Source organism: Aquarana catesbeiana, linkage group LG11, assembly GCF_042186555.1.
Source record: "Aquarana catesbeiana isolate 2022-GZ linkage group LG11, ASM4218655v1, whole genome shotgun sequence".
NCBI lineage: Eukaryota > Metazoa > Chordata > Amphibia > Anura > Ranidae > Aquarana > Aquarana catesbeiana.
Genome location: NC_133334.1, coordinates 7,233,743 through 7,377,921, shown reverse-complemented (window position 1 = coordinate 7,377,921; position 144,179 = coordinate 7,233,743). Strand labels below are relative to the sequence as shown.

Here is a 144,179-nt window from a genome sequence, read left to right as displayed (position 1 = left end):
TGTGCCCGCCGTTGAAAAGTGCCCGCGCAGAACGGAAGGGCGCTCCAGCTGAGTTGCTGATCAGCTGGAGTGACATCACCATAGCGCATGCGCACATTGTAGGAGGGTTTTTTTGACGGGCGATACCGTTTCACAGGCACAGTTGAAAGCTGTTCAAAGAGCGGAGGGACACCGTAATTGTCATATTGTGCCTCGCTGTTGCGCTGCGGGTTTAGAGCGAGGAACAATGTGACATCTACTGTGTCCCTCCGCTCTTTGCAAAGCTTTCAGTTGTGCATGTGAAATGGTATCGCCCGTCAAAAAAACCCTCCTATGATGTGCACTGATGGTGACGTCACTCCAGCTGATCGGCAACTCAGCTCGAGTGCCCTTGCGTCCTGCGCAGGCACGGGCACTTTTCAATGGAGGGCACAGATCGATAGAACACCGGTACAACTGTGCAGGACTGGAAGGGATGATTTAGGCTGTAAACTAGGAAAGTATTCTTTACAGTTACAGTAGTTCAGTAAATAGGACAACCCTGTAAATTGTGAGTCCTGATGAGTCCTGAGGCACACTCCCGGGTTTTTTTTCATCGATAAATATCGGTATTCTAAGAGGTGATTTTGGACAGCAGACGGGTGTTTTCATTTTCCCGCGGTGATTGTTAGGCAGAGGTGGAGACCATTTTCAGGGGGATAATCAGTGACGTGGGGACCATTTTTAGGGACCTAAGTGAAGGTGGGGACCATTTTCAAAGGCATAATAAGCAGGGGCGGGGACCATTTTTAGAGGCATGATAAGCGGAGGTGGGGACCATTTTCAGGGATATGGACGGGGACCATTTTTTAGGGACATAATAAGCAGGGGCGGGGTCCATTTTCAAAGGCATAATAAGTGAAGGTGGGGACCATTTTCAAAGACATAATAAGCGGGGGGCGGGGACCATTTGTAGAGGCAAGATAAGCGGAGGTGGAGACCATTTTCAGGGGCATAATAAGTGAAGGTGGAGACCATTTTCAAATAAGCAGGGGCAGGGACCATTTTTAGAGGCATAAGCGGAGGTGGGGACCATTTTTAGGTACATAAGCGGGGGCGGGGACCATTTTCAGGGGCATAATTAGTTGGGGGCTGGGCCAATTTTTAGGGACATAATAAGCGGGGGGCGGGGATCATTTTCAAGGACCTAATAAGCGGGGCGGGGACCATTTTCAGGGGCATAAGCGGGGGCGGGGATTATTTTCTGGGGCATAATAAGCTGGGATGGGGGACCAATTGCAGGTGCACAATAAGTGGAGGAGGGGACCCTTGCCAGGGGCCATTGGTTAATAACCCAACCCATTTTCTCTCTCCCCAGCCCAGCGGGAAGGGTCCGCGGCTCCCCGAGGTGTACTGCGTTATAAGCCGGCTGGGATGCTTCGATCTCTTCTCCAAGGTGAGTCTTCATTTCAGACAAGAAAATTAACCGCTCGTTTATATCATCTCTATATAGAAGGAATAGAATAACCTTCTCCAGCACATCCTCACCTGCCGGCATCTTGTAGATACAGAGACCGGCCATTTGCTGAAATCATGTGACCCGTGTGGGGGATGTAAGGATAAATAGCGCAGTGTGGTTTTTTCTGCACCCTGTGGAAGTATCTAGCCAAAGTCGGGATGTTGCAGGGGATTCTTTTAGTTGGATCACAAACACTGTACAGATTTATGAGAAAGAACGTGAGGGAAAAAATTCCAGGAAATCCCCAGCTCATTAGTACCCTTGTTCAGCAGATCCCCCGCTCAGTAGTCACCCCCAGCTCTGCTGATCCCCCACTTAATAGTAACTCCCAGCTCTGCTGATTGCTGATCTTCCTCTCAGTAGTAACCCCCAGCTCTGCTGATCCCCCCCCCCCCCACTCAGTAGTAACCCCCAGCTCTGCTGATCCCCCCCCCCCACTCAGTAGTCACCCCCAGCTCTGCTGATCCCCCACTTAATAGTAACTCCCAGCTCTGCTGATCCCCCACTTAATAGTAACTCCCAGCTCTGCTGATCCCCCACTTAATAGTAACTCCCAGCTCTGCTGATCCCCCACTTAATAGTAACTCCCAGCTCTGCTGATCCCCCACTTAATAGTAACTCCCAGCTCTGCTGATCCCCCACTTAATAGTAACTCCTAGCTCTGCTGATCCCCCACTTAATAGTAACTCCCAGCTCTGCTGATTGCTGATCTTCCTCTCAGTAGTAACCCCCAGCTCTGCCGATTCCCCCCCCCCCCCCCACTCAGTAGTAACCCCCAGCTCTGCTGATCCCCCCCCCCCCCACTCAGTAGTCACCCCCAGCTCTGCTGATCCTCTGGTTTGCTGATCCTTCTCTCTCTCCAGCCCCCGCTCACCTCCCGCTATATTGCTGCCATGCTGCACACCATGTGTGACATCTTTAGTTTCTCCTGCTCCGGTCCCCCAGCTCCGCTGATCCTCTGCTGCTCAGTCCTCTCTCTCTGGACCCCGCTCACCTTCCTGCTGCTCACCAGCATCTGCACCAGACATTCCCGGAATATATATACACATGAACCGGAAGCGACTGCTGATGACGGCTTTCTGGTTCACTTGTTGGTTTCCCCAGTGCATCCTGGGAGATCTCATACCTCCAAAACAAAGCGCAGCTAATGCTGAATAAAAGCCCCTCGAATGCTGCAGGTGCCTCTAGCGAGCGTTGTCATAGACTTCTATGGAGACGTGTTGAAGCGCCAGGAAAGTGACAATGCTTTCGGCTGAAGTCAGCTGATCGGCTGTGTCCAATCACACACTAGAGAGTTCTGTGTTTACAAACGGGGAGCAGCGATCTGGCAGTTTCTTCTCCCTGCAAAGCAATTCATTTATTAAAACAGAAGGGGCGGAATGTGGGATTCTGGAAAAGGTGGCGGGGGAGGGGTTGGGGCAGCTGCCATAGTCTGATTGTTTGTTTGGTTTTTTTTTTCTTTTCTTGCGGCAGATCCTGGACGAGGTGGAGAGGCGGAGGGGGATCTCGGCGGCTCTGGTCTATCCCTTTATGCGAAGTCTGATGGAGTCTCCCTTTCCGGCTCCCGGGAAAACGATCCGAGTGAAGACGTTTCTGCCGGGTCACGGCAATGAGGTGCGGCACGTTATTATGCTCCCCGTGTGATAGATAAATGGCTTCAGTCGTCTTCTGTGTGTGATCCGGGTTTCCTGCCGACCAATGGAATGAATGGACAATGCAGCTCCCAGCCGCCCTGTGGGCCCTTCCACTGTAGACCTCTGATTGTCAGTAGGCTCTTGCTGAGACTGGAATAAAGAAGTCACAATGCATTTCATAGTGAATTTTAGGAAAGTCCAGTCTGCGGAGGGGAGATAGGAGACTGCAGTGATGGGAAGTAAACTCGGCTCCTGATTGGCAGAACTTCACCTCGGTACACACACTGTATACCCTGCCCCCACCCAAAACTAGTCATCATGGGCCATAACAGAAGGTGACCATGTCTGCACAGGGGGGGGTCAGGGATCGCTCTCCTCATTACATTCACCTTCTTCCCATCCAGAGATATTCGTCATTCCAGGATCATCCTCTGGTTGTGGGTGAATAATGACCAACAACCTGCAAGCAGGAGATAAGACTCGCAACTCACAGGCAGCCAATCAGCAACAGGCAATTCTATGACATCATGTGTTGGTAGGCCGCTGACCTCCAACACCGATGACAGCCGGGTTTTTATTAGTGCTAAAAAAGTTGAGGAGCAGCAACTGCAGTGCCAGCAAGTTAATGGGGAGGAGCAATTGTAGTGTCAACAAGGTAATGGGGAGGAGCAACCGTATTGTCAACATATTGAGGGGAGGGGTAAGTGTAGTGTCAGCAAGCTGAGTAGGAGGTTATGTGCAGTTTCAGCACGCTGAGGGGGAGGAGCAATTACAGTATCAAGCTGAAGGGGAGGAGCAATGCATTGTCAACAAGTTGAGGAGGATGAGCAACTGTAGTGTCAACATACTAAGAGGAGGGGCAACTGTAGTGTCAACAAGCTGAGGGGGAGGAGCAACAGCAGTGTCAACAAGCTGAGGGGGAGGAGCAACAGCAGTGTCAACAAGTTTTAGGATAGGAGCAACTGCAATGTCAACAAGCAGAGCGGGAGGAGCAACTACAGTATCAAGCTGAAGGGGAGGAGCAATGCAGTGTCAACATATTAAGGGGAGGGGCAACTGTAGTGTCGGCAAGCTAAGTGGAAGGTACATGCAGTGTCAACAAGTTTTAGGGGAGGAGCAGCTGCAGTGTCAACAAGCTGAGGGGGAGGAGCAGCTGCAGTGTCAACAAGCTGAGGGGGAGGAGCAGCTGCAGTGTCAACAAGCTGAGGAGGAGGAGCAACTGTAGTGTCAACATGCTAAGGGGAGGGGCAACTGTAGTGTCAGCAGGCCAAGTAGGAGGTAGTGCAGTGTCAAGTTTTAGGGGAGGAGCAACTGTAGTGTCAACAAGCTGAGGGGGAGGAGCAACTGCAGTATCAAGCAGCTGTAATGTCCACAAGCTGAGGGGGAGGAGCAGCTGCAGTGTCAACAAGTTGAGGGGGAGGAGCAACTGTAGTATCAAGCTGAAGGGGAGAAGCAACTGTAGTGTCTGTCAACCTAATAAGGGGAGGGGCAACTGTAGTGTCAGCAAGCCAAGTAGGAGGTACATGCAGTGTCAACAAGTTTTAGGGAAGGAGCAGCTGTAGTGTCCACAAGCTGAGGGGGAGGAGCAGCTGCAGTGTCAATAAGTTGGGGTGACCGTATGGACGCATTGTTTGTGGTAAAACATTTTGAGCCGAAAACACTTTACATTTCCTGAAGGACTTTTTCGAGAATTGCCGCCATAATTGCTCCGTGTGCAGAATTGCCGACAATCCCTCAGAACAAGCGGCTCCTTTAAGAGAAGCGGAGAATGGATCAATATGTAATTACCATAATTCTGTGCTAAGCCCCTCCCACACAACAAATGGTGTCGGATTGTAGCAGACCAGCCATACACAGTGCAGCTGGCGGCTCCTTTAAGAGAAGCGGAGAATGTAGCAATATCTGGATACCGTATCTCGGTGCGAAGCTCCTCCCACTAAACATTCATTTTGAGGAGATAGTCGATACGAAATCCTATCGGGGGAATTTTTTTTTTTTTTTTTAAAAGCCCATGGTGTGTGAACACACTCAAAAACTTCACGAGGTGCCAAAAAAACATACACATACAAAAACACACACACACATAAAGAGTGAAACACAAAAACCTGCAACGGGTGTACACAAGTCCTCTAAAATCAGAGGGCCTTGCCCTGATCAGCCCCCGGGGGGGCGTTGGACTCCGGACGGGGACTGGGGTACTTTACACTTGGTCCATCTGGCCGAAACCAGACGGACCCAGTTCTCTGGGAGGTCTGCCGAAACAGACCCACCCAAGTACTAGGTGGGGCTCCCCCGAAGGGAGACCCCATGAGGGAGGGCGAACCAAGCCAGAAGGCCATGTCCACCCCCTCCCAAGACGTTCAGGGCAGGCCCGAGGACCCACACCCTACCAGTCACACGTGCAAAAACCGCGTACCAATATAAATATACAAAAAGTGACAAACAAATAAGGGCTTAAATAAAAGAAAGTGGGGGAGAAGGAAGTAGAAGTAGGGTAGAGTAGAAGTAGAGTAGAGGTAGGGTAGAGTAGAGGTAGAAGTAGAGGTAGGGTAGAGTAGAGGTAGAAGTAGAGGTAGGGTAGAGTAGAGGTAGAAGTAGAGGTAGGGTAGAGTAGAGGTAGAAGTAGAGGTAGGGTAGAGTAGAGGTAGAAGTAGAGGTAGGGTAGAGTAGAGGTAGAAGTAGAGTAGAGGTAGGGTAGGGTAGGCTAGAGTAGAGGTAAGGTAGGGTAGGGTAGGGTAGAGTAGAGGTAGAAGTAGAGGTAGGGTAGAGTAGAGGTAGAGGTAGAGGTAGAGTAGAGGTAGGGTAGGGTAGGCTAGAGTAGAGGTAAGGTAGGGTAGGGTAGGCTAGAGTAGAGGTAAGGTAGGGTAGGGTAGGCTAGAGTAGAGGTAGGGTTAGAGGTAGAGTAGAAGTAGAGGTAGGGTAGAGGTAGAGTGAAAAGTGGCCATTGTGTGAAACTGACCAGGCCCCTCCGGCCAGGAATCGAAAATTCCTCCGGTCCAGGTGGAAAAAAAAAGATGTGAATGGTGCGGTGACCGTAGTGCCATAAATCAGAGTGACCCTCACTCACAGTGATTTTACGGCTCCCCTGGACTGCCACTCCAGGGGCACACTTCTTTTCAGGCCTGACCCTCAGCCGGCCCAGTGCAGTCCTCCATTCCTGCCAGATAGCCCTTCTAGGTTTTCTTGGGGAGAGCCGCGGACACCAAACACAGCCTCCACCCATACTAACCTTTCCAGGCCCCCATCATGGTCCAGTGGATTTGCATGGCAACACCTTGATCTCGTGGTCAGGGTGACGGCTCCTCCATCGGACGCTGACAAGAACAGCGACCACACCAACCCTAGCCAGAAGCCCGGGATGACCCAGCCCTTTGGCCAGACCAGTGCAGCACCCATCCCCATCAGGAGTCCCCTTCTAGGCCTGCTCAGACTCGACCATTCACCGGCCTCCATGACCTAGGAGCGCCTGCGTGGCCCCTGCTGAAACAGACCACCCCAGGTAGCGTTACGCCAAACGATTTGCATAGCCCTCCCCGTTGGGAGCACAGCGCCTCCTCTGTCCTGGGGCCTGCCCTGGAAGTCTTGGGAAGGGGTGGACATGGCCTTCTGGCTTAGTTTGCTCGCTCTCATGGGGTCTCCCTTCGGGGAAGCCCCATCGAGTACTTGGGTTGGGTCTGTTTCGGCAGACCCTCCAGAGAACTGGGTCCGTCTGGTTTGGATCAGATGGACCAAGTGTAAAGTACCCCAGTCCCCGTCTGGAGCCTCACGCCCCGGGGAACCATTGCAAGGCCCTCTGATTTTAGGGGTCCTGTGTACACCCGTCTCACGTTTGTGTTTCACTCGTTATGTGTGGTACATTTTTTTGGCACCGGGTGAAGTTTTTAAAGTGCGTTTCACACACCATGGGCTGTCAAAAAAAAAAAAAAACGGCGCCTCCTCTGGCAACTGATAAGATCAGATCCTACACTTGATCTTCGCCAAAAGTCCGAGAAGAAGAAATCCTATCAGGAAATGATGACCACGCCGGACATTGATGTGATTTTTGGTTGTCGTTGTTTCGGGTTTGTTGATGTGGATTTCCCCTTTAATTCCCTGTGCAGGTCATTGAGCTGCGCCGGCCCATGGACTCCCGCCTGGAGCACGTGGACTTTGAATGCCTCTTCACGTGTCTCAGCGTCCGACAGATCATCCGGATATTCGCCTCGCTGCTCCTGGAGAGACGAGTCATCTTCGTGGCGGACAAGCTGAGGTAACCATTGGCTGGAATGGCCACCAAGAACATTTGTAATGGCGTTTTTAATATTTGCATAACTCCTCCCACTGCTTGCATCAGGGCCGAGGGCTCCTGAGAGGAGTACTGAGGCCGGGGGCTGGGATGTTTTTTCAGGAAGCTATGTGCTGGCCCCTCCCACCAGCCATGATCTGCCTGCATTGCATAGAGAAGCACAGAGATACAGTGATGATGTCACTGTGACTAAAAAAAAAGGAAGCTTTATTTAATTATCTTTTTTTAGCAGGTTGATGAGCCACGGAAGGTAAATTATAAGCAGAATAAACTTCAGCTTTTCTATATACCCGTATATTTAGCCAGTGTGCTCACTGGGGGGGTCACATGTCTGAGAAATGAGTTATGAGGTGTCTGAGCCCAGTGATTGGTGGAGATTAGAATATGACTGCGAGCATTGTCTCAGGACGACTACACATTACCCCTTTGACCTCATTGGGAATTAGACTTTGGAGGGGCATTAATCCCAGCGCCATGTCTATTCTTTTTTTATGGCGTCTCTCGCTGTGTCACAATAGCAGCAGACAGCTCAGAGCCAACGTGAGGGGTAAAGACAACAGTTTTCATTGGCAGGCGGAATCCTCTGGAATCTCTGCAGCAGCGAGAGACGAGGAATGTTTAGATGAGTCGGTGACCCCGTCCCATGTAGAGCGCCCCGATCCGAAAATAAACACCACGCCGATTATGAACTGATCCGAGTTCCCGAACCGTGACGTCCGTGTCCCCCATATTGGGACCAATCCTCATCCTCATCCTCGGTCTCCATTCCTATTCTCTGTGTGCATGTCCTCCTCCTTTCCCTTCCTTTTCCTTTCCCTTTCCTTGCCCCTCTTCCTTTACACTTCCCCTCCTTTCTCATCTTTCTTCTATCTTCTTTTTTCTCTTTGTTCCCCTTTTTTTTTTTTTCTCCTCTCACTTTTCTTTTCTTTTATCTTAACCCTTTCCCTTACCTTTCTCCTAACTCCTTCCTTCCTTCCTTCCTTCCTCCCTTCCTTCCTTCCTTCCTTCCTTCCTTCCTTCCTTCCTTCCTTCCTTCCTTCCTTCCTTCCTTTCCCTTTTCTTTGATCTTCACCCCTTTCTATTTTCTTTCTTTCTCCTCACCCTTTTTTGTTTCTTTTTATGATCACTATTTCCCTTTCTATTTTGCCTCTTCCTCTTTCTTCCTCTTCCTTTTTTCTCACCCTTGTCTTGCGTTGTATTTTTCCTTTCTCATCTTCCTTTCCTTTTTCCTCTTTTTTTCAACATTCTTTCTCTTCTTCAGTTCCCTTTTTTATATTTCTCCTAACCCACGTCTTTCTTCCCCTCATTTCCCTTTTATTTCTCCTCTTTGCTTTCTGTTATCCTCCTCCTCCTTTCCCTTACCCTCTCTTTTCTTCTTATTTTTTCCTTACCTTTCCCTTTACTTTATCCTCTTCCTTATTACATTTTTCTCCTAACCCCTTCCCTCCTCCCCTCCTTTCTTTCCTGCTCCTCTTTTCCCTTTCCTTTCTCTTCACCCCTTTCATTTCCCCCTTCTTTTATTTTATTTTTTCTTTCCCTTTCCTTATCTTTCTACTCTACCTTTCCCTTTCCTATCTTCTCTTACTTTCCTTTGACTCCTCACCTTTTTGTTTCCCTTTCTGTTTACTATTTCCCTGTCCTTTCTCTTTTTCATTGTCTTTTTGCTCTTTTTTTACACTTCCTTTCTCGTTTTCCTTCCCCCTTTTTTTTTCTCCCTGTTTCTTTCCTGTACCTTTTTTCCTAACCCATTCCTTCCTTTCCCTTTTCCTTTCCTCTCTCCTTGCCCTTTCCTTATCATTTTACTCAACTTTCCCCTTTTTTTCCCTCTTCTTTCTTTCCCTTTGTCTCCTCATCCTTCCCTTTCTGCTCACAATTTCCTTTTCCTTTTTCTATTTTATACTTCATCTCTTTTTCTCTTTACACTTTCAGTTATCCTCACCCTTTCTCCTAACCCTTCTTTCCTTCCTCTCCTTCCTTTCCCTTTCCTTTCTCTTCACTCTGTTCTTGTCTCCTCCTCCTCCTTTTCCATTCCCCTTCCCTTTATCCTCAGCCTTTTGCTTTCCTTTCTTCTTGCCCTTTCCTTATCTTTCTACTCTACATTTTTTCCTTTCCTTTTCTCCTCTTTCTTTCCCTTTTTATTATCTCCTCACCCTTTTTCTTCCCTTTTACACACTATTTCCCTTTTTTTCTTTTTATTCTTCCTCTTCCTTTTTCTCCTCACCATTCTTTTGTCCTCTGCTTTTCCTGTACCATTCCTGTTCTTTTCTCCTCAATCTTTCACATTACTCTTCTTTTTTGCCATCCTTTACCTCTTCTTCTCTCTGCCCCTTTCCCTTTTTCCTCACCCTTTTCTTTTTTTTCTTCCTTCCCTTTATCCTCCTCTCTCTCCCCTTTCCTTTACTCTCGTCTCCTCTCCCCCTTCATTCTCTCTCTTCCTCTTTCTGTTCCTATCTTCTCCTCTTTCCTCTCTTCTCTTCTCCTCCTTTCCTTTCCTTTCCTTTCCTCTCTTCTCTTCTCTCTCTTCTCTTCTCTTCTCTTCTCTTCTCTTCTCTTCTCTTCTCTTCTCTTCTCTTCTCTTCTCTTCTCTTCTCTTCTCTTCTCTTCTCTTCTCTTCTCTTTCCTCTCTTCTCTTCTCTTCTCTTCTCTTCTCCTCCTTTTCTTTCGCTCTTCTCCTCTTTCTTCTCTTCTCTTCTCTTCTCTTCTCTTCTCTTCTCTTCTCTTTCCTCTCTTCTCTTCTCTTCTCTTCTCTTCTCCTCCTTTTCTTTCGCTCTTCTCCTCTTTCTTCTCTTCCCTTCTCTTCTCTTCTCTTCTCTTCTCTTCTCTTCTCTTCTCTTCTCTTCTCTTCTCTTCTCTTCTCCTCTCTTCTCTTCTCTTCTCTTTCCTCTCTTGTCTTGTCTTGTCTTGTCTTCTCTTCTCTTCTCCTCTTTCCTTTTCTCTCGTCTCTTCTCTTCTCCTCTCCTGATTCCTTTTTTCTCTCTTCTCCTCTCCTCTCCATTTTTCTCTCTCCTCTCCATTTTTCTCTCTCCTCTCCCTCCAGTCTGTCTCTCACACATCCATCTTGTGCACTGCAGACCTCTACATCTGGTGGGGGTTGGGACTCACTGACTGGGCCTGTATAATTCTCTATGAAGATGTTATTTTTAGTGAGGTCTCTGCAGAGACAGCTCAGTATGTGGATAGTCTGTGGATGGAGTGATGGTCATATGGACTCCATACATTGACCTCCCTCCCCCCCTCCGCCCCTCCACAGCGGGTCACTGTATTCCGGGATCGGTGCAGACGCGGAGCGTGGGAACTGACCGCACACAGACATCACTGATTACCATCCCTGTCTGAGACCAGGGCTGGGTGCAGCATGGACTCCTCTCCACTATCAGATATGGGAGAGGGGAATCCCCCCCCAATGGGGACACAGAAAGCAATAAAGGCCCGACAGAGGATCCAACCCTGCTACACCCCACACAGATATCTGTGACTGTAATAAGGACAGTTCTGCCTTTGTGAGCCCAGAACAGCGATAAGAACAGAGAACAGCAGCTGCATAATTATTACAGTTCATGAAAAGTTCAGTGTAGGGAAAATGATTTCACTAATTCTAACAAATGACCCGATCAGTCTCTAATAAACAAGCCGAGAACACTGAGGACTGATCACCAAATAACATCAGAAGACAGAGAAGAGCAAAAGCTGACCTCTGATTGGCTGCTCTGAGCCTCTGGGGTATGAAAAGTATGCATGTCTGCCATATGCAGCTCCTCAACCCAGCAGTCAGAGCTTTGCTGCCACCTACAGGCAGTTGCAGGCATGACACCTCAGTCCCACTGGTAGGCTGCAATGGCTGAGCTCTATCGGTGTAACCGCAGCACTCCATCACTTCTCACCAAGGCCTGGAGCTTCCGACAAACCTCACATCATTGTGCGGCTGGGTGAAGAGCAGCTGTCGGGATTCCCTCTGTCTGGATCTCATGCTTTCAAAGATCAAAAGGCTATAAAATTAGATACATTTTATATAAAAACAAAATTAATACATTTTTGTACCAATTGCACGCAAAAACAAAATAATACATTTTATACAAATTGTATAAAAAAAAAAAAAAAAAAAAAAAAACTAATACATTTTATACTAAAACAAATTAATACATTTAATGCAAATTTTATATAAAAACATATGAATACATTTTATACAAATGTTAAAAAAAACAAATGAATACAAATTATACAAATGTTTATACAAAAAAACAAATAAATACAATTTATAAAAATGTTATACAAAAATAAATGATTACAATTTTATGCAATTTTTTAATACAAAAACAAATGCATACCTTTTTTATTTTTTTATTTATTTTATTTTTTTTTTCATTTTGTACAAAATCCAAATGAATACAATTTTTATACAAACTTTTTATTCAAAAACAAATGCATACTTTTTTATAAAAAATTAATACAAAGACAATTGAATACATTTTATACAAATTTTATACAAAAACAAATGAATACAAATGTTATACATAAACAATTAAATACATTTTATACACATGTTATACAAAAACCAAATTAAATACAAATTATACAAATGTTGTACAAAAATAAATGAATACAATTTTATGCAATTTTTTAATACAAAAACAAATGCATACCTTTTTTTTTTTTTTTTTTTTTTTGTACAAAATCCAAATGAATACAATTTTATACAAACTTTTTACACAAAAACAAATGCATACATTTTTTATAAAAAATTAATACAAAGTCAAATGAATACATTTATACAAAAACAAATGAATACAATGTTATACATAAACAAATATATACATTTTATACAAATGTTATACAAAAACAAAATTAAATACAATTTATACAAATTTTATACAAAAATAAATTAATACAATTTTATATACTGAAACTAATCAATAAAATGTATGCAAATGCATACTTTTTTATTTTGTACAAAACAAATAAACAAACAAAAACACAATTTTTATACAAATTTTGTACAAAAACAAATGCATACTTTTTTTTTTTTTTTATTTTGTACAAAACAAATGATTTTGACGTTTTATACAAAAACCAAATACATTTTTATACAACAACAAATTGAATACAATTTATACAAATTCTATACAAAAATTAATTAATACAATTTATACCAATTTTTATTTTATTTTATTTTATTTAAAAACAAATAACTCTTATACAAAAATGAACGCTCAAGGCCTTCTGCAATCTGCTGCCTTCAAACTCAGCATTTTTTTAAAACAAAACCAAATTTTTTTTCACATTTTACTTTTTATATAAATATATACTGTATATCCTTGGATTATTTTTGCTTTTTCAAATACCTGTGAGCGCCCTATACTATTGTGTGCAGGGATTAACTATTGCTTTGAATAATAATATTATTTTTATTATACAGGAATTATATAGCGCCAACAGTTTGCGCAGCACTTTAAAATAATATAAGGTGAGATCGTACGGAGGGCCCTGCTCATAAGAGCTTACACTCTAATAGAAGGAGCAAGTGGTACAGAATGTAATAACTGTGGGGGATGAGCTGATAGAAAAATGAAAAGTGCAGTTGTTGGGTGGAGGCAGGATAGACTTCTCTGAAGTAATGAGTTTTCATGGATCACAGAGTAGGAGATAGTCGGATTGAGGTGGAGAGTTCCAGAGGATGGGAGAGGCTCTGGAGAAGTCCTGGAGAAGAGCTTCTGAGGAGGAGACAAGAGAACTAGAAAATAATAAACAACGTAATAATAATGTCTATAACATAAAAGTGATTTGTAGAAAGTCATATGTAGAGTCAGTGAAACAGTATATATAATTATCGGAGACCCTGGTGTAACGCCTCCTGTCCTTTGTCTCCAGCACCCTGTCCAGCTGCTCTCATGCCGTGGTGGCCCTCCTGTACCCATTCTCATGGCAGCACACCTTCATCCCTGTCCTGCCATCCTCCATGATTGACATCGTCTGCTGCCCAACACCCTTCTTGGTTGGTCTCTTGTCCAGCTCGCTGCCCAAACTAAAGGAACTGCCGGTGGAAGAGGTAAGTCATGACCCAACCGCATTGAACATTGAGCTATATTCATATTCTCAGTTCCTTCTCACACCCGGTTCTTGTCATTTGTGGAGGAGTTTAATGTGACAAAGATATAATTGATACCCATTCCTTTTTTATTGTGTTGTTATTATTATTTCCCTGTGGAGTTTCCTGGGAAGAACTCAGATATGATGGGGTGGTCTCAATGGAACAGCCTCAGAGAATGTGTAAGACGTTCTAGGATGATCCCATTGCTGATGACACAGACTGGTCTCAGAGATGTTGGTTCTGATTCTATTATTGTTGACACTGTATTGGATAAATTATTTTATAGTTCGACCATTCTTGGAGAAGGTCTCAAGAGTGTTGGGATAATCTTGTTATTGCTGGAAAAATTATACTTGTGATGGTTTCAGGGACGATTGAATGGTCTCTTTATTGTTAGGAGAGGCTTGGAGAATGTGTGATGGTCTCATAGATGTTAGGACAGTCTTGGGGAATGTTTGATGTTCTTGGGGATGGTCAGATAGTCTCTCTATCATTAGAACAAGCTGGGCAAAATTTTGATGGTCTCTGGGATGTTCAGATGGTATTTTTATTATTAGGACAGTCTTGGGTTATGATGAATGCCGATGTTTGGATGGTATTGGTTATTGCTAGGACAGTAATGGAGAAGGAGGTAATGGAGAAGGATGGTTCTAGGGATGTTTAAATGGTCTCTTTATTGTTAGAACAATCTTGCAGATGGCATGATGGTTACAGGGATGTTTGGTCTTGTTATTGTTGGGACATGAATGGAGAATGTGTGGTGATTTTTGGAGATGTTGGGTGGCCTTGTTATTGTTGGGGCCATAATGGAGAAGGTATGATGGTCTCAGGGAGGTTGGGATGGCCCTGTTATTGTTGGGCCATAATGGAGAATATGTGATGGTCTCGGTAATGTTGTGATGGTCTTGCTGTTGGGGCCATGGTGGAAAATGTGTGATGGTCTCAGGGATGTTGGGACAGTCTTGGTATTATTGGGGCAGTAATGGAGAAGGTGTGATGGTCTTTGGGATGCTGGGATGATCTTGCTGTTAGGGCAGTAATGGAGCAGAGGGATATTGGGTTGGTTTTGTTGTTGCTAGGGCAGTAATAGAAAGGGTTGATGATGGTTTCGGGGATGTTGGCATGGCCTTGTTTTTTAGAGCAAGTAATGGGGCAGTAATAGAAAAATGTGATGGTCTCAGGGTTGTTGTGATGTTCTTACTATTGTTGGGTAAGTAATGGTGAATGTGTACAATAGACTCGGGGGTGTTTAACTGGTCTTGTTAATGTTAGGGCCATAATAGAGAATGTTTGATGATCTCAGTGATGCTTGGATGGTCTTGGTGTTATTGGAGCAGTCATTAAAAATGTGTGATGGTGTCGGGGATGTTTTGGATGGTCTTGTTATTGTTAGGGCAGTAAAGGAAGAAGGTATAATGGTCTTGTTATTGTTGGGGCGATTATGGAGAAGGTGTGATTGCCTCAGGGATGTTGGGATGATCTTGCTTTTAGGGCAGTAGTGGAGCAAGGAATGTTGGGATGGTTTTGTTGTTGCTAGGACAGTAATAGAGAGTGTTGATGGTCTCGAGGATGTTGGCATGGTCTCGAGGATGTTGGCATGGCAATAATGGAGACGGTATTATGGTCTCAGGGATGTTCGGATGGTTTTGGTATTGTTGGAGCAGTAATTTAGAGCGTGCAATAGTCTCAGGGATGTTTAAATGGTCTTGTTAACGTTAAAGCCATAATGGAGAATGTTTGATGGTCTCAGGGATGTTGGGATGATCTTGTTGGTAAGCCGTAATGGAGCAGGTGCGATGGGCTGAGGAATGTTGGGATGGTTTTGTTGTTGTAGCAGTAATAGAGAGAGAGGGTTGATGGTCCTTAGGGATGTTGGGATTTTCTTGGCAGACAAACTTGAAATTAAAATCTGTAATAGCTCAACCAACCCCGTGGTAGTACATATCCATGGAACTTCACTCGCCATACAAACATGATTAGCAAAAAAGATTTACTGATGTCAAAAATAAGAAAGACATTTAAAAAATCATACATACATTTGCATTGAATCTCTAAAATCAAAAGGACCATCTCTGGACAGGTGGTGCAATTCCACCCAAGTTGCAGAAGTTGTAAAAATGCTGTGGCACAGCTGGGATAATATCCCCCAGGTCTAAATGACCTATGAAGAGTGACCCAAGTGTTAAATCAAGGTTGAACTGATATTCGAAAAGGGAGGATGAATGAAGTCAAACCACAAAATTTGAAGCTATGAGATGATATCAATGGTTCTCCTGATCTGCACTGGAAAAAACTGTGGACAAGTAGATGATTGTATTAGGGTGGAAGGTAGCTGTGAAGAAAGGGGGGGGCATTGCTAGGTAACAGTGGTCAAGAGGAGGTGTGCAAGAGGAATGATAATAAATATTTAGTGTCCAATAGTGATGTAAGGCTGACTGGAACCATAAGAACATAGTCCTCCTTGACCTCCCTCTCACTGTACCAATAAGAGTCCTTATGAAGACCCGCAATCACACCCCAAATAAAACAGCAAAATGAAGAGGTAATCCTTTCCAGAAAGTAATAGTCCTTTCCCAAGAATGGTAAATGTATTGATACTTATCAGCTTGTGATCAAGTCCACAGATCCAGGATCCTGGGGTGAGTTCCTCACTTGTCTTTGAAAACAGCAGTCTTGCAAAATATATAGAATCATATATGGGTCAAAAGCATGTAGTCCAGAGATGGGCCGTGATGTTCTTGGTATTGTTAGGGCAGTAATGGAGAAGGTGCGATAGTCTCAATAATGTTGGGGTGGTCTTAAAAGGGTTGTGTTAATTATCATTAATGATCTCTATATTATTGGGACAATCTTTTATAAAAGTCTCAGGGATGCCAGGATGGGTCTTGAAGATCACCCGTCTATACTGACCAAAAATGCATTTATTTTGCATTATTATTATTATTATTATTATTAATAATAATAATTTTTCTCATTATTTCTCTTTATTACTATTATTATTTCTATTATTATTGATACTTCAATATATACATTTCACGTCTGGGTGTTTTCTCTTCATTGTGAAAGCGTTTTATTTATTTTATTTATTTATTTATTTTTTTTATACAAAAATTCAGTACATTCTGATCAACAAATTCCATTATTTATTTTGATAATTGAAAAGACTAAATTGGAAATAAAATAACAACGTTGATGGCAAAATTCCCAGAATCAGTCTGGTGGGACTGGAATATATGGCCACCTTTTTTAGATTTTGTGTCACGCTGACACTTTGTGTAGATGAATGGACAATGAACACGGCTCTTGTCTCCCTATAGGCGCTGATGGTGAATCTTGGCTCCGATCGGTTTATTAGACAGGTAAGTGTTCTGTTCTCTGACCGAACTTCATACAAAATATCACTAGAACTGAGCGCTCCAACATACATTTATCTCTCTCGCCAAACATACAAAATGCCATTTCAATCGTTCCAACATTTTTGCTGATCAAAAAGAAATTGTAATGTGGAAGAAATGAGATTCTGTAATGGTAGTTGTGACGGGAGTCGCTTTGGGCGGGGGAGACGTGGAACCCAGAATCCCTTGGAGTGGTTGGGGAAACCCTTGTTTCAGCTCCCCTGGCCCCTCTTATGTATAAGGCACCCTGTGTCTATTAGGGGCACAGGGTGACCGAGAAAATGATGGCCATTGAGAATGTGGTTTAGATTACTTCAGATGGGACAGTAATATGTATCCACGGCATCTCCCAGGAAATATACAAAGACTATTCCTGGTTTATTTGATTCTGAACTATACGTGTTAATTGAAAGAGCTGATCACATTGGCCTCTGTACAGTGTAGGAGACGGATAGTCTTCTACTGGTGGTCTCCTGCTATTGTGTGAATGTGTCCTGTGTTTATACTTATGATAATGTGTATTGTAGTTTGTGAGTTAGGAGACGATATCTGAGTCACCTAGGCTGCTTAAATGACTAATTAATTAGCTGATGCTAATTTATGTTTCTGGTTACAGTTTGTATTGTTAGGGTAATATGATCAGGAGGGGGGGGGGACCTACTTTTCAAGTGTATAAAAAGCCTGTATCCTAGTCCAATAAAACATTCCATGTTCCTACAAGCTAGTGTTGTACTTTTGGCTATAAAATCTGATATCTGATGTTCATACTGGGGGAGGCTGTAGTATACTGACAGAAGCACTCAATCGGAGTGTGGGAGAAGGTTCCGTGACAGTAGTCAGAAGGGAATTCAGTACGGAAAACCTTATCCCTCTCTATTTTCTCTCTCTCTGTACTTTGAGAGTTGTCATCACTGGCCCGGCACAGTTTAAATGTTGCTTTGTTTACATTCAGTCTGTCTGCAGATGGCAGACCACAGTGCAGAGCAACAATCTGTTTTCTTCTTAGTCCTGGTCTGCAGATAGCATCGTCTGTTGGTATTTAACAAATTCCACCCATCTACTACTAAGCCCTGCCCCTTTCTAGATTAGTGATCAGCTTGTCAAAGGGTTGGTGTCGCAATGGACTGTGGCATGACCAATAACCCGGCCATACCCAACCCTTCTACACGTGAACTGGGAGTGCAGCCAAATGAAAAGAAAGTACACCGGAAACACAGAACTTCCACGATGACGTCTACTGGCTCCGCCCCCTCTCCTTCACATCAGCGCATGTTACTTAGTACGTGGGCTCCTTAAAACATAACTAAACCCAAGAACCAAAATGTTCTATCTTGCAGCTCGCCATCCTAAAAAGCAAATACAGAATATACTTGTTGATCCTGCCAGAAATGCCATGTCCTGGTCACCTCCTGTGAGCTGCACCGAAGAATATCTTCCTTCCTAGCTATCTACTGTAGACTATTGATTGCCCATCTCCTCATGTAATGGAGATGAAGAAATACGAACGTGTTTGTAATTCATATTAGGAGAGCAGCCAGGGGTGACCACCATGGCCCCTTCCCTAGATACAGTGCAGGAGAGACGTGGCCACCCAGGGACAGGAAGTCCTGTATTCACCGGATTACCAGGAGAAAATAAAGTAAAATAAACTTGATAGAAGAAAATGAATGCGGACGCTACACCGGGGACCAGCGATCTGCAATGTTAGATTTTTTTTATATTTAGATACAAAAGTATCATTAACTCTTTTATATCCCAGTCCAGTCATTGTCCTTCTATTGGCAGATGGATGATGAGGACGCTCTGTTACCCCGGAAGCTGCAGGCGGCTCTGGAACAAGCGCTGGAGAGGAAGAGCGAGCTGATTGGTCAGGACTCAGACAGCGATACCGATGAAGGTGAGAGGTCGCTGTGGTCTATGTGGGCGATATCCTTCATACTGGATGAAGACAATCACTGTAATCCACGTATGGCCTCTTCCCTCTCATCTTCTTTCATCTCAGCCCCCCCTTCTTTAAAAACCAACATCCCTCCCCCCCCTTCACCTCCATCTCTTCTTTGGTTGGTGTCGCCCCTTCCACCCTTCCTCCATCTCCCAACTGTTGGGTTCTAATGGTCGCTGTATAATCACATCTTCCTATTTGCATTGCTGCATTACCCTGCTTTCCTTCCCTTACTATCTTTCTGGTGTTTTCTAACAGTCTCTCCACCACAATCTCTTCTAATCTCTGCCTCACTCACTCTGTTCCCTTCCTTCGTCTCTTTCATGTCTCCAGTTGGGTTCTAACAGTCACTGCCCTCCAGCTCTTCCTTTATTAGTCTCTCACACCCCCTTACTCTTCTCTTTCTCTCTCATTGGGTTTTCAACAGTCTCTCTGAATTAGTATTTTTCTTTTTTTGTCTCTCTTGCCTCCTTCCCTTTCCTCGTCTGTCTCTGACAGTCTGTCTCTATCACTTCCTTTTTATTATTGTCTCTCACCCTCCACCTTTTTGTCTCTTCCCTGTCTCTGGGTGTGTCCATTTATCTGTAACTATCTCTTCTTTTTTTATTTCTCTTGATTTCTCTTTTCCTTCATATCCCCCCCGTCTCTGGTTGGGTTCTTAAACTCTCTCTCTGCCTCCATCTCTTCCTATCCCTGTGTCTACTATTCTCTTTTCCTTCCTCTGTCTCTCTCTTGTTGGCTCTCTATTGAGTCTAACGGTCATCTGTCTCCTACCCCCTTTCCCTTCCCCATTTTATCTCAGTTTGGGTTCTAACAGTCTCTCTGTCTCTATCTCTTTCTCTTTTTTTTTTTTTTTTTCCTTTTGCTCTCTCAGCCTCCCACCCTTCCTTTGTCTCTTTCCTGTCTCTTTCCTCTGGGCGTCTGTAACTTTCCCTTTTTTCTCCTATCATCACTTGGACTTTAACAGTCTCTCTGCCTCCATATATTCTACTTTCTTGCCTTCTCTCTCCCTTTCTCCATATCCCTCCTGTCTCCATTTGGGTTCTAACAGTCTCTCTCTCTCTCTCTGTCTCTGTCTCTGTCTCTGTCTCTGTCTCTGTCTCTCTCTCTCTCTCTCTCTCTCTCTCTCTCTCTCTCTGTCTCTCTCTCTCTCTCTCTCTGTCTCTCTCTCTCTCTGTCTCTGTCTCTCTCTGTCTCTGTCTCTGTCTCTCTCTCTCTCTATCTCTCTCTCTCTCTCTGTCTCTCTCTCTCTCTCTGTCTCTCTCTCTCTCTCTCTCTGTCTCTGTCTCTCTCTCTCTCTCTCTCTGTGTCTCTCTCTCTCTCTCTCTCTCTCTCTCTCCCTCTCCCTCTCCCTCTCCCTCTCCCTCTCTCTCGGTCTCTCCCTCTCTCTCGGTCTCTCCCTCTCTCTCTCGGTCTCTCCCTCTCTCTCGGTCTCTCCCTCTCTCTCTCGGTCTCTCCCTCTCTCTCTCGGTCTCTCCCTCTCTCTCTCGGTCTCTCTCTCTCTCTCTCTCTCTCTCTCTCTCTCTCGGTCTCTCCCTCTCTCTCGGTCTCTCCCTCTCTCTCTCGGTCCCTCTCTCTCTCGGTCTCTCCCTCTCTCTCTCGGTCTCTCCCTCTCTCTCTCGGTCTCTCCCTCTCTCTCTCGGTCTCTCCCTCTCTCTCTCGGTCTCTCCCTCTCTCTCTGTGTGTCCCTGTCGGTCTCTCTCTCTCTCTCTCTCTCTTTCCCTGTCTCTCTCTCGGTCTCTTCTCTCTCTCTCTCTCTCTCTCTCCCTCTCTCTCTCTGTCTCTCCCTCTCTCTCGGTCTCTCCCTCTCTCTCTCTGTCTCTCCCTCTCCCTCGGTCTCTCCCTCTCTCTCTGTGTGTCCCTGTCGGTCTCTCTCTCTCTCTCTCTTTCCCTGTCTCTCTCTCGGTCTCTTCTCTCTCTCTCTCTCTCTCTCTCTCAGGGTCTCTCTCTCGGTCTCTCAGGGTCTCTCTCTCTCTCTCGGTCTCTGTCAGTCTCTCGGTCTCTCTCTTGTGTCTCTCTCTCTGGGTCTCTCTCGGGGTCTCTCTCTGTCTCACTCTCGGTTTGGTTAGTCTGTCTGCAGTTGTCCTCTAACAGTCTCTGTTTCCCTCCCATAGAGTATAACACACTGAACGGGCTGGTTTCGGAAGTCTTCATCCGTTTCTTTGTGGAAACGATCGGCCATTACTCCCTGTTCCTTGCACAGAATGAGCGGGGGGAGCGAGTCTTCCAGAGAGAAGCTTTCCGCAAGTCCGTCGCCTCCAAAAGTATCCGCCGCTTCCTGGAGGTTTTCATGGAATCTCAGATGTTTGCCGGCTTCATCCAGGACCGCGAGCTGCGGAAATGCCGGGCGAAAGGTGAGCTGGAGAGGGCGGGATTTCTGAGTGACCGTTATAGGGCGCTGGCCCTTTAACTGTAATTTTTTATTTCAATGGCCTCTGTGATGGGACCCCCCTGACTCACATTTTTTTTTTTTCTCTCGGCAGGACTGTTCGAGCAGAGGGTGGAGCAATATCTGGAGGAGCTTCCGGAACACGAGCAGAGCGGAGTGAACAAGTTCTGGAGAGGTCTGGGTGAGTGCGCCCCGATTTAGGGGACAATCTCTGTGTGTTCTGCACTGACCCCTTCCCCCACCATGAGGATCTTGTATGTCTAGAGAATCTGAAATCCCAACAATCAGTCTACAGCAATCCCGCTGCTTACCACTTGTGTCCAACACGCTCTGCTCATGTGTCGTGCTCTCTAAAGGGGGCAAAGTTGAATGTGCTTAAGCTATTTTCTCTTCAGGTCAAATGTTCAAATATCACGGGCAGCAGTAAAGATTCATCACAAACATGGTGAACTGGGAAAATACTGCAGTATAGCCACTAGATGGAGCTGAGGATCAAAAGAAATACATCTTAGTAAAAGAGACACATTGGGGTTTATTTACTAAAGCTAGAGAGGGCAAAACTATTCTGCAGTCACAATTCTGCAGAGAAACCAATCAGCTTCTAACCTCAAATTGTTTAATGAGGTTTTAGCAATAAAACCTGGAAGCTGATTGGTTTCTCTGCAGAATTGTGACTAATTTTGCCCTCTCTAACTTTAGTAAATAAACCCCAATGTAACAATTCTAGAGATTTCTGGAGGGAATTGGAAAATAAACATAACCATCGCCGCTCATGTCTCATTCTCAGTCCTCCTCTCCCTGCTCGTGTCCTTCTCAGTCCTCCTCTCCCTGCTCGTGTCTCCTTCTCAGTCCTCCTCTCCCTGCTCGTATCTCCTTCTCAGTCCTCCTCTCCCTGCTCGTGTCTCCTTCTCAGTCCTCTTCTCCCTGCTTGTGTCTCCTTCTCAGTCCTCCTCTCCCTGCTCGTGTCTCCTTCTCAGTCCTCCTCCTCTCCCTGCTCGTGTCTCCTTCTCAGTCCTCCTCTCCCTGCTCGTGTCTTTCTAAGCCATCGTCTCCTCCTCCTCTCCCTGCTCGTGTCTTTCTCAGTCCTCGTCTCCTCCTCTCCCTGCTCGTGTCTTTCTCAGTCCTCGTCTCCTCCTCTCCCTGCTCGTGTCTCATTCTCAGTCCTCGTCTCCTCCTCTCCCTGCTCATGTCTCATTCTGCCCTCGTCTCCTCCTCTCCCTGCTCGTGTCTCCTTCTCAGTCCTCCTCTCCCTGCTCGTGTCTCATTCTGTCCTCGTCTCCTCCTCTCCCTGCTCGTGTCTCCTTCTCAGTCCTCCTCTCCCTGCTCGTGTCTCCTTCTCAGTCCTCCTCTCCCTGCTCGTGTCTCCTTCTCAGTTCCCTCCTCTCCCTGCTCGTGTCTCCTTCTCAGTCCTCCCCTCCCTGCTCATGTCTTTCTAAGCCATTGTCGCCTCCTCTCCCTGCTCGTGTCTTTCTCAGTCCCCGTCTCCTCCTCTCCCTGCTCGTGTCTTTCTCAGTCCCCGTCTCCTCCTCTCCCTGCTCGTGTCTCATTCTCAGTCCTCGTCTCCTCCTCTCTCTGCTCGTGTCTCATTCTGTCCTCATCTCCTCCTCTCCCTGCTCGTGTCTCCTTCTCAGTCCTCCTCTCCCTGCTCGTGTCTCATTCTGTTCTCGTCTCCTCCTCTCCCTGCTCGTGTCTCCTTCTCAGTCCTCCTCTCCCTGCTCGTGTCTCATGCTCAGCCCTCCTCTCCCTGCTCATGTCTCATTCTCAGTCCTCCTCTCCCTGCTCATGTCTCATTCTCAGTACTCCTCTCCCTGCTCGTGTTTCCTTCTCGGTCCTCCTCTCCCTGCTCGTGTTTCCTTCTCGGTCCTCCTCTCCCTGCTCGTGTCTCCTTCTCAGTCCTCCTCTCCCTGCTCGTGTCTCATTCTCGGTCCTCCTCTCCCTGCTCGTGTCTCCTTCTCAGTCCTCCTCTCCCTGCTCGTGTCTCATTCTCAGTCCTCCTCTCCCTGCTCGTGTCTCATTCTCAGTCCTCCTCTCCCTGCTCGTGTCTCATTCTCAGTCCTCCTCTCCCTGCTCGTGTCTCATTCTCAGTCCTCCTCTCCCCGCTCGTGTCTCATGCTCAGTCCTCCTCTCCCCGCTCGTGTCTCATTCTCAGTCCTCCTCTCCCCGCTCGTGTCTCACACTCACTGTATCACCGTGCCTCTATTACACTTTCCACGCCTTCCGGATGAATTTTCCATCACACTGACTGTCTTTATCTCCTACAGGGAACAAGATGAAATTCCTCCACAAGAAGAACTGACCCGCCTCCTGCTGTCACTCCGCCTTTATTTATAACCTGCGTTCCCCTCCGAGCCCCTCCCCCCCCCCCTCCTCAGAGGACGTGATCCGGATCAGACGCTCGGAGGGACACCAGACTGTCTCATTGGGAATCACCACTTATATATATTTGTAAATATTCTGCTGGTTTTTGCGTTTTTAAAAATTTTTTTTTTTTTTTTATTGTAATTTTTTTTTTTTTTTTTTTATGATGCGGCGAAATCTGTGGTAAATCCGCGTTTTCAGAAAAACGGACAATTCTGTTGCGTGAATCGATGTGTCGGTGAAGACACGGTGTATGAATACTGTACAAATGGCGAGGACGCGATTTTACTTTTTTTTTTTTTTTTTTTTTTTTTACGGTCGGTAAACCGTTCTGCACTACAATTGTTCTGATGAAGATGACGGGATGGTGTCGGCCCTCCGTGTTGCAGAGGATTAGGTACAGCCGATTGTAGCGTGCGTGTGTCTAATAAACGCTGTAAAATCACCCGCCTGCCTGTTTATTGTGCAATTTGTCTCTGGTAAAGCAATACATCGTCGCTTTGCAGCACTACACAATCGTTGTGCTTTACTGCTCCTTCTCACAATGCAAGTCAATGAGTCAGCTGACCTGTCTAAACCAAGGCACCCCCCGTGTGGCTGATTATTTATTTATTTATTTATTTTATTTCAACAGTAGTAAAGCCAAAAACATTCATTTTAGAAAGTGCAGGAAAATGTTTGGTTGCCCTGGCTGCCTACCTCTGGAGAATTGGGGCATGCACCAGGGGTGTACATACGGGGGTCACAGTGGTCGCAATTGAGACCTCTGTGGCTCCCTGTACACCTGGATAGGAGGAGCAGCATGGGGGTGGGCCCATGTAGAGGAAACCCATCCCCCTCCATTTTCCTCCGGCTGCCCTCCTATCCTCCTCCTGCTGTGATTGAGCCATGAGGACCCTGGAACCCGACACCCGGGGCAGAGGAGGAGCTGGAACCTTCCAGAGGTCATCTTCCTACATATAGGAACGTTGTTCTACTCATTGCAAAAGATGCTCCCACTGAAGCCAGGACAACTTTTTTTACACCCAGTGGCTACAGTCCGGCCCCCCCAAATATCTGAAGAACAATAAACCGGCCCTTTGTTTAGAAAGTTAGGAGACCTCTTCTCTAAACCAATGGTTCTCAACCACCAGGCCATGGCCTTTCTCCTTTCAGGCCTCCAGCCACCTGCAGATCCCCTAACCTCCCACAGTGCCTCCCAGCTCCCATTGTGGCCCCCCCTTCCCCCAACCTAGCAGAGGAGAGCAAAAAAAATCCCAAGAAATTCTTTAAGTATGTAAACAGTAAAAAAGGGAGGACAGACCATATTGGCCCCATAAAGAATGAGGAAGGACATCTGGTTACAAAGGATGGGGAGATGGCAGAGGTATTGAATTTATTCTTCTCCTCAGTCTTCACGAGGGAATCGGGGGGCTTCAGTAACCAAAACTGCAGTGTTTATCCTCATGACACAACACAGGAAGCACCTCCATGGTTAACAGAGGACAGAATTAAAATTAGACTTGGGAAAATTAACATTAATAAATCACCGGGACCAGATGGCTTGCATTCGAGGATACTTAGGGAACTCAGTCAAGTAATTGCCAGACCATTGTTCCTAATTTTTACTGATAGTCTACTGACTGGAATGGTACCAGCTGATTGGAGAAAAGCCAATGTAGCACCAATATTTAAAAAGGGCCCAAAATACATCCCTGGGAATTACAGACCAGTTAGCCTAACATCAATAGTATGTAAACTCTTGGAGGGGATGATAAGGGACTATATACAAGATTTTAGTAATGAGAACGGTATCATTAGCAGTAATCAGCATGGATTCATGAAGAATCGTTCTTGCCAAACCAATCTATTAACCTTCTATGAGGAGGTGAGTTGCCATCTAGATAAAGGAAGGCCCGTAGACGTGGTGTATCTGGATTTTACAAAAGCATTTGACACAATTCCCCATAAACGTTTACTGTACAAAATAAGGTCCGTTGGCATGGACCATAGGGTGAGTACATGGATTGAAAACTGGCTACAAGGGCGAGTTCAGAGGGTGGTGATAAATGGGGAGTACTCGGAATGGTCAGGGGTGGGTAGTGGGGTTCCCCAGGGTTCTGTGCTGGGACCAATCCTATTTAATTTGTTTATAAACGACCTGGAGGATGGGATAAACAGTTCAATCTCTGTATTTGCAGACGATACTAAGCTAAGCAGGGCAATAACTTCTCCGCAGGATGTGGAAACCTTCCAAGAAGATCTGAACAAATTAATGGGGTGGGCGACTACATGGCAAATGAGGTTCAATGTAGAAAAATGTAAAATAATGCATTTGGGTGGCAAAAATATGAATGCAATCTATACACTGGGGGGAGAACCTCTGGGGGAATCTAGGATGGAAAAGGACCTGGGGGTCCTAGTAGATGATAGGCTCAGCAATGACATGCAATGCCAAGCTGCTGCTAACAAAGCAAACAGAATATTGGCTTAAAAAAGGGGATCAACTCCAGAGACAAAACGATAATTCTCCCGCTCTACAAGACTCTGGTCCGGCCGCACCTGGAGTATGCTGTCCAGTTCTGGGCACCAGTCCTCAGGAAGGACGTACTGGAAATGGAGCGAGTACAAAGAAGGACAACAAAGCTAATAAAGGGTCTGGAGGATCTTCGTTATGAGGAAAGGTTGCGAGCTCTGAACTTATTCTCTCTGGAGAAGAGACGCTTGAGAGGGGATATGATTTCAATATATAAATACTGTACTGGTGACCCCACAATAGGGAGAAAACTGTTTTGCAGAAGGGAGTTTAACAAGACTTGCGGCCACTCATTAAAATTAGAAGAAAAGAGGTTTAACCTTAAACTACGTAGAGGGTTCTTTACTGTAAGAGCGGCAAGGATGTGGAATTCCCTTCCACAGGTGGTGGTCTCAGCGGGGAGCATCGATAGTTTCAAGAAACTATTAGATAATCACCTGAATGACCGCAATATACCGGGATATACAATGTAATACTGACATATAATCACACACATGGGTTGGACTTGATGCGTCTTTTTTTTTTTTAACCTCACCTACTATGTAACCTTCCATAGTTGTCCATCATGACCCCAAAACCCTCCATAGTTCCCCAAGCCCCTGAGAGTTCTCAACTCCCACAGTTCACCCAGGCTTGCTACAGAGCCTCCAGAACCCCATATAACCTCTAACCTCCAATAGCTTCCCACACTGCCCCCCCCCCCCCCCCCCATTGCTCTCCAGTCTACCCCTATGCCCCAGAAAGCTCTGACCCCTCCAAAGATCCCATCCACCACAGCTGCCCCAAGAATCCCCTATGGATTGTAGAGTGTATATAGACACCCCGATTTTACCACTTTGCACATTGGTTCCACAAAAGCTCTGGCGGTTCTGCCCCTGCCGGGGCAGCCCTGGTGCTGTGTACATTCTCCCTTAGATATACAGCTGTGCACAACCATTAATGGATTTGGGGGGAATTTGTGCTGGGAGGGGGATTTGTGCTGGGAGGGGGGAATTTGTGCTAGGAGGGGGGATTTGGGGGGAATTTGTGCTGGGAGGGGGGCTTTGGGTGGAATTTGTGCTAGGAGGGGGGATTTTGCTAGAATTTGTGCTAGGAGGGGAATTTGGGGGGGAATTTGTGCTGGGAGGGGGGATTTGGGGGGGGGGGGTTGTGCTGGGAGGGGGGATTTGGGGGGGAATTTGTGCTAGGAGGGGGGATTTGGGGGGAATTTGTGCTGGGAGGGGGGATTTGGGGGGGTTGTGCTGGGAGGGGGGATTTGGGGGGGAATTTGTGCTAGGAGGGGGGATTTGGGGGGAATTTGTGCTGGGAGGGGGGAATTGGGGGGGGGGATTTGTGCTGGAAGGGGGGATTTGGGGGGAATTTGTGCTAGGAGGGGATTTGGGGGGGGGGGGAATTTGTGCTAGGAGGGGATTTGGGGGGGAATTTGTGCTGGGAGGGAGGAATGTTTTTTGTGGATGGGTCAAAGATTTCTTCTGGGAGGTGGGATTTGTGCTGGGAGGGGGGATTTTGGGGGAATTTGTGCTGGGAGGAAGTATGTGGGGGGAATTTGTGCTGGGAGGGGGATTTGGGGGGAATTTGTGCTGGGAGGGGGATTTGGGGGGAATTTGTGCTGGGAGGGGGATTTGGGGGGAATTTGTGCTGGAAGGGGGATTTGGGGGGAATTTGTGCTAGGAGAGGGGATTTGGGGGGAATTTGTACTGAGAGTGTGGATTTGGGAGCACTTTGTGCTAGGAAGGGGGATTTGGGGGGAATTTGTGCTGGAAGGGGGAATTTGGGGGGAATTTGTGCTAGGTGGGGGGATTTGGGGGAATTTGTGCTGGAAGGGGGAATTTGGGGGGAATTTGTGCTAGGTGGGGGGATTTGGGTGAATTTGTGCTGGGAGGTGGGATTTGAGGGAAATTTGTGCTGGGAAGGGGGATTTGGGGGAAATTTGTGCTGAAAGGGGGAATTTGTGCTAGGTTTGGGGATTTGGGGGGGAATTTGTGCTGGTAGGTGGGATTTGGGGGGACTTTGTGCTAGGAGGGGGGATTTGGGGGAAATTTGTGCTGGGAGGGAGAATTTGGGGGGAATTTGTGCTGGGAGGGGGATTTGGGGGGGAATTTAGTGCTAGGTGAGGGGATTTGGGGGGGGGGGGATTTGTGCTGGGAGGGAGGATTTGGGGGGAATTTGAGCTGGGAGGGAGGATTTGGGGGGAATTTGTGCTGGGAGGGAGAATTTGGGGGGAATTTGTGCTGGGAGGGGGGATTTGGGGGGAATTTGTGCTGGGAGGGGGGATTTGGGGGGAATTTGTGCTGGGAGGGAGAATTTGGGGGGAATTTGTGCTGGGAGGGGGGATTTGGGGGGAATTTGTACTGAGAGGGGGGATTTGGGGGACTTTGTGCTAGGAGGGGGGATTTGGGGGACTTTGTGCTAGGAGGGGGGATTTGGGGGGACTTTGTGCTAAAAGGGGGATTTGGGGGGCTGTGCTAGGAGGGAGGATTTTTGTGCTAGGAGGGGGGATTTTTGTGCTGGGAGGGGGGATTTGGGGAGAATTTGTACTAGCAGGGGGGATTTGGGGGAATGTGTGCTGGGAGGGGGGGAATGTTTTTTGTGGATGGGGGCAAAGATTTGTTCTGGGAGGGGGGATTTCAGCAGGGGGGTGGATTTGTACTGGGAGGAGGGGGAATTTATGCTTAGGGGGTGTACAACTCTGCGTATCACCTTCACAGCTGTGGCATTAGACAGTAACTCTCCTGGGGGTGCAACCTCTGAGCCCCCCGCCCAGATGTCATTCCAGATCTCTATACTCTGGGGGGGCGGAGTGATGAAACAATTGGCAACCACCACGGATATCCTACACTGCGCACTGCATGGGGGAGGGGGGGATGGAGGGATTAGGAAATTAACATTTTTTATTTCCCCAAAAATGTGCAAATTTTAGCAAAATTTTGATTAAAAAAAAATACATTATAGAAAAAACAACTGAAGCGGATTTTACGGGTTTTAAAGCTGGGTCACAGAATTCCATCCACCAATCCCGGTACGACTTGCCATGCGACTCTGGATATTGTTTGCAATGGCGCCCATTCAGATGGGTGTGACTTAAAATCACAAGCGATTTGGAAAATGTGCTTGAACTACTTTGATGCGACTTTGGTCCAGAGAATGTAAAAATGGATTAAAGTCGCACTGGAAGTTGCGCTTTTTGTGAACGTAGACCAAAACAAAGAGGGGAGAAAAAAAAAGGAAAAAAGTCTGCATGCACACCTTGACGCTTGGATTCGCGTGCGGGCGACTTCTGGCCGTGATTTAAAAAAAGCTCTGGTAAAAATGACAAAATCTCACAACGAGCGAAACCTAAAAAACGCGGTGCGGTTCTGCTGCAATTTTTGCGAGGCAAATCGCCCTGCAGTTGCGCAAAACCACACAGTATGAAGCGGCGCGGTTTGCTGCCATTTACTGCGCCGCACTGCGATTTTAGGCGCCATTAAAAATGAATAGCATCTGAAATGTGCGTTGTGCGATTTGTCGTTTTACCAGAGTGATTTTAAATCACTGGCAGAATCGCACCTCAACGCATTTAGCTGATGAATGTGAGCTGCAAAAAAAAAAAAAAAATGCATGTCCGCCAGAGTGAGTCGCGTGTATTGTTTGGCTTTGGGGGGGTCATTCTAAAAGAATGGATTCTTCTCTAGACATGTGCAATTCATTTTTGATTCGTTTTTAAATAATGTTTGATAAATTCATTAATTAAAAAATATCCGAATGACCGAAAACCCGTTTAACGAATTCATCCGAATATTTGAAAATTCGAACTTCGAAAATTCGTAAAGTCGAAATTCCAAAATCCAGAAAATTTGAAAATAAGTACGAAAATCTGAAAATTCAAAAACCCGAAAATCTGAAATAATAACTAACTATTAAATTATAGTTAAGTATTGGAATTTCCTTTCAAATTTGGCTGTTAGTGAACGTAACGATTACAAATTTATCCGCAGTTACAAATTATCCGAAATAACGAATGCCATATCTAAACAAATGGAACGTAATGAAATAATAATAATTAATAATAATAAAAAAACTTAATAAATAATAATAAAGTTTTTTTATTATTATTGTTATTTATTATTATTCATTCCATTCCATGTGTTTAGACACGGCATTTGTTATTTCTGATAATTTGTAACTTTCTTTCTTATTTTCGGATTTACGATTTGTAATCATAACGTAAGACCCCGAAAAACAAAAAAAACGAAGGAAACGAAAAGGAAAACAAACTCATTTTTCTAAACGAATGGAACGTAACGAATTAAAAATAATAATAATAAAAACGTTTTATTATTATTAATAATTGGTTCCGTTCCATTTGTTTAGATACTTCATGCATTGTTTCGGATAAATTTGTATTTGTTTACGTTCACTTACAGCCAAATTTGAAAGGAAATTCCAACACTTATAATTTAATAGTTATTATTAGTTAGCTAGTTAGTTATTTTTTTGGATTTGACGAATTTCCAAATATCCAAATTTCTGGATTTTCGAATTTCCGAATTTTCAAACCTTCGATCATAACGGATGACCTGGAGGAAAAAAAAAAGAAAGAAAATAGATTTTCCAGCTTGCTGGGCAATTTCTGCGATTGAAGGCGCTCGTCTCTGTTTTTTTTTGCTTGGCGCTCGAACGATCTTCACACCTGGAGAGCCAACATTCTGCCGCAGCCCAGATGTGACCCCTCCCCCCCTCTGAGGTGATACAAGAGGAATATTGGGATTTACATTCCGCCGATTTGGGTAACGAGACCTCCTGAGATCAGGAAATCGCCGGAAACGCCAAAAATTAGCTCTCAGGTTACATAATTAACTCCCGCTGCTGGGGGGGAGGGGAGTAGCGGAGGGGGGGAGGGGTACAGGGCACAACACTTCCCCCAACACACAGAGGAGATCAGCAGCTGCAGTTAAAGGAATACTCCACCCACAACTGACATTTTGTGTATACGGGCGGTATTACTGCTTGAATCTTCTATTTATGAGGGTCTTCAATGACCAAAGTTCTGTCTACTTCTTTCGAAGTCTCACCTCTCCTGCTGCATTTTTCCCAAGTAAATATTCCGAATGAACTTGTCAATGGATGCAGCAGGTGGGCAGGGCTGAGAACACAGCTCACCACTTTACCATAGAACAGGGTGGGGGTGGGGGGAGGGGATTTCTGGTATTCATCTACAAGCGAATTTGGTTTTGGGTGGAGCGACCATTTATACAGAAGCCACAATTTCGATGATGGCGATAATCCCCAACACTCTCCTCCAATAATGGACGCCGAGGTTTGTGTATTATCTTCATTCTGCATCACCGAGAGGAAAAAGATCGAGAGATGTACAAAACAGAATTGCTGGTGATCTCCTGCAGCCTCTTTGCAGCCACTTCCTGTCTCCATGCACTACAGTGACGGCTGCACGGCATTTCTCAGGGCTAGTTTCCTGATGGTGACAACAGAGGACTGTGTCTGTGTCATGTGTGCTGAAAAGGCCTCTTGTAGTCACCATCAGAAGCCCATGTGGCAGGGTGACAACACAGGACGACAATTGGGAGGCGGGGACAGAGCGTTGTCACCCAATAACAGGAAGTGCCTGAATAAGGACCTCCATGGCTGGTGAAGTAGAATTTTCCCATTGCACACAATTCCTGGAATCTGCGGCTTCCAGATGGGAACCGGTGACAACACAAGTCACAGAGTATATCTCCAGCACAGCGTATATCTCCAGCACAGCGTATATCTCCAGCACAGCGTATATCTCCAGCACAGCGTATATCTCCAGCACAGAGTATATCTCCAGCACAGCGTATATCTCCAGCACAGCGTATATCTCCAGCACAGAGTATATCTCCAGCACAGCGTATATCTCCAGTACAGAGTATATCTCCAGCACAGAGTATATCTCCAGCACAGCGTATATCTCCAGCACAGCGTATATCTCCAGCACAGCGTTTATCTCCAGCACAGAGTATATCTATCTCCAGCACAGAGTATATCTATCTCCAGCACAGCGTATATCTCCAGCACAGCGTATATCTCCAGCACAGAGTATATCTCCAGCACAGCGTATACATCTTCAGTACAGAGTATATCTCCAGCACAGAGTATATCTCCAGCACAGCGTATATCTCCAGTACAGAGTATATCTCCAGCACAGCGTATATCTCCAGCACAGAGTATATCTCCAGCACAGCGTATACATCTTCAGTACAGAGTATATCTCCAGCACAGAGTATATCTCCAGTACAGAGTATATCTCCAGTACAGTGTATATCTCCAGCACAGCGTATATCTCCAGCACAGCGTATATCTCCAGCACAGCGTATATCTCCAGCACAGCGTATATCTCCAGCACAGCGTATATCTCCAGTACAGAGTATATCTCCAGTACAGCGTATATCTCCAGCACAGAGTATATCTCCAGTACAGCGTATATCTCCAGCACAGAATATATCTCCAGCACAGCGTATATCTCCAGTACAGAGTATATCTCCAGCACAGCGTATATCTCCAGCACAGCGTATATCTCCAGCACAGCGTATATCTCCAGCACAGCGTATATCTCCAGTACAGAGTATATCTCCAGTACAGCGTATATCTCCAGCACAGAGTATATCTCCAGTACAGCGTATATCTCCAGCACAGAATATATCTCCAGCACAGCGTATATCTCCAGTACAGAGTATATCTCCAGCACAGCGTATATCTCCAGCACAGCGTATATCTCCAGCACAGCGTATATCTCCAGCACAGCGTTTATCTCCAGCACAGAGTATATCTATCTCCAGCACAGCGTATATCTCCAGCACAGCATATATCTCCAGCACAGCGTATATCTCAAGCACAGCGTTTATCTCCAGCACAGAGTATATCTATCTCCAGCACAGCGTATATCTCCAGCACAGCATTTATCTCCAGCACAGCGTATATCTCCAGCACAGCGTATATCTCCAGCACAGAGTATATCTCCAGCACAGTGTATATCTCCAGCACAGTGTATATCTCCAGCACAGCGTATATCTCCAGCACAGCGTATATCTCCAGCACAGCGTATACATCTCCAGTACAGAGTATATCTCCAGCACAGAGTATATCTCCAGCACAGAGTATATCTATCTCCAGCACAGCGTATATCTCCAGCACAGCGTATATCTCCAGCACAGCATTTATCTCCAGCACAGAGTATATCTCCAGCACAGAGTATATCTCCAGCACAGCGTATATCTCCAGCACAGCGTTTATCTCCAGCACAGAGTATATCTCCAGCACAGCGTATATCTCCAGCACAGAGTATATCTCCAGTACAGCGTATATCTCCAGCACAGCGTATACATCTCCAGTACAGCGTATATCTCCATCACAGAGTATATCTCCAGCACAGCGTATATCTCCAGCACAGCGTATATCTCCAGCACAGCAAGCATCTTAAAACGCCCAATAATTTATTATAGTGATCACAGCAGTAATTTGTGTCATTTTGGGGGCCACACCAGGGCCGGATCTAGCCTGTCTGATGTGGGGGTGCATTATAAAAAATGTCAGGAAGAGCAGAATATGGGAGGTCAACAGGAAAAGTACAGGAGGTCAGCGGGGCAGAGGATGGGATCAGCAGGTTGTAGGCAGGGGTCACCGCTGGCAGGAGAGAGGGCAGGGCGCACCGCTGGCAGTAGAGAGGACAGGGGTCACCGCTGGCAGGAGAAAGGAAAGGGGTCATCGCTGGCAGGAGAAAAGACAGGGGTCACAGCTGCAAGGAGAGAGGGCAGAGGTCACAGCTGGCAGGAGAGAGGACAGGGCTCACCGCTGGCAGGAGAGAGGACAGGGGTCACCGCTGGCAGGAAAGAGGACAGGGGTCACCGCTGGCAGGAGAAAGGAAAGGGGTCATCGCTGGCAGGAGAAAAGACAGGGGTCACAGCTGGAAGGAGAGAGGGCAGAGGTCACAGCTGGCAGGGCAGAGGGCAGGGGTCAACGCTGGCAGGAGAGAGAACAGGGGTCAATGCTAGAAAAAGAGGACAGGGGTCACCACTGAAAGGAGAGAGGGCAGGGGTCACCGCTGGCAGGGGAGAGGACAGGGGTCACCGCTGGCAGGAGAGAGGACAGGGGTCACCGCTGGCAGGAGAGAGGACAGGGGTCATCGCTAGAAGGAGAGAGGACAGGGGTCACCGCTGGAAGAAGAGAAGATAGGGGTCATTGCTAGAAGGAGAGAGGACAAGGGTCACCACTGGCAGGAGAGAGGACAGGGGTCACTGCTGGCAGGAGAGAGGGCAGAGGTCACAGCTGGAAGGAGAGAGGACAGGGGTCACCGCTGGCAGGAGAGAGGACAGGGGTCACCGCTGGCAGGAGAGAGGACAGGGGTCACCGCTGGCAGGAGAGAGGACAGGGGTCACTGCTGGCAGGAGAGAGGGCAGGGCGCACCGCTGGCAGTAGAGAAGACAGGGGTCACAGCTGCAAGGAGAGAGGGCACAGCTGGAAGGAGAGAGGACAGGGGTCACCACTGGAACGAGAGAGGACAGGGGTTACCGCTGGCAGGAGAAAGGACAGGGGTCACCGCTAGAAGGAGAGAGGACAGGGGTCACTGCTGGAAGGAAAGAGGACAGGGCTCACCGCTGGCAGGAGAGAGGACAGGGGTCATCGCTGGCAGGAGAAAAGACAGGGGTCACCGCTGGCAGGAGAAAGGACAGGGGTCACAGCTGGAAGGAGAGAGGGCAGAGGTCACAGCTGGCAGGGCAGAGGGCAGGGGTCAACGCTGGCAGGAGAGAGAACAGGGGTCAATGCTGGAAAAAGAGGACAGGGGTCACCACTGAAAGGAGAGAGGGCAGGGGTCACCGCTGGCAGGGGAGAGGACAGGGGTCACCGCTGGCAGGAGAGAGGACAGGGGTCATCGCTTGAAGGAGAAAGGACAGGGGGCACCGCTGGCAGGAGAGAGGACAGGGGTCATCGCTAGAAGGAGAGAGGACAGGGGTAACCGCTGGAAGAAGAGAAGATAGGGGTCACTGCTGGAAAGAGAGAGGACAGGGTTCACCACTGGCAGGAGAGAAGGCAGGGGTAACCACTGGCAGGAGAGAGGACAGGGGTCATTGCTAGAAGGAGAGAGGACAAGGGTCACCGCTGGCAGGAGAGAGGACAGGGGTCACTGCTGGCAGGAGAGAGGGCAGGGGTCACAGCTGGAAGGAGAGAGGGCAGAGGTCACAGCTGGAAGGAGTGAGGACAGGGGTCACCGCTGGCAAGAGAAAGGAAAGGGGTCACCGCTGGCAGGAGAAAGGACAGAGGTCACAGCTGGAAGGAGAGAGGACAGGGGTCACAGTTGGAAGGAGAGAGGGCAGGGGTCACAGTTGGAAGGAGAGAGGGCAAGGGTCACAGTTGGAAGGAGAGAGGGCAGGGGTCACCGCTGGCAGGGCAGAGGGCAGGGGTCACCGCTGGCAGGGGAGAGGACAGGGGTCAATGCTAGAAAAAGAGGGCAGGGGTCACCGCTGGCAGGGCATAGGGCAGGGGTCACCTCTGACAGGGCAGAGGGCAGGGGTCACTGCCAGCAAGAGAGAACAGGGGTCACCGCTGGCAGGAGAGAGGGCAGGGGTCACAGCTGGAAGGAGAGAGGGTAGAGGTCACAGCTGGAAGGAGAGATGACAGGGATCACCGCTGGCAGGAGAAAGGACAGGGGTCACCGCTAGGAGAGAGGACAGGGGTCACTGCTGGCAGGAAAGAGGACAGGGGTCACCGCTGGCAGGAGAGAGGACAGGGGTCATTGCTGGCAGGAGAGAGGACAGGGGTCATTGCTGGCAGGAGAGAGGACAGGGGTCAATGCTGGCAGGAAAGAGGACAGGGGTCACCGCTGGAAGGAAAGAAAATAGGGGTCACTGCTGGCAGGAAAGAGGACAGGGGTCACCGCTGGAAGGAAAGAGGACAGGGGTCACCGCTGGAAGGAAAGAGGACAGGGGTCACCGCTGGCAGGAGAGAGGACAGGGGTCACCGTTGGCAGAAGAGAGGACAGGGGTCACCGCTGGCAGGAGAAAGGAAAAGGGTCATCACTGGCAGGAGAAAGGACAGGGGTCACCTCTGGCAGGAGAAAGGACAGGGGTCACAGCTGGAAGGAGAGAGGGCAGAGGTCACAGCTGGCAGGTCAGAGGGCAGGGGTCAATGCTGGCAGGAGAGAGAACAGGGGTCAATGCTAGAAAAAGAGGACAGGGGTCACCACTGAAAGGAGAGAGGGCAGGGGTCACAGCAGGCAGGGGAGAGGACAGGGGTCATTGCTTGAAGGAGAAAGGACAGGGGTCACCGCTGGCAGGAGAGAGGACAGGGGTCATCGCTAGAAGGAGAGAGGACAGAGGTCACCACTGGCAGGACAGAGGGCAGGGGTCACCACTGGCAGGAGAGAGAGGGCAGGGGTCATCGCTGGCAGGAGAGAGAGCAGGGGTCACCGCTGAAAGGAGAGAGGACAGCGGTCATTGCTAGAAGGAGAGAGGACAAGGGTCACCGCTGGCAGGAGAGAGGGCAGGGGTCACCGTGGGGAGGAGAGAGGGCAGGGGTCACCTCTGGCAGGACAGAGGACAGGAGTGATTAGAAGTTGAGAGGACAGGGGTTAACGCTGAAAGGAGAGAGGACAGGGGTCACCACTGGCAGGAGAGAAGACAGGGGTCACCGCTGGCAGGAGAGAGGACAGGGGTCACCGCTGGAAGGAGAGAGGACAGGGGTCAGAGCTAGCAGGAGAGAGGGCAGGGGTCACAGTTGGAAGGAGAGAGGCCAGGGGTCACCGCTGGCAGGGCAGGGGTCACCGCTGGCAGGGCAGAGGGCAGGGGTCAACACTGGCAGGAGAGAGGACAGGGGTCAATGCTAGAAAAAGAGGACAGGGGTCACCACTGAAAGGAGAGAGGGCAGGGGTCACCGCTGGCAGGTGAGAGGACAGGGGTCACTGCTGGCAGGAGAGAGGGCAGGGGTCACAGCTGGAAGGAGAGAGGGCAGAGGTCACAGCTGGAAGGAGAGAGGGCAGGGGTCACAGCTGGAAGGAGAGAGGACAGGGGTCACCACTTGAACGAGAGAGGGCAGGGGTCACCGCTGGCAGGAGAAAGGACAGGGATCACCGCTAGAAGGAGAGAGAGGACAGGGGTCATTGCTGGCAAGAAAGAGGACAGGGGTCACCGCTGGCAGGAGAGAGGACAGGGGCCACTGCTGGCAGGAAAGAGGACAGGGGTCACCGCTGGAAGGAAAGAGGACAGGGGTCACTGCTGGAAGGAAAGAGGACAGGGGTCACCGCTGGAAGGAAAGAGGACAGGGGTCACCGCTGGAAGGAAAGAGGACAGGGGTCACCGCTGGCAGGAGAGAGGACAGGGGTCACCGCTGGCAGGAGAGAGGACTGGGGTCATCGCTGGCAGGAGAAAGGACAGGGGTCACCGCTGGCAGGAGAGAGGACAGGGATCACCGCTGGCAGGAGAAAGGACAGGGGTCACCGCTGGCAGGGCAGAGGGCAGGGGTCAACGCTGGCAGGAGAGAGGACAGGGGTCAACGCTGGCAGGAGGGAGGACAGGGGTCAATGCTAGAAAAAGAGGACAGGGGTCACCACTGAAAGGAGAGAGGACAGGGGTCATCGCTTGAAGGAGAAAGGACAGGGGTCACCGCTGGCAGGAGAGACGACAGGGGTCATTACTAGAAGTATAGAGGCCAGGGGTCACCGCTGGCAGGGCAGGGGTCACCGCTGGCAGGGCAGAGGGCAGGGGTCAACGCTGGCAGGAGAGAGGACAGGGGTCAATGCTAGGAAAAGAGGACAGGGGTCACCACTGAAAGGAGAGAGGGCAGGGGTCACCGCTGGCAGGACAGAGGGCAGGGGTCACCACTGGCAGGAGAGAGAGGGCAGGGGTCATCGCTGGCAGGAGAGAGAGCAGGGGTCACCGCTGAAAGGAGAGAGGACAGCGGTCATTGCTAGAAGGAGAGAGGACAAGGGTCACCGCTGGCAGGAGAGAGGGCAGGGGTCACCGTGGGGAGGAGAGAGGGCAGGGGTCACCTCTGGCAGGACAGAGGACAGGAGTGATTAGAAGTTGAGAGGACAGGGGTTAACGCTGAAAGGAGAGAGGACAGGGGTCACCACTGGCAGGAGAGAGGACAGGGGTCACCGCTGGCAGGAGAGAGGACAGGGGTCACCGCTGGAAGGAGAGAGGACAGGGGTCAGAGCTAGCAGGAGAGAGGGCAGGGGTCACAGTTGGAAGGAGAGAGGCCAGGGGTCACCGCTGGCAGGGCAGGGGTCACCGCTGGCAGGGCAGAGGGCAGGGGTCAACACTGGCAGGAGAGAGGACAGGGGTCAATGCTAGAAAAAGAGGACAGGGGTCACCACTGAAAGGAGAGAGGGCAGGGGTCACCGCTGGCAGGTGAGAGGACAGGGGTCACTGCTGGCAGGAGAGAGGGCAGGGGTCACAGCTGGAAGGAGAGAGGGCAGAGGTCACAGCTGGAAGGAGAGAGGGCAGGGGTCACAGCTGGAAGGAGAGAGGACAGGGGTCACCACTTGAACGAGAGAGGGCAGGGGTCACCGCTGGCAGGAGAAAGGACAGGGATCACCGCTAGAAGGAGAGAGAGGACAGGGGTCATTGCTGGCAAGAAAGAGGACAGGGGTCACCGCTGGCAGGAGAGAGGACAGGGGCCACTGCTGGCAGGAAAGAGGACAGGGGTCACCGCTGGAAGGAAAGAGGACAGGGGTCACTGCTGGAAGGAAAGAGGACAGGGGTCACCGCTGGAAGGAAAGAGGACAGGGGTCACCGCTGGAAGGAAAGAGGACAGGGGTCACCGCTGGCAGGAGAGAGGACAGGGGTCACCGCTGGCAGGAGAGAGGACTGGGGTCATCGCTGGCAGGAGAAAGGACAGGGGTCACCGCTGGCAGGAGAGAGGACAGGGATCACCGCTGGCAGGAGAAAGGACAGGGGTCACCGCTGGCAGGGCAGAGGGCAGGGGTCAACGCTGGCAGGAGAGAGGACAGGGGTCAACGCTGGCAGGAGGGAGGACAGGGGTCAATGCTAGAAAAAGAGGACAGGGGTCACCACTGAAAGGAGAGAGGACAGGGGTCATCGCTTGAAGGAGAAAGGACAGGGGTCACCGCTGGCAGGAGAGACGACAGGGGTCATTACTAGAAGTATAGAGGCCAGGGGTCACCGCTGGCAGGGCAGGGGTCACCGCTGGCAGGGCAGAGGGCAGGGGTCAACGCTGGCAGGAGAGAGGACAGGGGTCAATGCTAGGAAAAGAGGACAGGGGTCACCACTGAAAGGAGAGAGGGCAGGGGTCACCGCTGGCAGGTGAGAGGACAGGGGTCACAGCTGGAAGGAGAGAGGGCAGAGGTCACAGCTGGAAGGAGAGAGGGCAGGGGTCACAGCTGGAAGGAGAGAGGACAGGGGTCACCGCTGGCAGGAGAAAGGACAGGGGTCACCGCTGGCAGGAGAGAGGACAGGGGCCACTGCTGGCAGGAAAGAGGACAGGGGTCACCACTGGAAGGAAAGAGGACAGGGGTCACCACTGGAAGGAAAGAGGACAGGGGTCACCGCTGGAAGGAAAGAGGACAGGGGTCACCGCTGGAAGGAAAGAGGACAGGGGTCACCGTTGGAAGGAAAGAGGACAGGGGTCACCACTGGAAGGAAAGAGGACAGGGGTCACCACTGGAAGGAAAGAGGACAGGGGTCACCGCTGGCAGGAGAGAGGACAGGGGTCACGGCTGGCAGGAGAGAGGACAGGGGTCACGGCTGGCAGGAGAGAGGACAGGGGTCATCGCTGGCAGGAGAAAGGACAGGGGTCACCGCTGGCAGGCGAAAGGACGGGGGTCACCGATGGCAGGAGAAAGGACGGGGGTCACAGCTGGAAGGAGAGAGGGCAGGGGTCACAGTTGGAAGGAGAGAGGGCAGGGGTCACTGCTGGCAGGGCAGAGGGCAGGGGTCAACGCTGGCAGGAGAGAGGACAGGGGTCAATGCTAGAAAAAGAGGACAGGGGTCACCACTGAAAGGAGACAGGGCAGGGGTCATCGCTTGAAGGAGAAAGGACAGGGGTCACCGCTGGCAGGAGAGACGACAGGGGTCATTACTAGAAGTATAGAGGACAGGGGTCACCGCTGGAAGAAGAGAAGATAGGGGTCACTGCTGGAAAGAGAGAGGACAGGGGTCACCACTGGCAGGAGAGAGGACAGGGGTCATCGCTAGAAAGAGAGAGGGCAGGGGTCACCGCTGGCAGAAGAGAGAGGGCAGGGGTCATCACTGGCAGGAGAGAGGGCAGGGGTCACCTCTGGCAGGACAGAGGACAGGAGTGATTAGGAGTTGAGAGGACAGAGGTCATCACTGAAAGGAGAGAGGACAGGGGTCACCGCTGGCTGGAGAGAGGACAGGGGTCACCCCTGGTGGGAGAAATGACAGAGGTCACAGCTGAAAGGAGAGAGGACAGGGGTCAGAGCTAGAAGGAGAGAGGGCAGGGGTCACAGTTGGAAGGAGAGAGGGCAGGGGTCACCGCTGGCAGGGCAGAGGGCAGGGGTCAACGCTGGCAGGAGAGAGGACAGGGGTCACTGCTGGCAGCTATGAGGGCAGGGGTCACAGCTGGAAGGAGGGAGGGCAGAGGTCACAGCTGGAAGGAGAGAGGACAGGGGTCACCGCTGGCAGGAGAGTGGACAGGGGTCACTGCTGGCAGGAAAGAGGTCAGGGGTCACCGCTGGAAGGAAAGAGGACAGGGGTCACCGCTGGCAGGAGAGAGGACAGGGGTCACTGCTGGCAGGAAAGAGGTCAGGGGTCACCGCTGGCAGGAGAGAGGACAGGGGTCACCGCTGGCAGGAGAAAGGACAGGGGTCACCCTGTGCTGTGTGGGGAAGAGCCAAGGAGGAGATCCTGCTGCCTGTGCTCAGGCTGTGTATGTACAGTGCAGGGATGAGAGACGGCCGTGCACAGTGTCAGGTGTGGAGGGGGATTGTGAGTGGGAAACTTTGGGGGGTGCAACTGAATTCTGGGGGGGGGGGGCGCAGCACACCCCAGCACCCCCCTAGATCCGGCCATGGGCCACACAGGACCTCTTTGTCACGGAATATAATGTGTGCTAAACCTTCTACTCGTGGTTTCCATCGGAAGCCCGCGTGACAGGGTGACAACGCTGGAGCCTGAACATGGACCTTCATGGAAGATGGTGACAGCAGTGGCCTATGTCTGTGTAATGTGCTTGTGTGACAGGGTGACACCGCAAGAGCAACTGGGAAACAGGGACAAAGTGTTGTCAACCAGAGCTTTTTTTCAGCAGGAATTCGGGGGGACGCAGTTCCTGCACCTCTGACTCTGAATGTATAAAATGCCAGGGGTTGCTGTGGTGTGCTGGAGGGTCCATTAATGCCGGCTACTGGGGGGTCTATTGTTTCTGGGAGAATCTATTGTTGAGGGAGGGGTCTATTGATGCTGGGGGGTTCAATTGTTGCTGGGAGGTATCTACTGTTGAGGGACAGGTCTATTGGTGCTGGCTGCTGCAGGATCTATTAATGCTGGCTGCTGGGAGATCTATTGTTGCTGGTGGGGGGGGGGGGGGGGGGGGCTATTGTTCCCGGGTGGATCTGTTGTTGCTGGGAGGGAGTATTTTGTTGCAGGGGGAATATTGTTGAATTGAATATTGTTGCTGGGGGATTTAGTGTTGCTGATGGGAGATGTATTGTTGCTGGGAGGATATTTTGCTGATGGGGAGAACGTATTGTTGCTGGGGGATCTACTGCTGCTGGGAAGGATCTGTTGTTGCTGGGAATCTATTTTACTGTTTTTCGTGCTAAATGACTTAGCACCACAAAATTATTCTTGGTTTTATTTTCTCTGTAATGGGTGATACTGGTAGGTGGGTAGGGGGTGGAACCAAGGGACGGTGCTCAGAGGTGGGTAGGGGGTGGAACCAAGGAATGGTGCTCGGGGGTGGGTAGAGGGCGGAGACAAGGAATGACTCAGAAGGGGGAAGTACCTGCACCTGAGAAGAAAGCCCTGGTTGTCACCCTATAAAAGGAAGTGCCTGGACAATGACAGTAGTAATCATGTCTGTATAATGTGCCCGTGTGGCAGGGTGATACCGCAAGAACAACTGGGAGACAGTGACAGAGTGTTGTCACCCTGTAACAGGAAGTGACTGAACAAGGACTTTCATAGCAGATGGTGACAGCACTGTATGTCTGTGTAATGTGTGCAGAAACATCTATTTGTATTCTCCGTTGGAAGTCCGGGTGACAACACAGGAGCACAATTGGGAGACAGGGACAGAGTGTTGTCACCCTATAACAGGAAGTGTCTGAACAAGAAAATTCATGGAAGATGGTGACAGCAATAGACTATGTCTGTATAATATGCCCGTGTGACAACTCAGGAGGACACCTAGGATGAGGATGAGCTATGAGGATCCTCATTTATCCTATTTATAGTGGTGCATCGAAATGAAATGTTTGGTGCCGAAACCGAGATTCAGGATGCACTTGGCCGAACACCGAAACCGAAATGGACAGTTTTTAAATTTTTCTTTTAAATGTAATTAATGTGGCTGGTGTTTTTACAGTGAAGTCAATGAGATGCAACTTTGCACTGAAGTCAATAGAGGACTTTTTTTCCCCATTAAAGTCAATGGGATGCGATTTTGCATTGAAGTCAATAGGGGGTGTTTCTACATTGAAGTCAATAGGGGGCAGGGGTGTTGCTGAGTCTACAAAAGATCTGGGGCTAGAGCCCATGGCAGCGAAGTAAAGAAAGTCATACACTTTGGCGGGCATACACATGTATATAATCTACAATGTGTAATGTGTGTGTGTATATATATATATATATTTTTTCTTCTTTCTTTTTCTTTTCATGTGACAACACTGAAGAAATGACACTTTTTTACAATGTAAAGTAGTGAGTGTACAGCTTGTACCAATCAAGCCCAGTGATCCCATGATCATGTGACCAGGTATTGGCAGTTTTGGCAGTGTGGGAGGTGCCAAGTCCTGCTGGAAAATGAAATCAGCATCGGCCAATCATTTTCGGCTGCAGATATATAGGTGCATCCCTAATTATTTTATATATAATATAGATGAGAATGTACAATGTATATGTAAAGCGCTGCATAAATTGACGGTGTCATATAAGTACCTTAATAATAATAATATACTGTATATTTATATATGTGTATCTGTATGTGTATATAATAAATAATATATATATATATACATACATACACACACACACAGTATCCCACAAAAGTAAGTACACCCCTCAGTGACATTTGTGTAAATCTTTTCTTCTATCTTTTCATGTGACAACACTGAAGAAATGACACTTGTCTACAATGTAAAGTAGTGAGTGTACAGCTTGTATAACAGTGTAAATTTGCTGTCCCCTCAAAATAACTCAACACACAGCCATTAATGTCTAAACCGCTGGCAACAAAAGTCAGTACACCCCTAAGTGAAAATCTCCAGATTGGGCCCAATTAGCCGTTTTCCCTCCCCCGGTGTCATGTGACTCGTTAGTGTTACAAGGTCTCAGGTGTGAATGGGGAGCAGGTGTGTTAAATTTGGTGTTATCGCTCTCACTCTCTCATACTGTTCACTGGAAGTTCAGCATGGCACCTCATGGCAAAGAACTCTCTGAGGATCTGAAAAAAAGAATTGTTGCTCTACATAAAGATGGCCTAGGCTATAAGAAGATTACCAAGACCCTGAAACTGGGTGTTGTCACATGAAAAGATAGAAGAAAAGATTTACAAAAATGTGACTGAGGGGTGTACTTACTTTTGTGAGATACTGTGTGTGTGTGTATATATATATATATATATATATATATATTATTTATTATATACACATACAGATACACATATATAAATATACAGTATATTATTATTATTAAGGTACTTATATAGCACCATCAATTTATGCAGCGCTTTACATATACATTGTACATTCTCATCTATATTATATATAAAATAATTAGGGATGCACCTATATATCTGCAGCCGAAAATGATTGGCCGATGCTGATTTCATTTTCCAGCAGGACTTGACACCTCCCACACTGCCAAAACTACCAACACCTGGTCACATGATCATGGGATCACTGGGCTTGATTGGCCAGCAAACTCGCCTGACCTAAACCCAATGGAGAATCTGTGGGGGATTGTCAAGAGGAAGATGAGAGACACCAAACCCAACAATGAAGACGAGATGAAGGCCTCTATCAGAGCAACCTGACCTTCCATCACACCTCAGCAGTGCCCCAGGCTGATCTCCTCCATGCCACGCCGCATTGATGCCGGAATTCATGCCAAAGGAGCCCCGACCAAGTATTGGGTGTATCCTACACTGTACATGGACAGACTTCTCACCAACACAACATTTCTGGATTAAAAATACTTTTTTTCTTATTGGTCTTCTGTAATATTCAAATTTTCTGAGATACAGAATTTTGGGGCGTCACTCCCTGTAATCCATAATTATCAAAATTAAAGGAAATGCCTGAAATCTATCACTGTGTGTAACACATCTATATATATATATATATATATACCCCATCCCCCCTCTATATACACCCCACCCCCTTTATATATACACTCCATCCCCCCTCTATATACACCCCATCCCCCCTCTATATACACCCCATCCCCCCCCTCTATATACATCACTCTGTGTGTAACACATCTATAGAAAATATAGGAGTTTCACTTTTTGAATTGAATTACTGAAATAAATGAACTTTTTGATGATATTCTAATTTTATGAGATGCCCCCTGTATATCCCATAATATGTGGACTCGATAACTTCCCAACAGACTAAATAATATACACTGATTGGTAAAAAAAAAAAAAAAAACAAAGACATGTAGCAGGACACATTTAGGACTAAATTTATGAAGAAATTTGATTGCTATATTTATTTTAGAAGATTTATATATATTTGAATAATGTTCTTTAACCGCAAGTAGAAAATATAATAAAAAAAAATAATAAAAATATAATATATAATATAATAAAAAATGTTTTTTTTCCCCTTTAATTTATTTATTTTTTCATTTAAATATTAAAAAATAAAACTTATTCAAATACCACCAAAAGAAGCTCTATTTGTGTGAAATGAATGATAATCATGTCATTTGGGTACAGTGTTGCACGACCGCACAATTACAAGTTTTTTAAAGTAGCAAAAAATGCCCCGGTCATGAAAGGGGGGGTAAATCCTTCCCGGAGGTCAGGGGGATAGGATGACAATATAAATATGATTTCATATTTTGTGTTATCGATCAGTCACTTCTGTTACATTGTAATATAAGCAGACGAGTATCGATCGTCACTTTTGCATCATTCTAAAAAAAAAAAAATTGAACTTTAATACAATAATAATGGAACATTTCGCGGGCAGGCGCGGTTATCTTCGTGGGATTTATTTTTGGCTGCGAGGTTCTCGGCCTTGAAAGGTGTCACAGGACGGCGGAAATGGAAAATGTCATGAGGGTCAGGTGTCGTCACCTGTGTCGGGGGGTGGGGGTCGATCTGCGGTGCTTATCCTTTGTTTTTACTGCTCCGCCAGGCTGGCAGGATTCCCGCGGGGGCCCTATTTAGATTCACAGCTTGCATCATGCAGTACTTGGTATAAACAGCTCGTCACCTGGGACCCCCCCATCTCCTGCGCTGCCTGTCACCGATCTGCTGAGTACAGGACTCCTCCGCACCAAGCTGGGCGCAGGTAATCCGCTGCCAGTCTTCCTGTGTATGGAACGGGATTTCCGTGTCGCCTTGGAGATTTGGGATTTTGTCTTCTTTTTTATTTTTTTGTGGCGTATCGTACAATAACTTCCTGCGACAAGCTGTGGGTTTCGCAATGTGCTGCGGAGATTGAGCGAAGGAGGTGAGATGTTCTGCGAAGTGTGAACGGAGGAGGTGAAATGTTCTGCGGGGACTGAATGGAGGAGGTGAGATGTTCTGTAAAGAGGGAATGGAGGGGGTGAGATGTTCTGCGGACAGTGAACGGAGGAGGTGAGATGTTCTGCGGGGACTGATGTGAGGAGGTGAGATGTTCTGTAAAGAGGGAATGGAGGGGGTGAGATGTTCTGCAGGCAGTGAACGGAGGAGGTGAAATGTTCTGTGAAGAGGGAAAGGAGAGGGTGAGATGTTCTGCGGACAGTGAACGGAGGAGGTGAAATGTTCTGCGAGCAGTGAATGGAGGAGGTGAGATGCTCTGTGGAGATTGAACGGAGGAGGTGAGATGTTCTGCAGAAAGTGAAATGAGGAGGTGAGATGTTCTGCGGAGAGTAAAATGAGGAGGTGAAATGTTCTGCGAAGGGTGAACGGAGGAGGTGAAATGTTCTGCGGGGACTGAATGGAGGAGGTGAGATGTTCTGTAAAGAGGGAATGGAGGGGGTGAGATGTTCTGCGGGGACTGAATTGAGGAGGTGAGATGTTCTGTAAAGAGGGAATGGAGGGGGTGAGATGTTCTGCGGACAGTGAACGGAGGAGGTGAGATGTTCTGCGGGGACTGAATTGAGGAGGTGAGATGTTCTGTAAAGAGGGAATGGAGGGGGTGAGATGTTCTGCGGACAGTGAACGGAGGAGGTGAGATGTTCTGCGGGGACTGAATTGAGGAGGTGAGATGTTCTGTAAAGAGGGAATGGAGGGGGTGAGATGTTCTGCAGGCAGTGAACGGAGGAGGTGAAATGTTCTGTGAAGAGGGAAGGGAGAGGGTGAGATGTTCTGCGGACAGTGAACGGAGGAGGTGAAATGTTCTGCGAGCAGTGAATGGAGGAGGTGAGATGCTCTGTGGAGATTGAACGGAGGAGGTGAGATGTTCTGCGAAGGGTGAACGGAGGAGGTAAGATGTTCTGCAGAAAGTGAAATGAGGAGGTGAGATGTTCTGCGGAGAGTAAAATGAGGAGGTGAGATGTTCTGCGGAGAGTAAAATGAGGAGGTGAGATGTTCTGTGGAGATTGAACGGAGGAGGTGAGATGTGCTGCGGAGAGTGAAAGGAGGAGGTGAGATGTGCTGCAGACAGTGAAAGGAGGAGGTGAGATTCTGTGCGGAGATTGAACGGAGGAGGTGAGATATGCTGCGGAAAGAGAAAAGAGGAGGCGAGATGTTCTGCGAAGGGTGAACGGAGGAGGTGAGATGCTCTGCAGAGATTGAACAGAGGAGGTAAGATGTTCTGCAGAAAGTGGAATGAGGAGGTGAGATGTTCTGCGGAGAGTAAAATGAGGAGGTGAGATGTTCTGCGGAGAGTAAAATGAGGAGGTGAGATGTTCTGCGAAGGGTGAATGGAGGAGGTGAGATGTTCTGCGGCGATTGAACGGAGGAGGTGAGATGTTCTGCGGAGAGTAAAATGAGGAGGTGAGATGTTCTGCGAAGAGTGAATGCAGGAGGTGAGATGTTCTGCGGAGAGTAAAATGAGGAGGTGAGATGTTCTGCGGAGAGTAAAATGAGGAGGTGAGATGTTCTGCGAAGGGTTAACGGAGGAGGTGATATGTTCTGTGGAGATTGAACGGAGGAGGTGAGATGTGCTGCGTAGCATGAAAGGAGGAGGTGAGATGTGCTGCAGACAGTGAAAGGAGGAGGTGAGATTCTGTGCGGAGATTGAACGGAGGAGGTGAGATGTGCTGCGGAGAGAGAAAAGAGGAGGCGAGATGTTCTGCGAAGGGTGAACGGAGGAGGTGAGATGCTCTGCAGAGATTGAACAGAGGAGGTAAGATGTTCTGCAGAAAGTGGAATGAGGAGGTGAGATGTTCTGCGGAGAGTAAAATGAGGAGGTGAGATGTTCTGCGAAGGGTGAATGGAGGAGGTGAGATGTTCTGCGGCGATTGAACGGAGGAGGTGAGATGTTCTGCGGAGAGTAAAATGAGGAGGAGAGATGTTCTGCGGAAAGTGAACAGAGGAGGTGAGATGCTCTGCGGAGATTGATCGGAGGAGGTGAGATGTTCTGTGGACAGTGAATGGAGGAGGTGAGAAGTGCTGAAGAGACAGAGAGTAAGTTAGTAGTTGATGGTGGGAAGTGGAATGTGCTGCAGATGTGAAGTGAGGGGGGTTAAGATAAGCTGAACGCAGTTTGGTGCGATGTGCTGCAGCCTAGGGGGGCGAAGTAGCAGCTGGGCTGAGAAGAGGTGAGATGATCTGCAGAGATGGCTCTTATCTACGCGATGTGCTGCAGCCCCGACGTCACATTGACACTTCTCACGGCTTACATGTGGCTGAGTAATGTTTTGTTATTTCCATTTGATTTGATTGCAAGCTCCACGGGCCAATATCTGCCCACCTTTCTTCTCTGCTACATTGTATTACATCTTCTATAAACTTCTACTGTCCTACAATTGTACAACGTGTTGGTATATGTTGGTGCCCAAAAAAAAAAAAAAGTAGAGATATTATTTTCTTTTTATGTTTATATATCGGAGATGATCTCCAGGTGATATCTGAGGTCTGTACACCCGCTGTGCCCATTATGAGGGGTTCCCACCATCCCTGTGCTGAGTTCCCGGGTCTGTACACCCGCTGTGCCCATTATGAGGGGTTCCCACCATCCCTGTGCTGAGTTCCCGGGTCTGTACACCCGCTGTGCCCATTATGAGGGGTTCCCACCATCCCTGTGCTGAGTTCCGGGGTCTGTACACCCGCTGTGCCCATTATGAGGAGTTCTCACCATCCCTGTGCTGAGTTCCGGGGTCTGTACACCCGCTGTGCCCATTATGAGGGGTTCCCACCATCCCTGTGCTGAGTTCCCGGGTCTGTACACCCGCTGTGCCCATTATGAGGAGCTCTCACCATCCCTGTGCTGAGTTCCCGGGTCTGTACACCCGCTGTGCCCATTATGAGGGGTTCTCACCATCCCTGTGCTGAGTTCCCAGGTCTGTACACCCGCTGTGGTATATTCTTGGGAAATGCTGGGAGTTGTAGTTCTGCAGCAGCTGGAGAGACTGGGATTACGCAGAGATGTCACTGGTGGTTGGGGGAGGGGTAGCTATTCTCACACTGGCGGACTCTAGAGGGACCCCACACACCTTGTGTCATCAGATTGCCTCATCCGGAGGTCTCGGAGCTTCTATGATGCAAGAACTCCCTTCCCCCAATCCTTGGGCAGTAAGGATGAACTCTATACACACAAAGTAAAAATATACAGTATATATATAGAGTATCTGACAAAAGTAAGTACACCCCTCAGTGACATTTGTGTAAATCTTTTCTTCTATCTTTTCATGTGACAACACTGAAGAAATGACACTTGTCTACAATGTAAAGTAGTGAGTGTACAGCTTGTATAACAGTGTAAATTTGCTGTCCCCTCAAAATAACTCAACACACAGCCATTAATGTCTAAACCGCTGGCAGCAAAAGTCAGTACACCCCTAAGTGAAAATCTCCAAATTGGGCCCAAAGTGTCAATATTTTGTGTGGCCTCCATTATTTTCCAGCACTGCCTTAACCCTCTTGGGCATGGAGGTCACCAGAGCTTCACAGGTTGTCACTGGAGTCCTCTTCCCCTCCTCCATGATGACATCACAGAGCTGGTGGATGTTAGAGACCTTGCGCTCCTCCACCTTCCGTTTGAGGATGTCCCACAGATGATCAATAGGGTTTAGGTCTGGAGACATGCTTGGCCAGTCCATCACCTTTACCCTCAGCTTCTTTAGCAAGGCAGTGGTTGTCTTGGAGGTGTGTTTGGGGTGGTTATCATGTTGGAATACTGCCCTGCGGCCCAGTCTCTGAAGGGAGGGGATCATGCTCTGCTTCAGTATGTCACAGTACATGTTGTCATTCATGGTTCCCTCAATGATCTGTAGCCCCCCAGTGCCGGCAGCACTCATGTACCCCCAGACCATGACACTCCCACCACCATGCTTGACTGTAGACAAGACACACTTGTCTTTGTCCTCCTCACCTGGTTGCCCCCACACACGCTTGTCACCATCTGAACCAAATACGTTTATCTTGGTCTCATCAGACCACAGGACATGGTTCCAGTAATCCATGTCCTTAGTCTGCTTGTCTTCAGCAAACTGTTTGCGGTCTTTCTTGTGCATCATCTTTAGAAGAGGCATCCTTCTGGGACGACATCCATGCAGACCAATTTGATGCAGTGTGCGGCGTATGGTCTGAGCACTGACAGGCTGACCCCCCACCCCTACAACCTCTGCAGCAATGCTGGCAGCACTCATACGTCTATTTCCCAAAGACAACCTCTGGATATGACTCTGAGCACGTGACCTCAACTTCTTTGGTGGACCATGGCGAGGCCTGTTCTGAGGGGAACCTGTCCTGTTATACCGCTGTATGGTCTTGGCCACCGTGCTGCAGCTCAGTTTCAGGGTCTTGGCAATCTTCTTATAGCCTAGGCCATCTTTATGTAGAGCAACAATTCTTTTTTTTCAGATCCTCAGAGAGTTCTTTGCCATGAGGTGCCATGTTGTACTTCCAGTGACCAGTATGAGAGAGTGAGAGCGATAACACCAAATTTAACACACCTGCTCCCCATTCACACCTGAGACCTTGTAACACTAACGAGTCACATGACACCGGGGAGGGAAAATGGCTAATTGGGCCCAATTTGGAGATTTTCACTTAGGGTTGTACTCACTTTTGTTGCCAGCGGTTTAGACATTAATGGCTGTGTGTTGAGTTATTTTGAGGGGACAGTAAATTTACACTGTTATACAAGCTGTACACTCACTACTTTACATTGTAGACAAGTGTCATTTCTTCAGTGTTGTCACATGAAAAGATAGAAGAAAAGATTTACAAAAATGTGAGTGAGGGGTGTACTTACTTTTGTCAGATACTGTATATGTATATATTCTGCTCTGCCTGCCAATGGATCTGTAATTCTGCTCAGCCAGTCTTGTGATTGTTATCAGCCGGAGCTCCTCCCCCTGCAGCTCTCAGTGACCGGCATCGTCCGCTGAGCTCCTCCCTGGGGGGGCGGGCATAACGTAGCGGACATGTTTATGATGGCTCACGCTCTGCGGCTGTCATCGTTCTCCTTACTCCATAGTTTGGTCATCTGCGGATCGGAGCCAATCATACAGAGGTCCGGGGTCAGGACACTGCAATACTTCACTGGCCGCATGCTTGGTTCTGCTCAATGACCTGCCAGGTAGTGACAGAGCCGCAAAACGGCCCCGGGGCCCTTCCCTTCAAAGAGAAGTCAGCAGAGATCTATCTGGTGGGGGCGGGGGGTTCCTTTACCATACTTGCCCAACATTCCCCCAGTGCCTGAAACATGTTGCGCTGGCAGAAGGAGAGAGAGAGGGCTGATCCTGCTGAGGTCATAGTACAGACACACCCACCGCCAGCTCGATCTCTGGTGGGCCGGGGATTCTGGGTAATACAGATGGCGCTGCTCCTAAAATACAGATCAGTATGGAGGAGATTTGTCCATAGAGGAGAACCTACTGATCCGGAACTATGACCAACCTCTATTATTATTATTATTATTATTATTATTATTATTATTATTATTATTATTATTATTATTATTATCAGGGCTTTTTTTCTCAGAGAAAAGGTGCAGGAACTCAACCATGCCAACCACACACACATACCTGACAAATTGCATCAAATAGTAGCTCTTCCCTCTGCAAACAACCCCCTCCATCCACTGCTCTCATCTTCTCCCCCCTCCTTAAAAGCTTCACCACCTGTCATATTTCTTACCTTTGTTGCAATATTAAGCTGAAGCACCTATCCGGCTGTTGTACCTCCCAGCATACTATACTATACTACAGTCATTTGTAAGGGAGATCATGCAGTAGGAGCATCAACAACTGGTCACCAGGGAAAAAATGGAGACCACAGAGGGTGCCGCCTACCACACACCCTCTCCTGCCCATGACTGCACTGAACCCTGGGCACCTGTTCTGTACCTCCCTTGTCCCTGTACGGCACTCAGTGGGATCTGCTCAGGAGATCTGACCTGTGGGAGCTACTGGGAGATGAGCTATCACTTGTAAATGCAGAAGCTGGACTTCAATGTTACCAAGTGATAGTGGTGAGCAGAAGACCTGAGCCAGAGGTGGTGGAACTGAGTTCCCCCCTAGTTCCTGCTGAAAAAAAGCCCTGATTATTATTAATAATTATGACCACTACAATAACTACTACTATTCTAATTACTGCTGTTACCACTAACATTTATTATTATTATTATTATTATTATTATTATTATTATTATTATTATTATTAATAATAATAAATGCTGTTACTACTAATAACAATGTATTATTAATAATAATAACAATAATATTAATACTACTACTACTAATAATAATAGGACCACTACAATAATTACTACAATTATAATTATTGCTGTTAATAATAATAAATGTGATTAGTGGTAACAGCTGTAATTATAATAGTAGTAATTATTGTAGTGGTCCTATTATTAATATTATTAATAATAATAACATTTTATTAGTAGTAACAACATTTATTATTATTAATAATTATGACCACTACAATAATGACTTCTATTATAATTACTGCTGTTAATACTAACATGTATTATTATTATTATTATTATTATTATTATTATTATTATTAATAATAATAAATACTGCTACTACTAATAAAATGTATTATTATTAATAATATTATTAATACATTTTATTAGTAGTATCAGCATTTTAATAATAATAATAATAATACATGTTAGTAGTAACAGCAGTAATTATAATAGAAGTTGTTATTGTAGTGGTCATAATTATTATTAATAATAATAAATGCTGTTACTACTAATAAAATGTTATTATTATTAGCAATATTAATAATAATAGGACCACTACAATAATTACTTGTATTATTATTAATAATAAATGCTTTTACTATTATCAATAATAATAATAATTAATAATAATAGGACCATTTCAATAATTACTACAATTATAATTATTGCTGTTAATAATAATAATAAATGTGATTAGTGGTAACAGCTGTAATTATAATAGTAGTAATTATTGTAGTGGTCCTATTATTATTATTATTATTATTATTAATAATAATAATAAATTTTATTAGTAGTAACAGCATTTATTATTATTATTATTATTATTATTATTATTATTATTATTATTATTATTATTATTATTATTATTATTATTATGATTATTAATAATAATAATCATCATCATAATAATAATAATCATAAATGTTAGTAGTAACAGCAGTAATTATAATATTAGTAATTATTGTAGTCATCCTATTATTATTATTAATATTATTAATAATGATTTTAATAATATACTGGGACCACTACAATAATGACTACTATTATAATTACCGCTGGCACCTCAACAATTACTACACTACTATTAATACAACAACAACTATTACCCTTACTTCATTACTACTTCCATCACTAATATTATTACCACTAATTAGTAGTTGCTAATTATTACTACACTTTTAGTACTATTTAACAATTCATTAATAAACTATTATTATTATTATTATTATTATGACTATTGTTATTACTACTAAACCAATTATCAAACACAAAATAATAATAATCAAAATTAGTAATTAAACATTATAAATACTTTACAATGTAATAACAACTAATATTTAGTAGTAGTTATATATTAATAATGGTAGCAGTAGCAATAATATATAGTAATAATCATATTGATATATTATATAATTACTAGCAGTATTAAATCCAAAACCAAGCAGGTATTATATTGCAGCTTAGCAATTCTTAGATGTGATGGCTGCATTCGCTTTCCTTTTAGGCTTTCTTTCCTTTATGTTCACCTGGTGATCCAGCCAGTAAGTCTGCTGTTTTTCAACAGAACAAGCTCTCCTGCAGAATGTATGAGATTACAGGGATGAGACAAACCATTTAACACTGACAGGGGCGCTTACAATCATTAGCTTTTATTTATGGATGTAAATCCTTTATCCCAAAATGAACAGTTTGCTGTAACTGATTATAAAGTGAGCGCTGGAGTTTGGCTTCCATTTGTTAGTGTATCTAAATCTGCTAATCCATCTAACACTCCCCCCCCCCCCCCAACTGACAATGGTGCTGTCCAAAGGTGTCTCTTGTGCTCCTTCATCCAGAGTGGGGGGCGCTCTAATACAGGAGGGGTGTTACTGGTCAGATCCCCGGGTGAAAACAGAGGGGGAAAAAAAACTAAAAAAAGGAAAACAAATGCAGCCGCCACATCTAATGATTGGAAAGCTGCAATATGTGACATTCCTGGTTTTAGGTTTATTACTGCTTTACTAATACTACTACCACTATTATTAATTATTTGTTAGTAATTATTACTCTTCAAAGTGGTTGTAAACCTCAGACATGAAATCTGAACAAAGCACATCCCTCTATAGTGTGTACTTGTCTCACTCCAGAGCACTAAGTGTCATTTCCATCTGCTGCCTCCTTCCTCTGCTACCTGCAGGAGTCACTTCTGACACGTTTTCCTGACACCAAGAGGAAAAAAAAAGTGACAGTGGAGGGAGCTCCAGCACAGCCTGTGATTGACAGCCTCGGCTCTGTTCCTGTGTGAAGTGGTGTGTCCCTTCCCTCCAATCAGCTCTCAGACCTCTCCTCACTGAGCTCTGCAGAGTGTAACTTCTGCTCTCCACCCCCTTTTTTTCTGAATCTTTAGACAAACTGTAAATATTCAGCACTTTTAAAGGATGTAGAGAAGAGAAGGCTGCAGATAAACAGGTACAACGTATGTAGGAGGATTTGTTTAATCTCTGTGTATCCCCTGAGGCCGGTCACTGCACTGAGTATATGAAGGGTTTACAGCCACTTCAAGGGCTGGTTTACACCTGAATTGCATTCCTGTGTGATTCCAGTGCAACTCAGTGCGGTGTGCACAGGAAGTAGCGCACAGGAAGCAGTGCACAAGAAATAGCGCACAGGAAGCAGTGCACAGGAAGTAGCGCACAGGAAGTAGCGCACAGGAAGCAGCGCACAGAAAGTAGTGCACAGGAAGTAGCGCACAGGAAGTAGCACACAGGAAGCAGCGCACAAGAAGTAGTGCACAGGAAGTAGCGCACAGAAAGTAGCGCAGAGGAAGCAGCGCCCAGGAAGTAGTGCACAGGAAGTAGCGCACAGGAAGTAGCGCACAGGAAGCAGCGCACAGAAAGTAGTGCACAGGAAGTAGCGCACAGGAAGTAGCACACAGGAAGCAGCGCACAAGAAGTAGTGCACAGGAAGTAGCGCACAGAAAGTAGCGCAGAGGAAGCAGCGCCCAGGAAGTAGTGCACAGGAAGTAGCGCACAGGAAGTAGCGCACAGGAAGCAGCGCACAGAAAGTAGTGCACAGGAAGTAGCGCACAGGAAGTAGCACACAGGAAGCAGCGCACAGGAAGTAGTGCACAGAAAGTGGCGCAGAGGAAGCAGCGCCCAGGAAGTAGTGCACAGGAAGTAGCACACAGGAAGTAGCGCACAGGAAGCAGCGCACAGGAAGTTGCGCAGAGGAAGCAGCGCCCAGGAAGTAGTGCACAGGAAGTAGCACCCAGGAAGTAGTGCACAGGAAGTAGCACCCAGGAAGTAGTGCACAGGAAGTAGCGCAAGCCCTACTTTTCAATAACGCACTGCAGCAGATCACATGGCACTGCGCAGTGGCGGCTGGTGCTCCATTTTTTGGCAGGGAGGCAGCAAACAAACCCCACACCCCCCATGTCTACTCGCCCGCTCGCCTGCCAGCTCCGCTCGCAAGGCTCACCAGCCCCGCACTTACCCTATTCAAGTCACGGGCGGCTTCAGCAGCCTCCACCGCTTCTCCTCCCGGCCAATCCGGTCTTAGAACCTGCTTCCTGTCCTGATTGGCCGGGAGGAGAAGCAGGAAGACAATAGCGAATGTTGATTCGTTAATGTCACAAGTGGGTGGGCTCAGAGCACTGCGCCCCGAGGCCAACCTCTGGCTCTAATTATGTGCTTCACAAAAAAAGGAAAAAAAAACCAGTAGAACTCGGCACTCCGCATGGAGATTAGGGGGACGGCGCCCCTGCACCCCCTATAGATGGGCCGCCGCTGGTACTGCGGTGCAGGGAAATACACTGAGGAATATACTGGCACACAGTGCGGTTTTAAACATGGTGCGGGAAAACACGCGCGGAACGCTGGTTTCCCACACCACGTTTTGGTGGGGGGCGGGTCCTAATACATTTTTCTTCATTGTTCAATTTACTATTAAAGTGATTGTAAAGGCAGGAGGTACATTCTATGAATTAAGATAAGCCACCTGTGTGCAGCCCCCCCCCCCCCAAAACTTACCTGAACCCCATCTCTATCCAGCGATGTGCATGAGTGCCTCGGCCGTCCGGGACTCTCCCTCCTGATTGGCTGAGACAGCTGTCAATCAAAGTCAGTGAGCCAATGAGGAGAGAAAATCTGAAATAATAATTAACTAATAATAACTTAACTATTACTAACTAGTAAATTATAAGTATTGGAATTTCCTTTCAGATTTGGCTGTTAGTGAACGTAAAACGAATTTATCCGAAGTTACAAATTATCCGAAATAACGAATGCCGCATCTAAACAAATGGAACAGAAAGAATTAATAATAATAAATAAAAATAATAATAATAAAAATGTTTTATTATTATAATTTATTATTAGTTTGTTCTGTTCCATTCGTTTAGATGCGGCATTTCTTATTTCGGATAATTCGTAACTTCGGATAAATTCGGATTCGTTACGTTCACTAACAGCCAAATTTAATAAGGAAATTCCAATACTTATAATTTAATAGTTAGTTATTATTAGTTAGTTAGCTATTATTTTGAATCTTCGAATTTTCGGATTTTCTTTCTTATTTTTGCATTTTCCAATTTCCGAATTTTGGGGTTTTCAAATTTTTGAATTTCTGGATTTTCGAATTTTCGGATTTTCGAATTTTCGAATTTACGAAATTTATAAATTTCAATCATAACGAATGACCCGAAAAACAAAAAACAAAAAAAAAAACCGAATGCAATAAAAACGAAAACGAATGAATTTTTCGGCAGTGCACACGTCTAGTAAGTATAACATGTTTGTTATTTTTACAGAAGAAAAAAAATAAGACTTTAGAATCACTTTAAGTGTTATTATTATAATATTCACTTGCGGACCGCCCGCAATCTACTGTGGACGGGAGGAGAAGCGACGTTCTGGTACACCGCGGCCTGTTTCTGGGTTCCCTGCTGAAACCGGCTGCGATTGTACACAGCGGGAGTTTTTCCTAGCAGGTCCTGGCCAGTGATTTAATGGCTGAGAACCTGCTGATCGGCTGTGTCCAATCACAGCCCAGAGCCCTGTGTTGACAATCAACACAGAGCTATGTACAGAGAGAGAGAGAGATAATGATCTTCAAAGCAGGGAAAAGAAACAAAGAGATCTTTAGTATAATTCAGTACACATTGTTAGGGACACAGTTAACCTCTTGATTGCCCCCTGATGTTAACCCCTTCCCGGCCAGTGTCATTGGTACAGTGACAGTGTATAGTATTATCACTAATAACTGTATTAGTGTCACTTTAGATGTCAGTGTCAGTCAGTTCCCACCTGGTGTCAGATTGCCAGTCCCGCTATCGCAGTCCCACTATATGTAGCTGATCACTTCCTAGTATTAAAAAAAACAAATAAAAAAAAAAATAAAAATCCTGTATATATACACATCATAGTTTGTAGGTGCTATAACCATAGGCCTGCGCACAGGGTGTACCAGGTGTGCCTGGGCACACCCTAATCACCCTGTATGGCGCATATTCCCCCTGTTTAAACCCCTGATATTTCAGAAAAGCCCCCCTAACGGGGCTCCTAAAACTGTAAAAAAAAAAAAACCTGTTAAAAATGATAAACATCAAAACTACTGACACCGTCCACGGCTTTGTCAGCATTTATACACAAATAAAAGCACAAAGCTGCTACACAAAAATGTGACAAGTATTCAAATGGGATAGTGTAAAAAATGTAGCGCTAAAACAAAACAAAAACAAAATGTATACAAGTGAATATTGATTGGATTGCGTTAAAGTTATAGCCATAGGTGTGCACAGTTTATTGCATTAGGGATATGGGGAGTGCACCTCAAAGATCAAACACATCTGTGTGTATAAATACTGGGATAGTGTGAAAAATGTAGCGCTATAACGAAACAAAAACAAAATGTATATAAGTGAATAAAGTTCAATGACCAGTGGGTAATACCCACTATGAGATAAATATGGACAGCATAGGTGATAGAGTCCCACAGTGCAATCAAATATGAAATCCAGTGCAAGTGAAAAATCTTCTGGTGTATAGTTCATCAGCATGGAAAATCTTGAAGTAGAGAGAGGTGAAATACTCTTACCAGAACAGGTGGATTCGGATGTCAGCGACAGCGAATCAAACAGGCTTAGAGATCCAGATGGATGGCTGTCATGGGGGGAGATGGAAGTCCCGGATCTCAAAGGACATCTCCTTTAATCTGGACCTGCTGGTGTTCACCAACCGGAAGGAACCGTGCATGGAATGAAGGGCATCCAGATCTCGTATCCAATCCGAAGGGTGTAAGGAAAGAAAAAAATGGAGTGCTCCAATGGTGCAGGTCAAAAAGCTAGGTTTATTGGGTCAAACCAATATACAAATAATTAAAAACGTGATCACATGAAATGAAATACAGTGTAGGGGATAGTGTGCCTTTCCTGACGCGTTTCGTCCAATTGGACTTCTACAGGGGAATCAAACTGTTCTCCTACACTTCATAAAATATATAAATAATCCAAAGATTATTATCTAAATTAGATTATTTATATATTTTATGAAGTGCAGGAGAACAGTTTGATGCCCCTGTAGAAGTTTGGTTTGACCCAATAAACCTACCTTTTTGACCTGCACCATTGGAGCACTCCATTTTTTCTTTCCTTACACTCTTCGGATTGGATACGAGATCTGGATGCCCTCCATTCCATGCACGGTTCCTTCCGGTTGGTGAACACCACTGCAGCAGGTCCAGCTTAAAGGAGATGTCCTTTGAGATCCGGGACTTCCATCTCCCCCCATGACAGCCATCCATCTGGATCTCTAAGCCTGTTTGATTCGCTGTCGCTGACATCCGAATCCACCTGTTCTGGTAAGAGTATTTCACCTCTCTCTACTTCAAGATTTTCCATGCTGATGAACTATACAACAGAAGATTTTTCACTTGCACTGGATTTCATATTTTATTGCACTGTGGGACTTTATCACCTATGCTGTCCATATTTATCTCATAGTGGGTATTACCCACTGGTCATTGAACTTTATTCACTTATATACATTTTGTTTTTGTTTTGTTTTAGCGCTACATTTTTCACACTATCCCAGTATTTATACACACAAATGTGTTTGATCTTTGAGGTGCACTCCCCATATCCCTAATGCAATAAACTGTGCACACCTATGGCTATAACTTTAAAGCAATCCAATCAATATGCGCTTATTGGGATTTTTTTTTAACCAAAGACATGTAGAAGAATATATATTGGCCTAAATTTATGAAAAAAAAAATTGATTTCATTGAATATGTTTTATACCTGAAAGTAGAAAATATTGTTTTTTTTTTTAATTACCGGTCTTTTTTAATTCATATCATTAAAAATAAAAAACCCCCAGTGGTGATCAAATACATCGTTACATAGTTGGTCTGGTTGAAAAATGACACAAGTCCATCCAGTTCAACCAATAGAAGGGGAAAAAAAAAGACATTTTATTTTTTATTTTTAATAAAATGCCAACAAAAGAAAGCTCTATTTGTTTTGTGTCTATGTTGTATAAATGTAATTTTGGTAGAGTGTTGCATGACCGCACAATTACCAGTTAACCCCTTCAATACCGGGCACTTTCACCCCCTTCCTGCCCAGGACGATTTTCAGCTTTCAGCGCTCTCACACTTTGAATGACAATTACGCGGTCATCCAACACTGTACACATAGGACATTTTTATCATTTTCTTGAGACAAATAGAGTTTTCTTTTCGTGGTATTTCATCACCTCTGATATTGTTTTCATTTTTCTTAAACAAACCAAAAAAAGACAGAAAATTAAAAAAAAAAAAAAAAAAAAGTTTTCATAGTTAGAAAATTTAGCAAACAGGTAATTTTTCTCCTTCATTGATGGGCACTGATAGGCTGCACTGATGGGCACTGATAAGGCAGCACTGATGGGCACTGATAGACTGCACCAATGGGTGGCACTGATGGGCAATAATTGGGCAGCATGGATGGGCACTGATAGGTGGCACTGGTGGGCACTGCTTAGCAACACTGATGGGCACTGGTAGGTGGCACTGATGGGCACTAATTTGCAGCAGGATGGGCTTTGGTAGGTGCACTGGTGGGCACTGCTTAGCATTACTGATGGGCACTGATTGGCAGCACGGATGGGCACTGGTAGGTGGCGTTGGTGGGCACTGCTTAGTAGTAGTGATGGGCACTGGTAGGTGGCACTGGTGGGCACTGCTTATCAATACTGATGGGAACTGGTAGGTGGCACTGATAGACACTAATTGACAGCACAGGTGGGCACTGACAGGTGGCACTGGTGGGCACTGCTTAGCAGTACTGATGGGCACTGGTAGGTGGCACTGATGGGCACCAATTGACATCACAGATGGGCACTGACAGGTGGCACTAGTGGGCGCTGCTTAGCAGTACTGATGGGCACTGGTAGGTGGCACTGATGGGCACTGATTGGCAGCACTGATGGGTACTGGTAGGTGGCACTGATGGGCACTGATTGGCAGCACTGGTGGGCACTGGTGAGCACTGCTTAGCAGTACTGATGGGCACTGATAGGTGGCACTGGTGGGCACTGTTTAGCAGTACTAATGGGCACTGGTAGATGGCACTGATGGGCACTGCTTAGCAGCACTGATGGGCACTGGTAGGTGGCACTGATGGACACTAATTGACAGCATGGATGGGCACTGGTAGGTGGCACTGGCGGGCACTGTGGGACTGATGTCCCTTTCTCAGAAGCCGGTAATTGGCTTGTTTTTTCTCCTCATACTCTCAGTGTGAGAGGGAAAAAAAAAATCTGATTACCGGCTTCTGTTTTAATCACGTGATTAGCTGTCATTGGCTGACAGCTGATCATGTGATAAAGGGCCGGGATCGGCCATTTACTCTGATCTGTGATCAGCCGAGTCCCAAGAACTCAGTGATCAGGCGGGCAGCGCGAGCACGGGGGGGCAGGGATTAGCGCCCATGTACGCCCTTCCAGCAATCTAACCTGTGCTGTATCCTTCTTTCGGCTGTAGAGCGGGCTTCAAGTGGTTAAAGTAGCGCGGTGCCGAATAGCAAATAATTGGCCTGGTCATAAAAATCTTCCAGGGGTAAAATCTTCCGGAGCTGAATTGGATATTTATTTTTATTACAGGTATTTATAGAACGCCATCAATTTACGCAGCACTTTACATATTTATTATACATAAATAAATAGAACAAAAACAAGAATATAAAACCAAATATCACAACAACTTCTACTAATATTATCACTAAAAACATCAACCAGCATTGTATTACTACAACCAATACGAACACTCAGACAACTACTACTAATACTACTACTAATACTAATACTAATACTACTACTAATACTAATACTAATACTACTACTAATACTAATACTAATACTACTACTAATACTAATACTAATACTACTACTAATACTAATACTAATACTAATACTACTACTAATACTAATACTAATACTAATACTACTACTATGACTAGTGCTGCTACTATTACCATGAATGTGAATCCGAATATTACTACTATACTCTATGATACTGTGGATGTTTGTATTATTGCATGACAGATGACATCACTAGGAACCGTACCCTCATGGGTGGTCTGCTGCAGCTGTTGGGAGTCATATGACCATATAAGCCCCACCCACCATTTGGCTGAGTAGGGGGAACCTCTAGGGCAGAACCTGTGATTGTACTATAAGGCTGAACTCCAGGCAAATGTTTTAGAATGGGGGAAGGGCTGGATCCTCAGTTAGTGAGCGGAGGAAAATCTCTGCCTTTGGGGATACAGACAGAAAAAAAAAATGACCCGATCGATATCAGTCTCTTGCTGTCCCCGTACAGCAGGGCTGGAGTGTGAGAGGACAAAGCACTACAGAGAGCCAATCAGTTCATCTGCAGGATAGGAGGAGAGAGCAGAGTGACAGAGGGATGAGCTCATCGCTGTGCTTCTTCTCCTTTCACTGTCCAGTCACAGGTTGGGGGCTCGTCCGGGATGACCTCACTCACTGGTGGCCACTAAGCTGGGGACATCTAGTAGAGGGAAAAAAAGCACTGCCGGTGACATCTCTGGATTGAAGGTGAATATGGCAGCAAAGGACGGTTTTGGTATTTTATCTTTTTAGTGGGCTATTCATTTTTATTTTGTTGTTTTAAACTGTAATTCTGTGTGAACCTTCCTGTCCTGGTGACACCCTCACCCCCCATTTCTGGTATGAGCGGAGATTTTTATCAGCGAGGTCACAGCAGAATTCCAAAGTCTCCTCCCCCAATCCATACAAATTCAATGACTCATTTAGTGAATTTAACTCTTATGATAGCAGCACATGCTGGGACTTGTAGTTCTGCGTCTTGTGATAATCTTGTGAGTCTGGATCCCGTCTCTGACATTTTGTGTCATTCTGCAGGTCTTCTTCTTCTTCATGTGACGCCTCCGAGGAACGCCGCCTGATCTCTCCGTCTAAAAGGGCCTCATCAGTCATTTTAAGATGGCGAAGGTGAGTTACCAGATTAATGCTCTGACAGTCAGGAGGAGGTGCACAGACCACACACAGAGATCAGGAAGGAGTCAGGAGGAGGAGCACAGACCACACACAGAGATCAGGAAGGAGTCAGGAGGAGGAGGAGGAGGTGCACAGACCACACACAGAGATCGGGAAGAGGTCAGGAGGAGGTGCACAGACCACACACAGAGATCAGGAAGATGTCAGGAGGAGGAGCACAGACCACACACAGAGATCAGGAAGAGGTCAGGAGGAGGTGCACAGACCACACACAGAGATCAGGAAGATGTCAGGAGGAGGAGCACAGACCACACACAGAGATCAGGAAGAAGTCAGGAGGAGGAGGTGCACAGACCACACACAGAGATCAGGAAGAAGTCAGCAGGAGGAGCACAGACCACACACAGAGATCAGGAAGAAGTCAGGAGGAGGAGGAGGTGCACAGACCACACACAGAGATCAGGAAGAAGTCAGGAGGAGGAGCACAGACCACACACAGAGATCAGGAAGAAGTCAGGAGGAGGAGCACAGACCACACACAGAGATCAGGAAGAAGTCAGGAGGAGGAGCACAGACCACACACAGAGATCAGGAAGAAGTCAGGAGGAGGTGCACAGACCACACACAGAGATCAGGAAGAAGTCAGGAGGAGGTGCACAGACCACACACAGAGATCAGGAAGGAGTCAGGAGGAGGAGCACAGACCACACACAGAGATCAGGAAGGAGTCAGGAGGAGGAGGAGGAGGTGCACAGACCACACACAGAGATCGGGAAGGAGTCAGGAGGAGGAGCACAGACCACACACAGAGATCAGGAAGGAGTCAGGAGGAGGAGGAGGAGGTGCACAGACCACACACAGAGATCGGGAAGGAGTCAGGAGGAGGAGCACAGACCACACACAGAGATCAGGAAGAAGTCAGGAGGAGGAGCACAGACCACACACAGAGATCAGGAAGAAGTCAGCAGGAGGAGCACAGACCACACAGAGATCAGGAAGAAGTCAGGAGGAGGAGCACAGACCACACACAGAGATCAGGAAGAAGTCAGGAGGAGGTGCACAGACCACACACAGAGATCAGGAAGGAGTCAGGAGGAGGATCACAGACCACACACAGAGATCAGGAAGGAGTCAGGAGGAGGAGGAGGTGCACAGACCACACACAGAGATCAGGAAGAAGTCAGGAGGAGGAGGAGCACAGACCACACACAGAGATCAGGAAGGAGTCAGGAGGAGGAGGAGGTGCACAGACCACACACAGAGATCAGGAAGGAGTCAGGAGGAGGAGCACAGACCACACACAGAGATCAGGAAGGAGTCAGGAGGAGGGGGAGGTGCACAGACCACACACAGAGATCAGGAAGAAGTCAGGAGGAGGAGCACAGACCACACACAGAGATCAGGAAGAAGTCAGGAGGAGGAGGTGCACAGACCACACACAGAGATCAGGAAGAAGTCAGCAGGAGGAGCACAGACCACACACAGAGATCAGGAAGAAGTCAGCAGGAGGAGCACAGACCACACACAGAGATCAGGAAGAAGTCAGGAGGAGGTGCACAGACCACACACAGAGATCAGGAAGGAGTCAGGAGGAGGTGCACAGACCACACACAGAGATCAGGAAGAAGTCAGGAGGAGGAGCACAGACCACACACAGAGATCAGGAAGAAGTCAGGAGGAGGAGCACAGACCACACACAGAGATCAGGAAGGAGTCAGGAGGAGGAGGAGGTGCACAGACCACACACAGAGATCAGGAAGAAGTCAGGAGGAGGTGCAAAGACCACACACAGAGATCAGGAAGAAGTCAGGAGGAGGAGCACAGACCACACACAGAGATCAGGAAGGAGTCAGGAGGAGGAGCACAGACCACACACAGAGATCAGGAAGAAGTCAGGAGGAGGCGCACAGACCACACACAGAGATCAGGAAGAAGTCAGGAGGAGGTGCACAGACCACACACAGAGATCGGGAAGGAGTCAGGAGGAGGAGCACAGACCACACACAGAGATCGGGAAGGAGTCAGGAGGAGGTGCACAGACCACACACAGAGATCGGGAAGGAGTCAGGAGGAGGAGCACAGACCACACACAGAGATCAGGAAGGAGTCAGGAGGAGGAGGCGCACAGACCACACACAGAGATCAGGAAGGAGTCAGGAGGAGGCGCACAGACCACACACAGAGATCGGGAAGGAGTCAGGAGGAGGAGGCGCACAGACCACACACAGAGATCGGGAAGGAGTCAGGAGGAGGCGCACAGACCACACACAGAGATCGGGAAGGAGTCAGGAGGAGGAGGCGCACAGACCACACACAGAGATCAGGAGTAGTCAGGAGGAGGCGCACAGACCACACGGAACGATTTCCAGGTTCAGAAAGTCTTATCTAGGACTGGCCTGATAGTAACCAGAAGTATCCTACAGATATCTAGCTGAGTGGAAGGCGGGTGCTTGGGGGGAACTAAAGGAGGAGCTGTCCCAGCACTGATCTCCAGCGGCATTTATAACTGGTGGGAAAGATCACATGACCTCATCACACTGCCTGCTTTCACTGCATTGGCTTCAGGTGATCACATGACATCACTGCATAGACTCATAGTGGTCACATGACATCACTGCATAGACTCTTAGTGGTCACATGACATCATCACACCACTCACTTTCATTTAATTGGTTCTAAGAGATCACATGACATCAGAACACTGTCCCGCTTTCACTCCATTGGTTCTGAGTGATCGCATGACTTTATAAATGTCTGCTATTTGCCGGTCGATCGATCAACGTTAACCTGTTTGTTTCAGTTTATAAACTTTTCCTCACCCCAAACTTGTCCAGAATTTTCTCCTCCCGATTTAAATATTTTCAGGGATGATGGAGATTTCTTGATTCTGTAATTTAGTTATTTCTTCACTTTTCAGTCTGTCTACATTTTTCACTTCCAACGTGTCATTTCCGTACGTTGTGATACAATCAGGTGTGGTTTATGATCGATCGGTCGTTCCAGCGATCGTTGTGAATGAGCCCCATTCCTCTCTACGCTCCCCCCACCCCCGCCTCCCCCATCGATCGGTGACACACATCTGTTTTCTTTGTGATTTCCCTCATCTCTGACTCGGTAATTATCTTGTTTTGCTGCCAGTCGTGGAAAATTCTATTTTTAGCCTTGAAATTTACATTTTGAGGTTAATTACAATCTCCCCCTCCCCCGTTCTCTGCGCTCGTATCCGACAAGACTTCAATCTTACAATCTGTGACCGAGGCGAGAGGAGATCCGAGAATATCCCCCGTCCTCTTCCACTGAATCCAGGAGAAAAAAAAAAACAACCTTTTATAAAAAGTGAAAAAAATACAATAATTACAGTGCCTGGAAAAAGTATTCATACCCCCTGAAGTTTCCCACACTTTGTCATGTTACAACCAAAAACATAAATGTATTTTATTGGGATTTTATGTGATAGATCAACACAAAGTGTCACATAATTGTGAAGTGGAAGGAAAATGATAAATGATACAAATAAATATGTGAAAAGTGTGGGGGAGGGGCATTTGTATTCAGCCCTCTTTACTCTGATACCCCTAACTAAAATCTAGAGGAACCAATTGCCTTCAGAAGTCACCTAATTAGTAAATAGAGTCCACCTTTGTGTCATTTAATCTCAGTATAAATACAGCTGTTCTGTGAAGCCCTCAGAGGTTTGTTAGAGAACCTTAGTGAACAAACAGCATCATGAAGGCCAAGGAACACACCAGACAGGTCAGGGATAAAGTTGTGGAGAAGTATAAAGCGGGGTTAGGTTATAAAAAAATCTCCCAAGCTTTGATCATCTCACTGAGCTCTGTTCAATCCATCATCGGAAAATGGAAAGAGTATGGCACAACTGCAAACCTACCAAGACATGGCCGTCCACCTAAACTGACCGGCCGGGCAAGGAGAGCATTCATCAGAGAAGAGCCAAGAGGTCCATGGTAACTCTGGAGGAGCTGCAGAGATCCACAGCTCAGGTGGGAGAATCTGTCCACAGGACAACTATTAGTCGTGTTCTCCACAAATCTGCCCTTTATGGAAGAGTGACAAGAAGAAAGACATTGGTGAAAGAAAGTCATAAGAAGTCCTGTTTGTAGTTTGTGAGAAGCCATGTGGGGGACACAGCAAACATGTGGAAGAAGGTGATCTGGTCAGAGGAGACCAAAATTCAACTTTATGGCCTAAAAGTAAAACGCTATGTGTGGGGAAAACTAACACTGCACATCACCCTGAACACACCATCCCCACCGTGAAACATGGTGGTGGCAGCATCATGTGGTGGGGATGCTTTTCTTCAGCAGGGACAGGGAAGCTGGTCAGAGTTGATGAGAAGATGGATGGAGACAAATACAGGACAATCTTAGAAGAAAACCTGTTAGAGTCTACAAAACACTTGAGACTGGGGCGGAGGTTCACCTTCCAGCAGGACAACGACCCGAAACATCCAGCCAGAGCTACAATGGAATGGTTTAGATCAAAGCATATTCATGTGTTAGAATGGCCCAGTCACAGTCCAGACCTAAATCACATTGAGAATCTGTGGCAAGACTTAAAAATTGCTGTTCACAGACGCTCTCCATCCAATCTGACAGAGCTTGAGATATTTTACTAAGAAGAATGGGCAGAAATGTCCCTCTCTAGATGTGCAAAGCTGGTAGAGACATCCCCAAAATGACTTGTAGAGAAAGGCGGTTCTACAAAATATTGACTCCGGGGGGCGCCATACAAATGTCCCCCCCACACACTTTTCACATATTTATGATATCAGATATTTATCATGATGCTGTTAGTTCACTAAGGTTCTCTTACAAACCTCTGAGGTCTTCACAGAACAGCTGTATTTATACTGAGATTAAATGACACACAGGTGGACTCTATTTACTAATTAGGTGACTTCTGAAGGCAATTGGTTCCACTAGATTTTAGTTAGGGGTATCAGAGTAAAGGGGGCTGAATACAAATGCCCCCCCCCACCACACTTTTCACATATTTATTTGTATCATATATCATTTTCCTTCCACTTCACAATTATGTGACACTTTGTGTTGGTCTATCACATAAAATCCCAATAAAATACATTTACATTTTTGGTTGTAACATGAGAAATGTGGGAAATTTCAAGGGGTATGAATACTTTTTCAAGGCACCGTAGATCACTAAGAATAAGAAGCATTTTTAGTGTACCCCACAATATCCATTTCTACTAGCATAGCTCTGACATATACCGTAGTGCTGTAACACTGAGCCACAGTCACATCAGTCTCTGTACCAGAGGAGCTTACACTCTAATGTCCCCTCCCCCACAGTCACATCAGTCTCTGTACAGAGGAGCTTACACTCTAATGTCCCCTCCCCCCACAGTCACATCAGTCTCTGTACAGAGGAGCTTACACTCTAATGTCCCCTCCCCCCACAGTCACATCAGTCTCTGTACAGAGGAGCTTACACTCTAATGTCCCCTCCCCCACAGTCACATCAGTCTCTGTACAGAGGAGCTTACACTCTAATGTCCCCTCCCCCACAGTCACATCAGTCTCTGTACAGAGGAGCTTACACTCTAATGTCCCCTCCCCCACAGTCACATCAGTCTCTGTACCAGAGGAGCTTACACTCTAATGTCCCCTCCCCCACAGTCACATCAGTCTCTGTACCAGAGGAGCTTACACTCTAATGTCCCCTCCCCCACAGTCACACACTATTATTATACATTTATATAGCTCTGACATATACTGCAGTGCTGTACAGAGATCACTGGGTCCAGTGAAGTGACACATTGTATATACTTTGTATACTTGTAGTTGGGATTCTTGTCTCTCTTGTAGGGTGTCCCCCCCCGCCCCCGTCCTTAGATGTGTGTTATTATCTTCATTAGCGGCTTGTATGGCTCCCTGGGGGCCGGATACATTTCACCTCTATAAACGCTCTCTGGAGTCCTCACATAGTTGCCAAGAAGCGGAATCATTTCCAGGGACACTTTTGCTTCTGGCGGGTTGTATCCAGGCTGGTTCCGTACAATGCGGCCCCGGAGGAGCGTGCGCTGCACCCCGTGTGTACCGGCTGAATACAAACACATGGAACCCCCCCGGTAATAATACATTGAGAGACCGGGACTGAGGAGTCCGATAGGCAGAGGAAGAGACAAATGAAGGAACGCCCGATCCTAAGATCGAGGAAATCCACAAAGAGTGGGAACAGCTAAAGTGTCCCAGACACGCCTAAATCGGGGTTCACTAAACCCCCAGTGCCTTGAAAAAGTATTCATACCCCTTGAAATTCTCCACATTTTGTCATGTTACAACCAAAAACGTAAATATATTTTATTGGGATTTTATGTGATAGACCAACACAAAGTGTCACATAATTGTGAAGTGGAAGGAAAATGATAAATGAAACAAATAAATATGTGAAAAGTGTGGGGGAGGGACATTTGTATGGCGCCCCCCGGAGTCAATACTTTGTAGAACCCCCTTTCTCTACAAGTCTTTTTGGGGATGTCTCTACCAGCTTTGCACATCTAGAGAGGACATTTCTGCCCATTCTTCTTTGTAAAATATCTCAAGCTCTGTCAGATTGGATGGAGAGCGTCTGTGAACAGCAATTTTCAAGTCTTGCCACAGATTCTCAATGTGATTTAGGTCTGGACGGTGACTGGGCCATTCTAACACATGAATATGCTTTGATCTAAACCATTCCATTGTAGCTCTGGCTGGATGTTTCGGGTCGTTGTCCTGCTAGAAGGTGAACCTCCGCCCCAGTCTCAAGTCTTTTGTAGACTCTAACAGGTTTTCTTCTAAGATTGTCCTGTATTTGTCTCCATCCATCTTCCCATCAACTCTGACCAGCTTCCCTGTCCCTGCTGAAGAAAAGCATCCCCACCACATGATGCTGCCACCACCATGTCTCACGGTGGGGATGGTGTGTTCAGGGTGATGTGCAGTGTTAGTTTTCCCCACACATAGTGTTTTACTTTTAGGCCATAAAGTTGATTTTTGGTCTCATGTGACCAGATCACCTTCTTCCACATGTTTGCTGTGTCCTCCACATGGCTTCTCACAAACTACAAACAGGACTTCTTATGACTTTCTTTCACCAATGTCTTTCTTCTTGTCACTCTTCCATAAAGGGCAGATTTGTGGAGAACACGACTAATAGTTGTCCTGTGGACAGATTCTCCCACCTGAGCTGTGGATCTCTGCAGCTCCTCCAGAGTTACCATGGACCTCTTGGCTCTTCTCTGATGAATGCTCTCCTTGCCCGGCCGGTCAGTTTAGGTGGACGGCCATGTGTTGGTAGGTTTGCAGTTGCGCCATACTCTTTCCATTTTCCAATGATGGATTGAACAGAGCTCCGTGAGATGTTCAGAGCTTGGGAGATTTTTTTATAACCTAACCCTGCTTTATACTTCTCCACAACTTTATCTCTGACCTGTCTGGTGTGTTCCTTGGCCTTCATGATGCTGTTTGTTCACTAAGGTTCTCCAACAAACCTCTGAGGGCTTCACAGAACAGCTGTATTTATACTGAGATGAAATGACACACAGGTGGACTCTATTTACTAAATAGGTGACTTCTGAAGACAATTGTTTCCACTAGATTTTTGTTAGGGGTATCAGAGTAAAGGGGGCTGAATACAAATGCCCCCCCCCCCCCCCCCCACTTTTCTCATATTTTTTTGTTTATCATTTTCCTTCCACTTCACAATTATGTGACACTTTGTGTTGGTCTATCACATAAAATCCCAATAAAATACATTTACGTTTTTGGTTGTATCATGACAAAATGTGGGAAATTCCAAGGGGTATGAATACTTTTTCAAGGCACTGTATATCATGTGATTATACGTTGGAAAAAAATGACCACTAGGATAGGTGATTACAGACAATGAGGGGTGTATTGTGTATACAGGATCGGCCATACAGAGCACCGAACAAGAAAGAGGTGAGATTGCTTTATGTTTCCTGAGCTATAAAGAGTAATCTGACTCCTCTCAACATCTCTGAACCCCCCTCCTTCATTGTATCCCTATCACTGCTTTCCTTGCCTAAAAGTCCTATAAACTCTTCTCTCCCTGCATCCCCTGCACCCTATTCCCAACCTTCATTCCCTGCACTCCCTTCTCTTCTACATCCCCTGCACTGCCTTCCCTCCCTGCATCCCCTGCACCCTCCCCCATCCTTCATTCCCTGAACTCCCTTCTCTTCTACATCCCCTGCACTCCCTTCCCTCCCTGCATCCCCTGCACCCTATTCCCAACCTTCATTCCCTGCACTCCCTTCCCCTCTCTACATCCCCTGCACTCCCTTACCTCCCTGCATCCCCTGCACCCTCCCCCAACCTTCATTCCCTGCACTCCCTTCTCTTCTACATCCCCTGCACAGCCTTCCCTCCCTGCATCCCCTGCACCCTGCACCCTATTCCTAACCTTCATTCCCTGCACTCCCTTTCCTTCTACATCCCCTGCACTGCCTTCCCTCCCTGCATCCCCTGCACAGCCTTCCTTCCCTGCATCCCCTGCACCCTGCACCCACTCCCAACCTTTATTCCCTGCATTCCCTTCTCTTCTACATCCCCTGCACTGCCTTCCCTCCCTGCATCCCCTGCACCCTATTCCCATCCTTCATTCCCTGAACTCCCTTCTCTTCTACATCCCCTGCACTTCCTTCCCTCCCTGCATCCCCTGCACCCTATTCCCATCCTTCATTCCCTGAACTCCCTTCTCTTCTACATCCCCTGCACTTCCTTCCCTCCCTGCATCCCCTGCACCCTATTCCCATCCTTCATTCCCTGAACTCCCTTCTCTTCTACATCCCCTGCACTGCCTTCCCTCCCTGCATCCCCTGCACCCTATTCCCATCCTTCATTCCCTGAACTCCCTTCTCTTCTACATCCCCTGCACTTCCTTCCCTCCCTGCATCCCCTGCACCCTATTCCCATCCTTCATTCCCTGAACTCCCTTCTCTTCTACATCCCCTGCACTGCCTTCCCTCCCTGCATCCCCTGCACCCTATTCCCATCCTTCATTCCCTGAACTCCCTTCTCTTCTACATCCCCTGCACTTCCTTCCCTCCCTGCATCCCCTGCACCCTATTCCCATCCTTCATTCCCTGAACTCCCTTCTCTTCTACATCCCCTGCACTGCCTTCCCTCCCTGCATCCCCTGCACCCTCTCCCAACCTGTATTACCTGCCCTCCTATCCCTTCTACATCCCCTGCACTGCCTTCCCTCCCTGCATCCCCTGCACCCTATTCCCAACCTTCATTCTCTGCACTCCCTTCCCTTCTCTACATCCCCTGAACTCCCTTCCCTCTCTGCATCCCTTGCACCCTTTCCCAACCTCCATCCCCTGCACTCCCTTCCCTCCCTGCATCCCCTGTACCATCTTCCTGCCCTACATCCACCCCCTTCTTACCCTGCACCCCTTTCCCACCTATATCCCCTGCACACCCTTCCCTCTCTACATCCCTTGCATCTCTTCTGGGGCAGGAAATCAGCTCATTTGCATATTGGTGAGTCGTCTTTACATTACCCCATATATGTGATATAAATATTGTTTGCGTTTCAGAGCTGCTACGAATGCGCGGAGAAGAACCCCGCCCACAGCCTGTGCACGCGCTGTAACAAGTGGTTGTGCAGCACCTGCGCTGAGCAGCACCGGCACAGCAAGGGGAGCGGAGAACATTATCTGCAGCAAAGGACAGGTACAATGCAGGATGATGAGCTGCACCTAAACATAGCGCCCCCTAGAACAATAGCCATAGGGGTCAAATTTATAAATCAGGGATATTGACTGGTTACTTTGGTTGAAATAATTGAAATTGCCATAAATTTGCCATATACAGTGGAGGGGGGGGGGATACTGATTGGCTCCCCGGCAGATTGTGTAGATTTGCCCCACTTACAAAGAAATGAAGGGTCTATAATTTTTATCATAGGTGTATTTTATATGATAGAGACAGAATATCAACTAAAAATCCAGAAAAAACACACATGATACAAATGTTATAAATGGAGTTGCAGTTCAGTGAGTAAAATAAGTATTTGATCCCCAAGCAAAACATGACTTAGTATTTGGTGGAGAAACCCTTGTTGGAGATCACAGAGGTCAGACGTTTCTTGTAGGTGGTGATCAGGTTTGCACACATCTCAGGAGGGATTTTGGTCCACTCTTCTTTACAGATCTTACAGACCTTCTAAATCCTTATGTTTCTTTGCTGTCTCTTGGAAACTCGAAGTCTCAGCTCCCTCCATACATTTTCTATAGGATTAAGGTCTGGAGACTGGCTAGGCCACTCCATGACCTTAATGTGCTTCTTCTTGAGCCGCTCCTTTATTGCCTTGGCGGTATGTTTTGGGTCATTGTCATGCTGGAAGACCCATCCATGACACATCTTCAGTGTTCTGTCTGAGGGAAGAAGGTTCTCATCCAAGATTTTACAATACATGGCCCCGTCCATTGGCCCCTCAATGCGGCAAAGTCGGCCTGTACCTTTAGCAGAGAAACATCCCCAAAGCATCATGTTTCCACCTCTGTGTGTGACTGTAGGGATGGTGTGACTGTAGGGATGGTGTTCTTAGGGTCATAGTCAGCATTTTTCTTCCTCCAAACACGGCAAGTCAAGTTAATGCCAAAGAGCTGAATTTTGGTCTCATCTGACCACAGCACCTTCTCCCAATTCTTCTCTGAATCATTTAGATGTTCATTGGCATGACTGTACATGTGCCTTCTTGAGGAGGAGGACAAGCCGTGTTTGGAGGAACAAAAGTGTTGACTATGACCCAAAGAACACCATCCCTACAGTCAAGCACAGAGGTGGAAACATGATGCTTTGGGGATGTTTTTCTGCTAAAGGTTCAGGCCGACTTCGCCGCATTGAGGGGCCAATGGATGGGGCCATGTATTGTAAAATCTTGGATGAGAACCTTCTTCCCTCAGCCAGAACACTGAAGATGGGTCATGGATGGGTCTTCCAGCATGACAATGACCCAAAACATACCGCCAAGGCAACAAAGGAGTGGCTCAAGAAGAAGCACATTAAGGTCATGGAGTGACCTAGCCAGTCTCCAGACCTTAATCCCATAGAAAATGTATTGAGGGAGCTGAAACTTCGAGTTGCCAAGGGGCAGCCAAGAAACCTTAAGGATTTTGAGAAGATCTGTAAAGAAGAGTGGACCAAAATCCCTCCTGAGATGTGTTCAAACCTGGTCACCACCTACAAGAAACGTCTGACCTCTGTGATCACCAACAAGGGTTTCTCCACCAACTACTAAGTCATGTTTTGCTTGGGGATCAAATAGTTATTTTACTCACTGAACTGAAACTCCATTTATAACATTTGTATCATGTGTGTTTTTTCTGGATTTTTGGTTGATATTCTGTCTCTATCATATAAAATACACCTATGATAAAAATTATAGACCCTTCATTTCTTTGTAAGTGGGCAAAACTTACACAATCTGCAGTGAAGCAAATTATTATTTTCCCCGCTGTATATGGTCAGAATTACATTATTGTACCCCTATGAAGGTAAAGATGGAATAAGGAGAACTGGCCCTTTAACAGAGAGCAGCCAATCACATTCTGTTTTTATTTTTCCCCTAATAAAATGTAGGACCACCTGATGGTTGAAATGGAAGGAGAAGCTTTTTCCCGCACTCTGTATTCAGGGAATTACAAAAAAAAATGTGAAAAAATGATCATCCTAATCTTTAGACTGCAATCTCTTCTTCAGAATGTTCCTTTGTAAAGTGTTTGAAGTTTTGTGTTTTGCTCCGCAGGGACTGACGGTGGTTCCGGGAACCCCATGTATTGCCCCCTTCACACTCAGGAGACGCTGAAGTTATTCTGTGAGACGTGTGACAGTCTGATCTGCCGCCATTGCCTCGTCCTGGAGCACAAGGATCACAGGTGGGAGAGTCAAGGGGGGACTGTCATGGACTGGGGTCCGTATTCACAGGGAGAGGCAGTTCAGGAGATACAGAAGTGTACCTGAGGCTGCATAGAGACCCCGGGGTCACAGAGGGGCTCAGGGTACACCGGAGTCATAGGATGCTAAGTTATACATGAGGTTCTGGAGTCACAAGGAGTCACGCGATGCTCTGGGGATACTCTGGGGTCACGGTGATGAAGGATACTCTGGGGTCACGGGTGATGAAGGATACTCTGGGGTCACGGGTGATGAAGGATACTCTGGGGTCACGGGTGATGAAGGATACTCTTGGGTCACGGGGATGAAGGATACTCTGGGGTCACGGGTGATGAAGGATACTCTGGGGTCATAGGTGATGAAGGATACTCTGGGGTCACGGGTGATGAAGGATACTCTGGGGTCACGGTGATGAAGGATAGTCTGGGGTCATAGGTGTTGAAGGATACTCTGGGGTCACGGGTGATGAAGGATACTCTGGGGTCATAGGTGTTGAAGGATACTCTGGGGTCACGGGTGATGAAGGATACTCTGGGGTCATAGGTGTTGAAGGATACTCTGGGGTCACGGGTGATGAAGGATACTCTGGGGTCACGATGATGAAGGATACTCTGGGGTCACGGTCATGAAGGATACTCTGGGGTCTCAGGTGATGAAGGATACTCTGGGGTCACGGGTGATGAAGGATACTCTGGGGTCACGGGTGATGAAGGATACTCTGGGGTCACGGGTGATGAAGGATACTCTGGGGTCACGGGTGATGAAGGATACTCTGGGGTCACGGGGATGAAGGATACTCTGGGGTCACGGGTGATGAAGGATACTCTGGGCTCACGGGTGATGAAGGATACTCTGGGGTCACGGGTGATGAAGGATACTCTGGGGTCACGGTCATGAAGGATACTCTGGGGTCACGGGTGATGAAGGATACTCTGGGGTCACGGGTGATGAAGGATACTCTGGGGTCACGGGTGATGAAGGATACTCTGGGCTCACGGGTGATGAAGGATACTCTGGGGTCACGGGTGATGAAGGATACTCTGGGGTCACGGTCATGAAGGATACTCTGGGGTCACGGGTGATGAAGGATAGTCTGGGGTCATGGGTGATGAAGGATACTCTGGGGTCACGGGTGATGAAGGATACTCTGGGGTCACGGGTGATGAAGGATACTCTGGGGTCACGGGTGATGAAGGATACTCTGGGGTCATAGGTGATGAAGGATACTCTGGGGTCACGGGTGATGAAGGATACTCTGGGGTCACTGTGATGAAGGATACTCTGGGGTCACGGGTGATGAAGGATACTCTGGGGTCACGGGTGATGAAGGATACTCTGGGGTCACAGGTGATGAAGGATACTCTGGGGTCATGGGTGATGAAGGATAGTCTGGGGTCATGGGTGATGCACTATACTCTGGGGTCACGGGTGATGAAGGATACTCTGGGGTCATAGGTGATGAAGGATACTCTGGGGTCACGGGTGATGAAGGATACTCTGGGGTCACGGGTGATGAAGGATACTCTGGGGTCACGGGTGATGAAGGATACTCTGGGGTCACGGTGATGAAGGATACTCTGGGGTCACGGGTGATGAAGGATACTCTGGGATCACGGGTGATGAAGGATACTCTGGGGTCATGGGTGATGAAGGATACTCTGGGGTCACTGTGATGAAGGATACTCTGGGGTCACGGGTGATGAAGGATACTCTGGGGTCACGGGTGATGAAGGATACTCTGGGGTCACAGGTGATGAAGGATACTCTGGGGTCATGGGTGATGAAGGATAGTCTGGGGTCATGGGTGATGAAGTATACTCTGGGGTCACGGGTGATGAAGGATACTCTGGGGTCACGGGTGATGAAGGATACTCTGGGGTCACGGTGATGAAGGATACTCAGGGTCACGGTGATGAAGGATACTCTGGGGTCACGGGTGATGAAGGATACTCTGGGGTCACTGTGATGAAGGATACTCTGGGGTCACGGGTGATGAAGGATACTCTGGGGTCACGGGTGATGAAGGATACTCTGGGGTCACAGGTGATGAAGGATACTCTGGGGTCATGGGTGATGAAGGATAGTCTGGGGTCATGGGTGATGAAGTATACTCTGGGGTCACGGGTGATGAAGGATACTCTGGGGTCATAGGTGATGAAGGATACTCTGGGGTCACGGGTGATGAAGGATACTCTGGGGTTACGGGTGATGAAGGATACTCTGGGGTCACGGGTGATGAAGGATACTCTGGGGTCACGGTGATGAAGGATACTCTGGGGTCACGGGTGATGAAGGATACTCTGGGGTCACGGGTGATGAAGGATACTCTGGGGTCACGGGTGATGAAGGATACTCTGGGGTCACGGGTGATGAAGGATACTCTGGGGTCACGGGTGATGAAGGATACTCTGGGGTCATAGGTGATGAAGGATAGTCTGGGGTCATGGGTGATGAAGGATACTCTGGGGTCACGGGTGATGAAGGATACTCTGGGGTCACGGGTGATGAAGGATACTCTGGGGTCACGGTGATGAAGGATACTCTGGGGTCACGGGTGATGAAGGATACTCTGGGGTCACGGGTGATGAAGGATACTCTGGGGTCACGGGTGATGAAGGATACTCTGGGGTCACGGGTGATGAAGGATACTCTGGGGTCACGGGTGATGAAGGATACTCTGGGGTCATGGGTGATGAAGGATAGTCTGGGGTCATGGGTGATGAAGGATACTCTGGGGTCATAGGTGATGAAGGATAGTCTGGGGTCACGGGTGATGAAGGATACTCTGGGGTCACGGTGATGAAGGATACTCTGGGGTCACGGGTGATGAAGGATACTCTGGGGTCATAGGTGATGAAGGATAGTCTGGGGTCATGGGTGATGAAGGATACTCTGGGGTCATAGGTGATGAAGGATAGTCTGGGGTCACGGGTGATGAAGGATACTCTGGGGTCACGGGTGATGAAGGATACTCTGGGGTCACGGTGATGAAGGATACTCTGGGGTCACAGGTGATGAAGGATACTCTGGGGTCACGGGTGATAAAGGATACTCTGGGGTCACAGGTGATGAAGGATACTCTGGGGTCACTGGATATGACATAGGAGGGCAAGGAGACACAAGGCAAGAAGCCACTGGAGGCACAAGAGTTCTGGGGTTACTGAAAACACTGGGGGGTCACTGGAGTGCACAGGGGTCAGGGTCACTAGAGGCACAGGAGCACTGGGGTCACTGGAGACACTGGGGTCAATGGGGTGCAAAGAGGTTACAGAGTCACTGGAAGCATGAGAATACTGGGGGCACTGGAGTACACAGGGGGCACAGAGTCAATAGAGGCACAGGAGTGTTGGGGTCACTGAAGACATTGGGGGCTGCTGGAGTGCCCAGGGGTCACAAAGTGACTGGAGGCACAGGGACACAGGGGTCACCGAAGCACCCAGGTGTCATATAGTCACTGGAGAAACTGGGATCACTGGAGACACTGATATCTCTGGAGAAACTGGGATCACTGGAGTACACTGGGATCACTGGAGTACACTGGGATCACTGGAGAAACTTGGATCACTGGAGTACACTGGGATCTCTGGAGTACACTGGGATCACTGGAGACACTGGGATCTCTGGAGACACTGGGATCTCTGAGGACACTGGGATCTCTGGAGTACACTGGGATCACTGGAGACACTGGGATCTCTGGAGTATACTAGGATCACTGGAATGTTTAGAAGGTCACAGAGTCACTGGAGGTACAGAAGCACTGAGGTCAATAGAGAGCATGGGGACACAGAGCCACAGGAGGGCAGGGGTCATTAGAGGACTCAGGAACAACAAGGTCATTGATGGCAGTGGGGTCACTGGGGAGATTAGGGGAGCACAGAATCACGTGAGTGCAGGGGTGACTGGAGATCTCAGGAATGCAGGGGTCACTGATGGAATGGGAGCGCAGGGGTCACTGATGGAATGGGAGTGCAGGGGTCACTGATGGAATGGGAGTGCAGGGGTCACTGATGGAACGGGAGTGCAGGGGTCACTGATGGAATGGGAGCGCAGGGGTCACTGATGGAATGGGAGAGCAGGGGTCACTGATGGAATGGGAGTGCAGGGGTCACTGATGGAACGGGAGTGCAGGGGTCACTGATGGAATGGGAGCGCAGGGGTCACTGATGGAATGGGAGCGCAGGGGTCACTGATGGAATGGGAGCGCAGGGGTCACTGATGGAACGGGAGTGCAGGGGTCATTGATGGAACGGGAGTGCAGGGGTCACTGATGGAATGGGAGCGCAGGGGTCACTGATGGAATGGGAGCGCAGGGGTCACTGATGGAATGGGAGCGCAGGGGTCACTGATGGAATGGGAGCGCAGGGGTCACTGATGGAATGGTTTCCGTTAAGTCCAACAAGATTTCAAAATGACAGATATTTTTATCCTTGCATTAAAGTTTTGTGAATTGAACCTATCATTGTTGACTGATCTGTATGGAATGCTGTAGTCTGATTGGCTGCTAGAACAACCTCTCTGCTCGGTTAGACGGGTCGGGGGGCTCCTCAGTGAGATTTCTGTGTCGTCCTCTCAGGTTCCGGAGGCTGGAGGAGGCTCTGCAGAATCAGCGGGTCCTGCTGGAAAATGTTGTCACGCAAGTGGAGGAGAAGAAAATCGTTGTGCAAGCGGCCGGGAAGCAGATAGAGGACCGGTGAGTGAGAACTTGTCTCACCATTGCTGGAGACTGAAAGGTGTCAGCCCTGCCCAGTTGTCTTTTGCTAAAATACTCAACCCCTCCCACAATTAGCTCTCTACAACATAAAGGCTAATTATTCTGTAGTCCAAAATAAGAGATGTGTGCGGGTGGGAGGCGGGGGGCACTTACACAGGAAGTGTGCAGAGGACACAGGACAGCTCTGAATTTCTGGCAGGATCAACAGGTATTTTTTTATTTTCTTTGAGCTTATTGAACAGATAAAACAAAATGCTTCCAATGGGATGTGAAAAAGACTACAAGGGAGAAAACAAGAGAAGTTAATTGTTATTGAGTTTACATACACCAGAAGATGCTGCCATTGGGCGCTATGTGACCCCTCCCCTCCCCCCAGTGATCAGACTGTACATTGTAACTTTGTAGAAGGAGGAGGAGTCATTTCCTCAGTCTCCCCTCCCTCAGTGATCAGACTGTACATTGTAACTTTGTAGAAGGAGGAGGAGTCATTTCCTCAGTCTCCCCTCCCCCAGTGATCAGACTGTACATTGTAACTTTGTAGAAGGAGGAGGGGTAATTTCCCCAGCCCCCCCTCCCCCAGTGATCAGACTGTACATTGTAACTTTGTAGAAGGAGGAGGAAGCATTTCCTCAGTCTCCCCTCCCCCCAGTGATCAGACTGTACATTGTAACTTTGTAGCAAGTAAGGTGAGATTCGGGAGCAGGGGGCTGATCCTTGTCAGTTATTTGTGAACACTGCCAAGAAGTGCTGAGGTACCAGGATTTACATGGTTGTGTCATCTCAGTTTAGGAAGTAGGTGGTGACCCTGGATGATGCCTGAACAAACATGGCGCCGTCCTTCTGTAGAGAAAAGCAGCTAATAGCAGGGGGAGTCCTGTGATCTCTGTGAGAAGTAATACATGGACACAATATGTAGAATGCACGCACCTTAATATACACTTTGCTGGAGACTCCTGGGACGAGCTGAGAAATGGCGGTCCCGCAGACTCCCGCAGACTCCGGGGATGGCGACACATCCTGACACTTCTCCTCTTGTGTCTCTCAGGTTGTATGAAATAAAACACATGCAGCGGAAGGTGGAGAACCAAATCAAGATGACCAAGATGGTGATTATTAACGAGCTGACCAAGAGGATGAACTCCCTGCTGGAGCAGCTGGAGGTGAGCAAGAGCGCCGCCATGGGGGCAGGAAGACAGAAGAGCGGGGGCGGGAGGAGTACGCAGAGTGGGGGAGAGCGGGGGCAGGAGGAGTACGCAGAGCAGGGGAAAGATGTTCTGTGTTATGTCACTAATTTCATGGAAAGTGTTTCCCATCAGTACGTCTGTCTTATGTCACCTCCATAGACAGTGGCGCTGCTTATTGTCACCATTTTTTTAATGAAATGAAAATAACCCATCAATATGCTGATCACATTTTTTTAAATAAAGCCTTTCTGTTTTCATTACATACTTTTTTTTTTTTTTGGCTCTGTGATGTCATCAGTGGACATCTCTATGCATCCCAAAAGCATCTCAGCACCCGGCCTCAGCACTCCTCTCAGGAGCCCCCAGTCCTTATGCAAGCAGTGGGCTGGCTCATGGGAGGAGTTATGCAAATATCCAAATGCCTCGATGGGTGGAGTCTGTCTGGTGAAGTAGGCGTTCCTAGGAAGGCTTCATTAGCATGCAGACCACCCCCCCCAGGTAATGTCAACATGTGACATTGAGCCTCTGAAATGAATGTAAGGGGAGGGGCCAGGGACAGTCAGGCTGGGGAGGAAAGCGCTAGATGATGCTGGACGTTAGACGTGCACTGCCGAAAAATTCTTATTCTTTCATTTTTGTTTCATTTGTTTGTTTGTTTTTGTTTGTTTCATTCGTTGATCGATATTCTTTATTTCGGATGAATTCAAATTCTTTACATTCACTAACAGCCAAATTTGAAAAGAAATTCCAAAACCTATAATTTAATAGTTAACAACTATTATTATAGTTTGTATTATTGTATTATTGAAAATGTGCAAAAACACTGCGCTAACTATAAAACAAACAAAAAACAGCGGCTGCATACGTTATGACAAAAACAGTGAAATGGAATATGAAAAATGCAGCGCTGGGTGAATAGTCAACAAAATAGAAGAAGTAAATCAAGTCCATAGGTCTTTAAACTTGATGGTGCATAATAAGGTGAGTGTAACATAAAGTCTGAAGCAAAAATTGGTGAAGTGTCCGATTGGGTCAGAACACAGAAGGGGCATTCAGGGATGATGAATCTCCAAACAAGGCTAGCTGTGATGATATAAATCCGTGGACGGAACCAACATCAATACTGCTCGACATCAAAGGATAGTAAAAGATGGGTACTCTTACCAAATCTGGTGGACTCCCCTGTCAGCGACATGGAGTCAATAAGGCAATGTGCCCAACGGGGCCGGCAGGGGGATATCCAGGATGGTGGAGCTGGCGAGATGAACTTCAACCGGACCTCAAGGGGTCATCAACGGAACCTCCAAGGATCATCCAGGTGGATCATCTAAAACGGCTTCCAAACGACAAACTTTGGGGGCACAGTAGGTCACAAATGGCCCAACAAAGATGAAAGGCGAAAAGTCTGAGGGACTCATCACTAGGAGGAGGAGGAGTCTTATCTTCCTCCTCCTAGTGATGAGTCCCCCAGACCCCAGACTCAGATATTTGTGGTTGTAGCAGCAAATCAGTTCATATAAAAGTGACCCCATCTGTGTTCATCTCTAGCTGTGATCGCCTTTGTTGGGCCATTTGTGACCTACTGTGCCCCCAAAGTTTGTCGTTTGGAAGCCGTTTTAGATGATCCACCTGGATGATCCTTGGAGGTTCCGTTGATGACCCCTTGAGGTCCGGTTGAAGTTCATCTCGCCAGCTCCACCATCCTGGATATCCCCCTGCCGGCCCCGTTGGGCACATTGCCTTATTGACTCCATGTCGCTGACAGGGGAGTCCACCAGATTTGGTAAGAGTACCCATCTTTTACTATCCTTTGATGTCGAGCAGTATTGATGTTGGTTCCGTCCACGGATTTATATCATCACAGCTAGCCTTGTTTGGAGCTTCATCATCCCTGAATGCCCCTTCTGTGTTCTGACCCAATCGGACACTTCACCAATTTTTGCTTCAGACTTTATGTTACACTCACCTTATTATGCACCATCAAGTTTAAAGACCTATGGACTTGATTTACTTCTTCTATTTTGTTGATTATTCACCTAGCGCTGCATTTTTCTTATTCCATTTCACTAGTTTGTATTATTATTATTAATAATAATAATAAATGTAATATTTTAATTATAATAGAAATTATCCAAATGTTTTTTGTTTCGGATTTTCAAATTCTCAGATTTTTGTTCTTTCGAATTTTCTGATTTTCGTTCCTATTCTTGGATTTTCATTCTGATTTTCTGATTTTCGTTCTTTGTAAATTTCCAAATTTTTCGGATTTTTGTTCCTATTTTCTGATTTTCGTTCTTTCTCATTTTTGAATTTTCTGTTTTTTTTTCTTTCTAATTTTCTGATTTTTGTTCTTTTTGAATTTTCTGATTTTCATTCCTATTCTTGGATTTTCGTTCTTTCTAATTTTCTGATTTTCACATTTTTGGATTTTTGTTCCTATTTTATGATTTTTCTTCTTTCTAATTTTCTAATTATTGGATTTTTGTTCTTTCAAATTTTCGGATTTTCACATTTCGGATTTTCATTCTTTTCAAAAAAATTTGTTAAACGGTCTTTCGCTGTATGTTTCCAAATTAACAATTTGGCGAAATTTGACGAAAAACGAATTCAGAACTAAACGAATTGCACTACTGGACGTCCTCCAGCCAGGAAATAAGGCAGGGCTTACTCTCCGACTTGCTGCAGCTTCTAATGCACATTGTAAGAAGCTCACAGTGTGCAGTGAAATCAGAGGAAGCCGTTTTAGTACAGGGGACTGAAAGGGAAAGCTGGAATTTTAAATTCCATTTGTATCTTTGCAAATTCAATTTCAAATGTAAAATTTCTGTTTTTCAAAGATGCCCTTTTTCTACCACCCATGTGGCCCCTCCAGCAGTCCATTGCTCTGCTCTATGGAGGTTGGATTCTGATTTCCCATACAGTAGGTCACACAATTCTTTTTCTCTTCCTGACACAGAAAATCACCAGTGAAAAGCAGCAGAAGTTTGAGCAGCATTTGCAGTCAGTGCTGGTCCTGAACCGCCAGCTGGACCACGTCCAGAACTTCATCAATTGGGCCATGTACAGCAAGAACAGCGTCCCCTTCCTGTTCAGCAAGGAGCTGGTGTGTATGATACACTGTGCACCGCATTACACACATCACATACCGAGCCATGAATGAAAAGACCCTCCATCCACCAATTCTTCCCAAAGGTGGTCAGTAGAGAGGTTCTGGGGTGTCTGTGGGAAATTGTGGTCATTTGTGAGGTCAGCTACTGATGTTTAATGAGAAGAGTGGGCTAATGCCTCAAGCCCCACGTTGGGCACCAAAAAAATCCTGGATCAGTGTTCCAATTCATCTTAAAATTAGTCAGTAGGGAGATTTTGAGGGGTGTTGATGAGAGTTTGTAGCCATTTTTGAGGTTAGGTGCTGATGTTGGAAGAGCTAGCTCATACCTTGGGCCCCACGTTGGGCGCCAAAAAAAAACAAAAAACCAAAACCTGGCTCATAATCCATGTTTTAAAGTAACCCAAAAAGTGGTCAGTTTGGAGATTTTGAAGGGTGTCTGTGGTAATTTGTAGCCATTTGTGGGGTTAGGTACTGATGTTGAATGAGAAGTGCTGGCTCACACCCTGGTCATCACATTGGGCACCATAAAAAAAAGACATGGCTCACAATCCACGTTCCAATTCATCTCAAAGATGGTCAGTATGGAGGTTTTGGAGGTTGTCTGTGGGAATTTATGGCCATTTGTGAGGCCAGGTCCTGGTGTTAGAAGAGCTAGCTCACACCTTGGGCCCCATGTTGGGAGCCAAAAAAAAAAAAAAAAAACCTGGCTGGCAATCCATGTTTCAATACAATTCCAAAGGTGGTCAGTTTGGAGGTTTTGGAGTGTGTATGTGGGAATTTGTAGCCATTTATGGAGTTAGGTACTGATGTTGGATGAACAGCATTCTATCACACCTTGGACCCCACATTGGTCACCAAAAAAAATACCTTGCTAGCAATCTACATTCTAATTCATACCAAAAGTGGTCAGTATGGAAGCTAAGAGTGTGTCTGGGGGAATTTGTAGCCATTTTTGAGGTTAGGTACTGATGTTGGATAAGAAGAGTTGGCTCACACCTTGGGCCCCACGTTGGGCACCAAAAAAAGACCTGGCTGGTAATCTGTGTTCCAATTCATCCCAAAGGTGGTCAGTATGGAGGTTTTGAAGGGTGCCTGTAGGAATTGATGGCCATTTGTGAGGCCAGGTCCTGGTGTTAGAAGAGCTAGCTCACACCTTGGGCCCCATGTTGGGCGCCAAAAAAAAAACCTGGCTGGCAATCCATGTTCCAATACAATTCCAAAGGTGGTCAATTTGGAGGTTTTGGAGGATGTCTGTGGGAATTTGTAGCCATTTATGGGGTTAGGTACTGATGCTGGATGAACAGCGTTCTATCACACCTTGGGCCCCACATTGGACACCAAAAAAAGACCTTGCTAGCAATCTACATTCTAATTCATACCAAAAGTGGTCAGTATGAAAGCTGAGAGTGTGTCTGGGGAAATTTTTAGCCATTTTTCAGGTTAGGTACTGATGTTGGATGAGAAGACTTGGCTCACACCTTGGGCCCCACGTTGTGCTCCAAAAAAAAAAAAAAAAAGTGTGTCTGGGGGAATTTGTGACCATTTGTGAGGTCAGGTCCTGATGTTGTATGGGAAAAGTTGGTTCATACCTCGGGCCCCCAGTTGGGCACCAAAAAAAAAAAAAGTTCCAATTCATACCAAAGGTGGTCAGTATGGAGGTTTTGGAGGGTTTCTATGGGAATTTATGGCCATTTGTGAGGTCGAGTCCTGATGTTGGATGAGAACAGTTGGTTCACACCTTGGGCCCCACGTTAGGTACCAAGACCTGGCTCGCAATCCATGTTCCAGTTCCCCCTCAAAGGTGTTCAGTAGAGTTAAGGTCAGGGCTCTGTGCAGGCCACTCAAGCCCTCCACACCAAAGTGGTCAAACCACATCTGACTCAGTACACAGTTTTTCAAAGCCTTGAAAAATCTATAAAAACATTGAAAAAATAAGAGAGACCAGCAACTGAAAATGGGAAATTGATGTGGAAAAAAGAAACCTACCCTGAATTTATACTCTATTATCATAATTCATATAATATGGGTAAATTACTCTTTAATGTCAAATTTAAAGGGTAATTCCAGCTCTGAGAAACCCCCAGTATATGTTTCTTATATGTTCCTATTTACACAGCATACCTAAATAATAATAAAAAAAAAATACTACCTTTCTATTTGTTTCTGTGTAGGATTCTATAGGCAGCTTCTATGGTTCGGAATAGCTGGTATTGTGCAATTATGGGACAGATGCAGCAACTTGACAGGGTCAATTATGGTAAATGTAACTCCCCAGCTCCCTTCTTAACATTACATAGCTAAGTAGGATTTTAAAGCCAAGTAAAAAGGAAAGCAGCAATTATAAATTATTTTTTATAAGGGTTGCACCGATACCAATATTTGTATCGGTGCCGATGCTAAGCATTTGCATGAATATCGGTATTCCAATAACTGAAACTGATACTTTCAGGCTCGGTTCTTTCAGCTGTCAGCGGGATTCCCTCATTGACAGCTTCCATGTAAAAAAAAAAAAAGCCGGCAATTATCAGTTGTTAAGGAGCGTGGCTGCAGCGTCCTTAACAACCGTTGACTCATTCAGCTGTCAGCGGGGTTCCCCTGTTGACAGCTGAAGTGTAATTGAAGTCCTGACAATTAGAGCTGTTAAAAAAAAATAAAAAAGCAGCTGATAAAGCAGCTTTATCAACAACATTGCTCAGCTACTGAAACAGAAAGATAAAAAGAAACATTGTTTCTTTTTGTATCTTTCTGTTTATTCATCTACAGATCAAAGGGATGAACTTCCATCTGCAGATGAAGTCAGTTTAAAACAACCTGCCAAGTACATTTTTAATTAAATGTTTCTCTGTTTAACTCCCTTATTAACCCTTAATTTACTCTAATCAGCCTCAATTAACTCCTTATTTTCCTTCTCCATTTAATTATATTTTTCCTGCTGATTTTTTTTTTTGTTCACTTCTAATTTATAACCTAACAATAAGTAAAACTTTTTTTTTGTTTGCTTTGTTCATTAATATTTTTACAGCTTTAACATATATTTACGCACTTCACATTAAAACAAGTGCAAAATTAACAAAAAATAAAAAAATGTTTTATATTTGTAAATAAACAAAACAGTTGGTATCCGTAATTGGTATCGGTGAGTATTAAAAAAATAAAAATAAACAATAAAAGTATCATAGTGTACATGGCAGAGAACTGTGAGGGTGCCAACATCCCAATAGACACTAGGGACTTTAAAGGCACAGATACTGAAACTATCAGACAACAATACTCCAAAGATGCATATAAAACAACTATAAATTTTGTTAAACAACAAGATAAAATGTAGATAATAATGATGTAAGTAATTAAAAGAATGGCGTATACATATGAGCAGATAACATAGGAAATTCCCGCCAAGAGCCTTGGACATGGGTTAGATATGCTGTGAGACAGCCAACGCATTTCGGAAATTACAGGCTTTGATCTTCTTCAGGGATACTCATATGGTACATGTATAGGCTGTTTGGCTGCTAAGGGTGGAAATATATTTAAACTCAGAAAGATTTTTTTTTTCCTGACTGTGACATTTCCCCAACAGATTGTGTTCCAAATGCAGCGACTCCTGGAGACTAGCTGTGGAGGGGATTTCGGACGCCCCTTGAAGATGAAGTTCAGTTGGGAGCCGTCTGTCTGGACCAAAAATATATCAAATTTGGGTATTATTATACTTATTATTATCATCACCATCATCATCATTATTACTGTCATTATTACTATTATACAGTATTTACAGTATATAGCACCAACAGTTTCTGCAGTTCTTTACATTATAAAGCAGACAGTACACTTACAATGTAATTCAATACAAGAGGGATCAGAGGGCCTGCTCTTGGGAGCTTACAATCTAATGGGAGGGGCAGATGATGACGGTAATAACTGTGGAGGAATGAGATGATAGAAAAATTAAAAGTTCAGTTTATTAGTTCAAGGTGGGATAGGCTTCCCTGAAGAAACACATTTTTTTAGGGATCACCTAAAGGTATACAGAGTAGGAGATAGTTAGACAGATTGGGGTAGAGAGTTCTAGAGGATAGGAGAGGCTCTGGAGAAGTCCTGGAGATGAGCATGGGAGGGGGCGATGAGGATGCTAGAGGGCAGAAGATCTTGGGAGGGGTGTTGAGAACCATCTGGCTGATATTTTCAGGCAAAGTTGGTGACGTGGATGGCTTTGTGAGTTGTTAGTATTTTAAATTTGTATTCTTTATGTGATCGGGAGCCAGTGGAAGGATTGGTAGAGAAGGGTTAGGGACACTGAGCAGAGGCCAGTGGAGGGATTGGTAGAGAAGGGTGGAGGACACTGAGCAGAGGCCACTGAAGGGATTTAAAGAGAGGGATGGAGGACACTGAATGGAAACCAATGAAGAGATTGTCAAAAAAGGGGTGGTGGACACTGAGCGGAGGCCAGTGCAAGGTTGGGAGAAAGGTGTGGAAGCTACTGTATGGAGGCCAGTGGATGGATTGGCAGAAAGAGGTTGAGGACACTGAGAGAAGGCCAGTAGAGGGATTGACAGAGAGGGGTGGAGGACACTAAATGGAGGCCAGTGGAGGGATTGACAGAGAGGGGTGGAGGACACTAAATGGGGGCCAGTGGAGGGATTGGCAGAGAGGGGTAGAGGATACTGAATGGGGGGCCAGTGGAGGGATTGAAAGAGAGGGGTAGAGGACACTGAATGGAGGCCAGTGAAGGTATTGGCAGAGAGGGGGGTGGAGGACACTGAATGGAGGCCAGTGGAGGGATTGGAAGAGAGGGGTGGAGGACACTGAATGGAGGTCAGTGAAGATATTGGCAGAGGGGGTGGAGGACAATGAATGGAGGCCAGTGGAGGGATTGGCAGAGAGGGGTGGAGGACACTGAATGGAGGCCAGTGGAGGGATTGGCAGAGAGGGGTGGAGGACACTGAATGGGGGCCAGTGGAGGGATTGGAAGAGAGGGGTAGAGGACACTGAATGGAGGCCAGTGGAGGGATTGGCAGAGAGGGGAGGAGGACACTGAATGGAAGCCATTGGAGGGATTGACAGAGAAGGTTGGAGGACACCGAATGGAGACCAGTGGAGGGATTGGCAGAGAGGGGTGGAGGACACTAAATGGAAGCCAGTGGAGGGATTGGCAGAGAGTGGGGTGGAGGACACTGAATGGAAGCCAGTGGAGGGATTGGAAGAGAGGGATGGAGCACACTAAGTGGAAGCCAGTGGAGGGATTGGTAGCGAGGGGTGGAGGACGCTGAATGGAGGCCAGTGGATGGATTGGCAGAAAGAGGTTGAGGACACTGAGAGAAGGCCAGTAGAGGGATTGACAGAGAGGGGTGAAGGACACTAAATGGAGGCCAGTGGAGGGATTGACAGAGAGGGGTGGAGGACACTAAATGGGGGCCAGTGGAGGGATTGGCAGAGAGGGGTGGAGGATACTGAATGGGGGCCAGTGGAGGGATTGGAAGAGAGGGGTAGAGGACACTGAATGGAGGCCAGTGAAGGTATTGGCAGAGAGGGGGGTGGAGGACACTGAATGGAGGCCAGTGGAGGGATTGGAAGAGAGGGGTGGAGGACACTGAATGGAGGTCAGTGAAGATATTGGCAGAGGGGGTGGAGGACAATGAATGGAGGCCAGTGGAGGGATTGGCAGAGAGGGGTGGAGGACACTGAATGGAGGCCAGTGGAGGGATTGGCAGAGAGGGGTGGAGGACACTGAATGGGGGCCAGTGAAGGGATTGGAAGAGAGGGGTAGAGGACACTGAATGGAGGCCAGTGAAGGTATTGGCAGAGGGGGGTGGAGGACACTGAATGGAGGTCAGTGAAGGTATTGGCAGAGGGGGTGGAAGACAATGAATGGAGACCAGTGGAGGGATTGGCAGAGTGGGGTGGAGGACACTGAATGGAAGGCAGTGGAGGGATTGGAAGAGAGGGATGGAGGACGCTGAATGGAGGCCAGTGGGGGGATCTGCAGAGAGGGTGGAGGACAACGAGTGAAGGCCAGTGGGGGGATTGCTATTCTACTCGAATCTCGGAAGATGGCTATATTCTAAGACCAGTACACATGGGGGGGAGATTTACTATAGCTGGTGCACAGAGAGTCTGGTGCAGCTGCGCATAGTAACCAATCAGCTTCTAACTTCAGCTTGTTCAATTAAGCTTTGACAATCAAACCTGGAAGCTGATTGGTTTCTATGCAGAGCTGCACCAGACTCTGTGTGCACCAATTTTAGTAAATCTCCTCCATAGTCTTTAAAAGAAACCAGCCATAGTCAGTAATATCTTTATATTTTGAATTTGTTCTCGAATTTTACTTTGTTTTCTAATTCGATTCGAATTTCGGCCAAAATTTAGTATCGTTATTTCAGATTCATTTAAATTCGTCACTATTGTAATTGGGAAATTCTGATACATCCGAATCTCCAAATAACGAAAATTTAGTCTGAAATTTGATTAGGAACAAAAGAAACCGCAGATGTCTAGACGTTAAACATATCCAGGGTCAGTCTGTCAGAAAAACCCAATGAAGTAATAAACTTTTGTTTGCAGCTCTACGTTAGGTTGGATTTCTCTTTGATGTGTTATAAGTGATATAATTAAGGTGACATCATAAAATATTTTGTTATGCAAAATTGTTACTTTTGTAGACGATCTCATGCGTTTCGCACATTTTCTTTCTCCAGGTTGTATACTGAGTGATCCTGCGCACTTAGCACCCTCGGAGGTCCCCAGCTATGCACCAGTAGAAGACCTGCAGTCATCGTACTATCAGAGTCATCACCAACCCAGCACCCCCCATCTGACCCCTCTTAGTAGCACCCAGAACTTCACCCCCACCGTCCAGTGCCCCACCTCGGTCTGCTGTGCCCACTGCCACACCTTGCCACCCATCACCAAGAGCCAACCGGTCAACAGCACCATCAGCCACCACGTCAACTTCTCCCACTCCACCACCATCAAGCAGCAGGCGGTGCAGCCCCTACAGTACAGCGCAGCCAAGGAGCAGAAATGTCCCTCCCGCCCCCTGAGGGTCATCCAGCCATGGTTGACACAGCAGCCGCACAGCGAGCAGGACAGCACATCCTTCTGGTCAGAGAGTCAGCAGCAGAGAGCGGCCGCCGTCCAGCCCACCGTACAGAGTGTGGCCCCCATCTGTGCCGTGACCACTCCGGATTTCAGCCAAGTACACACGACCATGCCGCTGACCACGGCCGCCTCCCTGCAGGCCCCATCTGTGCAGATGCAGCTGGGCCCGGTGCACAGTGTCAGTCACGTGCAGCATCAGCGGCACCAGGGTCAGGCCCCCGCGGCGCTGGGCTCATCTGACGCCACCCACGAGCAAGTCATGCACAACAGCCTGGACATCATCAACCAGCAGTTTGAGCTGGAGCAGATGCAGAAGGGCCTGGAGCTTCTCCTGCAGAGCCAGCCGTCTAACGTACAGATCAACCAAAGCAAACAACCTCAGCACGTCCAGCAAACTATCGTGGGCCAAATCAATTACATAGTGCGGCAGCCGGCTCCGGTGCCTCTGCAGAGCCAGGAGGATGTGGCGCCGGTCAGTGTCCCTTTTTTCTTATAAAACTTAAAATTCTTTTTAAATTTCATTGATTTAAAATGATCTTTTTGTACTTTTTCGACCCAATGTCACATGGACAATTCTGCAGCAAATTCACCCAGGAGAGCTGTCCACTATCGAATTTCTGACTCGCAGGCCCAGAATACTGTTTGAAATCCCTCGATAACCAAGGAGCAGCGTGAGGGGGATTCCATAGAAAAAGGCAAAAGTCTGTGGGCACCCGACCATCACACCTCTATGAGCTTGCTGAACATCCTGTTCCAAAACCATGGCTGTTATATGGCATTGCCCCCCCCCCCCACGGCCATTTATTATTGGGGAACCCCTACCCCAATGGCCATTAATATGGAGTTTCCCCTCCCTGAATGGCTGTTAATATAGAATTGCCACCCCTCCCCCCATGGCTGTTAAAATTGGAGTTATCCCTCCCCCCATTGGCCGTTAATTTGGAATTGCCACCTCTCCCTCCATGGCCATTAATATGGAATTGCCTCTTTTCCTTCCATGGCCATTAATATAGTGTTATCACCCCTCCCCCTATGGACATTAATATGGAGATGCCCCCCTTTTCAGCTATAATAAACTCCACTCTTCTGGGAAGACTTTCCACAAGCTTTTGGTTGGTGTCTGTGGGAATTTGTGCCCATTTGTGAGGTCAGGTACTGATGAGAACAGCTGGTTCATACCTAAGACCTCACATTGGGCGCCAAAAAAATAGACCTAGCTTGCCTTGTGAAGCGCTGGTTCATATCTTGGACCTCACATTGGGGGTCAAAAAAATAGACCTAGCTTTAGCTGGTTCATACCTTGGACCTCACATTGGGGGGTCAAAAAAATAGACCTAGCTTAGTTGCCATTAGTAGAGCTGGTTCATATCTTGGACCTCACATTGGGGGACCAAAAAGATAGACCTAGCTTTAGCTGGTTCATACCTTGGACCTCACATTGGGGGCCAAAACATAGACCTAGTTTGCCATGAGAAGAGCTTGATCATACCTTGGACCGCACATTGGGGGGGGGGGGGGGGGGAATAGACCTAGCTTTAGCTGGTTCATAACTTGGACCTCACATTGGGGGCCAAAACATAGACCTAGTTTGCCATGAGAAGAGCTTGATCATACCTTGGACCGCACATTGGGGGGGCAAAAAAATAGACCTAGCTTTAGCTGGTTCATACCTTGGACCTCACATTGGGGGCCAAAACTAGCTTGCCATCTGTGTTCCAATTCATCCCAAAGGTGTTGAGTAGGGTTGAGGTCAGGGCTCTGTACAGGACACTCGAGTTCCTCCACACCAAACTCGCTTATCCATGTCTTTATGGAGCTGGCTTTGTACACAGGGGGCACAGTCATGGTGGAACAGAAAAAGGTCTTCACCAAACTGTTACAACAAGGTCGGAAGAGCATAATTGTCTACAATGTCTTTGTATGTCACGAGAAGAGCTGGTTCATACCTTGGACCTCACATTGGGGGCCAAAAAAAAAGACCTAGCTTTAGCTAGTTCATACCTTGGACCTCACATTGGGGGGCCAAAAAAATAGACCTAGCTTGCCATTAGTAGAGCTGGTTCATACCTTGGACTTCACATTGGGAGCCAAAAAATAGACCTAGTTTGCCATGAGAAGAGCTTGATTATACCTTGGACCTCACATTGGGGGGCAAAAAATCAGTCCTAGCTTTAGCTGGTTCATAACTTGGACCTCACATTGGGGGCCAAAAAATAGACCTAGTTTGCCATGGGAACAGCTTGATCATACCTTGAACCTCACATTTGGGCACCAAAAGAAAATAGGCCTAGCTTGCCATCTGTGATCCAATTCATCCCAAAGGTGTTCAGTAGAGTTGAGGTCAGGACTCTGTACAGGACACTCAAATTCCTCCACATCGAACTCGTTCATCCATGTCTTTATGGAGCTGGCTTTGTACACAGGGGGGCACAGTCATGGTGGAACAGAAAAGGGTCTTCACCAAACTGTTACCAGAAGGTTGGAAGAGCAGAATAGTCTACAATGTCTTTGTATGATGGAGTATTACCAGGACACTTCACTGGTAACATTCTGAGCTCCATCATTTGGAGGGGCTTTACATACTTTTAGCCATTAAGTGTGTATATATAGGAATGTGTAGATTCTGTATGTCTGGGAATGTGTTCATCAACCCAGTTATACTAGTGCTGAGATAAGATAATTTGGCTGTACAGAGAGTCTGTTATTTTCAATTGGTTTGAGCAATTTGATTAAAGCTGAATTCCAGGAATTCAGACACGATGTAAAAAGTTCAGGCACACTATGCGTTAAGTCCAAGGATGTGCATGACACCTCCAGAACTTATCTATATTATTTATACCAGACAGGTTTATGGCAATGCTGTGGGATAGAGGCGCATAGAGCAGCTATGCCGCCCCTCCCCTCTGCTGCCCATTCAGAGAAGCCTTTGTATTTTGAGAATAAGTTCACATAACACAAAGGCTTCTATGATTGGCAGGTATAGCAGTTGCACCGACTCTAATGTTGAAGATGTTTAGACCTGATGCCGCGTCGGGCTCCCGGAAATATAGCGACAGCCATCTTCCGGGAGCGCAATAAAATTGTCAGATGTAAATAAAAGAGATGAGTCCACGAGGTGTCGTGCACCTCCTTGGACTTAACTCATAGTGTGTCTTCACTTTTTACAAAGGAGCTGAATTCCTGGAATTCAGCTTTAACTTAGAGCAGTGGTTGTCAATGTATGAGGTATAGGGGGCCTCAGCTGTGACCCGAACATCACTAGAGGGTCGAATATAATGTTCCTGTTCAGTATATATAATACTATAGCATTACAGAGCAGGAAGCAGAGACTTGTTCGATCGGCCTCTGGGGTGAGCACTTAGTGACTCAGTGCAATTACTCTGTCTCTCTCTCTTTTAAAGCCTTATTTTCATTTTTATTTGTGCAAAAAATGAGCTCTGTTACTAAAAAATGTAATTGAAAGAATTAAAAGAGTTAAAGTGGTTGTGAACCTCAGACTTGAAATGTGACCAAAGTATATCCCTCTATAGTGTGTACTTGTCTCAGTCCAGAGCACTGAGTGTCATTTCTGTCTGCTGCCTCCTTCCTCTGTTATCTGCATGTGTCACTTCTGCCAGATATTTCTGACACCAAGAGAAAAAAGGTGACAGGGGAGGGAGCTCCAGCACACCACGTGTGATTGACAGCTTCAGCTCTGTTCCTATGTGCTGTGTGAAGGAGGGTGTGTCTCTTCCCTCCAATCAGCTCTCGCTGAGCTCTGCAGATTGGCACAGAGCGGTGGGGCACTGAATGGAGGCCAGTGGAGGGATTAGAATAGAGGGGTGGGGGCACTGAATAGAGACCAGTGGAGGGATTGGAAGAGAGGGGGTGGGGGGCACTAAATGGAAGCCATTATAGGGATTGGTAGAGAGGGGTGGGGGGCACTGAATAGAGACCAGTGGAGGGATTGGCAGAAAGGGGTGGGGGCACTGATTGGAGGCCAGTGGAGGGATTAGAAGAGAGGGGGGGAGGACACTGAATGAAGGTCAGTGGAGGGATCGACAGAGAGGGGAGGAGGACACTGAATGAAGGTCAGTGGAGGGATTGGCAGAGAGGGGTGGGGGGGGGGCACTGGATGGAAGCCATTTGAGGGATTTACAACCACTTTAAGTTTTTCTTTTAGAGCTCACCATGTTTTTTGTGCACCTCTCTGAACCCGCATCCTATGCTGAGTCCCACCTTCTTTCTGTGTTCCCAGGTGTGTGATGACCCCATATCTCCTGGAGGTCACACGGTCGATCTGTCCCCCGTCGCCAGCCATTCTCCTGTCAACCCCCAAGCCCAATCAATAGCCGATGAGATCATCGCCGCAGTGGAGAACGACGCGTGTCGGCGGAACCAGCTCAACGCCAGTCCCGCCAGGAAGGTAGGTAACCGAAAGCACCACGTAAGGAACACCCCGTGTGCTTGGTTTTTATTCTTCTGTAAGCCGCATCTCCGCTTGTATTAAACGCTGTAAGTCACTTCATGGCAGCTGAGAGTCAGTTTTTATAGCGATGTTATAATTGATAAAGCAGCAAAACAGGATGATTTGATATTATTGGAAATCCCAATTGCTTCCCATTCATCCCTTTCCCTGAGTAGCATTGAAATGTCCCCTTTGCTGGATGTGGTCTAATAAATATTGTTGGTGAACGCCAGTTCTATACATTCTGGTCATTGCTAAAGATATAGATGTGAGCTGAGTACAGTTTATATATCGGGGTATTGAATTAAACTTCACAGAGGTCCGGTTAGTAAAATTTTCTTCCAGCAGAGGTCCGAATCACATTTTTGTCTGATGACTCAGATCCTTTACATTGTAGCCCCCCATCAGTGTCCTCAGTCACCCCCTCACATAAAATTCCCCCTTCACATCACAGTCCCACCCCTTTATGTCATGGTTCCTTCCTCCTTCCTCAGCCCCTCCTTCATAGCAGTGGACACACACACACCCTCTTTATAGCACTGTCCTTACCCCCTCTTTATAGCAGTGTCCTCACCCCCTCTTTATAACCGGGTCCCCCCCCCCTCTTCATAGCAGTGTCCTCACCCCCTCTTTATAGCAGTGTCCTCACCCCCTCTTTATAACAGTGTCCTCACCCCCTCTTTATAGCAGTGTCCTCACCCCCTCTTTATAGCAGTGTCCTCACCCCCTCTTTATAGCAGTGTCCTCACCCCCTCTTTATAACAGTGTCCTCACCCCCTCTTTATAGCAGTGTCCTCACCCCCTCTTTATAGCAGTGTCCTCACCCCCTCTTTATAACAGTGTCCTCACCCCCTCTTTATAGCAGTGTCCTCACCCCCTCTTTATAGCAGTGTCCTCACCCCCTCTTTATAACAGTGTCCTCACCCCCTCTTTATAACAGTGTCCTCACCCCCTCTTTATAGCAGTGTCCTCACCCCCTCTTTATAGCAGTGTCCTCACCCCCTCTTCATAGCACTGTCCTCACCCCCTCTTTATAGCAGTGTCCTCACCCCCTCTTCATAGCAGTGTCCTCACCCCCTCTTTATAGCACTGTCCTCACCCCCTCTTTATAACAGTGTCCTCACCCCCTCTTTATAACAGTGTCCTCACCCCCTCTTTATAGCACTGTCCTCACCCCCTCTTTATAACAGTGTCCTCACCCCCTCTTTATAACAGTGTCCTCACCCCCTCTTTATAGCACTGTCCTCACCCCCTCTTTATAGCACTGTCCTCACCCCCTCTTCATAGCAGTGTCCTCACCCCCTCTTCATAGCAGTGTCCTCACCCCCTCTTTATAACAGTGTCCTCACCCCCTCTTCATAGCAGTGTCCTCACCCCCTCTTTATAGCACTGTCCTCACCCCCTCTTTATAGCACTGTCCTCACCCCCTCTTCATAGCAGTGTCCTCACCCCCTCTTCATAGCAGTGTCCTCACACCCTCTTTATAACAGTGTCCTCACCCCCTCTTCATAGCAGTGTCCTCACCCCCTCTTCATAGCAGTGTCCTCACCCCCTCTTCATAGCAGTGTCCTCACCCCCTCTTTATAACAGTGTCCTCACCCCCTCTTTATAGCAGTGTCCTCACCCCCTCTTTATAGCAGTGTCCTCACCCCCTCTTTATAGCAGTGTCCTCACCCCCTCTTTATAGCACTGTCCTCACCCCCTCTTCATAGCAGTGTCCTCACCCCCTCTTTATAGCACTGTCCTCACCCCCTCTTCATAGCAGTGTCCTCACCCCCTCTTCATAGCAGTGTCCTCACCCCCTCTTTATAACAGTGTCCTCACCCCCTCTTTATAGCAGTGTCCTCACCCCCTCTTTATAGCAGTGTCCTCACCCCCTCTTTATAGCACTGTCCTCACCCCCTCTTCATAGCAGTGTCCTCACCCCCTCTTTATAGCACTGTCCTCACCCCCTCTTCATAGCAGTGTCCTCACCCCCTCTTCATAGCAGTGTCCTCACCCCCTCTTTATAACAGTGTCCTCACCCCCTCTTCATAGCAGTGTCCTCACCCCCTCTTCATAGCAGTGTCCTCACCCCCTCTTCATAGCAGTGTCCTCACCCCCTCTTTATAGCAGTGTCCTCACCCCCTCTTTATAGCAGTGTCCTCACCCCCTCTTCATAGCAGTGTCCTCACCCCCTCTTTATAGCAGTGTCCTCACCCCCTCTTCATAGCAGTGTCCTCACCCCCTCTTCATAGCAGTGTCCTCACCCCCTCTTTATAACAGTGTCCTCACCCCCTCTTCATAGCAGTGTCCTCACCCCCTCTTCATAGCAGTGTCCTCACCCCCTCTTTATAACAGTGTCCTCACCCCCTCTTTATAGCAGTGTCCTCACCCCCTCTTCATAGCAGTGTCCTCACCCCCTCTTTATAGCAGTGTCCTCACCCCCTCTTTATAGCACTGTCCTCACCCCCTCTTTATAACAGTGTCCTCACCCCCTCTTTATAACAGTGTCCTCACCCCCTCTTTATAGCAGTGTCCTCACCCCCTCTTTATAGCACTGTCCTCACCCCCTCTTTATAGCACTGTCCTCACCCCCTCTTCATAGCAGTGTCCTCACCCCCTCTTTATAGCAGTGTCCTCACCCCCTCTTTATAGCAGTGTCCTCACTCCCTCTTCATAGCAGTGTCCTCACCCCCTCTTCATAGCAGTGTCCTCACCCCCTCTTCATAGCAGTGTCCTCACCCCCTCTTCATAGCAGTGTCCTCACCCCCTCTTTATAGCAGTGTCCTCACCCCCTCTTTATAGCAGTGTCCTCACCCCCTCTTTATAGCACTGTCCTCACCCCCTCTTTATAGCAGTGTCCTCACCCCCTCTTTATAGCAGTGTCCTCACCCCCTCTTTATAGCAGTGTCCTCACCCCCTCTTCATAGCTGTGTCCTTACCCCCTCTTTTCTAGCAGTGTCCTCACCCCGTCTTTATAGCAGTGTCCTCACCCCCTCTTTATAGCAGTGTCCTCACCCCCTCTTTATAGCAGTGTCCTCACCCTCTCTTCATAGCAGTGTCCTCACCCCCTCTTCATAGCAGTGTCCTCACCCCCTCTTCATAGCAGTGTCCTCACCCCCTCTTCATAGCAGTGTCCTCACCCCCTCTTCATAGCAGTGTCCTCACCCCCTCTTTATAGCAGTGTCCTCACCCCGTCTTTATAGCAGTGTCCTCACCCCCTCTTTATAGCAGTGTCCTCACCCCGTATTTATAGCAGTGTCCTCACCCCCTCTTTATAGCAGTGTCATCACCCCCTCTTCATAGCTGTGTCCTTACCCCCTCTTTTCTAGCAGTGTCCTCACCCCGTCTTTATAGCAGTGTCCTCACCCCCTCTTTATAGCTGTGTCCTCACCCCCTCTTTATAACCGGGTCCCCCCCCCTCTTCATAGCAGTGTCCTCACCCCCTCTTTATAGCAGTGTCATCACCCCGTCTTTATAGCAGTGTCCTCAGCCCCCCTTTTATAGCAGTGTCCTCACCTCCTCTTTATAGCAGTGTCCTCACCCCCTCTTTATAGCAGTGTCTTCACCCCCTCTTCATAGCAGACCTCACCCCCTCTTTATAGCAGTGTCCTCACCTCCTCTTTATAGCAGTGTCCTCACCCCCCCACCTTCATAGCAGGGTCTACACCCCCTCTTCATAGCACTGTCCTCAGCCACCTTTTATCAGTGTCCCTGAATCCCCCATTCTAGTAGTGTCCTCACCCCCTCCATCCCTTTCACAGCAACATTTGAGTCCTGCCTTACACAGGGCTGTTCTGGACGGAGGGCGGGAGCTGCCCAACTTTTCATGGTAACAAGCCGGTGATGGGTTGCTAGGATCGCCCAGCATCCTAGCAGCCAATCACCCACTCGCAGCTCCTGCCCTCTGTCCAGATCTGGACGCCTCTCCTGTCCTCTACCCTGCTGTGAGGATGATAGTGCGGTGGCTCTGTGGGAAGAAGCAGGAGAGGGATGTACACACGGACAGGACAGGAAAAAAAAGCAAGACTTGGCTCCTACGTGGCGGGACCATGGCGGTCCAGATGAGACTGTAACTTCATCTGGATCCAGACTGGGGTCTACCATTTAGAGATGCCTGTGCTGCACTCTTATCAGTTACACTGTTCTCAGCTATCTCAGTGGACTGCAGAACAACCAGAAGAGGGGGAGTGTAGTTTTGTCCTAGGGTGACAACTAAATACAGTGAGGCGAGTGAGCGTTGTCACCCTAGGACAGGCAGTCTAGGAAGGAAGTAGAACATTTTTGTTCTTGGTGACCACAAACTGAGAAAGCTTAGAGTGCCACTCCAGTTCCCCGTCCCTATTGACTCCGGCGACTCACACTAGAAGGGTGCCGGATAGGTAAGAGCCCGTCCTGGTTCAAGATGCACACATACAAAGGAACAAAATCCAAATGCCAAAAAGAACCCAAGTATCAGATGAGTGTACGCAACTTCAGCGTAGCTCCAACCAGGCCACACCCATCCAACGCGTTTCACCCTGCCCATGGGGCTTAGTCATGACTAAGCCCTGTGGCCAGGGCGAAACGCATCAGTGGCTGTAGCCTGGATAGAGCCGGGCTGAAGCTGATTTCACTTGTCTGATAGTTGGGTTCTCTTTGGAGTGCAGAGTTTGATTTTTTTTCCTTTTTTTGTTCTTGGGTTTATTTACACTTAAAGGCTAAGTTCACCTTTTTTTTCTAAATTGCAGCCGCCCACCAACCCCCTCCCTCCATGCGCCAATAGAGCATTCATGTACTTTTTTTTGCAAAAATATCTAAGCTTTCCATAAAATCTACAGACACGTACCTTACCATCCTACATCCATGATTCCAAACGTATCTATTGCTTCTGTCTTACGTCCTTACAGACTAGAGGTCATGACACAGGAAGGAGTTGACCAGCTGACCTCATTAGCACACGCCCCCTGGCATCATCCACCCTCCCACTCCCAGCTGCACGTTTTTAAATGAAATGCGATCAATCAGTGATCACCCTTCTCACTAAACAACACAATACACAATCAGATTGCATAGTGTATGGCCATCTTTATACAAGTACATAGGAGGGAGTGGACAGAAACACTCAGCCGCCAGGCCCCGTTCACAACTCTGCATGGCGGGAACTCGCATTCTCACATGCGTTTTTTTTTTTTGAGAGGGGGGGAGGTGTTTTGGAGCCTTTTCACTCATCAGACATAGGGCAGCCCACCCACCTGAATGGGCCGTCCTACACGCAGCAATCACCCCAAAGAAGCTTCAGGACTTATTTTTAGAGCGGAGCATTTCTGGAATGCAAGGAAACACACAGATGTGATTGGAGCCTCATTGTTCACGTTTTACCGCGTCAATTTCACTTTCAGGCCCCATTCACATCTAGCATAGTGGGGAGTGAACGTTTTGTGTCTCGTTTTTCCTGTGACACGCATAGGGCAGCCCGCTGATATAAATGGGCTGTGCTATATGTGGCTTACGGGACATGTTGGCATTTTGTGGGTTGCGTGTTTTTTTTACTGTGCATTTTGCAGCAATTGCCATTCGTTTTTTTCACATGGCAAAATGTGTGTTTGTTTCTGTGTTTGGTGTGTTGTTACCAATTAATGGCACTGAAAGGACAACGAGTAATTTTAGGTGTATAAAGGTGGCCATACACTAAGCAATATGATTGCTACAAAAAGTGTCAGAAACGGCCTTGGGGGTCGATTTAGGCTCGGTTCACACCTCTGTAGTTTGCGTTTGGTGGTTTCCGCAGTGCTTTTTTGCCGTGCGCTTTGCATTTTTGCACACATGGTTTTACCGCAGTTTAGCATTTTGCATTTTTTTGGCAAAAATACACTACATGCTTTTCTGCAGCTTCTCCATCGAAGTCTATTAAACCACAAAAGCACTGTTTTGCATTAAAAAAAAAAGTCCCTGACCCTTTCCAAAAACGCAGCGGCTGAAAAAAGCAAAGATGTGAACGTGTCCCATAGGAAACCATGTTAAGTGAACTGTAGTGCATTTCTGAAAAAAAGCACCAAAAAACGCATCAGTGTGAACCAGGGCTCTTTTATAAAATACATTTTATTTCATTGAAGGAATAACGAGCTGCATTTTTAAAATTTTTTTTGCATTACAGCGCTCGGCCTCGGAAAGTTTCTCCAATTCCCCGGAGCCAGACTTGGCGTCGCCCCACCTGCCACGCCCGGAAGACCCCCAGATGCAGCCGGTGCCCTGCCAGTTTTTCGGGCAGCCGGCGGACAGATGCTACGGTGCAGAGGCAGAAGCAGAGAGGATCGCTGCCTTCGGGCAGGTGGAAGCAGCTGTGAGCGAGAGCATGCACTTAGAAACCAGCGATCACCTAGCAACAGGGGGCGCTCTCCTGGGAAACGCTATATGCAAGGTATGATTTGCTGCCTCTCAGGGGGTTTCAGACACAAACATTCGCTGAGCTCAGAGACCTCTCCTGCCTCTCCGGCTGCCGCATTGTGTACAGTCCCAGCTACGCCTGAGCCCCCCTCCTGGGAATCCCAATCTACAATAATAGAGAGATTGCTACAAATGTAATCATATTATTGTCACCTCTCTGGTGGGGACCCTCCTTGTTGGATGATTGGGAATATACCACAACCCCACCCAACTCCACCTTACCCCAACCCGACCCGACCTGACCCCAACCCAATCCCAACCACAACTCCACCCCACCCGACCCTACCCGACCCCAACCCAACCCCACCACAACCCCGCCCAACTCCACCTGACCCAACCTGACCCCAACCCAACCCCACCACAACCCCACCCAACTCCACCTGACCCCAACCCGACCCGACCTGACCCCAACCCAATCCCAACCACAACTCCACCCCATCCGACCCTACCCGACCCCAACCCCACCCGACCCCAACCCAACCACACCACAACCCCACCCAACTCCACCTGACCCCAACCCGACCCCAACCCCACCTGACCCAACCCAACCCCACCACAACCCCACCCAACTCCACCTGACCCAACCTGACCCCACCACAACCCCACCCAACTCCACCTGACCCCAACCCGACCTGACCCCAACCCAATCCCAACCACAACTTCACCCCACCCGACCCTACCCGACCCCAACCCCACCTGACCCCAACCCAACCACACCACAACCCCACCCAACTCCACCTGACCTGACCCCAACCCCACCACAACCCCACCCAACTCCACCTGACCCTGACCCCACCCGACCCGACCTGACCCCAACCCAATCCCAACCACAACTCCACCCCACCCAACCCTACCCGACCCCAACCCCACCCGACCCCAACCCCACCCGACCCCAACACCACCTGACCCAACCCGACCCCAACCCCACCCAACCCCAAACCAACCCCACCACAACCCCACCCAACTCCACCTGACCCAACCCAACCCCAACACAACCCCACCCAACTCCATCTGACCTGACCCCAACCCCACCACAACCCCACCCAACTCCACCTGACCCCGACCCCACCTGACCTGACCTGACCCTAACCCAACCCAACCACAACTCCACCCCACCCGACCCTACTCGACCCCACCCGACCCCAACCCCACCTGACCCAACCTGACCCCAACCCCACCCAACCCCAAACCAACCCCACCACAACCCCATCCAACTCCACCTGACCTGACCCCAACCCCACCACAACCCCACCCAACTCCACCTGACCCCAACCCCACCTGACCCGACCTGACCCTAGCCCAACCCGAACCACAACTCCACCCGACCCAACCCCACCCCAACCCCAACCCAACCCCACCTGACCCAACCCGACCCCAACCCAATCCTACCACAAACCCACCCAACTCCACCTAACCTTACCACCACAACCCCACCCAACTCCATCTGACCCCAACCCAACCACAACCCCACCCAACTCCATCTGACCCCAGAATGTATACATGAAAAAGTGGTCTTCTACATATAAAGAATGATTATAGTCCAATAAATATGTCAGATCACATCAAGGATAATGCAGGGAGAGGATTTGTTATTTCCAATCTATGCTCAAAAGAATTCATGGCTCTACTACGGGGGGGGGGGGGGGGGGGGGGGGGGGGGGGGAGCATTTCCTCAATCTCCCCTCCCCCTGTGATCAGATTGTATATTGTAACTTTGTACAAGGAGGAGGAGGCATTTCCTCAGTCTCCCCTCCCCCGGTGATCAGACTGTACATTGTCACAAGGTGAGAGGATGCAGCAGGGGGCTGATTTGTGTCAGATATTTGTCAACACAGCAACGAACTGCACAGTCACCAGGATTGATACGATTGTGTCTATCCATAAAAAATATGTATACGCCAACATTTATAAATATACAGCACATGTCTACTTATCTTATTCTACTTAGAATTCATTTTTTTATATTATTTCCAAAAAATAATTAAAAATATATATTTACAGTTTAATAATTAATATTAAATATGTGTATCGTTGGACCCCATGAAGGGAAACACATTGCACCTTTTATAGAAATTCTATATAAATATATTGTGGTAGAATAGATTCTTTTTGGCACATGTACAGCGCCCCCTGCAGAGCGAAGAGCTCACATTCCTTTTATTTTCATCTCCGAAATAAAAACCTGCCACACATTATACCTTTCCACTCAGAACGACTCTGGTTTGGGGTTAGATTGTAAAACTCGGTTACATTGCAGATTGTGACGTCTGTGCCGGTCGTTCCCCTCTGTATTCAGTATTCCATTCTTCCTTCCAGATTGAGAACCAGAATTTCAGCTGCGGTGAGCCTCCCGCAGAACCCCCTCTGCCTAATGACGACGCCTCCGCCTTGAACGACATTGTCCTGCCGCTGGAAAATATCCTCGAAGAACCCATAAATCTGTCTCTAAAAAAAAGTTTTCCAGTCCAACCGCCAGCCGCTCCCAGGAAAACCTTTCCTCCACCCCAACCTGTTATTAACAAGGAGATAAAAAACGAGACTGGTACGTTATATTGTATAACAATGTATGATCCAGAAGGAGGAAGGAGGTCCTGATTCCTCTATATAGATCTTTATATCACTAGAGGGATCACCAGGAGGAGGAAGGAGGTCCTGATTCCTCTATATAGATCTTTATATCACTAGAGGGATCACCAGGAGGAGGAAGGAGGTCCTGATTCCTCTATATAGATCTTTATATCACTAGAGGGATCACCAGCATGAGGAAGGAGGTCCTGATTCCTATATATAGATCTTTATATCACTAGAGGGATCACCAGGAGGAGGAAGGAGGTCCTGATTCATCTATATAGATCTTTATATCACTAGAGGGGTCACCAGGAGGAGGAAGGAGGTCCTGATTTCTCTATATAAAGCTTTATATCATTAAAGGGGTCACCAGCAGGAGGAAGGAGGTCCTGATTCCTCTATATAGATCTTTATATCACTAGAGGGGTCACCAGCATGAGGAAGGAGGTCCTGATTCCTCTATATAGATCTTTATATCACTGGAGGGGTCACCAGCAGGTGGAAGGAGGTCCTGATTCATCTATATAGATCTTTATATCACTAGAGGGGTCACCAGCATGAGGAAGGAGGTCCTGAACCCTCTATATAGATCTTTATATCTCTAGAGGGGTCACCAGCAGGAGGAAGGAGGTCCTGATTCCTCTATATAGATCTTTATATCACTAGAGGGGTCACCAGGAGGAGGAAGGAGGTCCTGAACCCTCTATATAGATCTTTATATCTCTAGAGGGGTCACCAGCAGGAGGAAGGAGGTCCTGATTCCTCTATATAGATCTTTATATCACTAGAGGGATCACCAGCAGGAGGAAGGAGGTCCTGATTCCTCTATATATAGATCTTTATATCACTAGAGGGGTCACCAGCATGGAGGAAGGAGGTCCTGATTCCTCTATATAGATCTTTATATCACTAGAGGGGTCACCAGCAGGAGGAAGGAGGTCCTGATTCCTCTATATAGATCTTTATATCACTAGAGGGGTCACCAGCAGGAGGAAGGAGGTCCAGATTCCTCTATATAGATCTTTATATCACTAGAGGGGTCACCAGCAGGAGGAAGGAGGTCCAGATTCCTCTATATAGATCTTTATATCACTAGAGGGGTCACCACCAGGAGGAAGGAGGTCCTGATTCCTCTATATATATCTTTATATCACTAGAGGAATCACCAGCAGGAGGAAGGAGGTCCTGATTCCTCTATATAGATCTTTATATCACTAGAGGGATCTCCAGCGGGGGAATGGAGGTCCTGATTCCTCTATATAGATCTTTATATCACTAGAGGGGTCACCAGCATGAGGAAGGAGGTCCTGATTCCTATATATAGATCTTTATATCACTAGAGGGATCTCCAGCGGGGGAAAGGAGGTCCTGATTCCTCTATATAGATCTTTATATCACTAGAGGGGTCACCAGCATGAGGAAGGAGGTCCTGATTCCTCTATATAGATCTTTATATCACTGGAGGGGTCACCAGTAGGGATGAGCTTCGTGTTCGAGTCGAACCCATGTTCGACTCGAACATCGGCTGTTCGATCGTTCGCCGAATTGCGAACGTTATGGGCCGTTCGCGCTAAATTCGTGTGGCGCGTCACGGCCCATAATTCACTGCGGCATCGCAGTGCATTGCTGGCTGATGATTGGCCAAGCATGCACTATGACCCGCATGCTTGGCCAATCACAGCGCTGTCAGTAGAGAGAGCTGTAATTGGCCAAAGCCAGGGTGGCTTTGGCCAATTACGGCTCAGGGCATTTAGTACACACCCCACACTATATAAGGCCGCCTGCACGGCGGCCCTGTGTAGTGTGTGTTCCGGTGTGCTGAGAGATAGAGAGAGAGAGAGACAGTGTCATTTGATTTGAGTTAGATAGATTAGGCAGAACAGTCAGTCAGTTAGCTGCACTTACAGTGTATTGTGTATATATATGCATCCCAGGTGTTGCATATATATATATACACTGTATTCAGTTTAGCTAGATCCGTTCCTGTTATCTTCTATCTAGACTATTTACATTTAATGCAGTGCGTCCTGCTCACAGTGTTCAGCTAGATCCGTTCCTGTTATCTTCTAGACTATTTACATTTAGTGCAGTGCGTCCTGCTCACAGTGTTCAGCTAGATCCGTTCCTGCTATTTACATTTAGTGCAGTGCGTCCTGCTCACAGTGTTCAGCTAGATCCGTTCCTGTTAAATTCCTACTGACCGGCAGGCTTGTCTGGTTACAGTATATAAAGCTACCTGAAGAAAATTACAGGTGTTCTATTTGATCCTATTAGTACCACGGTCAGGCAGCTAGACTATTTACATTTAGTACAGTGTGTCCTGCTCACAGTGTTCAGCTAGATCCGTTCCTGTTATCTTCCTACTGACAGGCAGGCTTGTCTGGTTACAGTATATAAAGCTACCTGAAGAAAATTACAGGTGTTCTATTTGATCCTATTAGTACCACGGTCAGGCAGCTAGACTATTTACATTTAGTACAGTGTGTCCTGCTCACAGTGTTCAGCTAGATCCGTTCCTGTTAAATTCCTACTGACCGGCAGGCTTGTCTGGTTACAGTATATAAAGCTACCTGAAGAAAATTACAGGTGTTCTATTTGATCCTATTAGTACCACGGTCAGGCAGCTAGACTATTTACATTTAGTACAGTGTGTCCTGCTCACAGTGTTCAGCTAGATCCGTTCCTGTTATCTTCCTACTGACAGGCAGGCTTGTCTGGTTACAGTATATAAAGCTACCTGAAGAAAATTACAGGTGTTCTATTTGATCCTATTAGTACCACGGTCAGGCAGCTAGACTATTTACATTTAGTACAGTGCGTCCTGCTCACAGTGTACAGCTAGATCCGTTCCTGTTATCTTCCTACTGACAGGCAGGCTTGTCTGGTTACAGTATATAAAGCTACCTGAAGAAAATTACAGGTGTTCTATTTGATCCTATTAGTACCACGGTCAGGCAGCTAGACTATTTACATTTAGTACAGTGCGTCCTGCTCACAGTGTTCAGCTAGATCCGTTCCTGTTATCTTCCTACTGACAGGCAGGCTTGTCTGGTTACAGTATATAAAGCTACTTGAAGAAAATTACAGGTGTTCTATCCCAGCTTAGTGCAGCTACAGGCCATTAGTATGTCTGGAAGGCCAAGAAGGAGAGGCAGACAGTCACAAGCCAATAAGAGAGGGCAAGCAGGCTCTGTGTCTAGTGCTGGTCGTGGAGACGGTGCATCCTCATCAGCACGTGGCCATGGGACACGCTTGGCCTTTTTTTCGGCAGCTGGCCATGTTGAGCCGCAACATGCGGAAGACTTGGTCGAGTGGATGACCAAGCCGTCCTCATCCTCCTCATCCTCTCTCACCCATGCCCAGGGTGCTTTGTCTGGCAAAGCAGCGGCCTCTTCCCTCAGCTCAATGTCATCAGTGACTCCTTCCCTAGCTCCACCATGTCCTCATGAGGATTCCCTCGAACTGTTTGACCACAGTGTTGGGTACATGCTCCAGGAGGATGCCCAGCGTTTGGAAGGCTCTGATGACGATACTGAGCTCGATGAAGGCAGTAACATGAGCGCGGACAGAGGGGGTGCCCAAGAAGGACAGCAATCTGGCAGTCATGCTCCCCCTGCTGCAGCATACTGCCAGGTTTGCTCCAGTGATGAGGAGGGAGGGGATGATGAGGTCACTGACTCAACGTGGGTGCCTGATAGGAGAGAGGAGGAGGAGGAGGAGGAGGAGGAGGAGGAGGAGGAGGAGGAGGAGGAGGCGGCAGCACATCACCAACGAGGCAGGATGCCCTCCAGGGGCCAGCCTAAGGGCAGCACATTGACTGCATCACACCCCAAAGCTCCACATGTGCAGGGCGCTGCAGTCTCTGCGCGTTATTCAAAAAGTTCTTTGGTGTGGGCCTTTTTTGAGACGAGTGCATCAGATCGCACCGCTGCTATTTGCAACATATGTCTCAAGCGTATCTCGCGTGGCCAAAATATCTCCCGCTTGGGTACCACATGCTTGACCAGACATATGTTGACCTGCCATGCAGTTCGTTGGCAAGCGTATCTAAAAGACCCACACCAAAGAACAAAGAGGATCTCTCCTTGCTCCTCATCAGCTGAGATTTCCAACCCCACTAGACCTTCAGTCCTCTCTGAGACCTACAGTGAGAGGAATGAAGGTGTAGAATTAGGTGTGTCACAGCCAAGTACTTGTGGGCAATCTGCTTTTGGTACACCGACGTCAGATTGTACCAGGCAAATTTCCCTGCCCCAGCTGCTGCACCGCCGAAAGAAGTTTGCTCCCAGCCATCCACATGCCCAGCGGTTGAATGCTAGCTTGGCAAAATTGCTAGCACTTCAACTGCTGCCTTTTCAGTTGGTAGACTCTGCCCCCTTCCGTGAGTTTGTGGAATGTGCGGTTCCTCAGTGGCAGGTACCCAAACGCCACTTTTTCTCACGGAAGGCGATTCCGGCTCTCTACCGGCATGTGGAAGGCAATGTCCATGCCTCGCTGGACAGGGCGGTCAGCGGTAAGGTGCATATTACCGCTGACTCATGGTCCAGCAGGCATGGACAGGGACGTTACCTAAGTTTCACGGCGCATTGGGTGACTCTGCTGGCAGCTGGGAAGGATGCAGGACAAGGTGCAGTAGTGTTGGAGGTTGTTCCGCCACCACGCCTCCAAAATGCTGATTGTGACACACCTCTCTCCTCCACCCCCTCCTCTTCTTCTTCCTCCATGGCCTCTTCCTCGGAACCAGCGGTGCTCCGTAGGCGTTCAAGGGGCTACGCAAGTACGCAGGCCAAAAGATGCCATGCGGTGCTTGAGCTGGTGTGCTTGGGGGACAGGAGCCACACTGGGGCAGAGGTTCTGTCAGCTCTGCAGGGGCAGGTTCAGAGGTGGTTGACGCCACGCCAACTTAAGGCAGGAATGGTGGTTTGCGACAATGGCACCAACCTCCTCTCTGCCCTCCGACAGGGACAAATGACCCATGTGCCCTGTTTGGCTCACGTCCTTAACTTGGTGGTGCAGCGGTTCTTGGGCAGGTACCCGGGCTTACAGGATGTCCTGAGGCAGGCCAGGAAAGTCTGTGTGCATTTCCGCCGGTCATATAATGCCAGTGCTCGGCTGACGGACCTCCAAAAGGAGTTTAACCTGCCCAAGAACCGCCTAATCTGTGACATGCCCACCAGGTGGAACTCAACGTTGGCCATGCTGCAGCGGCTGCACACGCAGCAGAGGGCCATCAATGAGTACCTGTGCGACTATGGCACCAGGACAGGGTCAGGGGAGCTTGGTTTTTTTTCCCCACGCCAGTGGGCCATGATCAGGGATGCATGCACTGTCCTGTCACCATTCGAGGAGGCCACGAGGATGGTGAGCAGTGACAGTGCATGCATCAGTGACACTGTCCCCCTTGTCCACCTGTTGGAGCACACGCTGCGTGGAATAATGGACAGGGCACTTGAGGCAGAACAGAGGCAGGAAGAGGAGGACTTCCTTAGCTCTCAAGGCCCCCTTTATCCAGACAGTGTTCCTGCGTGCCCGCCGATCACACAGGAAGAGGACGAGGAGGAAGAGGAGGAGGAGGAAGATTGTGTCAGTATGGAGGTGGAGCCTGGCACTCAGCATCAGCAGCAGTCTTTAAGGGATCAGTCCCAAGAAACACATGGACTTGTACGTGGCTGGGAGGAGGTGGCTGCGGACCATGTCGTTCTTAGTGACCCAGAGGACTCCGGACCGAATGCCTCAGCAAACCTACGCTGCATGGCCTCCCTGATCCTGCAAAGCCTGCGTAAGGATCCTCGTATTCGTGGTATCAAGGAGAAGGACCAATACTGGCTGGCAACCCTCCTTGATCCACGTTACAAGGGTAAGGTTGCGGACCTTATCTTGCCATCGCAGAGGGAGCAGAGGATGAAACATCTTCGGGAGGCCTTGCAGAAAGGTCTGTGCAACGCGTTCCCAGAGACTGGGAGGTTACAAACTCCTGTTTCTGGACAACGTGTTGCTGAGGCTTCGGTCAGTCAAAGAAGGAGCGGTGGAGAAGGTGGCCGTCTGACCGATGCGTTCAGACAATTTTTTGGTCCGCAGCCCCAAGGTATGATCGGTTCCAGCAACCATCGCCAGCGTCTGTTTTACATGGTGCAGGAATACCTAGGGGCAAGATCAGACTTGGACACCTTTCCCACCGAAAATCCTCTGGGTTACTGGGTCTTGAGGATGGATCACTGGCCAGAGCTTGCACAGTATGCAATTGAGCTACTGGCCTGTCCTGCATCCAGCGTTCTTTCGGAACGCACATTCAGTGCTGCTGGAGGCGTGGTAACCGATCACAGGGTGCGTCTGTCCACCGACTCGGTCGATCGGCTGACCTTCATAAAAATGAATGAGTCTTGGATCACCACCAGCTACCAAGCACCTGATGCTGATGTAACCGAATAATTTTTTTTGAAATCTCAGATCCCTTCAAAGACTGCCTATGCTGATGCTGAGTGACTATCCCTGAGTAATTATCCTCTTCCTCCTCAATCATCACGCTGATAGCTTGTAAGAACATTTTTGGTTCTGGGCGCCACCACCAGTGCCTAAGGCACAATTTTTCAGCCCCTGTTTAACAGGGGCGTGTAATTACAATTTTTGATGTAATACTTTGCAGCAGGGCTCGTTCCTGCATTCCAACTAGAGTGTCTGTGAGGGGTTGCAGTGTTGTGGCACCAGCACCAGTGCCTAGGGCCCAATTTTTCTGCCCCTGTCTAACAGGGGCGTGTAATTACAATTTTTGATGCAATACTTTGCAGCAGGGCTCGTTCCTGCGTTCCAACTAGAGTGTCTGTGAGGGGTTGCAGTGTTGTGGCACCAGCACCAGTGCCTAAGGCCCAATTTTTCTGCCCCTGTCTAACAGGGGCGTGTAATTACAATTTTTGAAGCAATCATTTGCAGCAGGGCTCGTTCCTGCGTTCCAACTAGAGTGTCTGTGAGGGGTTGCAGTGTTGTGGCACCAGCACCAGTGCCTAAGGCCCAATTTTTCTGCCCCTGTCTAACAGGGGCGTGTAATTACAATTTTTGAAGCAATAATTTGCAGCAGGGCTCGTTCCTGCGTTCCAACTAGAGTGTCTGTGAGGGGTTGCAGTGTTGTGGCACCAGCACCAGTGCCTAAGGCCTAATTTTTCAGCTGCTGTTCAACAGGGGCATGTAATTACAATTCTTGATCTAATATTTCACAGCAGGGCCCTGTGAGGGCTTACAGTGTTGTGGCCACAGCAACACCTAAGGCCCAAATTTCTGCTGAGTATATAGGGCAGGACCCTACTTTCAAACATCTAACTTACAAACGACTCCTACTTGCAAACGGAAGGAGACAACAGGAAGTGAGATGAAATCTACCCCTAGGAAGGGAAATTCTCTCCTGTAAGAGTTAATATGGGAAAACAAGTTCTCCTTTCCACTGATGCTTTCCAATCCTTGTTCCACAAAAAAACCCAAATTTTCAAAAAACATTTTTCATTGGGACAAAAAAGTGAGGTGAAATCTTCTGAAGAGGAGGAAAGACAGCAAAACAAATGTCACAGGGGTGATAACCCTTCCCTATGTTTTCCAAAAAGCTTAGAAAAGATTTTTTGGCTGGAGCTAAACACGTTAAAAATGTTCAAAATTACAAACAGATTCTACTTAACAACAAACCTACAGTCCCTGTCTTGTTTGCACCGCCTGTATACTGCTGTTCAGAGTATATAGGGCCTGGTGGCCCCACACCTTTCCTTATTTTAATTTGGGTGCGGGGTTCCCCTTAATATCCATACAAGACCCAAAGGGACTGGTAATGGACTGGGGGGTACCCATGCCGTTTGTCTCACTGATTTTCATCCATATTGCCATGACCCGACATGACATTAAACCCGCAAGCAGTTTTAAATGAGATTTTTTCCTTTAAAAATGACATTTGGTGCAGGGACTGTTCTAAACATGGGAAACACGCGTCACTTTACAGGCATACTATAGACACCCCCCAGGTACGATATTTAAAGGAATATTTCACTTTTTTTTTTTTACTTTAAGCATCATTAAAATCACTGCTCCCGAAAAAACGGCCGTTTTTAAAAGTTTTTTTTGCATTGATACATGTCCCCTGGGGTAGGACCCGGGTCCCCAAACCCTTTTTAGGACAATACCATGCAAATTAGCCTTTAAAATGAGCACTTTTGATTTCGAACGTTCGAGTCCCATAGACGTCAATGGGGTTCTAACGTTCGTGCGAACTTTCGGTCCGTTCGCGGGTTCTGGTGCGAACCGAACCGGGGGGTGTTCGGCTCATCCCTAGTCACCAGCAGGTGGAAGGAGGTCCTGATTCCTATATATAGATCTTTATATCACTAGAGGGGTCACCAGGAGGAGGAAGGAGGTCCTGATTCCTATATATAGATCTTTATATCACTAGAGGGGTCACCAGAAGGAGGAAGGAGGTCCTGAACCCTCTATATAGATCTTTATATCTCTAGAGGGGTCACCAGCAGGAGGAAGGAGGTCCTGATTCCTCTATATATAGATCTTTATATCACTAGAGGGGTCACCAGCATGGAGGAAGGAGGTCCTGATTCCTCTATATAGATCTTTATATCACTAGAGGGGTCTCCAGAAGGAGGAAGGAGGTCCTGATTCCTCTATATAGACCTTTAAATCACTAGAGGGGTCACAGCAGGAGGAAGGAGGTCCTAATTCCTCTATATAGATCTTTATATCACTAGAGGGGTCACCAGCAGGAGGAATGAGGTCCTGATTCCTCTATATAGATCTTTATATCACTAGAGGAATCACCAGCAGGAGGAAGGAGGTCCTGATTCCTCTATATAGATCTTTATATCACTAGAGGAATCACCAGCAGGAGGAAGGAGGTCCTGATTCCTCTATATAGATCTTTATATCACTAGAGGGGTCACCAGCAGGAGGAAGGAGGTCCTGATTAATTATGAAGAAAGTCTCACTGACATCACTGTGAATTTTCTTTCAGATTCTGAAAACCGATTCAAGCCACGTTATCCTGAGGACAGGAAGACCCAACAAGAAGCTCCAAGGTAGGGAGTCTAATGTCCTCCTGTATTTTCCTGTACGCAGTGCTGGACAGATTTCTATGATGGAATTGTCCCCTGAAGGTCCCAAGTCCAGGAATCAGGTGTGGGATTATGTCTGAAGATGAACTGTCCTGATGGTGCTCGCTCCGCTCTCTTCTACAACGTGCCGTATTTCCATCCCTGCGTGTTGAACGCCAGTCCTGACAATTAATGTTTGTTATACTCAGCTCACTAATGACTTTGTATTTGGGTTTGATGTTTGTCCCCCTTCTGTGTCTCTCGCCCTCTCGGTGTCGGTAACAAGTAGTTCTTTATTTCCAGGCCAGAACTCAAAGAAACCAAAATCCCGTATGTGCGTCTGGAACGCCTGAAGATCTGTCCTCAGGACTCAGGGGAGCTCCCCACCTTCAAGGTGCAGCCGCAGAAGAAGGACGAAGATGGCTCGGTGCGCTTACTCGTTAAATACGGGGCAAGGTCTAAAAGCATGTCCATAAAGGTAGGTACTCCCATCGTATACATATAGGTCTCTGTATTGGAAACCCTGCACAACACCGGGAGAGGGAGGGGCAGAACATATGGATGTCCTCAAAGGGCCAGTTGTATTTGTAAGACTAGATCTCCAAAGCACCCCACCCCCCCTCTTACATTAGATGTCATGAACCCCCCCCCACCCTCCCTTACATCACAGTGTACGCCCCTTACCTTGTGCTGCTGCTGGGAAGAAACTGGCGGCGGAGCTGGGAAGCAGAAAGTGCAAAGTCTGGAGGAGGACCAGAGGAGGGCTGCAGTCAGCTACCGGAGTCTGCTCATTCCTGAGGCTTGAGCAGAGAAGAGGGAATGCAGCGGCTGCACAGAGAGGCACAGGATTTGTAGGATGAGTTTTGTCCCCCCTCCCTGCTGGCAACTTCTAAGACAAGGTGGGAGCAGAGATGAGGGGGAGCTGCAGCTGCACAGATAGGTGCAGTATCTGTAGGAGGAGTTCTGTCCTCCTCCCTGCTGCTGACTACTGAGACAAGGTGGGGGGCATAGACAAGGGGGTGCTGCAACTTTAGAGAGAGGCGCAGGATTTGTAGGAGGGGTTCTGTCCTCCTCTCTGCTGCCGACTGCTGAGACGGGGGGCAGAGACGAGCCTCTCCGTGACTGCAAAGAGAAGCTCAGGATCTGGTGGAGGAGTTCTGTCCTCCTCTCTGCTGGCAACTTCTGAAACAAGGTGGGGGCAGAGACGAGGGGGAGCTGCGGCTGCACAGATAGATGCAGTATTTGTAGTAGGAGTTTTGTCCTCTTTGCTGCCAACTACTGAGACAAGGTGGGGTCAGAGAGGAGGGGAAGCTGCGGCAGCGCAGATAGGTGCAGTATCTGTAGGAGGAGTTCTGTCCTCCTCCCTGCTGCTGACTACTGAGACCAGGTGGGGGGCGTAGACAAGGAGGTGCTGCACAGAGAGGTTTAGGATCTGTAGAAGGAGTTCTGTCGTCCTCTCTTTTCCACCGACTGCTGAGATGGGGCAGCTCAGGATCTGGTGGAGGAGTTCTGTCCTCCTCTCTGCTGCAGACTGCTGAGACAAGGTGGGGGCAAAGACCAGGGGAGCGCCACAGTTGCAGGAGAGGTGTGAGGGCCACGTGAAATGGCCCTGGTGGGCCTAGGCTGAACAAAATAATCCAACAGATTCCCACATTCATGCTGTATAGGTGAATCTGCAGTGCCAGCTATTGTATTGTGACGGCCAGCACTGGTAGCTGCCAGAACACCCAAACTGCAGCTGCTTTATGTCCAGCAATTTTCCACCCGCTCCTTCAATTTTTTTAATGTCAGAACTTTGGGGTATGAGGGTAGATTGGGAAGGGTTCATCGGGTGCCGGCTGAAATTTGCTTGTTGTATGGCCAGCTTAACACTGTAAGCATGCTTATAGGATGGGGAGGGTGGGATTAAACCGTAGAAGATGATTGTAGCTGATAATCCTCATTTCCCTTTATTTTACTGTTTGTTATGCTTCTGGTATTATTATTTTATTAAATATTATGACTTTGTGATTTCCCCTGTATATGGTTCCAGAAGAGTACAATAAATACAGAAGGTAACAATGTATTTGTTTTTGCCTGAAGGTAATATTTGCAACTATTTACACTACAATGCACAAAGTTTTGTAGCAAAAATTATATTTGTAAAGCCAGCGGGCTGTGAGAATTGCAGAAAGTATTTTATGGTCGATGGAAATTCTAACTAGAGGAATTTTAAATTGCTCCGGGCACCGTGTAATGCTATAAGGGGAAATTGGGGGGGGGGGGGGGATTTGTTTTAGTATGGGAGATTGGGGAGAATTTGTGCCTGGAGTGGGGGAGAGGATTTGTGCTCAGGGGGGAAATATGAGGGGTAGAGGAGATTTGTACTTGGGAGGGTGGATTTGTGCTGGGCGCATATGGGGTATGAGAGGATTTGAGCTGGGGGGGGGGGGGGGGGGCAATTTGCGCTGGGAAAGGGATTTCAGTAGGAGGCGGATTTGTATTTGGAGGAGTGGAAATTTATGTTTAGGGCATAGGCATGCAGATCAGTACTCGGGAAGTGTTTGCAGACACATGATACATCTTGGGGGGGGCACAATTTGGTATGTTCGCCCTGGGCACTAGATGACCTGGTCCCGGCAGTCCCCAGCTTCCCACGCCTTCTTATTTACAGGAGTTTGCCTAAAAATGGGCAAAATTTAAAACCAAGGGATGTATTTATAAAACATTTGTTGCACGAATGTCAGAAGTATTACTGAAAGCTGAACAAAATGTCACCGCAATTTTTTCAGCTCCATATAGTGGCGAAAACGCGGTATCGTTTTCTCATTGAGGCATTTAAGAAAACGATGCCACATTTTGGCCACTAGATGGAGCTGTCAATACAGGTATTGATCTCTTGGAAAGATTACGGTGACATTTCTTTCAGTCCAATATTCCTTCCCCATGGACTTCACTGTTAAGTTCAGGTTTGTCAAGTTTTAAACAAGCTTTGCCAAGCCCTTATTTATTATTATTATTGTTGTTATAATTTGAGGAAAACTGCAGATTAAAAAAAATGATTGAAAATACTTTTGAAGTGACATGAACTTTTTGAAGTTTATATGATATTTTAGTGACTGAGGATCTGTCATTGCAGGTGAACACAGAAAACCCTCCCCCGTCTTCAGCCTCCAGCGAGCCTCCACAGCAAACCCCGATATCATATGCTATGGACTTCTCCCGATCCACGCCGAATCCTGTGCCACCACCCCCCCAGCCGAAGCCCCACCTTTACCCACGTATTCACTCATACACAGGCGGGACGGGTCAGGAGATCCGACATATGGTGGCACCACAGGCCATGGAAGAACCGAGCCACAAATGTGAAACCATCCCCGGGCCCCAACCTATGAAGAGGTCAGAGGGCCCCGGTCACATCGAGAATGAAGATTTCTGTGCGGTTTGTCTTAACGGAGGGGAAATGCTGTGCTGCGACAATTGTCCGAAGGTCTACCACCTGTCCTGCCACGTCCCGGCTCTGCTCAGCTTCCCAGTGTAAGTAGTGCTACCATCATGGTGGGCTATGCTTCCTGCTTCCTCCTATGCAGGCTCTGCTTCCTCCTATGCAGTGCTACACAATGGTTGTGCTTTGCTGCTCCTCTTAACAATGAAACTCTATGAGTTGGCCAACACTTTGAAAACAATGCCCTCCCCATGTGCCTGATATCCACTTGCCGTCCACAATACGTTGCTGTTTGCAAGTGGTTTACCGTGGTTATGGATGAAGCCAGTGGTGAGCTGGTGCTCAATATTTGGGGGGGGGGGGGCGGCAAACAAACCTGCCCCCCTCACTCGCACTGAAAGCCACCCCCTACAGGAGACGGACCGGGAAGGAAGCGTCCCCCCCCCCCGGCGCTTGCGGGAGACGGTTGGGAAGGTGGCGATCAGAGGCCTTACCGTAAGGAGGCAGATGGAATCCGGGATGAGATGAAGAGATGAGCTTGCCGAGGGAAGAGCTTGGGCTTCTCCTCCCAGGAACAGGAAATGGGTCCTGAGCCCCGATTGGCGGGGAGTCCTAAGACTCCCTGGCCAATTGGGTCTCAGGACCCGCTTCCTGATTGGCCAGGAGGAGAATCAGGAAGACAATATTATTTTGAATATTATTTCGCTATTGTCACACAACTAGGTGGGCTCAGTGCTCTGCACCCCCGAGCCCAGTCTTTTTTGAGGCCTTAGGCTCTAGTCATGTGCTTCAAAAAAAAAAAAAAACCCCATTGGAATCTATGCGTCCGGCGCCCTGCATCTGAAGTAGGGTCGGGGCGCATGAATTAGGGGAGCAGTGCCCCTGCGCCCCGTATAGACGAGCTACCACTGGATGAAGTTATCAGCCATGACTCCGGTATTTTTGTTTTGCAACTGCTGACTCTGTTTGGTTCTGAAAGTAGTCCGAGAGGCTAAATAGCTGCTGGATCGCTTTCCCAAGCAGTGGGAGGGGTATCAACCGTGAAAATTAGAGCGAGAGCAATAATTCTAGCACTAGACCTCCTCTGTAACTCTAAAAAGCTTATTACTTGCAAAAAAATTTAAAGCTTTTCCTATGGAGATCTTTAAGTATTGTAGTTTGTCGCCATTCCATGAGAGTGCGCAGTTTTAAAGCATGACGTGTTTAGGTATCTATTTACTCGCAGTAGCATCATCTTTTATATTTTACAAAAAATTGGGGTATATATTATGTTTGTTTTTTAAAATTCATCAAAGTGTATTTTTTTCAAAATCGCTGTGGAAATACCGTGTGACATAAAATATTGCAGCGATCCCCATTTAATTCTCTAGGGTCTGTGCATATAATGTTTGGGGGTTCTAAATAATTTTCTAGTAAAAAATACCGATTTATACTTGTAAAACAGAAAGTGCCAGGAAAGTCCTGGCCTTAAAGTGGATATTGTTGTTAGGAAACAGAGCTCCCTCTAGTGGCCAATCTACAAATTTCTATTTATTGCAATAGGAAAAATATGGATGAGAAAGTATAAGAAACTCATATTAAAGATGAGACTGCTAAGGGTGGCTGAAAACAATATGTTGTGTGGCCAGTTGGTTTTTATCTCAGTAGTTAATTAGCAAGTTTGCTGACTATGCTCCCTGATGGGCAGCCAACAGAGGGTGCTTTTACATAAGTGATAAGCGCTGCGTAAATTGTTGGCACTATATAAATACTGTATAATAATAATAAAGTGATAAAACAAAATGTGCGCTTACTGAAAACACGCAACAAATTTATTTTCCATCCCAATTGATGAAGCCTCCCATCTACTCCTAGTGCATGGTGGGGATGAAAATTATACTGAGCTGCCACCTACTGGCCTGAGAGGAATCTGCAGCTGAAGTAATCATTTGTTCATGATCACCAGGGGAAAGCGGTTGGGCAAATGAAGAAATTAAATGTACTTTTGCCTTGTATCCTGCAGTGGTGAATGGGTGTGCACGCTGTGCCGCAACGAGAAGAAGCCGGAGGTGGAATACGACTGTGATAACGTTCGGTATAGCCGGGACAATAAAATAGAGGAGGGGATGTTACCGCACCTAGACCCCTGCAATCAGAGGGTAAGTCACCTGAGAAAAGTATTATTCTCTTCTGATATACTGCATGAGATATCTATCTATCTATCTATCTATCTATCTATCTATCTATCTATCTATCTATCTATCTATCTATCTATCTATCTATCTATCTATCTATCTTTAATTTAAATTATATACATCGAAAGAGAGTAAGGGGGGAGGGGAGACAAAAAGAAAGTAAGAAATAAAAAGAGGAGAGAGAAAGAGAGATAGAAGGAGATAAAAAAGAGACAGAGAAAGAAAGAGGAGAGAATGAAAGAGTGGGGGTGAGGGGTGATAAAGAGAGATGGAGGGGGAGATAAAAAGAGAGAGATAAGGAGAGGAATATGGGGGGGGGGAGAAGGAGAAAGAGAGAGAGAAAAGGGGAAGATCTGTGCTAAGGGGGATATGTACTAGTGGGAACCATGCTGAGAAAAAGGGGGGGGGGGGGGTCTGTACTGGGCAGAGATCTGTGCTGAAGGGGAGCTTTTCTAGGGAGAGATCTGTACTGGGGAGAGGTCTGTACTGAAGGGAAACTATACTGGGGAGAGATCTGTGCTGGTGGAGCTGCTCTGAGGGGGAGATCTGTACTGGGGAAGATCTGTACTGGGGGAAGCTGTACTAGGAAGAGATCTATACTGGGGGAGATCTGTACTGGGAAGCTGCTCTGAGGAGAACATCTGTACTAGGGGAGCTGTACTAGGAGAAGATCTGTACTGGGGGGGAGTTGTTCTGTGGGGTAGGTCTGTACTGGGGGGAGATCTGTACTGGGGGGAGCTGTTCTGTGGGGGAGATCTGTACTGGGGGAGCTGTTCTGTGGGAATCTGTACTGGGGGGAGCTGTTCTGTGGGGGAGATCTGCACTGGGGGGAGCTGTTCTGTGAGGAGATCTGTACTGGGGGGAGCTGTTCTGTGGGGAGATCTGTACTGGGGAGGAGCTGTTCTGTGAGGAGATCTGTACTGGGGGGAGCTGTTCTGTGGGGGAGATCTGTACGGGGGGAGCTGTTCTGTGGAGGATAGCTGTACTGGGGGGGAGCTGTTCTGTGGGGGAGATCTGTACGGGGGGGGGAGCTGTTCTGTGGGGAGATCTGTATTGGGGGGAGCTGTTCTGTGGGGGAGATCTGTACTGAGGGAGCTGTTCTGTGGGGGAGATCTGTACAGGGGGGGAGCTGTTCTGTGGGGGGGATCTGCACTGGGGGGAGCTGTTCTGTGGGGGAGATCTGTACTGGGGGGAGCTGTTCTGTGGGGAGATCTGTACTGGGGGGAGCTGTTCTGTGGGGGAGATCTGTACTGAGGGAGCTGTTCTGTGGGAGAGATCTGTACTGGGGGGGAGCTGTTCTGTGGGGGAGATCTGTACTGGGGGAGCTGTTCTGTGGGGGAGATCTGTACTGGGGGGGGAGCTGTTCTGTGGGGGAGATCTGTACTGGGGGGGAGCTGTTCTGTGGGGGAGATCTGCACAGGGGGGAGCTGTTCTGTGGGGGTGATCTGTACTGGGGGGAGCTGTTCTGTGGGGGAGATCTGTACTGGGGGGGAGCTGTTCTGTGGGGGAGATCTGTACTGGGGGGGAGCTGTTCTGTGGGGGAGATCTGTACAGGGGGGAGCTGTTCTGTTGGAGAGATCTGTACTGGGGGGGGGGCTGTTCTGTGGGGGAGATCTGTACTGGGGGGAGCTGTTCTGTGGGGGGAGATCTGTACTGGGGGGAGCTGTTCTGTGGGGGAGATCTGTACTGGGGGGGAGCTGTTCTGTGGGGGAGATCTGTACTGGGGGGAGCTGTTCTGTGGGGGAGATCTGTACTGGGGGAGCTGTTCTGTGGGGGAGATCTGCACTGGGGGGAGCTGTTCTGTGGGGGGAGATCTGTACTGGGGGGGAGCTGTTCTGTGGGGGAGATCTGTACTGGGGGGAGCTGTTCTGTGGGGGAGATCTGTACTGGGGGAGCTGTTCTGTGGGGGAGATCTGCACTGGGGGTAGCTGTTCTGTGGGGGAGATCTGTACTGGAGGGGAGCTGTTCTGTGGGGGGGGATCTGCACTGGGGGGAGCTGTTCTGTGGGGGAGATCTGTACTGGGGGAAACTGTTCTGTGGGGGGGATCTGCACTGGGGGGAACTGTTCTGTGGGGGAGATCTGCAGTAGGGGAAGCTGTTCTGTGGGGGAGATCTGTACTGGGGGGGAGCTGTTCTGTGGGAAGATCTGCAGTGGGGGGAGCTGTTCTGTGGGGGAGATCTGTACTGGGGGGGGGAGCTGTTCTGTGGGGGAGATCTGTACTGGGGCGGAGCTGTTCTGTGGGGGAGATCTGTACTGGGGGGAGTTGTTCTGTGGGGGAGATCTGCACTGGGGGAGCTGTTCTGTGGGGGAGATCTGTACTGGGGGGGAGCTGTTCTGTGGGGGAGATCTGTACTGGGGGGAGCTGTTCTGTGGGGGAGATCTGTACTGAGGGAGCTGTTCTGTGGGGGAGATCTGTACAGGGGGGGAGCTGTTCTGTGGGGGGGATCTGCACTGGGGGGAGCTGTTCTGTGGGGGAGATCTGTACGGGGGGAGCTGTTCTGTGGAGGATAGCTGTACTGGGGGGAGCTGTTCTGTGGGGAGATCTGTATTGGGGGGAGCTGTTCTGTGGGGGAGATCTGTACTGAGGGAGCTGTTCTGTGGGGGAGATCTGTACAGGGGGGGAGCTGTTCTGTGGGGGGGATCTGCACTGGGGGGAGCTGTTCTGTGGGGGAGATCTGTACTGGGGGAGCTGTTCTGTGGGGAGATCTGTACTGGGGGGAGCTGTTCTGTGGGGGAGATCTGTACTGAGGGAGCTGTTCTGTGGGAGAGATCTGTACTGGGGGGGAGCTGTTCTGTGGGGGAGATCTGTACTGGGGGAGCTGTTCTGTGGGGGAGATCTGTACTGGGGGGGAGCTGTTCTGTGGGGGAGATCTGTACTGGGGGGAGCTGTTCTGTGGGGGAGATCTGCACAGGGGGGAGCTGTTCTGTGGGGGTGATCTGTACTGGGGGGAGCTGTTCTGTGGGGGAGATCTGTACTGGGGGGGAGCTGTTCTGTGGGGGAGATCTGTACAGGGGGGAGCTGTTCTGTTGGAGAGATCTGTACTGGGGGGGGGCTGTTCTGTGGGGGAGATCTGTACTGGGGGGAGCTGTTCTGTGGGGGGAGATCTGTACTGGGGGGAGCTGTTCTGTGGGGGAGATCTGTACTGGGGGGGAGCTGTTCTGTGGGGGAGATCTGTACTGGGGGGAGCTGTTCTGTGGGGGAGATCTGTACTGGGGGAGCTGTTCTGTGGGGGAGATCTGCACTGGGGGGGCTGTTCTGTGGGGGAGATCTGCACTGGGGGGGGAGCTGTTCTGTGGGGGGAGATCTGTACTGGGGGGAGCTGTTCTGTGGGGGAGATCTGTACTGGGGGGAGCTGTTCTGTGGGGGAGATCTGCACTGGGGGGAGCTGTTCTGTGGGGGGAGATCTGTACTGGGGGGGAGCTGTTCTGTGGGGGAGATCTGTACTGGGGGGAGCTGTTCTGTGGGGGAGATCTGTACTGGGGGAGCTGTTCTGTAGGGGAGATCTGCACTGGGGGTAGCTGTTCTGTGGGGGAGATCTGTACTGGAGGGGAGCTGTTCTGTGGGGGGGATCTGCACTGGGGGGAGCTGTTCTGTGGGGGAGATCTGTACTGGGGGGAGCTGTTCTGTGGGGGGGATCTGCACTGGGGGGAACTGTTCTGTGGGGGAGATCTGCAGTGGGGGGAGCTGTTCTGTGGGGGAGATCTGTACTGGGGGGAGCTGTTCTGTGGGAAGATCTGCAGTGGGGGGAGCTGTTCTGTGGGGGAGATCTGTACTGGGGGGGAGCTGTTCTGTGAGGGAGATCTGTACTGGGGCGGAGCTGTTCTGTGGGGGAGATCTGTACTGGGGGGAGTTGTTCTGTGGGGGAGATCTGCACTGGGGGAGCTGTTCTCTGGGGGAGATCTGTACTGGGGGGGAGCTGTTCTGTGGGGGAGATCTGTACTGGGGGGAGCTGTTCTGTGGGGGAGATCTGTACTGGGAGAAGCTGTACTAGGAAGAGATCTGTTAGAAATCACTGGGCCCCATACAGCCTACCTGACAGCCCCCCCCCCCCCCGGTTGAAAGTGACTAAGAACATACTATAGATTTATCAGTCACTTTCTCTGTGGCCTCAGCTGCACAGATGAATTAATAGGAAGTGCTCTGAAGCTTCCTGCTCTTTCACAAACTGAAGCATAGTAAATGCAATTTACTACACATCAGTGATGAATAAACACAGGACTGATTGGTACCGATCACTCACTGTGTTCATTCAGAAACAGGAGGAGTCAGTAAACAACACATTTACCCCAGCCCCTTCCCTCCGCTCTCCATCCTGAAACATCCTCTGTGTACACACAGAAGCTGCCGGTGGGAGAGGAGGGAAGCCGGCAGCGCTGTGGGGCAAAGGGGCACACAGGGGGGCCCGGACAGCAGATGGAAGGGGTGCGTATGCTAGAACCAATCCCCCTGCAGTGCAGCTGGTGGGAAAAAGAGTAGGAGAAGCTGGTAGCATTGCAGGGGGAAGCAGAAGAGGTTCAGTGTCTGCAATAAGCCGGCCCTCCTGCTCAGCAGTTGCCCAGGCCTCCCTTTTGAACTGACGGGGCCCGGGCCCAGCCCTGGATCTGTACTGGGGGAGATCTGTGCTGGGAGGAGATCTGTGCTGGGGGAGATCTGCACTGGGAGGAGATCTATACTGGAGGGGGACTGTACTTGGGAGGGTCTGTATGGGGGGGGGGGGGGGACTAGGGGAGGGGGCGGGGACTGTACTGCCCACACTGTGAGTGCTATTTTGCCATGTTCGGAATTCATTGAAATTTTTTTCTGTTGAAGGAAAGATCTGATGAGGAGCGCTGTGTGGCGCGTTCCTAGTTCCCTCCAGGCAGATACATTGTTTCTGATCATTTGTTTCTCTCCACAGAAGTGTGAGAAGTTGGTCCTCTCTCTGTATTGTAACAGTCTGAGTGTCCCCTTCCAGGAGCCGGTCAGTCCTCTGGTGAGTTCTTCTCTCTGGATGATGAGCAGTCATTGCTAGAAACATACGGAGCGCAGAATCCGGCATTTTATGGTCGAGGCACCGAAATGGGTCTCCAGTGTGTTGTTGGGATTCATATCTCTCTCTAAGACACCGATTGCCATGGCAAGGATCGGGTCCTAGTAACGACCAGGAAGGAATAACATGGTGGGATTTGAGTTCAGAATGAGTTTTATTTATTCCAAAAATATTCTCTATTAAACTGACGCATTTCGGGTGTTTTAGAAGGGCTCCCTTCATCGGGGATCTGAAAATAACCGGTGCAGATAATTCCAGACAATATATAAGGTTATAGATATACTTTATATACCGTCATCAACACCTGTTGTAGAATCTAATTATAATCATCAGCATGAAAAACAAAACAAAAACTATAGATCTATAGAGATTATATATTTACACACACACACACACATATATATATATATATATATATATATATATATATATATACATATATATATATATACATATATATATATATATACACATATACATATATATATATACACACACACACACTTTTTGCATTTTTTTTCATGGAAAGTATGGATTAAAAATAAAAAATATAATTGTAAAAAATAAAAATATATAAATACAATAAAATAAAAATAATAAAGAAAATGCACAAATTAAATTATAGAATAAAATAAAAAACGTATGAACTATAAAAAATAATATTAAAAAAAATCTAAAATATAAATAAAATAATAAAATAAAAATGTCTCTAAAATGTCTTTAAAAAAATTTAAAATATATATACAAATGAAATAATAGAATAGAATAAAAAACGCATAAACTATAAAAAATGATAAAAGAAAATAAAAATCTACAGTATAAATAAAATAAATTATATAAAATAAATAATAATAATATTGATATAAAATAAATAATATAAATAAAATAATAAAATAAAAATGTCTAAAATGTAACTATAAAAAATAAAAATAAATAGAATAAAAAATTTATTAAAATAACTTAAAAAAAATCTAAAATCTAAATAAAATATACAATATAAATAAAATAAAAACAATGCAATAAAAAAATTGAAAATATAAATGAAATAATACAATTCAAATTTATAAAATATCAATATAAAAATGGAAAAAATATATAGAATTTAAATAAAAATATAAAAAATATTATAAAATGTAATACAAAATAAAATAAACAATATAAAATATAAAAAATAATAAAATAAAAATGTATAAAATACAGTATAAATATAAAAAAGATTATGAAATGAACAAAATAACATTAAAAAATCTAAAATCTAAAAATTTTAAAATTAATTTAAAAATTATGATATATAAGAAATGTATCAAATCTAAAAATGGATAAAGTAAAATTAAAAAAAAAACCTAAGTAAAATATATACTGTATAAATAAATCAAAATAATACAATAAAACATATAAAATATAATTAAACCTAAAATAAAAAATATATAAAATATAAATAAAATAATAATAACACATTAAAATATATTGCAGCTTCTGTAGCTTTTGTCTTTTTTTTACCAGATTTTGGACACTAATTTACCTCCAATGTGCACCTATCTAAGACATTTATAGGTTCAAGAAAAAAAAAAGTCAGCATCAGGCCAGGGCAATCTGGGAAGAAAATACTTTGGGGGTCTGTCCAGTCTGTCTTAAAAAATAGCTGAAATGTCCAACAGGGATGGCAGCTAATTAACTTTATTAATATATAATAACGGATGGGAATGAGGCGTCCACTTGGCTCAGTCTGGTGCATTAAAAAAAATTGCCCACAGTAAAAACCCCTGCTTTTTTTTTCTTTTTTTTTTTTTTTTTTTTTTTTTTTTTTGAGTTTTAAAGAAGATTTATTGAATAACAGTACATTACACTTCATAGATTGAAAATGCTGTGGGGCGCAGCCCACATCTGTGTACAGGCTCAAATAATGAACATAAACAGAGAAGTTGATCAACAACGTAGGATAATACGAAGTGATAGGGAGAGAAAAAGAAAAAAAACAAAGAAATAGGCACCCTCAGGAATGGCAAGGCAAGACCTGGTGCTGGATGAGGACTCGACACCCCTAACGGGAACAAACTGTGTCGAGTACCGGGGAGTGGCCTTCGATAACCATAAGGTGAGTGGCCAATATGTTAAGGCCCGTCGCACTTTCCGGAAGATTAGATGTCCCAGACTGCGTGAGGGATCCTTCCCAAGCTCTCTCTGGCCAGAGGGCCAAAGGGGCTAGGGGAGCCATGGAGAAGTCCCGAGGGTTCCAGCTTGGAAGATCGATCCATGGGGAATGGATCGAGGTACCGTCTAAATACAAACAAGTGCATATAAGACTGGAGAGAACCGTGCAAAACCATATGTTAACAGTAAGAATTTACTAACAACTTCCTGAGATTTAAGAAGAAGGAGAGAAAGGAAAAGTGGGAAGAAAGACAGAGGAGAAGAGAGGATGGGGGTAGGGTGTGTTGACAGACTGCGAGAATACAATAGCGCCAGGTCATACTTCAACTCCCGGTGTAAGAGAGATACCTACATGCCGAGCCCAGGGTTCCCAAACCGCCAAAAAAGCTTTATTTGAGTCTGCTATGGTACTAACTAAATTTTCCTGAGACATGATCCATGAGATCTTTCTCTTGGCAGACGCCAGAGAGACCCCTGGTTGTTTCCAAGCCTTTGCTATGGAAATCTTGGCGCCTGTCAGAATAAAAGCGATAAGTTTAGCAGTTGTTTTGGAAATTTTGGGAATATTACCATTTAATAGAGCTATTTGGGGGGATTTTGGAATGGGAGTGTCCGTGATTTTCCTGATCAAGTGAAAGATACCGTTCCAGAACCCCCTGATTTTCGGACATTCCCACCAAATGTGTAACACGGTACCCTGGGCTTGGCAGTTTCTGAAACATAAAGGAGACGAGGAGGGGAACATCAGTGCAAGTTTGGAAGGAACCAGATACCATCTCGTAAGGACTTTCGTGTTAGCTTCTATTAGTGCAATATTAACCATACCTTTGTAGGCTCTTGTGTTCATTCTATTCCAGATCTCCAGGTCCCAAGACTCGCCCAAGTCCCTCTCCCATTCTGTCATGTATGTGAGTTTGGATGTGGGAGTTGATAGAGCTTCATAAATCAGGGATATGCCTCCTTTTTGTTCTGTTGCTTGTCCACACCATTGTTCATAAGGTGTGCACACTAGGGGGACTGATTTAACTTTCCAAATGGTGTGAAGGAAATGGGAGATTTGATGAAATCTAAATTTCTCGGAATCTGGAAGGTCTAGTTTATCAATGCACATTTTCAGGGAGATAGGACCGGAGGCGAGGAGGTAATGTCCGATACGGTACATTCCTTTATCAAGCCACCATTGAAAGGATTTGATGTCTAAGCCTGGCTTGAAGAGGGGGTTGCGAAAAATGTGTGAGAGAGGGCGGAGCTGTGAGGTCAGAGCTGAGTTTTGAATCAGGGAGTCCCAAAGTCTGAAGGAGTGTGAGAGTGTGGGTGCCATGATGGGCGGTCTAGAATTACTGGGGGTCCAGAGTAGATAGTCTAGAGTGTGGGAAGGGACCGCCTGGCGTTCTATTTGTATCCAGTCGGGTTTTTCGCCTCTAAAATATAAGGTGGAGAGTTGGGCCAGTCTGGCTGCTTGGTAGTATTTGAATAGTTCGGGGAGACCTAGTCCTCCCTTAGACTTTGGGGCAAAAAGGGTGTTTCTCGAAAATCTATAACCTTTCCCCCCCCAGATAAATTTTATGATCTTCCCCTGGAAGCGTTTGAGGTGATTTCTGTTAATCGCGATTGGGAGGGCTCTAAATAAGTACAAAATTCTGGGGAATAGGGTCATTTTGATGGCATGGATTCTCCCCAGCCATGATAATTTGTGGAGAGACCAGGTTCGTATGTCTTCCTCCAATCTACGATACATAGGAGGGAAATTAGCTTGGTAGAGGGAGTCTATGCTGGGTGTGAGGTTTATACCTAGGTATCTGATTGAGGAGTCACTCCAGTTAAAATTAAAGGACAGTTTTAACCTCTCAACTAGGGCTGGATTAAGGGAGATGTTTAAAGCTTGAGATTTGGTCATGTTTACCCGAAGGCCTGAGACTTCGCCAAATGTCTGGAGTAGTCCATTAATGTTGGGGAGAGTGGTAATTGGAGATGTGATGAATAGAAGAAGGTCATCTGCGAAGAGGGCGCATTTATGGGTGTTCAAGCCACAGTTTACCCCTTTGATGTTTGGGTCTGACCTGATTGCAATAGCTAGAGTTTCTATTATTAGAGCGAAAATGAGTGGGGAGAGGGGACAGCCCTGTCTTGTGCCCCTAGCAATTTTGATTGGGGATGAGAGGAAGCCCTGTAGTTTGACTCTCGCTTCCGGTTCTGAATAAAGAGATTTGAGGATTCCGATAAAATGTTCTCCGAATCCCCAGAATCTAAGGGAGGCGAAAATAAAGGGCCAGGACACAGAATCGAAGGCCTTTTGAAGATCTAGGGAGAGGAAGAGACCCTCCTGCTTTGGGCCTCCGTCCCATCCCGAGTGCAAAATTGAGGCTATGTCTATGGCTCTTCTGACCTGGTCAGGGCCCTGTCTGCCAGGGATAAATCCCACCTGATCCTTGTGGATATAAGTGTTGATGAATGTATTTAATCTATTGGCGTAAATTTTCGTTAGGATTTTTAGATCGTTATTTATAAGTGATATTGGTCTGTAATTTTCTACCTGATCCGGGTTTTTGTCGGGTTTAGGGATGACTGTAATGAAGGCAGCATTCATCTGGGGGTCTATGGGGTCTCCCTTTCGTTTGTAATTGAACATTTTAGTTAGATGTGGCGCTAAAGTCGCGGCAAAAGTCTTGTAGTAAAGATTGGAAAGACCATCTGGACCTGGGGCCGAGCCCCCTTTCAGGTTTTTTATGACCTCCAAGGTCTCCTCTACTGAGATCTGAGCCTCCATAATTTCTTTGTGGGATTTTTGTATAGTGGGGATGGGGAGGTGCTCTAAAAATGCTTCTATAGCTCGGGAGTCATTGGATTCATTTGCTTTGTAAAGTTGTGAGTAGAAGGCTTGGAAAGATTCCAGGATTCTATGTGGGTTTTGGGAAGACGTCCCATCCTGTAATTTTATTTTGGGGAGGGCGAAGAGACGGGACCTAGGGGATAACTTGGAGGCCAACATCGTGCTCATTTTATCCTGGTTCAGGTAAAATTTTACCCCATTCCAACGCAGAGAATCCTCAGCTTTAACCGTGAGCGCCAGGTTTAGTTTGATCCGGGCAGCATCCAGCTGGTCGGGTTGAACCAGGGATGGGTTAGCTTTATGGTTTTTGCGTAAGAGGAGGAAATCTCTCTCCAGTTTTGCAATGTCCATGGTTCTCTCCTTTTTAAGTTGGGAGGATATTTGGATCAGTTTGCCTCGAATCACGACTTTGTGGGCTGCCCAGAGGGTCTCGGCTGAGATGTTGTCTACATTGTTCAGGAGAAAATATTCATTTAGTGTCTTGGTAAGTTCCGCAATCTGGATGGGGTCTTTAATGATGTGTTCTTTAATACGCCAGATGGGGGATGAGGGTCTGAGAAGCGAACCTTGGATAGATAGGGAGATCATAGAGTGGTCGGAGAGGGGAGTATCCTTAATTTTAGCTGAGATAGCGGCGGGGATATGCATAGAGGAGATCAGGATATGGTCGATTCTAGAGTATACTTGGTGGGGTATTGAATAGTGGGAGTAGTCCCTTGAAGTGGGGTTGAGTTCTCTCCAAATGTCTGTAAGGCCCTGTTGGTGAATCAGTTTGGCAATTTTGGAGCTGATTTTTGTTGGCCTGGAGAGCTGTTTAGCCGGGGGTTTAGATTTATCTAGGCTCTGATCAAAGGCGACATTCGAGTCTCCCCCAAAGATTACTGTTCCTTCCAGAAGGGGGCCTAGTGTTTGGAAAAGCGAAGTAAAGAATACATTCTGTCCCTTGTTTGGGGCATAATAGGATATCAAAGAGAATGTTTGGTCTGCGATCTGACCTTTAACTAGTATGTACCTGCCTTCGGGGTCACAACGAGTCTGGCTCACTTTGAATTGGCAATCCTTAGAGAATAGGATCGCGACTCCCCTGGTTTTATCCTCAGCGTTTGCCAAATAAAACGAGGGGAAGCGCGCATGTAGGAATGAGGGGGAGAATCGAGAAGGGAAATGCGTTTCCTGAAGCATTAGTATCGAAGCCCTTTGTTTATAATATGATTGGAAAATTTTCCTTCTTTTAATTGGGGAATTGAAGCCTTGGACGTTGTGGGAAATAATTTTTATCTGGGGGCGAGATGGGGTGGTGTTAGGCATGTTTTTTGAGTGAGGAGTGTGCTATTGATGAAAGAACACTTACCCTGATCCAGTTGAAGAGGGGTGGGTAGGAGGCGACTGCGGAGCGAGGTCCGGAACCTGGAAATGCTGGACGAGAAGGATCTGCAGACAATCCGTCAACCCTGACATGAAGGGGTAAGGGAGAAAAAAGCACAGGTGGGTTAAAACAAAGAGACAGAAGGAAAGAGAGAATATGTACAAAATGACCTGAAAAAGGCCGGAGGCGGAGAGGGGGGAAGGTATTCCCCTTTCCGAACTCCAAAAACAGAAAAAGGTGGTCCTGGAATCGGACCACCAGTCCATCGAACGAGAATGAAAATTCCATTATCGTAGGATGGAAGGAGTCGCAGGGCAGCTACCGCAACCCAAGCCACCCTTGAAGCCTTGCATAGAAAAATAAGCTTTGTGACAATAAAGATAATAAGAAGCATACGGGGGACAATAAGGATTATCATAATCTGGAAAAAAAAAAAAAAAAAAAAAAAAAAAAAAAAAAAAAAAAAAAAAAAAAAAAAAAAAAAAAAAAAAAATGTTTTTAACTTGGGACCCCTCTGGTCTGAAGTACAGGTCGAGTCTTCCTGGTAGACCTACTCGAATCCTCTGTGGGGGAGGAGAAGGAAGGAGGTATGGAAAATCCAAGTCCCACTGTGGATTTAGCCAGTCCGTTGTGAGGGGGTGGGGTTGTGGGGATGGACCAGAACTTCCTGCTGACACTGGTGGAGCCCAGATTGGCGATGAGGGAATGATGTACAATAACCGGTGAGGCCATTCTTGTGGAGATCAACGGGCTAGAACTTTAAACCTCCTTGAGGCGTAAGTGAGAGGTAGGTGCAATAGAAGTTCTTGGGAAACTGAATGCGTGGCCCCGCTGGGGCGTTGGGATGCAGACTTGAGAATTAGGGGTGAATGGAAAAATTTTCCCCTTACGGGAACAAGGCCTCTTTGTGGTGGATCCAAGGAAGGTGGAGAACATCTGGTATGAGATGGATTGGTAACAGTGGAACACAAAGAGGAAGAAAGGTGTTGCCGGTGTCTTGTATAAAACCTCCTCAGGTTGGTAATTGATCTTTCAGTCGCCTGCTTTTATTAGCTTTCCAGGCTGGAGAGATGGGGCTGTTGGGAGTTTGGCGTTTAGAGGAGCCCGCTTGAGTGTTGGTTATGTCCATTTCCGAATCTAGAGATATGAGCTTAAGTGAGAGGAGGATTTGTTCACCTTCAGTGAATGTGGTGAATGAGTGGGTTCTGCCTTTAAGGGAAAATTTTAGGGCGAAAGGGAATGCCCACCAATATTTGATCTCCTTCTGGGAGAGGACGAGCAGAAGGGGCTTGAGGGCTCTGCGTTTCTGAATGGTCATGGGGGAGATGTCTGCGAAAATTTGCACTTCCTGACCTTGAAAAAGGATGCGGGATTGCTGGCGTGAAATTTTCATTATTTCTTCCTTTACACTATAGAAGTGTGGCTTCACTACCACATCTCTGGGGGATCCGTCTTTTCTGGGGGGACCCAGGGACCTATGAGCCCTGTCCAGCTCCAACTTGATGGGGGGAAGCTCAGGGATGAGGGATTTGATTAAGTCCTGGATAGCTTTGGGGACGTCTGTGATTGATTCGGGGATACCTCTTACTCTGAAATTGTCCCTTCTCGACCTGTTCTCCAGGTCATCGATTCTGTTCAATGCCACCTCTAGTTGCTCTTGGACCATATGAATGTGCTCAGTGTTCTGGTTAGCTCTAGACACTGTAATGTCTAATTTGTGTTCTATGGCTTCCATCCTTGCTCCCAAGTTTTGAAAGTCTGCTCTTATCTCGTTCGTGATTTTTGTGGCTGTGTTTGCTAAACCTCTGTCTAGTAAATCTGACAGTTTGAGGAATAAATCTCCTGTGTTGAGGGGTATGGCAGCCTCCGGATCTCCTATGGAAGTTCCAGCTCCCTGGTGTGGTGGTGTGGTGTTCGGTGGGGACAGGGAGTAATTTTCATAGGTGCGCTCTAGGAGGGATACTGTGGAGGCTGGGGATGGGGTCCCCATAGGCTGGTTGTGGGAAGCAGGTGAGGGTGTGTAGGCCAGAGTGGCTGGAGCAATCACTTGCCTGGTTTCTGTGTGTCCCCCTGCGTGCCGCTCCTTGAACTGAGTTGCGGCCGCCATCTTGGATAAGGCCCGGGAATCCTCTGCTGAGAACTGCGGTCCCAGGTCCCTGCGGACCGTGCTGTTTGGCATGGGTCGAAGCAGCGGGTGTTCCCGGGTCCGAATTCGCTAGTGGCGGGCGAAAAGGCGGCCTTAATCCAGCGTTCGGGTGGCTTGCTGGGCTGGGTAGAGCGGAGCTCCCGGCTTACGCGGCCATCTTGGGAGTCCCGCGCCTGCGCACTCCCCCTGCTTTTTTTTTCTTGCTACTTGTGTCCCATTGGAGAGAATTACATTCACTTCCTGTCTTGAAGACACAACAGGACATAAAAGGAAAACTGTCACCAGAACAGGTGTCCCCATGAGAAGATTTCCCCTCTCTTCCTGTTCTAGTGATGATAACATTTTTTTGAGTTTCTGTCCTAGTCACCAGTGGGGACAGAGACAGCAACAAAAGCAGGACAGAGCTTCTATCCTATTAACACTTCATCCAAAATAACAAAAAAAGGTTTGAATACAGTTTATGGGGTTTATTTAAAAAACATTTGCTGTGTCAATGTCACAAATAATCGTCTTAACTTGCCTTTTATTTTTCTATGACTGTCAGCTCCACCTAGTAGCCATAATGCTGTATTTTCCTGAAACACCTCAATCAGGAAAATACCGTATTTTGACCACTAGATGGAGCTGATGATCACCGGAAAGGAATGTATTAGGCAAACGATCGGTAATATTTGTGACGGCTGTGTGAATGATGAGATATTTACACAGCGAATGTTTTAGAAACAGACCTCTACGATGTCATTGGTCTATGACAGTCATGTGATGTGATTAGGGATTCACAATGTATCCGGTGTCCTCCATCAGACTAATTGATGTGTTTATTATATGCACATCTTTTAATGAAGGCACGTCACTATTACCAGATTATCAAGAGGCCGATGGACCTGTCAATCATCCGGAAGAAGCTGCAGAAGAGGCACATCCCCCATTACTCCACCCCCGAGGAGCTGGTGTCCGACATAAGGCTCATGTTTTGGAATTGTGCTAAATTTAACTATGTAAGTGATGAAGAAGATATCTTATTAAATCTTTTTTTTTCTTTTATTATAAATCATGGGACACAGAGTCAGGCTAATATTCATTACCTGCTGGGTTATACGCCATCTCCAGGTGAATGGACACTGGTAGACCAAAGTCTTAGACAGGAAGTGATCACCTATATAACTCCTCCCATACAGGAAGTACTTCCGTTTTTTACCAGTGTCTGCAACGGTGGATGGCACGGTTTGTTTGAGCTCTCTGGGCTCCAGGTCTCTAGTTCCACAAACGGTTCTTAAATCAATCATGGGGTTGACCGATCGGTTCCATTTGACACAGGCTCTATATGCTTAGATAAATGGTACCCGAGCCTCGCAAAGAAGACTCAAGATCCGGCGAGGTTTTGCCTGTAATGCGACCTCCGGGCGCTGGACCCTGCGGAGTGGAATCCCGGACACCACAGCGCTAAGGCATTTCCTGCAGGGTGCTGTACAGGTCCAAGGGAGTGGACCCTAAACATGAAAAGGGTAGCCAGTCCTTGAAGGTCCTCAAGTGACAGGAACCCGGCGTGATGGGTGAAGATTGGCTCTTAGTTTCTAAGCTGCCCTACGCCTGGAAACCCCTTTATTATTATTGTGGGGTGTCCCAGTGATTGTAACAATCAGTCAAGCCAGCTAGAGGCTGGACACCTGAGTGCAGTCGCCATACGGGGGGAGTTTTGGGCTAGCTGTGGATGTTTCTAAAGTGTACCTTTTTTGCTTGTGTCTGGCTGTTCTTTGGATGGTCACGCACGAGGCGGCGCCATTGCGCATCTTCATTTGGGCACACGTCCGTTCGCCAAAATGCTCAGCAGTTTGTTTGGCGGCCATGGCGCAAGCAGCTTTGCTAAAGCCACGCATGTGCTGTAGCCTAATCTGGCGCACGAAGATTCATGTCATATACAAATACAGCTGCGCCCCTTCGCCGGGACTGCGCAGATGCGTGCGCACGCATGCGCAGAACACCCGGCGCACAGCCAGCTTATGTAAGCTATGTAGGCCAAGCATGCGGTGCTTCCAGAAGGCAGCTGTGGAACACAAAGCGGGCTCTGAACCAGGCTTGCATCGGTTCATTTCTCCTTACCCGGGTCACGTGAGTCACCAGGTGTTGCTTGGCAGGCTAAGGTGCTTAGTAGGATTGTTGCATAGGGGCTTGGTGAGCACTATTAAAGGGTCTCCCTTCTGAGGTGTGTTAATACTACACTAAAGAGTACCCCCTTTAGTGGCTATTAAATGTCTTCAAAAAAGAGGAGCGGGACTAACACGAGAGGGAAGGGCACACCTGTCATCAGTAGTTCATGATGAACCTAATCGTATTCCTAGGGTTGTATCCCCAGAAAGACCAGAGGCTTCTGGGCAATCTGAGCGCTGTGCTTATCTGGTATGGTGCCTACAGTCAACACTGCTGCTTCACCCTTTATCACCAAGGATGAACTGTCCTCAGGCCTTGCCGGGTTAGAGCATAGGATTGCTAGCATGATTGCCTCCATCCCACAGGTTGGCAAGAAGCGTGACAGATCCCCCTCCCCTGAGCCTCCTGGTCTGGAGCAGGAATGGGTTCAGGATGAGGAAGAGCTAAAAGCTCAGTATCCTGTGGAGGGCCCGGCAGATGAGTCAATCTTCTGAGCAATCTGGACAAGAAGATATCCAGTTGGTGTCTCTAAGTTGCAGAGGCTTTCGATCCTGACTCTTACCGAAATGGTTCGTTCTGTCTTTAAGTTGCCTCTTGCAGAGGTTACTGAGCCCCCTGGTCCTCTTTGGTGTCTCTGAGGCCTCTTTGGGCCGCACAGGCTTTCCCCTTACACCCACTGTTTTTTTGTTCCTCCTAAGATGTTTCCCTTTTATATCCCATGGATGAAAAGTTCATCAAGAAATGGAGCATGCCAGCCTGTAGATGCAGCAGTCTTTTCCTTAAACAAGAACGTGACTTGTCCGGTGCCTAATGCGCAGGGCTTGAAAGACCCCGTTGACAGAAACTGGAGTAATTATTAAAGGCTTCCTTTTCTTTGGCCAGTTCAGATATTCAGCCAGCTGTCGCAGCAATTGGTATCTTCCAGTCTGTAAAGGATCAGGTCAGACGGCCTAACAGGCCTACCTGGGAGGATGATCTTGCTGAAAATAAGACAGATATTCCTCGAGCGCTGTGTTTTACTGTTGATGCCTTGAAGGATTCAGTACAGCAGGTTTCTCGTTTGGCTCTCTTGTCTGTACATATGCGCAGACTTTTGTGGCTTAAGAACTGGACAGCCGAGGAACGTTTGTTTGGTCATGATTTGGACAAATATATCCAAAAGATTTCCGGAGGGAAGAGCTCTCTACTTCCTGTAAAGAGAAGCACCTAGCGTCCCCCGTTTAAAACCTCAGGGACTGTTTCCTCAAATGTCTCGGCGCCAAGGCAGTTCCGCCGCCAACAGGGCGCTAGAGCCAGGGGCAAGGCCAGGGCCAGGGCCAGAAAAAAGCCCTGACTCCAAAGCTCTTCTAAACCCGGCACCAAGCCCTCCTTTTGAGGGGACGCCCCCACTCTATCGGGTGGGGGGAAGGCTGCTGCACTTTGCGGACATTTGGAGAACAGTGGTTCGGGATGAGTGGGTCACCTCGACTTTATCCTGCGGTTACAAGCTGGACTTACGGGGGGTTCCCCTCAGAGGTTTCTAAGATCCAGCGTTCCCTCGGATCCTCCAAAAAAAAAAAAAACGTACTGTTTCAGGCACTACACCATTTAGTGCATCAAGGAGTGATTGTAAAGGTTCCTGTATCCGAAAGGGGTGCAGGGTTTTATTTGAACCTTTTTACGGTTCAAAAACCAAACAGGGACACAAGGCCCATTTTGGATCTACGATCCCTGAACCAGTATCTACTAATCCAGTCCTTTCAGATGGAGTCTGTCCGCTCAGTAGTAGCCTCGCCCCAGAAGGGAGACTTTCTAGCCTCCATCGATATAAAGGATGTGCATTTACCATACCTGTCTTTCAGCCTCATCAGAGTTTCCTGCGATTTGCAGTAGAGGAACATAATTTCCAGTTTGTGGCTCTACCCTTCGGCCTTGCCACAGCTCCCCTGGTGTTTACAAAGGTCCTAGCACCAGTATTGGGTCTTTTAAGGCCCAAGGGATCTTTGTGCTCGGGTATCTGGATGACCTCCTGTTCAGAGATCACTCACTACAGGCTCTAGAACAGAGCATAACCTGCACAGTGCGTTATTTGGAAAGCTTAGGCTGGATCATATATATCGAAAAGTCAGCCTTGAGACCAGCTCAAAGTCTGACGTATTTAGGTCTGAACCTAGATACGGTCCAAGCAAGGGTATTTTTGCCACCCGTAAGGATCTTTGCCCTGAAGGATCAGGCGTGTCAGATAAGGGGCACCAGACAACCCTCCGTTCTGTATGAGTCTTCCAGGAAGGATGGTGTCCTCCTTTGAGGCAGTGCCCTATGCCCAGTTCCATTCCAGGCCTGGAACTGGAAGGCAGATTATCTGAGTCGTCAGCAGATCTGCCCGGGGGAATGGTCCCCTACACCCAGGGGTGTTCCAGGAAATTTGCCAGCGTTGGTGATGGCCAGAGGTCGACCTATTGACATCCAGGTTCAACAACAAGCTACAGCAGTTTGTGACCTGAACAGGGGATCCTCTGGCAATCGGAGCAGATGCTCTGGTGATGCTCTGGTAGTTCCAAGGAGCCAGTATTCCCTGGTTTACTCTTTCCCCCCGAACCCTCTCCTTCCACATTTGTTGTGCAGGATTCAGAGAGAGGGGCTTCCAGTCCCTATGGTGGCACCAGCCTGTCCCAGAAGGCCCTGGTTCCCGGAGATTGTGAGACTGACAATAGACGGGCCATGGACACTTCAACGTCGCCATGATCTACTTCTCAAGGACCTATATTCCACCCTAATTTACAGTCTCTAAATTTGATGGCATGGCTATTGAAGCCAGGGTGTTAATGGACCGTGGCATCTCGGGACCAGTGGTGTCTACCCTAGTGAATGCTAGAAAAGCTATCACTAGGAAGATCTATCATAAGGTCTGGAAGACTTATATTGCTTGGTGTAAAGCCAAAAAATGGCATCCTCGGAAATACGTGATTGGCAGAATTCTCTCTTATGTACAGTCAGCTGTGGAAATCAGATTGGCTTTGAGTACAATCAGAGGTCAGATTTTGGCCTTGTCAATATTCTTCCAAAGGCCTTTAGCCTCCCATTCGCTGGTCCGAACCTTTATGCAGGGGGCAACGCATTTGCTTCCCCCCATTAAATCACCTATATGTCCTTGGGACTTGAACTTGGTCCTGTCCGTGTTACAGAAACAACCATTTGAACCTATCAAGGAAATTCCTTTAGACTTGCTGTCATGCAAGCTAGTCTTCCTGATGGCCATCACCTCGGCTAGAAGGGTGTTTGAGTTGGCGGCCCTTTCGTGCAGTGAACCATACTTGATCCTTCACCACGACAGGGTCATGCTCCGACCTGTTCCATCCTTTTTGCAAAAAGTGGTGTTGGCCTTTTATTTAAATCAGGACATTATTTTGTCATCTTTTTTCTCTTAGCCTCGTTCAGTGGAAGAGAGACAACGGCATTCCTTGGACATTGTCCGGACAGTCAAGGTTTATTTGTCTAGATCTGCGGAGATCCGAGGATCAGACTCCTTTTTTTGTTTTACCAAAAAGACCCAAGAAGGGGCAGGCAGCTTCCAAAGCTTCCATTGCCAATTGGGTCCGCCAGTTGGTCATTCAGGCCTACGGTCTGAAACGTAAAGCTCCTCCCTTTAGGGTGAGAGCTCATTCTACCAGCGGTGTAGGAACCTCCAGGGTGTAGGAACCTCCAGGGGTGTAGGAACCTCCAGGGGTGTAGGAACCTCCAGGGGTGTAGGAACCTCCAGGGTGTAGGAACCTCCAGGGGTGTAGGAACCTCCAGGGTGTAGGAACCTCCAGGGGTGTAGGAACCTCCTGGGCTTTTCGCCATCAGGTATCTGTGGCTCAGATTTGTAAGGCTGCTACCTGGTCTTCAGTGCATAGGTTCACAAAATTTTATCAAGTGGATGTTCGAGCCGCTGAGGATTCCCATGATGTGTCCCATGATGTATGAAAAAGAAAATAGTAAAATCCTTTTCTTTGAGTACATCATGGGACACAGAGGTCCCTCCCCTCTTTTTTGAGGATTCAGTGCTTGCTACCAAACTGAAGTACTTCCTGTATGGGAGGGGTTATATAGGGGATCACTTCCTGTCTGAAGACCTTTGGTCTACCGGTGTCTATTCACCTGGAGATGACGTATAACCCAGCAGGTAATGAATATTAGCCTGACTCTGTGTCCCATGATGTACTCAAAGAAAAGGTTTTCACAGGTAAGTATGACGAAAAAATCCTATTATTCGCTCTTCAAAGTCAGATAGAGCCCCCGCCTCATTTCCTGGCTGGAGGATGTCCAGCATCATCTAGCCCTTTCCTCCCCAGCCTGACTGTGCCTGGCCCCCGCCCCTTTCATACATTGCATTTCAGGTCTTTCAATCATGGAAGCTCAGCATCACATGTGGGCGTTACCTATGCAAATACTGCCCGACTAGGAATGCCCACTTCTCCAGACTGACTCCACCCACCAAGGCATTTTGATTGATTTGCATAACCCCTGCCATTGATTACATCAGGGCTGAGGGGTCTTGGAAGGAGTGCTATGATGTCTTCAGGAAGCTATGTACAGCAATTTGCTGGCACCTCCCACCAGCCATGATCTGCCTGCATTGCCTAGAGAAGCCCAGAGACCCAGTGATGAGATCACTTGGTCCTAAATAATGTAATAAAATCATAAAAAATGTATTTATTATTAATTGTTGATTTGTGGGGAGGAAGGAACTAATCAATGCCTCTAAAATAAAAAAAATAAAAAAAATAGAAAATAAAATAAAATAAAATTCAAGTAAATAAATCAATGCCTCTAAAATAAGGTATGTAATGCAAACAGGTTTAATTTAAATATTTGATGAGGGAGGAGGGGAGGAACCAGGGAAGGAAACGTATATGCAGATTAAACTTCAGCTTGACTCATTGACTCCAACGCGTTTCGCCAAGATATTTAGCATTTTATGGACATTTTTGTAAGTTTCTCATTATGGAAATGAAAATCCTCTGATGTTCTCACCCCCATTTGCAGCCGATGTCCATCCACCAGAAGTTGGCCGTCGCCGCGTTTTCAGCCTCTAAATATTTGCGGAGGAGCTTAGTCGCCGATCGCGGCTCTGTGTACATTACAGGCAATTAGTGGGGTTTGAAGTGCGTCACAACGGACACTCGATACCTGAACCCCGGCCAATTCATGTCACTTCTCTGCGCAGATTTGGACCCGCAGCTTGCGTGAATATCATATCACGGATGGCGGAGCGGGGAAACATAAGACGGGGGGAGGGTGATGAATGGCTCTCAGTAACAGGAGAGGTCGGTGTTCTGTTGTAGACGATCGCGTTCTGAAATAGATATTTAAATGTCCCAAACGATCCGGTGACACCTTCCTTTACTTGGTGACATTGTATCCAATATCACCATATGTACAGAGGAGCTTCGGATTCCAGCCAGCTCTACTCATCATATTTAGGTACACTCCGCTAAAGATTTAACCACTTGAAGACCCGCCCCTTTTCTGGCAACGTTTAAAACAGCATTTTTTGCTAGAAAATTAGAACCACCAAATATTATATACATATATTATTTTAGCAGAGAATAAAATGGTGATCTTTGCAATTTTTTTCATGCCACACGGTATTTGCGCAGCAGTTTTTCAGACGCGATTTTTGGTGAAAAAAGTATTTTTTGAATAATTTTAATGCAAGAAAAAACCATATATGACCTTTATTTTTTGGTAAAAACGCTGAGTAAGTAGATACCTAACATGTCACGCTTTAAAGTTGCGCACCCTCGTGGAATGCTGACAAACTATGATACTTAAAAATCTCCATAGGCGACGCTTTCAATTTTTTTTTTTTACAGGTTACATGTTTAGAGGTACAGAGGAGATCTAGCAGTAGAATTATTGCTCTCACTCTAACGATCGTGGCGATACCTCACATGTGTGGTTCAAATAGCATTTACAAATGTGTGTGCAACATACATATGGGTTTGCTTCTGTGTGCGATCATGGAAAGATGGGGCGCTTTTTTTTTATTATTATTATTCATTTTTTTCATTTTTACATTGTCCCTTTTAATTTTTTTCCCGCCACTTTTATTCCTATTACAAGGAATGTAATAGAAATTAGGGTGACAGGTCCCCTTTATGGAGAGATCTAAGATCTAAAAGATCGCAAATCTCTCCTCTACCTTTAAAAGCAAAAGATCGATTAAAAAAAAAAAAGTGATCTTTTGTTTCTTTTCTTTTTTATTGTTTATTTCTGCCCTAGACAGGAAGGGATGTCATGATGTCACTCCGGTCCTCCGGGATCATAGAGGTGATCAGAGACGATCTGGTCTCTGTTCATCTCTATGGCCAGTCACGCGAACCGTCGGATCATCTCCCGGGCTCGCCGGTAAAAGCGGTAAGGCTGTGATCACACTGATCCGACACGGAAGTCAAACAACGTCCGATCTGACTTTGCCCTGTGACTTCCATGCGACTTCAATGAACGGGATCCAGTTTTGATCCTTTGATCCGACTTTGAGATGATTGCGACTTGTCCTTTGACCATCCTGGAATGGATGAAACCTCACGCCAATTTTTTTTTTTTTTTTTAAACCCATCGGGTCTGGTATGGATCTTGATGGGAAACCCTACCTCAAAATAAAAAAAAAAACAAAAATAAAAAACGAAGTGGGGTCCCCAGCCCAAGACCATACCAGACCCTTCGGTCTGGTATGGATTTTTGTTGGAAAACCCCACGCCAAAAAAAAACTCCCAAAAAAAGGGAGTGGGGTCCCCCCAACATCCATTACCAGACCCTTATCTGAGCACACAGCCTGCCAGGTTAGGAAAGGTGGGGGGGAAGAGCGAGCGCCCCCCCCCCAGAACAATACCAGGCCACATGCATTCAACAAAGCACCTGGCCCCCATGTTTATGGGGACAAAGGCCTCTTCCCTACAACCCTGACTTGTAGTTTTGGGGGGTCTGCGGACATGGAGCTTATCGGAATTTGGAAGTGCTCTTTAAGGGGTACCCCTAACCATTCACCAAAAAAAAAAGCAGTGTAGTGTTCCAAAAAAACTAGAGATGTTTTTTGACAAGTCCTTTATTAAATATGGGGACAAGGTGATTTGGATTGGGGGGGCAGAGACTCCTTTCCTGACCTGTCTGGCTTCGTGCCCGGATAAGGGTCTGGTATGGATTTTGGGGGGACCCAATGCCATTTTTTTTTTTTTTGGCATGGGGTTCCCCCTCAAGATCCATAACAGACTCAAAGGGCCTGGTACGGATATGGGAGGGACCCCACATCCTTTTTTTTTTTAGGGGATTTTACATTGCTAACATTGCAAACACTTGATCCCAGAGCACAGAGTTGCATCTGAAGTCGCACTCAGATTTAGCTTTGAAATCGTGCAATCTCAGATAAAGTCATGCGATTTTAAAGCTGTAGTCAATGTGAAAGATGAAATTTTTTCTGCTTTAATTTCCTTCCTTTTTGTTTTTAATACATACCTTATTTTAGACCCACTGACATCATCACTGGGTCTCTGGGCTTCTCTATGCAGTGCAGACAGATCGTGCCTGGTGGGAAGGGCGTTGGCAGGAGGCTGTACATAGATTCCTGAAAACATCCCAGCCCCCGGCCTCAGTACTCCTCTCAGGAGCCCTCAGTCCTGATACAAAACAGTGGGAGGAGTTATGCAAATATCAAAATGCCTTGATGGGTGGGTGCCAGTCTGGAGGAGTGGGCGTTCCTAGGCAGGCCTTGGTAACACCCACATGTGATGCTGAGCTTCCATGATTGAAAGAAAAGAAATCCAATGAATGAAGGGGCGGGGCCAGGGACAGTCAGGCTGGGTAGAAATGAGCTAGATGATGGTGGACATCCTCCAGCCAGGAAATGAGGCGGTGCTCTATGTGACTTGCTGCAGCTTCTAATGTACATTGTGAGAAGCTCACAGTGTGCGGTGAAATCAGAGGAAGGCATTTCAGTCCAGGAGAGGAGCCGGTACAACTGTGCAAGACTGAAGGGGAGGATATAAAAAGATACATTGAATGATGTATGAAAGGATACAAAGTGATATTATTTGTGTCTTTTATATCCGCCTGTATAAACAAGACTGAAGGGGGGATGGAGGGAGGATTTAAAAGAGGAAAGTTTTCCCGTCGTCCTCCATGTTTTTCCAGGAAGGTTTTTTTCCATGACTGTAATAAAATTCAGCATTTTTATTATTTTATGACAGGAAGATTCGGAGGTGGCTGAAGCCGGCAGGAACCTGGAAGTGATCTTCGAGGACTTGCTGAAGGAAGCTTATCCCGGCCGCATCTTTCCCTTCCCCCAGGAAGACGACTCGGAATCCGAGGAAATCGGGGCCGAGAACTGTCACATGAAGGGCTTCCATTGGCCGTCCTATGGAGGGGAGTGCCCACAGCCCAAAAGAAGGAGGCGTCACACCATCAGCCAGAAAGCCAAAGACTTCAGCCTGTGCTAGTTCTAGGAAACGAGCGGGGTTATCACAGGGACTGGTTAATGCCATCCAGGCAGTGCTGCAGCTGTGCTAAAGTCAGAAGATCCTTTTATTTTTAAACCATCACAGCCCAGTTCAGCGGGCTTTTTATGGTGCTCATAGATGGGCCTACCTCTTCTTCTGTATGTGCCGTAAACCTCTCTGGATGCTGTAGGCGGTGATACTTGCGATCTCTGAACACTCAGCATACATTTTCTGAGGGCATTTACAAGGTTTTAGCCGGCCGGTCAGATGTAGAAGATGTAATAAGGACAATTTGATTTGTTATTTTTTTACTTTGTATTTACAATTTGTTTTACACATAATATGGTACAGCAGTAGCTGTTTGCTTTCAGACTGTCTCTCTCTCATTTAAAATGAATACTGCCCTGCCTTAAAAAATAAGGCGGGGGGCAATACTTGGGATTTTGGAGCATTCTGAATACATTTTCTGAGCGCATTCACCGGCATTTACAAGGATTTAGCTGGTCGGTCAGATGTAGGAGATATAATAAGGTCAATTCGATTTAACATTTTTTACTTTGTATATACAATCTTTGTTTTACAAATACTATAGTACAGCAGTAGCTGTTTGCTTTCAGACTATCTTTCTCTAAATGAAAAAATAAATAAATACTGCCCTGGCTACAAAAAGAAGGGCGAAAAGGGGGGCTATACTTGGGATCTTGGAATACTTAGCATACTTTTTCTAAGGGCATTCACCGGCATGTACAAGGATTTAGCCGGCCGGTCTGTTGTAGGAAATACAAGAAGGTCAATTTGATTTCATATTTCTTACTATGTATTTAAAATTTGTTTTACAAATAATGTGGTGCAGCAGTAGCTGTTTGCTTTCAGACTTTCTCTCTCTATTTGAAATCAAATACTGACCTGCCTTAAAAAATAAGGTGGGGGGGCGCAATACTTTGGATCTTGGAACACTCAGGATACATTCCTTGGCATTCACAAGCATTTAGCTGGTCAGGCAGATGTAGCAAATACAATATGGTCAATTTTATTTTTTACTGTGTACATAAAATTTTGTTTTACACATAATATAGTGCAGCAGTAGCTTTCAGACTTTCTCTCTCTATTTGAAAATAAATACCGACCTGCCTTAAAAAAATAAGGCA

General features: G+C 47.3%; 2 protein-coding genes across 2 annotated transcripts in view; both read left to right on the top strand.

Moving 5' to 3' along the window:
- Positions 1-24,007, top strand: part of DENND2B (DENN domain containing 2B) — a gene marked incomplete in the record, with an annotated part of 128,496 nt that extends 104,489 nt beyond the window's left edge. Inside the window, 9 exon segments of the mRNA XM_073603977.1 lie at positions 1,337-1,414; positions 2,951-3,091; positions 7,212-7,360; positions 13,262-13,439; positions 16,799-16,840; positions 18,662-18,773; positions 20,933-21,172; positions 21,302-21,388; positions 23,469-24,007. Of these exon segments, the coding sequence (XP_073460078.1) occupies positions 1,337-1,414; positions 2,951-3,091; positions 7,212-7,360; positions 13,262-13,439; positions 16,799-16,840; positions 18,662-18,773; positions 20,933-21,172; positions 21,302-21,388; positions 23,469-23,503 (1,062 nt within the window).
- Positions 24,008-62,666: 38,659 nt separating this feature from the next.
- TRIM66 (tripartite motif containing 66) lies at positions 62,667-143,759 on the top strand. The gene is made up of 18 exons (XM_073606035.1): positions 62,667-62,758; positions 72,351-72,486; positions 74,564-74,693; positions 79,286-79,402; positions 80,469-80,583; positions 83,564-83,710; positions 87,297-87,414; positions 90,409-91,283; positions 95,049-95,216; positions 101,377-101,640; positions 103,983-104,208; positions 113,227-113,290; positions 113,609-113,783; positions 116,424-116,821; positions 118,732-118,867; positions 123,803-123,877; positions 133,273-133,425; positions 142,783-143,759. The coding sequence occupies exons 1-18, from the start codon at positions 62,750-62,752 to the stop codon at positions 143,029-143,031; spliced, it is 3,555 nt and encodes a 1,184-aa protein (XP_073462136.1). The 5' UTR covers positions 62,667-62,749; the 3' UTR covers positions 143,032-143,759.
- Positions 143,760-144,179: the final 420 nt, after the last annotated feature.

Coding starts and splice junctions, on each gene's coding strand:
- TRIM66 (XM_073606035.1), top strand. Junction 87,415..90,408: donor CAAAAATATATCAAATTTGG/GTATTATTATAC, acceptor TTCTTTCTCCAG/GTTGTATACTGAGTGATCCT. Junction 113,291..113,608: donor ACCCAACAAGAAGCTCCAAG/GTAGGGAGTCTA, acceptor CTTTATTTCCAG/GCCAGAACTCAAAGAAACCA.